Source organism: Agelaius phoeniceus, chromosome 6, assembly GCF_051311805.1.
Source record: "Agelaius phoeniceus isolate bAgePho1 chromosome 6, bAgePho1.hap1, whole genome shotgun sequence".
Lineage (NCBI taxonomy): Eukaryota > Metazoa > Chordata > Aves > Passeriformes > Icteridae > Agelaius > Agelaius phoeniceus.
In genome coordinates this window covers 57,490,406-57,634,584 of record NC_135270.1, presented here as the reverse complement: position 1 = coordinate 57,634,584, position 144,179 = coordinate 57,490,406, and the positions used below count along the sequence as shown (strand labels likewise).

At 41.7% G+C, this 144,179-nt stretch overlaps 3 protein-coding genes across 4 annotated transcripts in view; 1 reads left to right on the top strand and 2 right to left on the bottom strand.

The window, feature by feature from the left end:
• The window catches only part of RHOJ (ras homolog family member J), a 61,625-nt gene extending 14,594 nt beyond the window's left edge, over window positions 1-47,031 (top strand). The window contains exons 2-5 of the mRNA XM_054634839.2: window positions 31,317-31,375; window positions 36,761-36,925; window positions 38,005-38,100; window positions 39,385-47,031. Coding sequence (XP_054490814.1) covers window positions 31,317-31,375; window positions 36,761-36,925; window positions 38,005-38,100; window positions 39,385-39,531 — 467 coding nt within the window. The 3' untranslated portion in view covers window positions 39,532-47,031. The remainder of the gene's footprint in view (window positions 1-31,316; window positions 31,376-36,760; window positions 36,926-38,004; window positions 38,101-39,384) is intronic.
• A 4,355-nt stretch (window positions 47,032-51,386) lies between these two features.
• Window positions 51,387-53,481, bottom strand: GPHB5 (glycoprotein hormone subunit beta 5). The gene is made up of 2 exons (XM_054635808.2): window positions 53,272-53,481; window positions 51,387-51,575 (listed from the first exon to the last, which is right to left on the bottom strand). The coding sequence occupies exons 1-2, from the start codon at window positions 53,479-53,481 to the stop codon at window positions 51,387-51,389; spliced, it is 399 nt and encodes a 132-aa protein (XP_054491783.1).
• An 18,012-nt stretch (window positions 53,482-71,493) lies between these two features.
• PPP2R5E (protein phosphatase 2 regulatory subunit B'epsilon) lies at window positions 71,494-142,772 on the bottom strand. 2 transcript variants are annotated; one of them, XM_054634603.2, is made up of 14 exons: window positions 142,637-142,772; window positions 139,879-140,042; window positions 102,201-102,397; window positions 89,838-89,939; window positions 87,168-87,260; window positions 83,128-83,258; window positions 82,984-83,043; window positions 82,246-82,354; window positions 81,195-81,248; window positions 81,048-81,098; window positions 80,069-80,188; window positions 78,211-78,338; window positions 76,321-76,422; window positions 71,494-73,707 (listed from the first exon to the last, which is right to left on the bottom strand). In XM_054634603.2, exons 2-14 carry the CDS (start codon window positions 140,033-140,035, stop codon window positions 73,608-73,610), a joined length of 1,404 nt encoding a protein of 467 aa, XP_054490578.1. In that variant the 5' UTR covers window positions 140,036-140,042; window positions 142,637-142,772; the 3' UTR covers window positions 71,494-73,607. The 2 variants fall into 2 exon arrangements, with proteins under 2 accessions (XP_054490578.1, XP_054490579.1); XM_054634604.2 differs by having other exon boundaries at window positions 139,879-140,039; window positions 142,637-142,770.
• Window positions 142,773-144,179: the final 1,407 nt, after the last annotated feature.

Genomic DNA, 144,179 nt, shown 5'->3' with positions numbered 1-144,179 from the left:
TGGAAGCATAACCTGAAAGAGGCTGGTTTCCTTTCCCAGTCAGTCTGATGGGTGTGGGTTCCTAAAATTAGATATAGCCTCTATTAGTTGTAAATATTTATGCCTGTTGCCATAATAAATGGCTTTTAGTCTGACCATCTTCAGCATGAAGAAATTGTGATAAATACATTTTCAGATAGAAAAAAGGAAGAATAACAGATTTTAGGCAATGTTTTTTTCAAGGCTGGCTGTGCTCACACAAGACTTGGGTTCATCTGGTTTTGGAAGGCTCACAGAGCTGGGGCCAAGCAAATCTAAGTCAGGAAACCCTTGAGGGGAAGGAATGCATGACATATGATAAAAAGACAAAAGATGAGTAAAATAAGAAAAAGAAGCAGGTTTTTTAATTAATGCAATTCTGTGCAAAATTCTAAGCTCCCAAGGAATCAGAATAAAGATACAGATACACAGTAGATAATTTCTTCTTCAGAAGAAAAAAGTATCAATTTTCTCCTTTTATATTTACAGAACATGCAGGGAAATGTTCATTTATTAATAATTCCATGCTTTATTTTTGTCAAAGAATTAGATTACAAACAAGCCATATGTTTGGGGACTTTTTTTTTCCCTAAATTTTGTTCTTTGTTGTGTTCATTTGTATAAAGAATTAGAGAAGTACCTATAGTTTCCATTTCAGGGAATTTTCCCCCAAATAATTTCACAGATGCCTCTTGCTAAGCAAAGACATCAGTTCTAATGTCCCTCTTTATTTCAATTCCTGTTAATTACAGGGGCTCATTAATGAGCTTTATTTCTCTCTATGTTTTGGAATAATCAGAGGAATAAGAGGTTGATCAGCAGGGGAATACAGATGCCATTTCTCCAATTCTGGGAAATCTCCTATGTACCTGCTCAGAGAAAAGCAACCCCACCAAAATCCTGGTAAGGGCCAGAGTTCACCAGCAACAATAGGAGAGAACAGTAACAGGAACCAGAAAGTCAGGGCAGATCAGGCAAAACAAACACCAACTTCAAAAAATGTGCAGAGCCCAGAAGGAAACTGGGCATTCACACTGTACAATGGAGTCTTTCCCAGGGCAGAAAAATATGTAGTTGGCTGGAAAAGTTTTCTCTCTTGCCTGCACACCTCAGGCCATGGCCAGATGTGAGAGGATGAAAAATACATTTTCCTCCTATGGAAAATTAGGGCAGGGTTTTTGGAGCCACCTTGAAGAGCTGGAGATCGTGTTCAAATTCAGCTTGAAAACAGAGATTTTGGGAAATCCTCCCCCTTCATTTTGACTTTTAACATGTTCAAATCCCCTCATTCACCTTCTTGAGCTGCTGAAGGTTCCCAGCTCCTCCATAGCCAAGAGTCCTGTCACAGCCATCAGGGTCTTCCCTGCAGCACCCACTGCATTTGTTTATAGACTGGTTTATTTTGGTGGCCATTAAACCCTTGGCTATGGAAATACAAGTGCTCAGTAGGAGTCTCAGCATCAGAGACTTTGGTAGCTGTAGCAGAGGATGTTTGACATCAGAGTTTCTGCAGTCACCCAGTTGGAGGGAAGGCCACAAATTCCCTGAGCTCAGCAAAAGCACAGAGTGACTGGGGGATGATCACTGACACAGGGAGTGCAATGGATACACTCCAGATGTCTCTGTAACATCTGCTGGGATTTATATTCACCCATTGGCAGATGGGAAACCTCAGTTATGAAAAAGAAAAAAAAAATCTATGGGCTGAGTTTATGGTAAGGTAGCCAAGACTAGAAGTTCTAGTGGTTTGTTTGTCATCCAGCTATTTCTAGAAATACCTCCCTCTGCCCTCTTGGACACCAGGGTGTGTATTTCCCAGACTTGTAGCTGTCTTAAAAGAAAACAGATCTTATACCAGGAAGAAGTGAGACTGTGGGGATCAATATGTCTGAAGGAACAGGGGTGGGGAAAACTCCAGGGAATAATGTTCAAGAGAGAAAGCATATTTGCTAGAAAAAACCTCTGCAGTTTGCCATCATCCACATGGCCTTGGGTGAAAAAAAAGAGCTTTTTTGGAGTGAGCAAACATAGGCAAGCATGGCAGCACAGGGTAAGGGATGTGGTCCTGAGTTCAAAAGGATCCAGCACTTGTTTCACCTTGAAATTACAAAGTGAACAGAAGGTTATGAGCATGAAATTATCCATAGGATTGAGTGAATTTGTCCCTGGTGTGTTCCTGTAATTACAAGAAGATATCATTTTTCCATAACTCACCTACAGCTTACTTTAGCCCTGGTTTTGTGGACACCAGTCCATCACTGACCAGGTAGATATAGCCTGAGGATGTCTGACTTGCACCATCTATCTGTTTGTTAAATGTCAGGGAGCCCCTCAGACACCCCAGGCTGCCTTATGAACATACCAGCAACAATTTAGCATTTTAGCTGAAGGGGATGGGTTTGAAGAGATTTATAGGGGTACATTTCCTGACATTTTTCTCATCCTAATTTCTCCAGAGGGTCTCAGCAGTGGTCAATCCATCTTTTATTTGAGAATCTGCTCCCAACTCAAAGTCCAAAGATCCTGAGCATACAGAGGAATGTTGCTGCTCTGAGAGGGCAGAGATTTTTGAGAAACCCCTTTGTTTTGAAATCCTCTTAAAACCAAACCAAACCAAACCAGTTTCTTAGTGGTCCTCAGTGGTGCGGTATAAACAAGATTTAATTCTCATATCTTTGCCATTTGCTCACTGCTTTCCCCACTGAAATGGCACCAGCTGGCCATTATTATTTCACACTCTGGAGGGTTCAAATGTTCATGAGCTCTCTGATTCTGGGAGCTCTCATTACCAAGAGCAAGAAAGGTTTCTGGGCTGTTTGGTCAAAAAACACACTTCATATATGAGCACAGCATAATAATGCATACTCTGCCTAATGTTAAGCAACCCATTGCACATTATTGAATGCTTAAAAACAAAATGAACCACTCTTATTTTAGATGACCTTGATCATTAAAGCCCTGTGGCCAGCAGGCATCACAGCAGTTAATTGTAACAGTATTTAGCATCAAGGAGTAGGATATATTAAGCAAACATTAAGTTCAACCCAAAAGCAGTCTCTAGTATAAGCACAGCAATACATAAAAGCAGGTTTGTGTCAATATTCACATTTTATTTGGAGGGAGGCACTGGCTTGGGAGGGTCAGACAGCTGCAGGGCAGGAACCATGGCCAAATCATCTGTGTCATGGACCAAAGCCTTACCCACAGCCCGCCCCGCTGCCCCCCCGTTTGCACTAAAGTTGCTCCTGCCTTTATTTTTCCCCTGGAAGAGCTGGAGGTTTAAGCCCTGTTTGCTTTGCCAAAACAGTTCCCAGTCGGCCATCTCATCGTGATTTCTTTTCTGTTTCAGTGTCTGTTCACACACAGGGAGTGGAATCACTCTGCTGAAGGCAATATTCCTGTTGGCATGGCCAGGACAGGGATCTCACCCTGTGCCCCAAAGCCTTTCCAGCTGGGCAGCCAGGCTTTCTTTTTATTGCCCTTCATGCTGTTTCTCCCAGCACTGCTGAGGCCATACCCACATGAGTGATGCTGGAGACCACTGAGCTGTGCCCTGAGGGGAACAGCAGAAATACAGAGTGAGGGACTATGGACCACAGCAAGTTCTTGTGCTTTCTGCCACTAAAAGCTTCCCTCCAGATCTTCATTCTGCCCCTGTACAGGTGTAATTACACGTTTGCCTCCATGCATGGCAAGGAAAGTCCTTCCCATAATCATGTTTACACTCATCTGGGTTTAAACACTCATTAAAGATAAGCACACGCTTGCGTGTTCTGCTGAAAGAAGCCCAGAATGAGGAAAGTCAGAATTACGCAATATGGAAAGAATACTCTCCATTTATTAAGCGTGTCTTGACAGTACATTAAAAAAAAAAAAAAACCATTCTGGAGCTTTCTTCTGGGCCAAATATTTCTCCCACTTCATACCATAGGTATGCTCCAATTGTGCTGGGAGCAGAATGGCAATACTATGAGTCACTCCATATTGTAGGCTGGAAGAACCATATTTTGTTCCAGAATGAAACAGATCGTAGGCATAAGATTTAAAAGGCAGCTTTTTGTAAACTTTACTCCAGTGTGTTCTGGAGCACGTTTTGATCAGTTGCACCATCCAGTCCCTCTCCAACTACAGCCCTGGCTGTGCTTATTTTTAAATTTACAACTGTGCTGGGAATATAGCATGTCCAAATTACCTTGCAGTGGCGAGTGCAGGAGTTAAATTAATTTTTTGTGTTTCTTTCCAGAGCAACCCTCACGGCAGTAATTGCTGCCACACACTTTTGCCATCAATTCAGTGTTGTGACTGTGCTGAAGCACTCAGGCACAGATGAAATGATGATGTTCTTGCATCTCATAAGGGCCTGCTAAAGTGATCAAAATCTTTTTGTCTGCCAGCCTATAGGGAGTGAGAATGATCATCCTCCTGCTTTTGTTTTGCATAAATTACACAGGGTTGGCCCCTCAAGACCTCCACAGGCTGAAGGTTTAGATTTAAATTTTCTCAGTAGGGTGGAAGAAAAATATAATTTAATTCCTGGTTTTTAGCAGATGCTGCAAAGCCTCTATGCTGTTCAGCACCAGTTTCATTTGGAACAATCCAGCATTGTCCCCTCTGCGTGGGCTCAGACACCAGCCAGCATCACCAGCCCCAGAGCAGCCAAACTAGAAACTTCAGAGGAGCACTTGCAGTCCCTAAAAAACATCCACAGGGTTAAAAACAAACCCTGGGAAACAGTCCCCTGACCCACAGCCTTTCTCACTAGGACTGAAGCATTTTTAACTGCAACTGCCTGTCTCAAAACTGAAGGGCCTGTTGCTGGTGTTTACTCTGGAAGTGCCTAAAGCACCAGCCGTGTTTTTCACTTCTGACAAGCAAAGCCCAAGTGGCAGAGCTTTGGCAGCCACATCAGCCAGCCACACTTTCTAGGGCTTGCCTCTGAGAAAAAACAGCATCAGTTTCCTCGTGTGGCACACACAGAAATCATGGACAAGGTTGGAGGTTCCTGTATATCCAGCAGCTGAAAAGCAAGGATTCCTTGCTGCAATTCCCATTTCATAGTGGGTTTGTGTTTAACCTGCCAAGTGCACACCTCAGTGGCTGTTCCACATCCAAGAAATCAGGGCAGATAGAGCAGCTCTGTAAATCTCCAGCTGCCTGGCCTTGGGTTCTGGCCAGAAATCCTTCCTTCCCCCCTCCATGGCCCACTCAACCCTTGTAAGCCCTGAGCTTTCCTGGGATCAGCTGCACCTGACGCCTTCGGTTCAGGGCCACATTCCTCCAGGGAGCTTTGAATCCCTCAAAGGGTCTGCTCCAAGCAGGGTTTTTTCTCCTTCCCTTAGGAAACCAGCAGTGCAGGATACCAGATTCTCCTTTCAGGGGATATACGTGCAGACAAAGCCTTAAAACTGTTGGTTGTGTGGAAATAGTTGGATGGTAGACAGAGGCATTTTGCTTTTGGTGGCAGCATCCTCCAGAGACAGCCTTCCCCATCAACACAGCAACCCACACAGCTCTGGGAAAGCTCCCCAATCCCTGGGTGCACACCAGAGCTGTGCACAGCACCCGTGGGAGCACAGGGAAGGGCACTGCAGGGTTAAAAATACACACTATCAGGGTGGAAAAACATGTCCTGTAAAACCAGGTTGGGATTATTTCTCTCTATATCAAGTCTGTCTTGCAAAGAATGCTCTTGGAATGGAAAGTATCCCAAAAGGTCACAAAAATAACAGAAGGTTTCAAAAATAAGGTGTGTAAAGGAAAAAAAAAAATCCAGCATTGCAGACATCAAAGCCAGGGACTGTGTGGAAAAACAATACAGAGAAGCAAGGTAAAATTCCAGAGGGAGCAGGGAGGAAGAGAGAATAGGAAGCTCAGGGCAGAAGGATCCTCTTTTTTTAAATGGAGTTCATACCTACAGAATAGCCTAAATGACCTTCAACTGCCCAAAATTTAGAATAAAGGTTTTGTGCTAAAATTCAGCTGCCCAGTGAAATTCCTGTGGCACAGTTAAAGCAGATACACAGTTCAGAGGAAGAGTGGGCAGGGGGTGGATGTTCATTCACATGGCCCAGCATCTCATCTTCACCTTCTGAAGTCACACTGTCTGTTCTTGTCCTGTTTATTTGGTCAAATAAAAATCTACAGTAATATCCAAAAAAAGCCATTGTACCATCAACATACTGTGCTGGTTGAAGAGTGCACAGGCAAAGTAAAACAACTTTCACAGCATCCCTCCATCCTGAATCCAGTGGAAGTCCCAAGGAGAAGGGCATGTCTGTGGTGCCCCATTTGCTGTTGATCTAGCCTCTGGTTTTAAGTTTTAAACCTTCTGTGTCATAATGAGATTTCCATTTCTTTTCTGATGTGCTTGAGGCCTGCAGGTTATTGAGTTTAAAAGCCAAAACATACAGACGTAGAATTTTGCTTCAGGGTTGAAAAAACACATAACCTATTGGAAGGGTGGGATCAAGTTAGCCTTTGTTCTCCCAAATTTCACATAAACAAGCATGCTCATGTATCATGTACAAGACAAGCAAAACCAAGAGTGCCTTTTTGAGCTGGAATATTACTAGCCCATGATGGGTGGCAGGAGCATATGTGCAAGTTATAAGGCTTGAAATTTAGGACTTTGCTCCATAAAATGCCCACATGGATCAGATGAGGGGTTGCCACTGGTTGAATGAAATGCTGTGGACTGGGTCAGATCCTGACAGCCTGAGCTGCCTGGGATAGCGTTTGCAGGCTGTATGAGCATCAGAATTTGGTCAGAGATATTTTGGTCCTCGCCAGTATTATTTGCCAGTGGATTGTTCTTGAGAAATATGCATTGACAACATGTAGACATTGATGCAAAATAAAACCACAACAATATAAAACAAGTAATTTCCAATTCCTGTAGTGGATAATACTTTATGATGCATGAAATAGCTGTAATGCAGAAATAAAACAGAACAGACTGAGCACAGATTAATGATTTGGGGTTTTTTTTAATTGTGATAATTATCCTTATTACTACAATATAACCATATAATTATACATTGAAACATATATTCTGCCTTTGTAAGACTTCTGGTGTAATTTCTCAGCCATTCAAAGCAGTCATTAAATGATGCTGGGAAACAGTCCACATTGTCTGATGTATTGCCTGCCTCCTCCCCCTCTGCTTTTGTGTGTTCTTCCTCTCTCCTCCTCCTCCTCCCAATCAGTTCCAGAGCTACAAAATATCACTGCCTGCCTCAAACTGTGGAAACCAGGGGCAATTCCACCAAAGTCAAACCTAGGAGAGGTGGACCACTCAAACAGAGAGGGAGTCTCCTGGTCAGAGAAGGGGTTGAAGCCAGCTCATGGCAAGTGATGCCAAGAGAGTGCTTTAAATCTGCAAAGTCCATCTGAAAATCTTTCTAAATGTAAATGTGAGTGCAAGTGTGTGTGTAAACTTGTTCCTACAAAAGCCCATTGATTTTAGAATACCAATGTCTCCTAAGGACATTAGCTGAGTACAAGGACAACCAGATCCACAGTAGAGCCTATGGCAGATTCTGTTTTGCCACATTTAGCATATATTCATGAGATCTTATATGTGTGCAAATATTAGACACTGAATCACCTGTCAGTACCTCTGGGAGATATCTACCATCTGCTATTTCCCTGCTATGTGCCATTTGCTATTCCCAATGTCTTGCCTTGGACTGGCAGGCAGATGTGCAGTCAGGAGGTTTCCTGGGACCCTATTTCTACCCCATCCCCTCTTGTGGAGCTGCATGTAGTATCTTCAAGCCTCACATAATTGTCTTTGGAGAACTGTGTTGTGTGAGCTGAGAGCTTTTTGTTAAAGGTTACTCATCAAAGGAACAAGGACAAAAAGCAATAATTAAATCTAAGGAGACAGGAAGAGAGAGAGAGAGAGAGAGAGAGAGAGAGAGGAGAAGGACAAGAAAACTATGACAACTTTCACCCCTTTATGTAAAACTATGTGCAAACATTCTCTGCTGTGAAAAACAATTTATATCTTAAATATATATGGCCAGATGGGTTTGGTAACTCAGCGCTGCTTGAGACACAGAGTCATTGAGAAAAAAGTTATTATTAAAGCAGGCCCTTCCCAAGATGTGCAAGGACTGGTTCTGATTTTGGTAGTTGTTTTAACTTATGTTATGTTTTGCTCAATAATAGAGAATCAAAAGCACAACTTAGTTGCCAGACCAGTTCTGACCTCTTAGCCAAAATAATGGAAAATTTTCAAAAAACACAGGAAGGGATAGAAAAGCTCATCACAATGCTTTTGCTGTCATTGCCTGGTTTTCCCAGGGACAGCTGATGGAGGGCTGTTCCACTGGAGGTGGAATTTCAATTAAGGACTTAACATTTCAGTAAGTAGAGACTGTAAGAACAAACTTGTGGAAGCAGAACAGCCATATTAACTCTATTTATGGATTTGCATTCAGGCTGTGCCTGGAAAGGACAATGCAGGCTCTTTCATTTCCTATGGAAAGCTGGGTACAACAGAGCCATTCTCCTGAGCATGTTGCATACAGGGGAGGCATTGGCTGCTTTTCATGTTGTGCAGAGTTCATCTCAGCAGATGGAGTCCCCATTGTGTTCCAGATGCTGCACACACACATCTGAGCACAGCACATGATCCAGACTTGCCTCTCTTCTGAAGTGAAAATGAGTCTTCAGCTTCTGCAGAACTTTGAGCTTCTGAAAGCTCCTTCCTAAAGTATTTTGTTCTTCCTTTCCCTACTTTCTTAGTCCAAATACATAACATGTCTTGTGCCTGGGCTGAAGACAGTAGGGTATCCCAGCCGACAAGCTCAGCTGCTGTCATCCTTATTCATCATTGCATGCAGCCTGTGAGCTTGCCTTCAGAGCAAGGGCAAGCTCTCCTGGGTGATCTGAGAGTCCAAAGCAGTGCCCTAAACTTCAGCTGCCATTTGGTGTTGGATCATACCAGCCATGTGCTGCTTTTGGGAGCTGATTCCCATACAGCCACAGAAGGGGCACCGTATCAGTGCGAAGCTCCTGTGATTTATTAATTGGACAGGACTCCAAATCACCATTTTCTCCTGGTTTGGCTGGTCTTGAACATCAGCCTAAAGCATCTAACATGGCTCATGATTTTTTTTTTTTTTTTTCATATTCAAAGTGACAGTTCTTAAACCTTTTGTGCCAACAATCATTACTGTCCTAAAGAAGGATCTCTAAGACCTGAGCATAATGGAGTACAGAGGGATGAACACAAGTATCCACTTTGCATAGTGATTTCACTTTTAAGGATGACAGTTAACCTTCATTCCTAGGCTATTATTATCCTTCTAGTTGCATATGTTGTGAATTACAGGCAGTGTCAAGGTCAGATCAGGAAGAGGGTCTTAAAAGCCAATTCCAGTTTTCAATACTATCAACACAATTTTTCCATTGACTCATTGGGATTCTACCCAAGGGAGATATCAGAATTGCTGGAACACCAAAGAACAGAAAACATAACCAAAGCACAAGGCTGGGGGCTCTGGGCATCTTCACGAAAGTCACTACAGCAGCAGAGGAGCAGGCTGAAAAACACCAAGTTTGGTAGCACAGTCGATGGAGTTTCTCTACATTTTTAAGCTTACACAGCAATACAAAAAAAGACAGCTTACTCAGCCTCTGAGTGTGCTTACCAGATTGTCCCACTATTCCCTGTCATGTGAGATTTTCAAGCCTCATGGTGAAGCATGACCTTGGGAAGCCTGGAAGGGAAAACATCTTTCAGGAACAGACTTCTCTTGAGAGTGCAGCCTCTACGTGCTCCCCAGACAAATTGGAGACTCTGTCACTGACAGACAGACAAACAGCTGCCTTGGCAGGACAAACTTCTGGGGCAGCTTCTAGCAGCAGAGAAACAGAAAGACAGAAGTGGTGTGGTCTCACTTAAAATTCACAGACCTTACAGGAGCTCTGTTCTCTCAGTTCTTATTTCTGCCTCAAAAATAACTCGGGTGCACACACAAAACCCAGCTCCTAACATCTGAAACTAAATGTTCAACTATGATCTTAATGTCTGCTGGTTTGTCATCAAAAAGATTTGAGTAAAAAATCAAGATTCACTTAAAACATAATTTTAAGACAATATTTTTAGATAATTCAATGATTTTAGACATTTTTTAGATAATTCAGTGATTTTGTAAAATCATTGAATTGTCTAAAAACATTAAATGTCTTAAATTTTTTAAGACGATTCAATGATTTTAGACAATTCAATGATTTTTCATACTCCAGGAATCACTGCATAATGCAACATGCCCATGCAGACCTCATGGATCTTTGTGTTTCCATGCAAGCCTAATCTAATCCTTTACCTAGCTGGTCTCTAATTGGTTGAAGATGAGGGTTTGCATGAACAGCTGAGGGCAAAATTCAGGTCCTCATGGCTGGTAGCAAGGTAGGACTTGACAGAAAAATGTAAATGTTTCCAGGAGGGAAAAGGAAAATTTAAAAGATTTATACAATTTCTTAAATAATAAAGCAAGTTCAGAGTTTCAAAAGAGCCTGACTTCATTTCTGATGTACAGTTCCCAGTGAGAATTGGTGGTTTTGTGCTCTTCTGTCATTTGTCCACCTCTCAAAACTCCTTGCTAAAACCCTGTCCAGCAAAAAGCTCAAGGCAAATAGCTGACTTAAAAATATGTGTCCTCTCCCAGCAGTCAGAGAGGGTCTGCAGGAGCACACACATCTGCCCGCACACACCCAACCGCAAGATCACCACCAAAGTGTTTTTCAGTGGAACCTCACCACAGATTTCTTTTAGATCTGTTTGCATAAATGTCAACATTGGCTTCTAAGCTTTTTCTCAATTTGACAGCAAGTGACATTTAAAGGGACAAAAGATCTTTTCACACACAGAGCAACAGAGGCTGTCACGCAAGGGTAAAATCTATAGAGTAACCACGCAAGTCCAGAGACAGAAGCACCACTCAGATGAATGCTACCATCTCCTCAGGCTTCTGCAAGGAAAGCAGTGCCTGTCAGATGCATTTCCCTGTCTTTTAACTCTGCTGTCAGCAGAACTGTCACTTGTTTGCAAGTCCACACGTGAAGTAGCCTTCCTAAGAATAGTTTCAACGTGTACACGCACAGAAGCAGTGTGACGGGGAGTGGACAACACTCACAGCCTGTGATACAGGAGGAGGAAAAAGTCAGACATTTGCCATCCAGGTCCAAAAGGTTCCTTTTGCTTCCTTCCTTCAGAGGTGTGGGTAAAAGATATCATAGAGCAGTGTAATGGTTTGGGTGGAAAGGAACCTTTAAGACCATCTTGTTCCAATCTCCTTTCCCCTGGCAGTGACACCTTCCTCTAAATGAGGTTAGAGCCCACTCCTGCCTGGCCTTGAACACTTCCAGGGATGGGGCATCCATATCTTCTCTGAGCTATATTGCACTAGCCACAATTCCCAACAGAACTGATTAAAACCAGGCTTCTTTTTCCCCCCTCCCCGCCCTGTAATTTCATTCAATTCAATATTTTCCAAAGAAACATAGCTCCCACCAAATTTGTCTTTAGAGAAAAGTAATCAGTATCACCTTTCATAGACAACATTCCTTTTATAGACTTTAATTGGAAAGCAAATTTCTTAGGTTATGGCCATTCTTTTAAATGAACATATTATAAAAGGCCAGCACGAGACACAGGGAAATAGTCTTTTTTGGCATTCATTGCTGAGTAGTTTTGATTCTCCAGGCACCTTGTTGGTCCAGAGGGATGAAATTTAAGGTCCCTTCAACTCAAACCATTTTATGATTCTATGGTTCCATGATTCTGTGACCAGAATAAGCACATGATGCACATGAAGCACCTCCCTGGCTGCCTCCCTCTGTCGTACACAGCACAGCTGAGGGAGCCCTGCTGTTATTCAGAGCACTTCAGCCACGAGCTGCAGTGACAAACAGCAACTCTGACTCATTGTTGATGTACCTCCAATGCCGAGTGTGTCTAATTTCCACTGAGTGTGTCTAATGAGCTGATACTTTATGGGTATTTCCTAAGCACTGTAATATGAGTCCTACAGATCCCCATGCTGGAAGTCAGCCTGCTGTTCTCTAAACACAAGTCTTGGTGCTGCAAGGCAGCAGTGGTTGTAGAAGTCCTGGTTTCTGTGGCATGACAGAGAGGGCAGAGCTTCAGCCCATGTTGGTGTGAGGGGAGGATGCAATGTCAGGGTGCAGAGGGAGGATGCAGTGTCTGAGGAGCAGAGCCCATCCCTTTTTCCATCTGCTCTCTCTGGCCCAGCTGCCAGACTGACTCAGAGGCAGGAAGTCTCTCCCCCAGTGGGGAAGGACAGGGCAGCATGAGCCACCAGAGCAGGATTAACACCAGTGGTGACCCTGTGGGGAAAGGGGAGAATGAGACACCAGCATTTGAGAGGAACATCCTCAGAAGGGATTTATCAGGCCTTTCCTGGCAATGTATTGAGCTGTGAATAAGCCCAGTGGAAGTGTGTCCCACTCCTCTGTACCCACACTGTAAGATCAGTTCTTTTGAGCAAGGACCTCAGAGCAGCAGTGGGATCAGGGTCAGCCTCTTTCCCTGGCTGAGAGAAAGATGATCTGCAAGTCACGATGCAGCAAAATTCCAGGAAGAAAAAAATGCCACCAGCTCAGGGAAACAGTTGGCCTCTGGCCCTGGGCTGCCTTTGCACAGACACATCCTGGCTCCTCTCTGTGCAACTGCTTTGGATTCACAGCAAGCACCAGCCACAGCCAGGGGCCAGCAGCAAAGTTCAAGAATTAAATGATGCTTTTGACTCTTCATTGACCTGTGGAGCTGGATGATCTTCTAATAACCAGATTAGAGGTAGGTTGCCTTTTTACATTAGTCAGGGGGAAAGGCACCGAGGTGTGAGCTTCTTAAAAATAGAGTGTGTAAAACCAGGACCAGAATATCTAACCAGCCTGTCCAGACACACAGGGGAGCAGCAGGCTCCTGCTCTCCAGGCAGAATTGCTGCATAAATCTTTAGGATGGCAAGGCTGTACTGACATTTCAGTATCTAGGGCAAGGTGCTGTTCCTTCCACAGGCAGCACTGCCTTGCAGACATCTCCATACATGTGGACTAGAGACATATTTCAAAACAGCCAGAAGAGACAGAAGTATGGCAAGATGAAAGGGAAATTATTCAGGAATATGCAGTGAGCAGCAGTGCTTGCCATCTGAGCCTCAGCAGTGAAGCCTGCCAGCTTGCATCAGAGCAGACTCATCACTGACCGTGCAGTTAAATTGCCAAAAATAGTGCTGTGTACCTCAGACAGAGAGACTCCATCCATCCTGCTCCCATGCCAGGCTTCTGCATCACATCCCTCTGTCACAGAGATGTGGCTCCACTGAATTGGGCCAAGGGATTTCCACCACAGATTCTGATTCACAATCCTTGTGCTGATTTTAAACCAATGGCATGTGGTGCAGTCACACCAAGGGCAGGGAGAAATCCTGCAGTGAGAGAAGGCTGCACTTGTGCCTGTGCTCTCTCTTTCTCATCCTCCTCAAAGTCCTGGCTCTGATTTACAAAGGATCCCTAATCCTTACATATTTCAACAGTCACTAAATCAACCACTTTACATGGCTGCCGCTATCTCCAATCTAAGTTGTCTCCAAGGATGAAACAAGCCAGGAAGTCACTCCCAACTTTCCGTCACTCTCCAAGAAGACCAGGAAGCCTTTCAATGTTGTTATATTTATATCCACTGCAAGAGCTGCCCATTTCCTCTAGCATCTCTCTAGGAACCATAGCAAACTGAAATGTGGTCAGGCACTGGAACAGGCTGCCCAGGCAGGTGGTGGAATCACCATCCCTAGAAGTGTTCAAAAGACATGTAGATGTGGCACCTGGGGACATGGCTTAGTGGCAACATGGCAGAGATGGACTTAATGTCTGGGCTCAACAATCTTATGTTCCAACCTTAATTAATCTGTGATTCTATGAAATACAGCCCTGTCAATCTAATATGAAAGTATGTTTGTTAAACCAGAGAAAGCCCTCCATGAATATTTTCAGTCTTATTTAATAATGCAGGTATAGCCCACAGATATTGCAGCTAACTTTTCAGCTCTGATGCTAAATGCTTTGAAAATAAACAACAAAGTGTCTGTTTGGCAGAGGAGAAAGAGAGGAACATCAAGTTCACTTTGTGTGGTAGGAAAGGGCAGTAATTGCAGTGTGTCTATTTTGCAGCACAGGTTTGCTGCATGCAGCAGATCAAATTGTTAAAAAGGGGAGCTGTGAACATGAGGGGAGGCGGGGAGGAAGAAAAAAGAGCTGAAACCACAGTTGTTCAGACAAATGGGCTAATCACAGCCTGGGTTACACACACGTGCAGGTGCAGACTGATCCCAGCCAGCATCTGTGGAAAATGTCACTTGGCAGAGGGGCACACAAAGCAAACACTGTGTGCTCACACAGAGCCTGCTGCTGGGAAAGGGTCTCCATTGCACACCATGGCCTCTCAGAAAGGCATGTAAAATGGTAAAATGTCCATATTCCATCAGGGCTGGCTCAGTTCAGGTGCAGCAGAACTGTTTCCCTGACCTGCAAAGGGATTCTGGCTGATGGGGAGCCCTGGGAGAGAGCTGCCATGAGAGACGGCAGAGGGGCAGCAGTGCAGGAGTGGGGGAGATGGAATAAAATTCCATTTTATTCACTGGAATAAACACACCACCCCAAGCAGCATTTTTCTCACCTTCCTGCTCCCAGTTCAACATTGTCAAGATTGCACAGCCCTTCTCTTGCCTCTTCTCCCTGCCTGGTTGTGTAACATCTACAGCTAACCCTTATACACAGACTTTGTCCTGTTTCTTCTTTGATGTAAGAGCCCTGGATAACCCTGGGATCAAAGGAAAAGACAGATGGATAAAGCACACTAGGTGAAAGGAACCGAGTTCATTCTGCCTTCTGCGTTTCACTTACGCCCTGCCTCCCTGTGAGAAATGTTGGGTGGAACAAGAACAGAAAAACACAGGCAGAAGGAAAATAGAAATGATGTTTTGCTCAGAGCACTAGAAATATCAGAAATTTAAACAAAATTATTCCTTTTGTTGTACTTTAGCTGTGCCTTTGGGCTTTTGGACACAGCTCTGTGGTCCACGCTTGCTTCGTCTCCCCTTCCACTTTGTTTGGCCCCAAGCTGTGGCTGAGCACACAATGTGGTCACTGACTGCAGAGCAGAGTTCCCAGTGCATCAGAGCATTAGCTGGCAGCTGGGCAGACAGATTTACACATCCCAGATGTCCAGGGTGCTGCCTCCAATTCATGCAGGCGGTGTCAGAGAGGGTTTAAAACCAGCAGCATCCTCCCCCTTGAATTTTTCTCCTGGTGCAGCTCTGTGGCAGCTCTCCTTATATGGATGGGTTAGAAAGCAGTCAAAGGGATATTCTTAATAATTCCAGCCTGTGGCAGCAACAGAGATCTTCAAAATGCAACCTGGGGTTGCTACATGAGAGCCCTGGCTCCAGTATAACCCCTGCAAATCCAAATTTCCACCCCTGCAGCTTTTCTAAACCAGTTCTCCCCAGCAGAACTCACTCACACCACTGGCATGAGTGAGAGTGTGGCACAAGATGGCTAAACCCATCTAAGAATCATAGAATTATTTGGGTTGGAAATTACCTTAAAGATCATCTAGTTCTGACCCACCTGCCACAGACAGAGACAATTTCCAGCAGCCTAAGTTCCTCAAAGCTCCATCCAGCCTAACCTTGAACACTTCCAGCAGTGGGCCATCCGAAACTCCTCTGGGCTTGGTTTAAAATGCTTCAGACTATTTTGTTCATTCCAATTTTGTGACACCAAAGCAGAGAGTTGAAAGTTTCTCAGTCTTTTCCGAAGCTGTTGCTATGAGAATGCACAAAAATGCTAAAAAACCCTTTTAAACAAGAAAACAAAGCAAACAACTTGGCTTTTGTCTATGCACAGAAGTGTGCTTCAGCTGAGCCCAGAGGTGTCTGAGTTAATATCTGTTTTACTTCATCTGGCAGCCTGATTTCTTCGAGGATGTACTTTCTGAATTGATTTCTGTGCACCTGTCAGACACATTGCTCTGGCAAGGCAGGAACTGGGGGAAAAACGTTATCTGATGAGTTCAGCTCTGGACAAAATGAGCACAAAATCCTGAGGTGCATTTTTATACAAGCATCAGCATGTTTCATTAAAAATCAATAGAAAATTGCAGAATACCTAAAAACTCAGCCACATCCCAGTGACTACAGAGAAACAAGCCCTGCCAGGCAGCTGTGGCTGAGAGGAACGTGTGCCTTGCTGGTGCTCAACATCAATTTCCAGCAGCAGTGATGCTTCACCACTCTAATCATGTTGTCAGGGAAAACAGCTCAAATAAAATATTGCAGGGACTTTAACTTTCCAAAAGCACATGTGGGCAATGCACTCTGTTCCCTGCTGCTCCACACACCTGCCAGAGCAAAGAAACAAGTAGACATGGATCCTGACACACAATCTGGTGTGAGATGGGATGGACAAAAGGCTGGACTGGATGATCTTGGAGATCTTTTCCAGCCCTAATGATTCTGTGATTCTGTGATTCTGTGACCTGGGATGAGTGGGGATGAGCAGGTCAGGCTCATCAACAGCCAGGCTCTGAGGCCACACATCCAGTCCTGTGTCCAGTTCTGGGCCCCTCAGTTTGGGAAGGACATTGAGGTGCTGGAGCAGGTTCAAACAAGGGCAGTGAAGCTGGTGAAGGGTCTGGAGCACAAATTCTGTGAGGGATGTGGGGGTGTTTAGCCAGGAGAAGAGGAGGCTCAGGGGGGACTTTATTGCTTTGCAACTCCCTGACAGGAGGCTGTAGCCAAATGAGGGTCAGATTCTTCTCCCAAGCAGCCAGACAAGAGGACAAGGCCTCAAACTGCACCAGGGGAGGTTTGGGTTGGACCTCAAGAGGAATTTCTTCACAGCAAGGGTGATCAGACACTAGAATGGGCTGTCCAGGGGGCAGTTGGAGTCACCATCCCTGGAGGTGTGTACAGGTAGGCTGCCCTCAGTGCCACGGCCTGGTTAACTCAGTGCGGTTTGGTCACAGGCTGGACTCACTCATCCCAGAGGCCTTTTCCAACCCCGCTGGGTCTGTGATTCTGTGATCACTCAGCAGCACGTGCTGCCTGTAAGGATGGCCAAACCCCATCTCTGTATTGAGAGGAAGCCACAGACTCAAACCCAATCTCTGTACTGAGTGGAAGCCACAGACTCAAACCCAATCTCTGTATTGAGTGGAAGCCACAGACTCAAACCCAATCTCTGTATTGAGTGGAAGCCACAGACTCAAACCCAATCTCTGTATTGAGTGGAAGCCACAGACTCAAACCCAATCTCTGTATTGAGTGGAAGCCACAGACTCAAACCCAATCTCTGTACTGAGTGGAAGCCAGACTCAAACCCAATCTCTGTACTGAGTGGAAGCCACAGACTCAAACCCAATCTCTGTATTGAGTGGAAGCCAGACTCAAACCCAATCTCTGTACTGAGTGGAAGCCACAGACTCAAACCCAATCTCTGTACTGAGTGGAAGCCACAGACTCAAACCCAATCTCTGTATTGAGTGGAAGGCACAGACTCAAACCCAATCTCTGTACTGAGAGGAAGCCACAGACTCAAACCCAATCTCTGTATTGAGTGGAAGGCACAGACTCAAACCCAATCTCTGTACTGAGTGGAAGCCACAGACTGAGGCTCAGGGTTTTGTCCCCCAGCTGCCCAGCACCAGCCTGAGGAGCCACGTCCCCTCTGAGCACCTTGCTTCCCTCACTGTGAAACAGGAAATTTCCTCTCTCCACCTCCATTGTTGGTGCTTGCTCTGCAGGGCCTCTCTCAGCCTGTTTGCACCGGCCTCATACAATGGAGTCATAATCCGAGGTGTTGCCTCTGCAAAAATAGAAACGGAGAACAATGTTGCTCTTCAAAACAAGACTTTTCATGTATCTCATTGTGTAAAATACACTGCTCAAAATCCATTCACTGTGCTAAGCAGCAACTTAAATCAAAGGCAGAATTCACATCATACTTAGTAATCAATTGGGGGAAGTAGCTGTGGATTTTCTACCTTGATTCATTTCTCTTTTATTTGCAGTTTTCTGTGATTTTTCTTCAAAGTCCTTTTCCTCTGAAGTCAGATGGGATCCCCATTAGTGGCACTTTCATGGAGCTGAAGAAGTGTGTCAACGTTTTCTAATATAGATTAAAGCTCCAGAAGACAAGAGGGACTGAATTGTTGGGCTCTCAGGAGAGCAGTGGGAAATAGAAAAATTACCAGGCATGATGTTTAAGACTCTCTCAGAATGTTAAGAGCTGTGTATTTCGGTCAGTCCTTAAGCAAACACAGCTTTAAATAAAGCTAGGTATAAAATAAATAATATTTATGCCAGCTAAAAAAATAATTTGGAGAGATGCCAAATTTCATATAAGCTAATATTTTGATTTTAATTGAGCTATTTTCTGCTATCTTGTATTTTTCTGACTGTGTTCCTTTCTCACCTAAGGCAAAAAATTAAATGTTATAAAAATAATAATTTCTTCATAAGTTTCTGCTCTCTGCACCTAGTGACCATTGCATGCATAACATTTTAACAGCAATTTGCATGAAAATATACACTGCTTGTCTCAAAATTAGTTCACTTGTTTTGCAGCTACATGATTGATGTTTCTCCCAAGCAAAGGTAACTCGTCTGAGCTCAGCAGAGCTGCCTCTGATGTTCACAAGGCAGCAGAGAAGGTGAATTAAACCTAATAAATCTTTTCAAGAGTAAATACACTCTAAATGGAGTTATAGCTAACAGGCAGTACAAGAAATTCGTGGAAATACCGCTGAATTAAAACATTTCATTCAGAAATTGTATTCAAGCATGGAATGATTAACAGAACAGTTAAATTATTTAATCCTAACATGAGAGTTAGAAGTTTAAAGAGCTTTGGTTAGAGCAGAAACCCATCACTAATTCCTGTCACTTGGAAAAGCTACACATTTCAGAATTCATTTTCTTTGCACATGTGGATGAAAGGTTTGAAATTATAACATTTTCATAAGAACAAACTTCCTGCAAATAAAAAAAAAAGAAGTAAGTAAATGGATCTGCTGAAAAATACTCAACCATTTTACTTCAAAACTTTTAAATCAAGGTGAGGATTGTGCTTATCCATGCCAGCAGTTTAATGCATTTCCAACAGCCTGAAAAATCTGGACTCTGTGTTAAAGCTCGTTTTCACCTCTGTGTGGAGCACTCCATGGCAGCTGGAGGACCAGATCTGGATATTTGTGTCTGCTCTCAGTGCAGGCTGCAGCTCTGCCTCCCAGAAAGCCACCAGCTGTCCCAGTGCCCGTGGTGCCTCCCTGGCACCTCGGGGCTGTGTTCCCATCCAGGGTCACTGGCTCAGGTGCAGGAGTCACTGTCATTGTCAGGGAAACAGCTTTGCTCAAACTGGCTCAGGTTTAAGAGGGAACAGAGGGAGCAGTTCAGATCAGGGTCAGCTGGTTCACACCATTTCACCTCATTTCTCCCAGTGGAAACATCTGAACTCCTCTGTTGAAAGTGAGAGCTTCCCATGGAAACTTCAGATTCTGTAGAAATCACATTTTATAGCTGAAAATTCCTCTCCAGCTCTACAGAGGAATTTGGATTTATTTTTTCTGTTCAAATGAAAAATCCTCTGGCCTCAGCTCAACCAGACACTTCAGCAGCTCCTCTGCACACCCTGGGCTGCAGCCAACCTGCAGCCTCTTGCTCTCCTGAGAGGAGCCTGCAAGGCCCAGTTCTGTGCTGAAAGGGCCACCAAATCACCCCTAGAAACTGCTCTCCTGAGATCATGGAATATCACACTCTGCTTCTTGTGAGTGCAACCATGCTGAAATAAAGGAAATAATGAAATAATGAAACTTCAAAGATAAGGGCATCCAGAGCTCAGGTTTGCTCTCACCTCTCCCTTTCACGAAAGGCACACAAAAACACACTGAGGTTTAAGACCATTTCATCCATCTCCATCTGTTGCTTTTCCAACATTACAATCACTCCATTGTCTGCAGGCTGCCACACTGGACAGGAGAGTGGAAAGATCCTCAGCAGGGTGCAGAGAAAGCATTAGCAGCACTTAAAACCTTGGTGGCAGCCAAGAGAAAAACAATAATTCCTAACTCCAGATTTTCTTATCAGAAAGTTTAAATATTTCCAAGACTTTTGTTCACAGTGTTTAACATTTCTGCTTCTCAAGCCATACAGGCTTAGAGCTGCTGCCCAAATGTTTGGCTAATCTCTGCAAGCTGCAGGGCAAATAGCAGCTGAGGCTTGTTCCTGGTGCAAAGGACAATGGGCCTGATTCTTTTTCTGGGAAGTGCAAAGCAGAGTTTCTGTCCTGGTCCTCCTTAGGCTCAGGAACAGATATTTTGTTTTCAAGCCTCTCAAGCAACACCTCATGGGGAAAAACCAGCATTAAGGTCAGACTTCAACAAGATGCAGACAAAGTGTCAGAGGCTGGTGTTGGGAAGGGGTTACAAAATACCATTTAATCCTCCCCCTGCCCCAAACAGGACTGATGGCATGCAAAATGCCAGCTACAGAAGCACTGGAGTTTGGGCAAACCTGATGCTCCTGAGCTCCCACACTGACCTCAGCATTACCCTGGGGCCTGCTGGATTCAGTTCAGTGTGCCAAATGTGCCCCTGCCCCACCAGTTCACAGCTCAGAGGATCAGATGCTATTTTAAGTCCCACTACCCAGAGCCATCAGTTGCTATTTTAAGTTATTTTAAGTGATGCTGCCCTAACTCTGGAATGATGCCCGAGGCACTGCTGTGCTGGCTGAGCCAGGGAGTGCCTCTGACTGCAGAGGTCTTGCTCAAGTGCTCATGGCAGTGCCTGGGACACACACACACACATGTCCTGCAGGTCTGTGCCCAAATACAGCACCCAAAACACCTCAGCCTGGCACTAGACACACCCTGGCTTTAGGTACCACAGCTAGCTCAGGACAGGCTTGCCCAGCTCACCTGGCACCGAGGATGAGGAAGAGGAGTCCCAGGCTCTTTGCACAGATAACAGCCAAGCTGTGGTTGCCTCCTGGTTTATATCCTTCTATTATATTATAAATCATTCCTCTATTATATTAAAAATCATATTTCCCCTAATATCAAGTTCTTACAGAAAACACACTCTTGTCCCCATCTTGTATACCAGGCAATTTTTTTCTTCCTTTCCAGCTTTGGTATCTGTACTTTTTATTGAAGATGCTGGTAAGCAGAAAAGCCATTTTTTCCCCCTGAATCACAGCTGGTGGGGGTAGGATGTGCCATAGTACTCTGCCAGTGTTGATAGGGCCTTCTGCCAGTGTAAGTCACTGGGACAGAGTCACTCCATCACTGGAAGGTCCAGCCCACAGTGGGGACAGCCCCCCTACTGCAGAGCTGACTTTCTGTGCCTTTCCATCAGCACTGTCTGCTCCCACTGCCATCTAACCCAGACCAGAGCAGATCACCACAGGCTTTAGAAGGAGACACCTAGAGCAAGGAGCCAGCACTGTGAGGCAGCAGTGCCTCTGCAGGCTGCATTCCTCTCCTTTCCAGGGAAAAATATCCCCTTATCCTGACCTTTGAACAGTGCAAGTGTAGAGATGAGCTGCCTTGATTCCCCCAGCCACACAGGGAGGCTTGTCCTCCCATGCTCTGGGAAACACCCTGTGTATTGCCTGGATACATTTCACAGCAATTTGTTTCATTTTGCCACTAATCTCCCATTTATTCTGATGCTATTTTCCAAGTCTCATGTTCCCTTGATAACCAGATGCCTGACATAACTTTGGGGATATTCTTTTCCCCAGCACTCAGCTGAGTTAGGGGCATGACTTTTGCCTCACATGAACAGCAGAAAAGAGACAGGAAAATAGTCCAAAACTCCCTTTATTCCTATATTTTTCTCCCTCCATTCCCACTTTTTGTCTTTGGTGGAAAATTCCTACTCCTTTCTCTGTTTACCATGATCTCAGCATCACTGTTAGGAGTCTCCAAATACATCCTTCACTGTTAGGTTTCAAGATTTTTGAAAAAATTGATTTTCCTAAATGTTGTGCTAGAGTAATGGAAACTTCAAAAATACTTAGTAGAGCTTAAAGTATTTTAAAAATCTATGTGTTGCCTTTTTTTTTCTTTTGTAATAGGTTTACATTACAGTTGTAGCCAAAATTTTGTTCTTTCATTCATCTCAATGTCACAGACAATCACATGGTCTCAGAAAAGGCATTTCCCCTCCATCAGGATTAAGATAATATCCAGTATTCCTCATTGTTTAGGAACAATCACATTTTTTAGAGAACATGATCAGGTTCTATCTAGTTATATTGCTCAATGCTGCAGTTGTTAGTCTGCCTTGCATTTGGTTGGATTTAGTTCTGTAACTTTCAATAAAGAGCAAAAAGACCTTCAATTAGATTACCATTGAAATTCACACATCAGAGCCTATTTTCCCACAAATTTACTACATTTATCTGGCAGTTATTATTGGTTTCTAACTCAGGAGCAGAACTTCCTTCCATGAGGACAGCTGATGGTGCACAGGGAGCCGAAACACTCAGGAAGCACCTCCCAGCCTGTGGCAGTGCTCAGCCCTCCATTTAAGACAAACAGGAATCTAACAAAACACCCTCTTGGAGACAATGTCAATTGCTCTTCAATTCCCCAAGGACTGTAATCATGTTTGCCTTTTCCATCCAGCAGGGCTTTGCACAACCTTGAGGTCCCAAGAGCTCCCTCCACACGGTGTTACTGGAGAAACTGGGCACGGTTCTCTTGCAAACAGAGACCCCAGGGTTCCTTGGACCCTGCTATCAGTGGAGCTGAATTTGTTCAAGGATTGATTAGCACAGCAATAATTCATGGGGATACAGGGGAAATCCTCCAGCGCTGATTTTACAAACAATGAGGTCGATGATTCCGATAAATCAACTTCATTCATGCTGCCTATAAATAAGTAATGTCCCAGACTGAGCAGAAGCTGGCTCAAGATGTAGTGTTGTGCTTGTTCTGAAAGCCTTGGGAATTTCCATTCTCTTTCATCCATTTCTGGACCAAATTCATTCTGTTTCATTTTCCTAATTAACCTCCACTGCTTTTGTGTTCCATGTCATGTATGCTGGCCAGTGCTGAAGTCCGACTTCTCAGTGCATTTTGAAAGATTTAGAATATTTCCTTAGAGCTGCTTGATTAAAAATGATTGGTGGACTGGTACAGCTCCTCTGTTTGCTGTCTCTGAGTGGCAAATACCCAGCTGTGAAGAGCTGCACTGTTTTTTCTCTCAGGTTCCAAAGATACCGCACAGCTCAGGTTGTGAATCCTCCTCTAGGATGGCACCATCTCCATGAATCTGTTGCAATTATTGCAGAAGGGGACAATGGAACTGTCACTGGGTGCCAGCCTCCTTCCCCAAGGAGGCTGCAGCAGGAGTCAGGATTGGGCATTTTCCCACTGATTCCACTGGAATCTTCAAAGCTGTATGGACAAGGAAGAGGGGAGGTGGTGCCCCTTAGAGAGAAGAGCCCAGGGTGAAGAGCAGTCCCTAGAGGCAGTGGGGAGATGTCTGGAAAGAGAACATTGAGAAGTGTTTGGATATCATTTTTCTGACCTGAAACATTCTCTTGAAAAAGCTTGTCACTGCACAGACAACCCCAGACTTCCCAAAGCCTTTAATGTTGACTTCCAAAAAACCTTTATAGTTGACTTCCATGCTCTGGGAGCACTGCAGGAGCGTGGCTGTTCCCCTCCCTTTTTGTGAGATGCCTTCAGTGGGTGTTGGAGTTACAGTCTCCAGATTTTCCACTCAGCCACAGAGTGAAAAAAGAATGTAATAAAAAGGCTTGCAAATACAAAAGCCAAGAATGACTGGACTTTAGCCTTAAGAAAGGAATAAAGCACAGCAAGACTCATTAAATAATGAGGATAATCAACCAATGAGAGCTTTAGATGAGCCATTGGGGGGTGACAGGTAGGAATAGGAAAGTCATGTTACCTCTGGCTAGATCATTAATGAAACCATTGCTAGACCACACTGTCTGGTCACAGCAACTGCTCAACAAAATATTTGGAAAACAGCTGCAATAATAATTCAAGAACAAGAAAATATGCCTTGTAGGAAGACACTAGATAAGCTATTTAGAGCAGAATAAATGATGCTATGAATCCTATCTGGCTTTAGAATCACTAAATGTCTGTGGCCTAAAGACAAAGCAGTGAATTCCTCACCACCTCATTAGACCAAGAGCTACAGGAGTGAAATCAGTTGAATCCCAGCCCTGGAGGCCTCTCTGTGCTCCCACCACAGGGAGCAGACTGGAAATGTTTTTCAGATATTGTAAATATCAGATGGGCAGAAGTATTTGCTCAGCAGAACATAGATCTCATCCATTGATGAGGTGACAGGGAATGGTGAGGTTTACTCAGAGCCCTTCTTTTGGAAAACATTGGCTCTCAGAGGTCTGTGTGTGACTGGTGGTAGATGATTCCAAGAGCAATTCAAAGCATTTAGTAAAATTTACATACAAAGTGGGGTATTTTGGCCAATTACAGGGTAAAATAGCATGCTTTTGATTTGCTTTTTAGAATAATGTGGCTAAGCTGCAGGGAAAGTTTGGGGTAGAACATTGATTTGGCTGTAGTCAAATCTTGTTTGTCATGAAGGAGGGAGTGGGAGAACATTCCTTGAGCATCAAATCACTCCAGCTCCTGGAGATGACCCTTATGCATGGAAGTGAAGAAAGGCCCAGGCTGGAGCCACAAACCCTTGCTGAGCCAAGGGTCCTGTAACACCAGCTCTTACCTGCCCTGGGTGTGTTGGCCACAAAATATTGCAGGATTGCCTTTCAGCCAAGGCAAAAAGGGATATTTCCAAGGACAGCACTGCAAGTGAGGCTTCTGGCTAAAGTGGGAACCAGCCACAGGGCTCAGCTGGGCTGATTGCCATGGATTGGCCTGCATGTCTGTCCTTAAGGTCCTTTTACTCTTTTTTTTTTTGACTGTCTTCCTTTGGTGGCTGCTGGATTGTAGCATCCCCAGGGCCTCGATTTGCAGTTTCCAGAGCATTCCCAGCTTCAGCTGCAGCAGTGCAACCTCTTCTGAAGGGTGGCCCACAGCAACAGAAATTGTTTCCCAGACAGTGACCCAAAAAAATCATAGCATTGTATGTAAAACCTAATCTCTAGGTTTTATTTTCTCCACCTGGATTAGCCAAAGAAAGATATTCTGAAGAAAAATATTACCCAAAACAGGATTCAGAAATGTACATGAGGCACTTAGAAGGTGCTATAAAAATGCACTGCACACTTTCACTTTGTTTTCTGATGAAATATTCAAAGCTCCTAATTCTTAAAGCCTGGGATATGTAGTTCCAGCTCAGTTACTTAGATGCCTGACCATTATGGGAACCAAAGAGAATTAAAGATCTGAATATCTTTGATCTAAATGCCTTTGAGGTGTTTTTGAGTTTCAATGCCTAGCTGGGACAGGGATCCTCAAATTCCAGCCACAGAGACCCCTATTTAGGAGCTATGCAGTACAAAAAGAAGACAATTTATAAACCAGATTTTTGAAATCATTCTTCTTCAAACTCCTACCAGAACACTCCTGTCCTGTCTGGTGTAAGCTCCAGAGAGCAGAAGACATCTGTAGAGTGGAGGGGAATTCCCAGTTCATTACAAGAGATTTCACAAAAGTGCATTTAGGAAGGAAGGAAAAATATTACCCAGTGAGCAAACACACAGTCAGTATCCCCAGGGACATCAGCTGCTGGAGAACAGACCACATTCACTGTATCAGGAACTTCACATCACAGAAATTACCCTGAAAGGTGCCTTAGAAGGAACTTGCTGACCAAGATCTGTCCTTTTGCCCATGTTCTGGTTTTATCCTTTTTCCCAGATGAAAAAGAAACAGACTTGGGCACTTCTAGTGCCAGCAGGTCAACCAGAACTGCAGTTGTTCTTGTACTGGTGGCCATCCTGGGAGTGTTCAAGGTCAGGCTGGATGGGGCATGGAGTAACCTGGTCTAGTGCCAGATATCCCTGCCATGGCAGGGGGCTAGGAGCTACACAGTCCTTAAGGTCCCTTTGACCCAAATCACTTTATCATTTTTTGATTATTCTGTGTTAAATAACATGCACCAGGTACATGTAATCATAGTGAACAGTCAAATGCACAGGTTAACACTGAGCTTGCTGCCTAGGGCTGAAGATGGCCCTTGTGAAAGTTTGAGGCTTCAAGCAATCTAATTTGCCCAAAACCATGAGAAAGCCTTTCCACCCAGGCAGGTGCTACCATCCCTGCTTGCTCACAGGCTCCTGGCTTCTGTCTCTGAGGTAGCTGGACCTTAATTTGTTGGCAGGAAGGCACTAGAATAAATAGGTGACTTTTCCTGTCTGATGTCACATTAGACACTGTGTATATTCTGGCTGGGGGTTTCACAGTCTTTGGGTTCTGCAAGCACCTCTTCACTGGCATGGAAAAATTCTCCCTGATGTGCAAATCCACTCTCCAGTGCCACAGCTGAGTGAGGCTGAGATATTGCATCCTAGCTCGGTGTCATACAGAGATTTATGTGTTGCTTTGCTCCATTAATCAAACTGAAGATGTTCTGAGAGTTCAGCAGACAATTTATGTCCCATTCCTGTCAGTGCAGTGAACATTGCTGCTGTATGGCTGAAGGGCTCTTCCACGGGTGCAGTTCAGTCCCAAAAAGTTCCCAAACAAAGTGCAATGGGAAAAGAATTTGGCAAAGATTGGCCACTCACAGGTGGATCTGGGGCAATCTGGGTGTGGAGAACATCAATGAAAATTGAAAACAGAAACACAAACTAAGCACAAATTTAAAAACAGAGCTCCCAGCTCAGACCTGTTCATGGTCCGCACACCAGGTCCATCCCACACAATATTCCCATCTACACCTTGTCCTTCTGCTGTGGTGGTCAAGCTCTGTGTTGAGGTTCATTAGCAGAACCCCAGACACACAGACCTGCAACAAAGCCTTGGAAGTGACCCAAAATAGTTATTCAAACTCTAGTAAGCAATACCCAGCTAATTTATGACCTAGAAATCGCATTTAAAGCAGTGTTTTACACATTCTGCACTTGGTTAAAAGCACCTAGTGAAGGGAGGGGAACATCTGCCCTGCTGCATCATCTGGTGCAAGCCAGACTGGAGAGAAAGGAGGGCCAGGACTGTGCAAATATTCAGCCTCATTTTACTGCAGTCTCTACTGCACTCAGTGTTAAAGTCCAGGTCGTTTCAGTGCTTAATCAATACATCAATACAGTCAGTAAATGACAAGGAGAGTTCATATTTGTCTTGTTACTCCAAGACTGCTCATAAAGTCGAGTTCACAATCCCATAAAGGAGCCTGCATTACCCCAGTGGCTGGGAAGGAATTCCTCATTGGCTTCCCATAGGCCTGTCCACGGAGAGAACAGGAAAAGATAATAACAGGGTAAGTAAGAGTAAACTGAAATAAAGCCAAAAGTAAGTCCTACAAATCTAGCAGGGCAATCTCAGCTCATAAATATGAGCCACCAAGTGGATACTCTGAATAGACTTTTGCCTGACAGAGGCAGACTGATAAACTCGTGGTATAAAAACACCATGAAGTTTTCACAGGCAAAAGCCATTTATTTCACAGGCAAAAGCCATTTATTTTCACATCTGTTTTGCCTGCTTGAAAGTGTGGTGGAAATTTTAGCACCAATACATTAACCTGGACATCACTGTTTCAAGAGCCAGGGACCATTTGATTTGCCAGTGTGAGCCATTTGGTCCCCACTGCATTCAGAGCCAGGAATCCAAAGACAACACTCGAGGTTTAGCCAACAAGGCAGTTTTGGTGGGGTGGTAGCTGCAAATTCAGAGGTGATAGGCCCAGGAAGAATATCCTCTGATGATGAGACAGGCTAGAACAATAGACAAGAAGAAAGAAAATATAAAGTTTGATGGGCAAAAGAAAAAGCAGGGGAGGGGAAAAAAGGGGGGGAAAAGTAAAAAGAAGAGAAAGAGAGAAAAAGAAAGAGAGAAAAAGAAAGAGAGAAAAAGTAAAAATATAGGACTGGTGCCATGCAGAAATTCACAGCAGGACGCATAAGGGACAAGATGTAGAAGCAGAATTAAATGTGATATGCAAGCTGGGTAGACTCAGGATGTATTTTTCCAAGAGCCCTTGCAATTCTTATCCCTTGTGTGGGGGAAGAGTAATGGTAGGACACCACCAATCTCTTTATTCCCCCTCAGCATTTCCCAGAGGTGACCAGGAGCCAAACTGAACTGCACAAGCCATCAATCACTGCTCAGTGTGTGGCTCCACAGACCTGCTGCAAAACATCCACCGTGACTTCATGGACCACAAAGCACAGATAAGGGTCTAGGAGTTAAATCCTTCTGGCAGAGCACAGCACACTCGAGGTGGACTGATCCTCTAGCCAAACAGCTTATCTCCAAACCATATTAATTACTGGAACACAGCAGCAATTTGTATCTGCACCAGGGCTTTTTGCCAGTGCAGCTCTCTCAGTCAGATGCCACCAAGAAAGAGATGGGCCAGCAAAGCTTCACAGCAGAGTAAATTTCAGTGCAGCTTTTAAGTTTTTTAAGCACTAAAGATGTCTTTGCAAGCAGCACCCAACCCAGTCTGGCTGTGCTCTGGGTGAGCCAGCAGGAGAGGCAGAGCTGGATAACCCTGTCAGCACTGATGGGTGGCACATGGCTCTTCAGATTCAAGCTGATCTGCACTGTCACTGACATCTTTTATGAAAAATCCTTTCCTTAGGATTCTTCCTCCTCAGAAGCTGAGAGGCCTCAGGAACAAAATGTAACCAATGGTTATCTGCTGCTGTGGAATGCAACAGGTGGATCTTTGATTGGCCCATGTTGGTTGTTTCTAATTAATGGCCAATCACAGTCAGCTGGCTTGGACAGAGAGTCCAAGTCACAAGCCTTTGTTCTCATTCTTTCCTATTCTATTCTTAGCCAGCCTTCTGATGAAATCTTTTCTTCTATTCTTTTAGTATAGTTTTAATATAACATATATCATAAAATAATAAATCAAGCCTTCTGAAACATGGAGTCAGATCCTTGTCAAGTCCTAAGACCCCTGTGAACAGGGTCACAATCTGCATCTCCATGTGCCTCACAGCTGTCCTAAGAGCATCCTGCTCTGGAGGAGCTCTGCAGGCTCCCTGCACATTCCACCAAGGACTGACAGTGCAACTGCTCTTTGCAGCCCTAGAGACCCATGTCCTCCCAAACACCACCATGGCCAGCTGTGCACTGCAGCTGGAAAATTGCCTTCAGCTGAAGGGTACATCTTCACAGCTGGTCCTTGAGCAGAGTAAAACCTCCAGAGCAGGTCTGGCTCCTGCATTTCTTGGCACAAGGGTGGATTGGAGGCTTGCCAAGGTTGCAAGTGGGGGGAAAAAAGGCAAATTTCCCTCTGCCTCCGGTGAGCTGTACTGACACCTGTAACCCCCACTGCTTCTGAGAAGGCAGCTAAGAAAAGCAGGAGTGTTGCCATAACTTACACAGTCATAGCTCTGCTGGGCATTCTGGGATTCCCTACACCACAAGCTGAAAGCCACGGCGCCAGGGAGGATTATTTTAAATTATTTCATTCAAGTCAGGTTGGAGGAAGAGGATGGGGCATCTGGACTGTCTCCTGTCTGTGTTGGTGCCCATGTCCCCACTCTTGTGCTTCTTCCCCAAGCTCTTCCACCCTTGGGCATCCATGGCCAGTGTCCATGAGTTCCCTGGGAGCTGCACAGTGCAGAGCTGAGATGAGGAGAGGGAGCTCCCTCCCCTTCTCCACGTCCTCTTCAGTGCACACCCCAAGGCAGCCCCAGCAGTGGGTGAGTGCAGCCCATCCTGCTCTCATCAGCAAGTCTGGTCCTCACTGAGCCTTTGTACTGCCAGGATGTCAGGTTTGCTCTCTTTATGTGCTGACAACACTACTGTGTCTCTGCAAGCAAATAAAGCTGCTGAACAGTCTGCCTGTCCAGTCACACTGGCAGAGACTTTCAGTCCAAGAGATTTCAAGCAGGACATTGTTCCCCAGTGCAGGAGCTATTAAATTCCATAAATTTGTAGCTGCTTTTCTACTACAAATTTTATCACCAAACAAACAAAAAAATCAGCAAGATACTGCATGATGTTTTCAAGCCTCTTTTTTTTTATTGTCCAAAATAACTATTACTCATTCCCAGCTCTCATTAATTGCAAGTTGTGATCACCTGATAGGCACCAGTCTGAGCCTCTTCCCCCATTCCTGACAAAGCTTTATGTTCATTCCTACGCTCTGCCACTTGTCCTCATGTTTAAAAAAATTAATAGTCCATATGCTGCAACAATATAATTATTTTAAGCAACCTTCCTGAAAAATGTTTGAAGGCTTCCTGTTGACTAATGGGTGGAACTGGATTGCCCCCCTTTTTTTCCAGTTGAGTAGTAATGATTTAAGCAGATTAACTGGTTAACTAAATGTCATTAACCCAGATCATGTCCTTTATAAGAAATAACACTGGTTACAGGAATCAACTAATAATGGGGTTCATCCAAAGGCAATGAGAAAACATTTTTATCAATGTCAAAATTTTTCAATGGGCTCAAAATGAAGTTCAACGTGATTTCTGCTAAAGGAGTAAATATGCTGGATGTGATCAACAAACTAAGCTTTCCTTCATTTGTCACAGAATGTGGTCAACATCCCTGAAAATATTCAAGCTCCTCTTCCTTCCTGTCCTTCAAATCATCCACCACATCGCCCCAGGTACTAAACACTGCCACTTTACCTGTGATGGCACAGGCCAGGACAGCTGCCCCTCCAGTGAGACCCACCCAACACCAGCCACTGCTGAATGGTTCATCATTCCACAGCCTGGAAGAAATAAAATAATAAAAAACCCTCCCAATGATCCATGACCAACCCACCCCAATGCCCATGGTGGGGAAGCAGGAATCCTGTGCTTTCAAGTCCAGGATTTTCAGCTGGTGGCTGCAGAGGCAGGCAAATGTCCCCCTGTCTCTGGACCCTGATGGCAGCAGTGTGTGCAGCTCATCACCCTTGGTTGTTTGTACAGAAATGAGATCTTGGCATAAAGGATTTGCTTTTGTTGTGATTCAGTTTGGGTTGGATGGATGTGCTGGGCTCAGGATGCCCAGTGGAGGACACCTGCTAATGTGTCTGTTGGCATTTTGGCATTAAAACACATCAAAATGAGGCCACTGGCCTGTGCATAAATAACATTTCTTGTTTCTCTCTTCCAGTAACCGTGACTGTGGGAGGACAACAACACTTGCTGGGGCTTTATGACACTGCAGGGCAGGTAAAGGACTGCAAAACATTTATCATTTTCCTTCCCCATGGTTTGTTTGTTACTGTCATACACTGGGGTTTGTTGTTCATAATGTTTGTGGAGTTTGCTGGGGTTTTTTCACAAATAATAACAATCAGGTTTGAGTTGGAATGGTTGAACTGCTGACCTTCTCCCTTTTGTTTTCATTCTGTTTCAGCAGTAAAACACACACAGATACATTCATCCCTAAGATTGTGTTTTGCCTAATCAAAAAAAAAAAAAAATAAAGTTTGATGAGGCTGTGAAACCCCCCATATATCCACCTCCTACTGCAAATACCATGCTTTATGTAGTGAGTGTTTTCTTCCCTTTACCACATGGTGGCATTGAAGATAGAATAATTCCCTTTTTCAAGATCAGAAAACTGGTGTAATTCAGCACCAGTCTATCAGTAACCAGCTGTTTACTTTCCAAGTGGTAACCCAGCCAGATTTCCATCCATCCCAACATGCCAACATTCTTCTCCCAGGACAAGGTGTCCATTACTAGAGAGTCTGTTTCCCATGCTTACTTGCATTTAGAATTCTTCTGCTGTTTCCACTGTCCACACTCTGCTATGCTGTGATTGCACTCAAAGCTTGCAGAATAATTTCACCCCCTGGAGAGGAGAAGAAATTATTTCTCACTGCTTTGCTCTGCCAGCAGAAAGGCAGAGGAAAGTACAGGGAGCAACACATTTTTTGTGGTGAAATTTCCCTCTCCTGACTCCAAATGCCGGTGAGTGACGAAATAAAGAAAGGGACATAGCCTGCACAGAAACCTTGCAAAAAATCATCTGCTGAGAGCAGAGGGAGGAGGCCCCAGGTTCCTCACAGACTGGGAATGTTGTAACCCACATCCACCAGCTCCTCCAGTCGCAGCTGACACTGAAGCCAGCAGGAGAGAAAGCAGATTTGGGAACTTGCTTCACTCCCTCTGGGTTCCAGCAGCCCTGGATGCAGGGCTTTGCTTCCACCAGGAGCTCTTCTTGGCTTTGGCCATGACTAACTGCTATGAAAGGTACAAACAGTGCAGAAGGAGACCCTGCTGTCTGCAAAAGGCCACTTCAGGCAAGAACATACTTTGCAGCACTGTGCAGAGAGATCAAAAAACCCACACCAGAACAGACTGTCACTTCCAGAAAAACCTGCACTCAGCAGAACTGGGGCTTTGATGCTTTGGGTTTCACTTTCTTTAGTTTTATTCTTATCATGTTTCTGTAGGCAGCACCAGTCTTAGCTGCTTTGGTGGCCCTTACAGACCACACATCTTTCCTATCCACATGGTGAAAACTGATGATCCAAAAGCCAATCCCAAAATATGACCCAAGCCCTTGCCCCATGTCCAAATCCTGTTCAGTCTTTTATTCTGTGTTCAGAAACTCTGAGCTCAGAGCCTGTGCCATGATCCATCAGCCCTGCAAGCCTTTGCAAGCCAGACTGGAGTTATATTCAGTTCCCAGTCAGCTTTCACCCCGTGCCTTAATATTCCTACTTGTTTTGTAGGGCTGACAGTTCCACCTGCCACCCATTTCTGCAGCAACACCTCCTCTCATTTGTCCTCCTGAGCCAGAAGGAACACTCAGCTGTCTCTTTGACAAGCCTCACCCCTCCATCCATTCTTCAGCATTTTGCTTCAAACTAGGCAGTTCACCACCTGCCTCCAAACCCTTTCTGTAGCTCACCAAGCCCAGGACCCTTCCAGACCCTGCTCCAGAGGACGTGGCTCTCCAGGCAGAGCCCAGAGTGTGAATCAGCCCTTGATGACTGGATTGTCCCCGTGGAGGCTGGAGGGATGATGCTTCCCACATGCTCCAGTTATAACAACAGATCATCTGGGTTGTTTCCTCCCTCCTTCTCCTTGGGCTGTGTGGCTTTCCAAAGGCATCAGTGTGAAGTCATAGCCAGAAATAGCCCTTGACACTGTGATGCTATAAAACATATGCTAATGAAATAACAATTGAAAAATGTACTCCTGCAGCAGGACCCTCTGTCAGCCTGAAGGGAGAGCTGGCAGAGACCCCAGATTTGAGGTATCTGGCTTTCTCTATCCCTGGCACAAATGGTCCTAGGAGGAAAAACTGTGGTCTTTTTGCTGGGCTGGACTCAGGTGCAAAATGCTTTAGCAGAGTGTACAAGAGATCAGCACAGCAACAACATAAAAACAAAAAAAAAAGCCAATTCTGCTGCATTTTTGGGGCCCAAACACTGTTGAGCTGATGGCCAAGGTGGAGGGGAGGGAGGAGCACCAACTGATCTTGGCTCTGACGGTCACAGGCAAATAACTCAGCAGGGCCAGGTCTGGCACTGGCATTTCCAGACCAAACCAGTGGCCAGGCAATGTTAACTGGGAAGCCTCGAGCTCCCTAAATAGCAGGCAGCACGATGCAAGCATGAGCTGGGAAAATAAATAAATTAATAAAAATCAATTGTTGATCAGCCACAGCTCAAGCCCACAAGGACTCGAGTCTCTTCCCAAACATTACTGTCACTTGCTACCCCTCCCTGCATGGGCCCCATACCCATGGAAACCTTCAGTCCCTTTTTTACATTATTTGTGAGATTGACCATCTCTGAAGGAGAAATTACCCAGTAGGGCTGTCTTTCCTAAAGGTCCATGGCAAGGTTTTATTTTATTTTATTTTATTTTATTTTATTTTATTTTATTTTATTTTATTTTATTTTATTTTATTTTATTTTATTTTTATTTGTTACAAAGCTATCAGGCCTTCTCCTGGAGAGCAGGTACAGAGAAGGGGTCCTTGTCTGATGTGGTCTGGAGGATCCTGTTCATGTACAGGAGCCCAGATCAACTCTTATCCATGATGTTTGTATTTTAACCTGTCTGTGAAAAATCCCATGTGCCCTGGTGGGAGGTGAGGCCTCAGCTATGAGATGCATGGCTGTCCCTGCTTACAACTTACATAATGCTCTGTGCTGATAGCTCAAATCAGGAATGCTCTTCCTGAAAAAGGATCTTCTAGGGACTCAGAAGGAACAAGGAAAATGAAATTAAACGCAGGCTCCTGGAGCTGTCACAGCCAAGCAGAGCGCTCATGGTTTTAATCTGTAGTTTTAATGGTACAGTAAGTCCCAGTCCCTCTAAATATGCACGTCTGGAATATTGAAAATGGCTATATTTAGCCAATTTCTTCCCAAAACTCCTGGACGAGGATTCCTTGAGGCTTGCTGCCACCACGTGGCTGGTTCGGGAGCTAAACCAAAAGCACAGGAAAGCTCTTTGCTGGTATCAGCCCGCGGTGGCTGCGCCACAATCAACCTCAGGTTTAATGTTCTGGCTTCAAACAATGTCCCGTAATCAGGCCAGGCTTTCCTAACCCACAGCATCCACATTAAACTGTCTCTACAATGCAATTTCTCCTCTGATGCCATCAGCTTGGCATCCACTTTGTCTCTATTAACCTCTGCTGGGAGCTGGCTGCCCCCTCCAGAGCCTTGGATAAATCTCCTGTCACTGACTTTGCTTCTTCATGAGCTGCATCACTGGTGCACAAACCCCACAAACCCCACAAGCATCTCTGAGGGGTTTTTTTCCTGCAATTCCTTGAATCCACTTCAGTTCCTAATACACTTTCTTGGGAGGTGATACATCCAAACACCTCCTCCTGTAAATCCTTCTTCAGATCTTTCTGTGCCACTGTAAAGACACAGTTATGCCACTTGAAAAATACTCTGGTTTTACCCCAAATACTGTGGCTGTGAGGGCTGGTGGTAGTAAATGAGAATTTATTCTTCCTGTCAAAGTGGGTTTGGGACAATAAACATCCAGTTAGACAAAACAAAACATTTTGTTTGTGTTTCAGGATGCTTTTTTAAACTTTTATTTCCTGACACAGAGCTAAATTTGGGCTCATGCTTCCTTTCAGAATAAATAATTAAATTTTTGAGGATTTTTTTAGAAACACTTGGTGCAAACTGGTTTTGAGTAATTCATTGGTATATTTTGGAAAGTAGGGTTGATCCAGAAGGAGTCTGGGTCAATTTATTACTGTATAGTCAGTGAAAAAGAGACTTCAGAAAGGTGATTTGCCAGTCTCACTTCACAATTAAGTCCTCTCATTAGCTGACCCAATCAAAGCAAGGCAGAAGTAAGGCTGCACTAAAACATCATCTACTCTGACACACACTGATCCAGTCCTGCATCACCTTCTCCTGCAGGACAGGCAGCAGCTTGCACTGTTCCTGCCCCTAATGTGGGTTTTCCCTGCCTAAATAAATGTTCTCAAGTCTGAGAAACAGCACCCAGGTGTCTTTTTTCCCCCTTTTATTAACCTTATTTTCTTTTATTAACTAGTCTGTATCTGCAAAGCAAATCACACCAGCTGAGTTTTCACACAGTTATAACCAAAAGCAACCAGACTGCAGAGATTTGAGACTTGTCCAGAATGCAGAAACCATAAACTGCAGATCTACATTGCAGTCAGGCTTGACAGCAGCATGTATTATTGTTTCCCACACTCCAACTTTGTGTTCCTTTCCCTTTTGTTAATTCTGAAACCCCTAAAAAAAGCCTTTGGAGCAGATGTATCCTCTCTAAAAAGCATCTGTTTCATTGCACTGAAGTTTTTTAGGAGGTTTCATTGAACAGTACCCACCAGACACAGCTACAAATGCTCCCACTGTCAGAAAGAGCCAGGCTATCCCTTTCACATTGCTTGCAAAACCTCTGCTTGCTCTCAGCTTCTCAAGCCTGAAAACAGACCTAAATTCTTCCCTGAAACTCAGCTATCAAAGCCAGCCCATGACATAGCACAGCTGTGATTCAAGTGTCTGAAAATTCACCCTCTTCACCACTATGGAGAAAACATCTCCTTCCATCATCCATGGCCTGTGGAAACACTAATTCACCCACAGTGAGTACCCAGGTACTGCAGGCTGGATTTTATCTGCTTTCTGATTTCAGGACATCTTCTGCTGGCTGGCACACTGCTGTGCACTGTGCAGGACTGTTCAGCATCACCTTCTGCGCCACCACCACCACAGATAACACAAACAAGACTTGTTCATACAATCACAGGATGATTGAGGTGGAAGGAACCTTCAAAATTATCAATTTCACACACACACACACACACACCCCAGCAGGGATAGGGACACTTTTCACTAGACCAGCTTGCTCACAGCCCCATCCAACTTTGAACACTTCCCAGAGATGGCACATCTTTCAGCTCTTTTTGGTAAAATGCTGATAAATCAGCACCCTTGTCCTCTGAGGGGTGGTTCCCCCTTCCTCCACCTGGAGCTTGGGAAGTGTGAATGAGTTTGGACAGTGCTGAGCACTCCATCAAACCCAACATGACAGCCCTCCTTGCAGCCATCCCCTCCTTGTGACACTCTTGCTGTTGTCCCCTGGCAGGAGGACTACAACCAGCTGAGACCCCTGTCCTACCCCAACACAGATGTGTTCCTGATCTGCTTCTCCGTGGTGAATCCTGCCTCCTACCACAACGTGCAGGAGGAGTGGGTGCCTGAGCTGAAAGTCTGCATGCCCAACGTGCCTTATGTCCTCATAGGAACACAGGTAAAGCCTCTCCTGAGCATCTGGAAAGGTTTCCTATTTAACTCATAGGAAATTCAGCCAGATTTTCCCATTAGAGGAAATTCCAGGGACTAGGAAAGGAATCCAATGTGCAGGTGTCCAGACTGGCAAAGCTCATCTCATCTTTTTATTCAAATGTATATTAATTATTTATGTGTCATAAATACCTATAGAGAGAAAAGTTTTCATACAGGTCTCTGATGAGGAGAAAAAAAAAAAATCAAAGTTTGTGGCTAGAAGCTGAAGCTAAACTTCAAACTAAATTTTAAGAATGGGAGTAATCAGCTAAATGACATGGGAAGGAAGTAGCCTCCCTTCATGCTTTTGTATCAACATTACAACTGGTGACTCACCATCCTGCTTGTGTTACAGTGATTGTCAGACTGAATGATCAAACCCCTTCATTTTGGCCTTAAAAATCTCTTAATCTGTCAATCAAATAAAAATGCCTTAAATATGGGTTTGTTACCAAGACACAGAGTGGATAGAGACTGTGAGGGTAGAGATTCAACCACATGGAAAATGTCAGAGCACTGGGCAGTAACCTAAGTCAAATTAGAGAAACAAATCAAATGCTGGTCAAAACCAAAGTCTTCATGCCACAGGAAAGGCAAATAATTCAAACACTGGCTTTGTTTTCTACACTGGAATAATCTAAAACACCCATTTAAAAACAAAAGCATTATCCTTTGAATCACACAGTCTGAAAATGGACAGTTTTTAAATGCCAGAATACTTCACTTTGATGTTTTCCGTGGAAACAAAGGATTTTGTTTCAAGCCAGACTGAGCTGTGCCAGTCTGGCCTGTCAGGGTGGGGTTTGGGTGATGCAGTGCAGGGTTGCAGCAGCTTCCCCCACCAGTGGGGTTCTTTCCTGTACCACACCCAACAACCTGCAAAGGAGAGCTAATTCATGGTAAACTGAAAAAAAAAAAGTCAGTAAATGTACAATTAATTTCTGAAGTATCACCTGAGTTGAGGAGTGATACAGCTGCCCTGATGTAAAGCCATGAGTCTCTGCCTCAAGAATCACAGCCCAGGTTTTGTGTATTTTGCCCTAGATTGATCTCCGGGATGATCCCAAAACTTTGGCGCGGCTGCTTTACATGAAGGAGAAACCACTCACCTATGAGCACGGAGTGAAGCTGGCAAAGGAGGTAAAACAGCTTCTTCTGATGCCACATGAGGCTGACTGATGACAGCTTTCCTCTGGGTTTCCTTCCTTCAAGGCTCCCCCAAGGCCCCTTGGCCCCAGACAGAGATTGGAGCCTCTGTTCAAACAGGCTGGACCCAGGCACACCTTGTGACCCCTGAGCTTGAGCAGTGTCAGCTGGAACATAGAATATCCTGAGTGGGAAGGGACCCAAAAGGGTCAATGAGTCCAACTCCTGGGCATGCACATGACAATCCCAAAATCACACCATGTATCAGAGAGAATGAGCCAAACGCTTCTGATCTCTGGCAGGTGCCATGACCAAGGTCTAAGGAAGCATTGAGGAACACAGGGCAGCAGGTGGCAAATGGACATCAAAACAGATTTTACTACCTATCTAAGTCAAGTGTTTCTTGCTCAGGGTTCTGCCAGGAGATGCATGTGGCAAACCCCTCTCTGCAGTCAAGTCACCTCCTGTCAAACTCCTCCCTTTCCCTTACAAAAGCACAGACAACTGGATTCCCACTTATCCATGGCACTGCAGGCAGCAGAGAAGGTGCTCCCAAAGTTTCTGTGGGACTGTACATTTCTCCTGGAAAGGCAGGGGGTCAGAATCACTCCCCAAGCCCTGGGGTGCAGGATTCTGGATCCTGGCCTTGTCACCTTATATGCTGCAGGTGCTATTACTGTCCCTGGCCCTCAAAATCAGAGCATCCATGAGCAGAACAAGCTGAATAAGCCACAAGGTTGCTGAATAAGCTGAGGCTGCCTTCCCAGGCCTCTGTGGGTGTTTGTGTCATGCCAGCATACCCAGGAGACTCCTATCTCAAAATGATGTTTCCCCATTCCCAGAAACCAGCTGGAAGCCCTCCCCAGGTAGCAGCTCCCTGGGTCTGGAGGAGGCAGGACACAAGAGTGACAGTTCAGGGGACAAGAGCCAAGTGTGTGAGGGGTTCAACTCCAACCCAGCATTTCCTCAGAGGCTTTCCCAGCTGCACAGGCAGGAGGCCAAGCTCCTGGTCCAGCCCTCAAACATGGGTGCAGCTCTCCTCTCTCTGGAGGGCTGTGCAGGGAATTCCTGCAGCCAATCAAATCACCCCCATGTGGTGAGATACTCATGTTGATGCTGATTCCTCAGAAAGACCACATGAGCTTCACCCCACAGGCAGCCAGATACAAACAGAGAAATGGCCTGACTCCTTTCTAAATGCAGAAAGATGCTGGAACAGCATCACACTGTGTCTCCCAGCAGTGGATACTGACTCTCATTTTCCCTCCTCTCTTTCAGATCGGAGCTCAGTGCTACCTGGAGTGCTCAGCACTCACACAGAAAGGCCTTAAGACTGTCTTTGATGAGGCAATCATGACCATTTTCCACCCCAAGAAGAAGAAGAAGCGCTGTGCAAAGTGCCACAGGTGCTGCACCCTTGTGTGACGTCCCCTGGGAAGCAGAGCCAGCTGAGTTCAGTGAAACCAAGCAGGTTAGAAAGGCAATGAAGGTCACACACAACTGAAACAGGGAGCATGACCAGAAAAGGGTCCTTCTTATCCAAATATAGGAGCTCTCCATGCTGTGAAACCTCCAAGCTGCATCACCCTTGGCCAACTCCTGTCTCTGTGCTTTCCTAACCCTCCAGAGCTGTTTTGCAGCCTGTTCCCACTGCTGCAGACTGCACCAACAGAAACCAGGATGCCTGCTTGGCTCCCCACCTTAGGAATAAGGTGAAGGTGGCTTGTGACAAAACAAAGAGCTAAAGACAGCAAAAGAAACAGGAGAAACTCCTCTTGTGGCCTTAAGTAAGAATTGATCAAAATTAGGAATTTGCAGTCCTTAGGAATTAAATCTGAATTGACTGAAAGCACTTGGAGATCTGTAGAAATCTAATATGTAAGATATACACTATAGGTAGGATGTACTTTAAAATTGCTTTTCTTTTATAAGACTTGCTAGTTCAGGAGATACTTTAGTTTGTTCAAACCACATGGAAGCAAAGGTGGAGTAATTCCAGTTTATTTTCACTTAATGGTGAAACTTCACAGCATCAGGATATTGCTGCGCCCAAGCTATCAAAATGGATCAACATTTACCTCCAGACTCAAGGAATGTTCTTAAACTAAAAAAAAAAAAAATGCAAATAACTGTATTTTTACAGAAGAATGTTCAGGCTGAGCCATGTTTCCTTAAGCTGGGAAAGGAAGTACAGAGTTGTAGCATTAATGTACTGAAACAAAGAAATTCTGCCACCAAAGAATGTTGCCCTAGACATGAAATAGCAGCATGGAACAATCTCTCTTCCAACTGAGAACAAGAAGGAGACATATTGCCATGGCAACTGAGAATTTACCTTACAGATCAGCTGGATTTCTACATCTCACCCAACAGCCAAGAATAGGAAAAGGAAAAAAAAAAGCCAAAGGTCATACCGACTTTAAGTGCTTTGAGGTGATCCAATTGCCTTAAAATTATCCTTTTTTTATGAAGTATTTCTGTAAAAAACCTCATCAAAGCGGAGTTATGAACTTGTTGACTTTTTGTAGCCTCCCTCCTCCCACTGGTTTCTTCTCTGTCTGCTCCCATTTCTCCATCTCTACAGAGAGTTCTGTTCCACAGTGTGGCTGCCATGCTCAGGAGTGGACTTTTCCACCAGTGGCAGCTGCAGCCACCAGCATGGAGATGGGAAACCCAGGCCACAGGGGAAGGGAAGCTCCTGTGACCTCCCCTTGCTGCTGGGGAAATTTGTGCCTTGTCACTAAAGCCTCTGCCATGACCCTGCAGCTTTGCACATCTCAGCACAAACACTCAGAGCTGAACTCAAGGGTGTTTTGTTACTTGCAGCTGCCTCTGGGTACCCTGGCAGTGCTGCAAGTCTGTCTCGTCCTGGATTCCATCCCCCAAGCAGGAAATGCCAGCACCAGCACACACAGATTTGAAGATGTAACTCCTTGCAGAAGCTGTCTTTGTAGCCAGCATGTCCAGGAGAGCCAGGAGGGAGCAAGTGACAGCAGTGGGACAACAGTCCCAGCCTGGGGACATGGGCCCTGGTCCCCTCTGCACCCCATGCCAGGGGACTGGCAGCCCTCAGTGTCCTGGCTGAGAACACACCTGCCACCAGACAGAGCAGGCAGCTCCAGACCTGGTGCTGGCCAGAGTGACAGCAGCAGGACGTGGGAACAGCACACAGGGCACATGGAAGGAACCAAGCTTGGTGCAGTGCCCAGTCCTGCATCAGGACCAGGCTCATGGATCTGAGCTCCTCCCTCAGCACTAATTCAATTCATACAATTGCAGGATGCTGTGGGTTGGAAGGGACCTCAAAGATCATCTAATTCCAACCCCAGTTTACCATGGACAGGTACAGAAACCAGCTCTGACAGCCCAAAACATTTCCAGGTAGAAATCAACAGTTTCTCTCTGACCAAAGCCATCAGACCTGAGGCAAATGCTTTGCTCTTTTTTTTTTTTATTTTACCCAGTGGCTTCCACTCACCATCCCTTTCCCCTTGCACACAAACATATTTGAAAACACCGTTGAGTCGTATCTGAGACAGACAAGTTTTCCTCATTGCTGGTGATTTTTGTGCATATTTTCTGTTTGGTTTTGTTCTGTCCCAGGCATTTACTTCAGAGGGCCTGGCTGCTAAGGCCCAGCTCATGCCACGCAACAGAATTTTTGTCCATCCCCAGACAGAGCAGCGAGTGTTCACCTCAACAGGACACTATCAGCTGAACTATAATGTGTAAAAATATATTAGAGTATGAGAAGAACTAGGCAGGGATTAAATAAATTAATATTTAGGCTTACAACATGACTAGAAGTCCACTGAAACAACAACAACAAAAAGGCCTTGAACAGATTTCAGGGAAATTATATCTGCACTGTGCTGCCTTTCACTTCAGTGGAAATTAATTAGGATGACTGGTTTAGCTCATGTAGGTTGCTGGAGAGTGATGTATGAGTCTGTGGTGGAAGAAGGTGAAGTCTGGTTTAGCTGAAGCACAATGCAAGGGTTCAGGTTGAAGCTGCCTGATTTTCTTAGAGCTTCAAAAATGTGGAAATAGAGGAAATAGAAAATCCAGAGTGACAGCTGAGCTCATCCTAACATAACAAGCACACTGGAAAAGTGAAATGGAGCACCCTGGCATGCAGCAAGGGAATGCCACAAATTATTAAATTGGGTTTTTTTGCCTGCCACTGAGTACCAGGGGTGGTTGTGAATCTTAATAGAATGGCATGGGATCAGCAATAAAATCAAAAATCAAGTGGGAAGTTGTAGCATTGATGTAACTGCAGTGATTTGAGGGAAATTACCTACAAAACATATGGTCACAGAGAAGCTGAAATGCTGCTGCCCTAATGTGTTAAACTGCAGCAACCTGAACAAATCCTTGCATAGAGGAAGCAGATAGAAGTGTTAATATACACACAATGTTAAGGCTAAGCAGGGGTTTCTTTGCACTTACAAAATGGAGCATGTCAAGCTTGTGAGTCAGTAAAATTTCAAGTTTTGCAAACTGATTTTGACCAAAATTTGAATCTGGGAGCTGCAAAAAAGGGACACTGGTTATAATCCACTGAGAAATGGCCTCTGCATGCCATTTATTTTCATTTTTCTTCCAGCAAAAATAAATGTTTTTTGAAAAGCCATGTTTAATGCAGGTCCCATAAACATTATTCCTGTGTTAGGTTACGTACACACACCTGTCCATGAAATGTGGCAATTTCTCCAGGATCTGCCCTGTTACACTATTTTTTTTTTGGGTTGGGGAGGCAGGAACAGCACAGGCCAAGAGGCTTTAGAATGGGATTGTAGGCAGATGTAAGGAGAGTCATTGACTATCTGGCAAGTCATACCTAATGCCTTTTTTAAAAGCAGCAGATGGTGTGTGAAAGGCAGCAAAGCTTATTTTCAGAAAAACCACAACAGCAGACATAGTGCAAGTGCAGGCATAAGGCCACAGATATAAACTTCAAGTTATTTTTCAAGCACCATTAGTAATAAGGAAAGAAAATCAATAAAGGACTGCCAGGTGAAAGGAGATGAGTTTACTCACTGTGAGATGAGCTAGAAATCAGATCCCAATTTCACCTTAAAAGGAACACTGTTAAGGAGAGTCATAAAGGTTAGAAACCATCCCTGGAACTTATTTGACAGCATCCCCTTAATGCAGCTGATGTCAAAGCCTTTCCTGACAGAGCTGCCTTTGCTAATAGTCTGCTGTCATTTCAAAAGCACTCACAACTTACAGGAAACTTGCTGGATCCTGTAAAACTCATCTCCTTTGGCCTCTTCTGAAACCTTCCTGTTCTAACCAGAGTTCTTAACCTGAAGCTACTGTTTCAAGAAGAGTTCCCAAAGTGTTTTCATGCAAATCCCTGCAAGGAGAGATTAGAGGTATTTGAGAGAGATCCTAATTCATCACAGTTGTTATCACATTAAAACCTCCTACAGATGCCTCTGCCCTTTAGAGCCCCGTGAAAACACCAGGACAGTGGGACTGGGACAGTCCTGCCACTTCCAGCATGACTTGAAGGAGGTCCCACAAAAACTCACAGTTTGTCCTGTGCCTCCCAGAGCTCTGAAAAGTTGGGTAGAAGGCAGAAACAAGGCTCTAACCCCACTCAGGTCCATTCTCATTTGCTCAACTGGATATATGCCCTGTGTAGTTACTGAATTCACCCCAAGTCCAGCATGACAATCAAAACAATTATTTCAGCAGCTGACATTGATATTTGTCACCTTTTTTCTCTTCTGAAGCATTCAAAGCATTCAAGATAGACACAGAATTAAATAGCACTGCATCTTAATATGAAATAAAGTTATTCCAAGTGCTTTTATTAAAGGGAGAGATTCTGGTAGTCCTCCTCAACTGAAGAGAATCTCTTCACAAGGAACTCTCTCCAAGTTGTTCCTGTCTCATTCCATCCCACTGGCACTGTTCAGGTCATGAGGGAGGCTGATTGGGGATCTGTCCTTGCAGTTTAATTACCAGAAAACCTCTGCCAGCTGCTCTAGTGGTGGTGGCCTGTGTTCTTTTGAATCCCTTCAGAAATGGTGACCCAATCACTTCCCTGGGCAGCCTATCTCTCCCTTTAATTCATATATGAAACTTGCCCATCTGCTTTTATACCTTGCTTAGAGCCTGTGACCTTTTCCTGTACCTTTTTTCCCAACTGACACAGCAAATACCTCTTGACTCACCACACGGAAACCTCATCTGGATTAAAAATAATTTGCAGTGGCATCAATCTGTCTCAGGCCAGGATTGTCTAAAAGCACATTTGTCTTCTCCCACAAAGCAATCCATATGCTCATTTGTTAAACAAAGAGGGAGAATGTAGGAATGTGGCTGCACATGCCTTTCTCCATGGATTTTCTTTTTCCCTGAGGAGGACCTGTAACTTGTTCTATCCTACATTCAACAAGGAAAATCTGGAAATAACAGAACATTTTGTTGGTTCACAACTCTATAGGACTAGAAGAGCATCTGCTGTGACAGGAGGTGAGCATGGAGTGACCTACGTCAGAAAACTTCAAGTCACATTTGAGCTCTTTGCAAAAATGATGACAAATTTCCACTATGAATGTTTATTTTCCTCCTGGTGAATAAAGACCATCTGAAAGCAGGAAAAAGCCTCCCACTGATTTCAGTAGTGGCTTGTGATCTCAGCTGTCTTCACCTATCAAAACAAAACAGGAATAGAAATATTTTTGCATCAAAAAGTCAGGACAAAATCACCAAGTCATGAATGCAACAGAATCACTTCTGCTTTGGGGGAGAGCTGCAAAATCAGGGCCCAGAGCCACAATTAGTCTGTTTGATCCTAAACCTTAAATTTCATTTTAAGATGTTAAGGGGACACCCATAACTAGAACAGCAACAACAAAAAATCTTCAACTTCTCTTTTCTTTGTTTCAGTTAAAGTTTTCATAAACACAGGAACAAAAATCTGTTCTCTTGGGCAGTTCCAGGAGCCACACCATAACAGCAAAAAGAGTCAGAAGCTCATTGTAAGGAGGAAAATTACTTCAGAAACCCAGAGCAACAAGCAAAAACTCATGTGCATTGCTGTCAGGGATGAAAAATCTGTTCAACTTTGAAAATATGGATCCCCATCCCTTTTCACATTGTGCAGACCATAATGCAGTGTTTGGCTGCTTCTAACTATAATGGTAGGGTGGGATTTTCAAAGATGCTCTATGTTGGCTTCATTTCAATTCTCATGAAGGCAATGGAAAATTTCAATGGGGTTTTCCACATGACTAATGTGGAAAATGCTAGAGAATCTTTATGTTTCCTCCTTTTCTGACCTTTTATTTTGGCTGACCAAGCCTTGAGCACACAGATACACTGAGCCAGGTCCAAGAATCCTTCATACCTTCTGGCTGCTGGTTAAGGACTCCTGAAAGGAGTTGGGGCATCCAAAGACTTTGCTGATGTCACCTTTGGAGGCTGGATCTGAAACGCCTCAGTTCAACCACTACTGAGCTGAAGGTGAAAGTTACATTTTATTAACAGTGTAATATTCAAGACATATGGCTATCTTTGCTTAAAGACCCTAAACTCATTGCTGTCACTTAATTTCATCTCATGCCATTCAGGACACCAGGTTTGATGGGGTTTTGGTGAAGATCAGCTTGAGCTCTCACTGATACCAACTCTGGTGAATTTTGACTTTGATTGGAGGTTAATGAATTCAGAGTAAACAGTTGTCACCAGTCTACAGTTTCCAGATCTTCCAGCACAACATTTTTTTGTATTGATAACATGTAGAAAAATTTGTCTGATGTCTGTCAAAGCAGTTTGTGGGTAAATCACACCCAGAGTGTGGCTATCATATTGTCCCTCTCAGTATTTTTCCCCTAAAAAGGCAGCTGCTCTAAGTGCATCACAGACCTGGCAGGCACTGAACTGCCCTGTCAGCATGGAGCAAATGAGCCCAAACTCTCCCCAAGCTTGTAAATATTAATTCACTGATAAGCAATAACAAAAATTTATGTGAGAGGGGAAAGACTGGCAAAGTCTTCTTCATTCATGAGCAGAAGTGACCCAAGCCCAGGGTGCCAGGTGGGAAATGCTACAGAGAAGGACATGGTGTGGTGGCCCTGATGCCCCAAAAAATAAGGATTGAGGCTGGTGAATGGGCTGGGAGATGCCTCTGTGGAGTCACACCTGGGGCTCAGCAGCACCTCGAGACTGGGAGGACTTCAAAGAAGGCTGCAGAGAGGAGCAGGGAGATGGAGTGTGAGCACAACTGAATCCAGTTTAATGTGTCATGATGTTGATGCACTTCTACAAATACAAGAATTTCACTGCACAGAGATTCTCTGCTCCCCCGGGAACACAAAGACAAGGACATTTCATTCCTTTCTTTTTGTGCTTACTTAATAGTAATATTTAAAATTATTCCTTAATAAATGCTTAAAACTAACAGTTCAACAAGTTGTTCTGATTGAGTTGGTGAAGCAGATGTAATGACCTCAACACAAATCAGGACCTAACTATCACCAGTCAGGTCTCAGCCAGTTAGGAGAAAGAGTCACTTCCTTGATGTGAGTAACTGAATTTTTCTCCAAAGTTGCTGTGTGCAATATTGCTGGAATATGGGGCTGGTGAAACCAAAGGATGGGCACTAAAACAGTATGTTTGACTTTTGAGTGGTATGCCTTTTTTCCAAAGATTAACCAAATCTTCAGAATTCAAAGCAAAACAATTTCAAACCAAGGAAATTCAGTTTTTAAGCGAATGTGTTCTGCATAGTTTAAAAATCATGTAAACACTATTAATTTCCTATTTACAGCACATAATTCTGTACTCTTCTGTTTATCATCTTTTAAACATGTAATTACTGTATATTGTAATGCACATTAATATTGTTTATTGTACATAGTTTATTTTAACAAAATAAATGTATTTCAAAGTATTTTGACAGCATCCTTTTGGGGAGGTGTGCTGCTGTGTTTATTTTCCCAGATGCTCATCACATGAACCTTGCAGGACTTTTCAGCTAGGAAAAACACCTACCAACATGTTGGCAAGGAAGATAATGAGCTGTGCACCCTGTGTCCAGCAGCCAGGGCAGGGAGGGTCAGGAGGGAGAGTGAAAGGCTTATGGTGATGAAGAATTTACATGAGGAAAGACACCCCTGCTGGTCTGGAAATAAGAATATGACTGGCTCCAGTCTTCCAGGGATTCAGTACAGAGATGTGGATCTTGTTTTTTAAAAAGTAACAAAATTAATTACAAAAAAAAAAGTGCCTTTGTTACTTTGTTGCCCAGCTGTTCATTAAAATTAGTTTCAAGACCAGAAGCAATCTCATTGACCAGCTGGTCTGGTCTTCAAGTTAAGCCTAGAAATCCCACCACTCCTGAACAACATCCCTCAGCTTGGTTGGACCAAAGCAAGTTTCACCAGAGGAAGGCTCTTTTCATGTTCCTGCAGCTTGTGAACCTCAGCAGGTTTAACCAGCCCTGCCTGCAGCACTTGCAGAGAAAAGACAAAGGATATCAAGGTTTATTCCAAATAAAGAGGCACTGCAGCCCAAATCCCTGGCTGCTGTGAATGGATACATCCTCAGAGGAGCCAGGACAATCCAAGAGGGCACAGCATAGAGCCTGGAATATATTTTATTCGCCTTCCCCCAGAGGAAGGTGGCATTACTCACCAGACTTTCCATGGCCTGATTTTATCTGGGAAGAGGAGGCACGGAGGACCCACATGTCTGGGGTTAACAGCAATGTGCCAAAGGAACCCCCCAGAGCAGAAATTTCCTAAATTGCTGCCAGATAAGGCCCAAGGGAAGGATGGAGCCATGCAGCCTTGATGCTTTCACATTTCTCTGAATACCCACAGCTGGCCACAGTCCCTGGCAGGATGTTGGGTGAGACAGGCTTTGCTCTGAGCCTGGGTGCTGCTTCCAGTGGTTTCATGTGGGTACAAAGAGAGCAGGGGGCAGCTGCCTGTCCCATCTCCCAGACAGAAATCCAGTCAGTGCAGGGAACACCCCTGCAGGGATGCATCCTGCCCTCCCTCTCACGGCTGCTCAGCTCTGTACTGGGGTAAATACACTGATTTCTGGCAGGGTCATTGGGGCTGGGCACACCAGCTGCAGGGGAGCTGAGCTCCCAGGGCCAGTGGACTGCTGTGGCTGTCATGGAACAGGAGGGCATTTTGACAAATCAAAGCTCTGCAGGGCAGTGATCGTTGCTATTCAGGTTCAATGAGCTACAATAAACCTATTCATTTCTAAAATAAACCTATTAATCCCTACAATAAAGGTAATAATTTCTATTTATCCTGCAGGCACTGAGTGCACTGCAGGATACAGATGTGCCTGGGGGTTCACAGCCTGTACACTGCAGAACACACTGTAGAGAGGAAAAAACCACCTGCAGCAGCATTCCCTGTGTCCAAAAGGGAAACTGAGGCACAAATAAATCCACTGCTTTTCGTGGGAGAGAGAATACCTGAGGTGTCATGGCCTTTGTGACAAACATTCCTTGCAAACACATACCAAAGACAGACAAGCTGTTCAACTGCTTTGGACAGGTTGGGTGGTGACATCTAAATCCATGGCTCTAAAAAGCATTAAAATGCTCCCAAGGAGGTGAACTTTGCCTGGGAAGAAGCTTCTCATGCTCTGAAATATGTGGGCTGTGTTGGCTGCCTACAAATTCTGGGCAGGATGTACCACCCCAGCTGCAGCATTAAGGATGCAAAAACAGATCTGGTCACAGGTTGTGACATGACAAGGAGTAAGGGTTTTAAACAAAAAGAGGGTTGATTTATATAAGTGTTTTACAGTGAAGATGGTGAAACACTGGCTAGAGAGGTGGTGGATGCCCCACCCCTGGGAACGTTCTAGGTGAGGTAGGACAGGGCTTTGAGGAATCTGATCTAGTGGAAGATGTTCCTGCTCTTTGCAGGCAGGCTGGACTAGAAACAACTCAAACTATTCTGTTATTTTAAGTATAAAAAATGATATTAATTTAACAGAATTAAGGCCTACTGGTGCAATAACTTATGGGGGTAAAGTTCCACATTTACAATCTGGTGTTGATTGGATTTCTGTCACTCAGGGCAGATCCACAGCACCTCTTTTGCTCTCCTCCTTGAAAGATCATCTCAAAGTGGCATTTTGCTGACTTGGTTTCAGTCAGTACATCCTTCCCACCTCCCCCTTCTGTTCCCCAGGCTGGCTGCATCAGTCAAAACCCTTTTCCCACCCTGCAGTGTTTTGTTCTGATCACTTGCTGAGGTTTCTACTGTCTCACCGTGTCCGGGTACAGCCCTGACTTCCTGCTGGCTGCAAAGGAAGGAAGTTTGCCACTTTCTAACCCTGCCTCTAATCCTGAGACTGAAGCACAGCCAGACTCCATCAGAGAAATTCAGTGAAGGAAATGACTTCACACCAAGGAGATGTTTTGCAGGTGTTCAGAGCTCTGGCAAAGAGTTTGTAGGAGCTTATGGATATTCTACGTGAGAAGTCTCTACACACAGAAAAGGAGGCACACATTGCTTGAAATTGCTTTCATACTACAGTCATGAGGTTTATTAAGGACACAAAACAATTTGCAGATTTCCCATAATAACTGTAACACCAATTGACAATATCAAAGGGATCGTGAGGTGCAATTTGAAACAAAACATGAGGACTTTTTAAAGGGTAGTTAAACTCTGCATCAGCAAAAAAACTGCTCCTGATGCTGTTGGACATAGCAGTCTCTATTCAGAATTACAGAATGGGATCTTCCTACTCAGTCTTAGTACAGCTTTTAAAGATAAAAAAAAAATTATATCAACCAATAAATTACAGGTTAAATTAAATCTGTCTCAGTGTGGACAGGACACATGGGGTAGTTTCAAGCATGCATCCCTGTAAATGAAGGTGACTGCATCCAGGAGACAAGGCACTGAGTGGGGGAGGACAGGTGCAGGTATCACTCTGAGCAACAATTCTCTCCTAATGGCTATCTGAGAAGGTGTCTTTGTTTTGTGAGCTCCTTTGGGCCTCTCCCACTTGGCAAATCTTCCTTCATTCACCTAATTTCCCATTTTGTTCAGGGGAGAAATGAGAGATGAATGTGAGTGTGTCCTCCTGCAGGTGGGAGCCAGGGAACAAAGGCACTTGTGTGGCTGTGGTCACAGGGGGCTCCTGTGGCAGCCCCCAGGTGTCCCCCTGGTTTGTAAAGAGTGGGTCTGAGGAGGTGTGAAGTGTCCTGTGGAACATCTGCTCTCTTTCCTGTGCTGGACATGTCTCACCCACCATTCCTGGACACTCTACAGCTTTCCTGCAGGCACATCTGGCTGTCCCCCAGCTCTGTGTGCACCCTCAGAGGAGCAGGTCTCAGGGAGCTGTGGGAACACCCTTCCTTAGCTCCCTCTTTCCCACCACCTCAGCCAGGGGCTCACTGAAACCAAACCATGATCCTTGCATTTTGGCTTGGTCCCTCTGACTGGAAATTGTCAGGAGAGATGCCTTGGGCTCTGCAGAGTCTCACTGATTCCATGTGAAGCCATTTTCCCTCCGATCCCTGGACAAAAGCAGATGGTTCTGTACCTAATGTGTATCTCTTTGTTTTGGTTTTTTTTCAGGAATTGTCCCTTGTGAGGTAATTTTATTTGTTTTTCAACAAAATAGCTCCAATAAAGCAAAGCACTGAAATACATGCTTAACTGTAAAAGTCCACTGATATTAAGCAAAACACTTAATCATGAGCTTAAGTCCTTGGCTGAGTCAGGGCTGAGTATGCATTCTCCCTAATTTCAAGGTAGTGATCTGAATACTTATTTCCATTTCATTGGCCTTGAGACCTTTTTCTTTGATTGTAACTCCTGAATGACTGCAGGGTAAGATTAACTAATGGGGTGGGAGGGGAGGTGGTGGAAGTGTTGGTAACTGCATTAATGTTACTGGGAAGAAGCTAAACCCCAGATGAATCAGGCTGTTGTGGAGAAGGCAATGCCTTTGTGGGGTGTTTTCACACCCCAGTGGCTGTTCTGTCCGTGTGCAGGGAGAAAGGTCACACAGAGGGAAGGGAAACTGCAACATTTCTTTTTACCATGTATTTGCTATTCTAAGGCTGTGGGTTTCTACAGCAATAATGCTTTGAGCAGCATGAGGAGAGGGGATTAAGCCTCATCTGCCCAGAAAAGTCAGTGAGCAGCAGCATTACAGGGAGAGATCAAATTCTGGGCTGCTTTACACACCCTGCAGAATGCTGGAGGTACCAAGGGTGTGAAGCTGGGGAGAATTTGTCCCCTCCTTGCCCAGGCTGGGAGGGGAGGTCAGTAGGTCTCACACTCGGTGGTGGCAGTGGAGCAGATGTCACAGTCACAGCGGATGGCCACGGGGTAGCTGTAGGAGGGGTCCACGCCAGGGGCACACCTGGGCAGCTTCACCGTCACCATCCTGGTCTCGTTGTAGGTGCAGATCCGGTGGTGGGACTCGATGTAAGGAGGCTCCAGGATTGGTTTCTGCAGGGGAGAAATGCTGGCCTCAGGCAAGAAGCAAGACAAACATCTGGAGCCCCAGTTTCCTCAAAGGAATTTTGTGTGAATAGAGGAGCTACTGGATCAGGTGGAAGGGGCTGTGGAAAGAAATTTTAGGCTACATCCTTCAGCACTTGCCTCTTGGAGCCCTGCCATGGAGAGGAGTGGGTGCATGTATGTGTTTCAGTTTGCTTAAAGCATAAAGCTCCAATTAAAACCTGCTTGAAGGAAGACAAAAGATTATCCCAAATGCTGGTTTTTAGCAGAGTCTGAGTGTTTCGACCAAATGCTTTCTTCCAAGAGCATTGATTTTCCATTAAACACATTCTTCTGGAAACCCTTCATGTGCACAAGCTGCCTAAGAGTGGGAGTGCATCCAGGTGCCAAGGGCTGTGTTTTTTCTCAGCCAGACCAGTCCTCTCTGTCAGGCTGCACTTCCCACAAATCCTAATGGCTGCACACTGTGGAGAAAGCTCTCGGCACAGCAGCCAGCAGAGAAGTCTGCAATTCCTCTGGAGAAAATCAGCTTGGCCAGAGACCTCAGCCATCAGAAGATGATGGGAGCCTGAAGGCCTTGAAACCCACCCTGCCATGTGGTATCACAGTGGCATTGGTTTTGCTGAAAAATCAGTTTCTCCTTAACAGGGGCACCCATTTTCCAAAGACTCCAGGAATGGGCAGCACATACAGGAATGGGAGCCCACTGCCTAATATCTCCCAGCTAGGAGACATTTTAATTTCTTTCTTTGCCTCTGTGCTGTGCAAAGAGCCCTCCCTGGGAAACAAAATTGGGAGAGAACAAATACAACATTTCAGCAAGAAGATGTGCAGAATACACCCACAGCCAGGTGTATTTAGCTGAGCTACACCCCAGGGGTACTGCAATACAGCAGGAGAGGCTGCAAGGTCTGAGATGCCAGAAGAGCTTGGGAGTAGGGGGAAGCAGGGGTTGAGAGATCCCTCACAGGCACCTTATCCCAGCATGGAATCTGCCACTGGTAGCCTCTCCCCTCATCCCAACAAGTCATGAAGAATGGGAGTCAGGGCTGGCACACAGACCCTGCTCCTCCTCTGGTCACTGATGTAGAGTCCTTGTCTTCATGTGGACAAAATCCCTCTGAGTCACTCAAGGTTTTCTGAATAAATTAAACTGGGATTGGCCCTTTGAGCTCTCCAGTTGCTGAATGGCAGTGACAGTCAGAAACTTGTTCTCTGACATATGTGTGGATGAACTTATGCTCTTTCTTTCTCCCTCTGTACACCCCTAAAACTTAAACACTTCATATTTATACAGGGCTTAAAACGGGACCGAATTAGAAACAGACATTATCTTTGGGATCTGCTTTTTGGAATAAAATATATTACCCATTAATTGGGAGCTCCATCCTAATCTCCAAGGAATACGTTTTTTTTCAAGCAAAGTAATAAAGTCCCTCTCTCCTTAAGTGTTCAAGCTGTAAGAGGCTTTCAGACTGCGTAGTAAGAGCATTACATAAGTGCTTCATTAATATCATCACATGGCTTCCATTCCCCTGTGGGGCAGTGGCAGCAGGGAGGGGACAGCCACCAACAAACGCTGCCAGCGCAGCCAGGGGGCCATGGGCCCTGGGGGTGGGTGTCTTCAGAGGGATTTTCTGAGGTACAAACACCAGCCAGGGGTGTCCCTGTGCCACAGCCTCACCTCCCAGGTCTCGCAGCGTCCCCAGCAGGCGTCGGTGGTGACCCGGAGGCCGCGGCAGCCGCGTTTCCTGGCCAGGAAGGTGAATTCCCTCACGGCGCAGCCCACGAACGTCCGCAGGTCCAGGGCCGAGGCCTTGGCGGCGGCGGCGGCGGCGCGGCCGGGCAGCAGCAGGACAAGGAGAGCTCCGGGGATCAGCCAGGGCAGCTTCATGCTGAGGGCAGAGGGGAGAGGAGGGCAGCGCTGGCAGGGCCAGCAGAGCCCAGCAGGCGAGAAGGGCAGGTGGATGGGCTCAGAGGAGGCAGGGGTAGCTCTTCCTCCCTTCAAACCTCATCCTCACTCAGCCTGGGAGAAGAGGGGCCAGGGGAGGAATGAGGGATCACTACTCCCAGAAGTGGAAAATGTCAGTAAAAAGGTCTGTCACAGAATGCAGCAGTGTGGAGGCTTTCCCTGCAGAGCAGTGGGAGTTTGCCTGGAAGACATAAAGTCACCAGCCCATGCTTCAGCCCCACTGAAATCTCCATATTGCACATTTGTTTTGCAGCGTATGCCTTTCTACCGCCCTGCTTGGGCTGTCCTGAGCTCACACAAAGCCAAGAGCTGCACAGCTGGGAGCCAAGCATCCCTGAATTTGTGCTACAATCTCAGCATCTCCCAGAAGTATTACTGGAGAGTAATTGAGTAAAACTAAAGGAGAGTGAAAATACTGGAGTATTCCCAGCACCCAGTGCACTGGCCTGGTGCCATTCCTCTCCCAGGGCTGCAGCCAGAGGGGATTGCACAGCACAGCTCACACCCAGCCCAGCCTGCCAAGGCAGTGACCAGAGCTGGGCAGACAGGGGGACATGGCCAAGGTGACCACAGGAACCCTGGACTCCTCACACCTGAGCAGCCCAGTGCCCACCAAGACCTCCAATACCTGCTGACCTTCTGTCTCAGCAAAGAAAGCCAGCAACTTCTCTGGAACAGCTCTCCTGTCAAAAAAAGAGAGCTAGAAAGTAGCTTTAAGACATGAGGTCCATTTTACAATTCACATTTTACAATTCACATACTGTCATTGCATTTAAACACATCTGTCTTAGAAACCCCAGGTTTGACACTGAATTTTGAGAAAGTCATCTGCTTCATGGGGCACAGACTGGTGTATGCTGGGGTCTGTCCTCAGTTGGACAGACCAAAATTAAGTGAGCTGGGACTGCCATTTGCCTGTCTGATGCTTGAGTCTCTAGGCTCCTGTTAAACAAAATTATTTACATTTGCTAAATCAGAGCTTTAGATCAGCACATGATGTTTGCATCATATATGTCACCAGGTATACACTAGAGTCTTACATGTGATTAAAGAGAGTATGATTATATATAACCTTCAACAGGGTAAAAAAATGCTAAAGTTCCTTATTTTTTAAAAAATATATGTAGAGCAAAATAGACAAACTTCAGAACAAATCAAACATTTATCCTTTGCCACTTTAGCAAATCCTGCTGCTTTATTCATGAGCCAGAGCCATGACAGGGAGCAAACACAGACATGCACTCACCTAACTCGTTGGAGTCAGAATTCCTTTTGCAGTTTTAAATTGCAGATGGTGTTTCAGGATGTCAGAGAGAGCAGCAGGAGACCTGCACTGCAATCTCTGTCAGCTTTGTGACCAGTAGATCTCCCCAGCAGCTGCTACTGGGATGTCTAATTGCTCAAATTTATAGAAAGGGTCTTGTCAATCAAGGCAGATCCTTACTTGAACCACCCAAGGCATCAAAGCCATTGACTGTAAAGCAAGACTCCCCTTTCCAGCAGTGATTAGCTTCAAGGGATTGTTGTTTTTGCAGGTTATTGTTTCATAACCTGATCAAAAAAGGAGTATCTTGGTGAGTGAAATTATGAGCATGCACTGGGGCAAAATGGATCTTCTTTTCCATAATGGAATATCAACACCTTTGTGAAGGAATTGGAAGCTGGCTCTGAAATTATCATTGCCTCTAATTTACAAGCCCTAAGTAAACATCCTCAAGGGAGACTTCTCAGATACTTGTACAAAAAATTGTCTGGATTTTTGTCAGCTGCAGAAGATCTTTTTTTACTTGACTTCTCTGTACAAGCAAGGGCAAAGGATGGGGGGAGGAGGTGTGAGCTTACAAGGAAAGAGGGTGTTCTTCTCTTGGTGAGGCAGGCAGCTGAAACACAGGGGAGCTCCACTGTGAAAGGAAATTTAGAAATCATTGTCCTCTGCCTTCACTGTGCAAACCCAATTCTCAGCTGTCCACAGGACAGAGAGCAGCTGAGGAAGTTGGTTCTGTGTAAAACTTGCTGGTCAGTGAGTTCATAAAAGAAGTGAAGCCACAGACTCACACAATGGCCTGGAGAAAGACATCTCCCTTCCTTTCCACCATGGAGGGACAGTGACTTCCCAGCTCCAGGACCCAGAACAATCCAGAAAAGACAGGGCAAGTGTCAGGGATTATGGATCCCTCAGGAGGATGCTGTCAGAGGCAGCCACAGCAATAGAACCCAGTCATGAGAATAGAAAACACAGGGGAAACCTTGAGTCAAATAAAATCCATGCTACAATGTCTCAGAGGGAAAAGCAAAATAAGTAGAAATCAAAAAACAGGAGAGGAAAAAAACCACAACAACCAGGCAAAACAGCTTCTGTTGATGTCCAGAACATGCATCTTATCAAATATGAAGCAGTGATTACTATGAGCTCGTTCATTTACCTTACAAACATCCCAGACATACTTCTGATGGATTGCATTCAGGCTTTCTGTAGTATGAGCTGTGGAAAACAGCAAGCTGCCATTGAGGAAATGAGATATTCAACCATTCTGGACCAAACAAGGTACACACCACAGTGGTGCTCTCCCTTTCTCAGGGTAAATAACCCATGGCTCGGGTCCTTGTTTCTCTGCCAGGGTCAGCAGCCCACATTTGGTGCAGCAGCAGAGCTCCCACTTGTTCTCAGAGCCCTGGGAACCCCAGAGCACTTGCTGGGATTCATTATTCAGCTTGGAGCAGCCACACAAGCTGGAATGCAAAAGGCTGGTTATTTACTCTCAACTTCTACCTTTTCTGTCTAAATTAGGAAACAATGATTGGAGCAAGTGGAAGAGGAAAGGGACTGTCAGAAAAACAGAAAAGCAGCAGGCAGGCATTTGGTGCTGCTGCCATATTGCCATCATGACATGGGAAGCAACTTCTTCAGATAATTAATTCACTTAACAGACACCAAAAGAATAAAAAAAGAAGGAATAGAATGTTTAATAAAAATGTGAAAAGTTAGGAGGGAGGGGTTGTTTAAAATCCATCCCAGTATTCTCCCTCATTATTGTTCCCAGTCTCACTGGCAGTAAATGAGTCCAGGTTCAAGTGAAGGGTGATCAGGTGAGATTTTGGAGGTGGAATGTTGAGTGGAGGTGTTGTAAATGTCTCCATCAGATCACCAGACAATGTCCCAGACACCTTTTTTCCCCATTGAAACCAAGAGGGAAAAGCAGAAATTCAAAGATAAATGATGTCACAGGGAAGTCAAGAGGATCAGCCAAAGTCTTGTCACTGGTCTAAAAGGATCACTTTCCACTAAAATAACCCTGAAACTACTTTTCTGTAATTTTCACTGACCAAAAATAAAGCTAGAAAATAAACTTTTAAAGCTTTTTCAAAAATATACTGTTTAAAAGTTCCTGACTTATGGGGAAAGCATGTAAAAGTAAAAATACTGAGCTTAAGTCCCCTTTATTTGATTCTGGAAATGTACCAGCAAAAATGAGCCCAAGATTAGAGGCAGGTACAGGAAATACGTGCCAGATGGCAGATGAACCAGCTTTGACAGATCCCTCTTCTTCTATGGATTAAAAAACCAGGTGCTGGAGTTTTTGTGTAATTCAGCTTGGTTTCAGTGACTCCAGCTAAGTAAGATCCTGTTCTCTCATCTCCATTTGTACTGAACGGCCTCTTAGAGTGAAACAAAAGAGAAATTGCAGACTCTCCCTTATTCTGTCTCTAGAAAATCCTGTCTGTTTGTGGGACAGACACCAATTCCTGAAGGATTTGCATTGTGTTGTGTGAAAAGCCTGAGTGCTGGCTTTTTCCCACACAGAGTTTTTGCTGCCTTACTGTTGTGTTTATCTCCTTTAAGCTAATCAATAAATACACCAGTAGGATTTCACATTGGGTTGATCATCAGAAAGGAGCTGAGCTGAGCTGTTTAATGAGACAGACCAAGGGAAATCCAATGCTGCACACACAGTAAGCACTGCACAGAGCCATGTAGGCTGTGGCAGGCCAAAAGAACCTGGTGACCATTCAGGCAAGAAAAGTCAGTGATGGACAGGAGATATTTAATGCACTGCACACAGCAGGGGTTTGGAAAGGTGGGTGTTAGTTCAAAAGCACCACAGAAGGAGAAAGGGGTGAGGAATCCAGGTGGTGTGGGATGGCTGGCCAAGTTCACAGGAGGTGGCACCCAAGAGAGATTAGGGTTCAGTTTAGAACAGAGTCATAAAACTATCAGGTAGGACACATAGCTATAAATGTTAGATGTAGTTTGATGAACTCACGGAAAAAAAATAGCACTAGAATCACTTTTCCCTATACAACATCTGACTTTATGTCTATAGTTTGTTTACTCTTTCTGGTAGTTTTGAAAAAAAGATAACCTTTATGTCCTGAAAGCAGCATTTCAAACAAGTGCATTAAGATTGTTTGATCCATCCCCACAGCTGCTGCATGTTTGTCTTGGAGAGTGACTTTCTGTCATTTTTCTACATTCTGAAAGAATGCAAAGAGTTGGTTTGTAAAGGGACAGACAAAGCAGGTTTAACCTTGAGAGGGCACGGCTGATCTGTAAATGAAAATCAAAGGCAGCAAGTAAAGCTCCTTGAAAGGCTCTGATAGAAACAGTGCCAAGTGCAAGCAGAGGGAGCAAAATGCAGCCATCAGGAAATGTGTTCCTGGGCAGGAATGAGATAAATGTGGGCTCTCCCTGCTAACAATGGGGCACCAGTCCTTGCTGAAGGTCTTGGGCACACAAAGCCACTTCTGCTTTAAAAGACTTTCTGCTCATTTTGCTTCCTGGGCTTAACACAACACGAGCTGGCACCAGCTGAATGAGCATTAGGGGGACAAGAATGCAGTCAGGAAAGAGGATTTCTTGAGGCTGCTGTGGCAGTAAATCACACCACACTCAGTACTCAGGGGAATGAGCCCTCTTACAGAGGAGATAAACACTTCTTGCAGCTTGTGGGGGTACCTGTGTTAGGAATGGCAGAACAGCCCAGTGAGCACACCTGTAAAATCCAGCCCTGCAGATCTGAAGTGCTGGGGAAAAGCTCTGTGCTGACTGCAGCAGAATCCCAGCTGTTTCAGCACTGCCTCAGCAGCATGGCTGTTAGAAGGAATCTGTCAGACACTATTCTTCTCTTCCTTTTCCATCAGACTTGGAAAATGAAGTCCAAGGGTGAGGCTTAACAGTAACAAAAACCACTAATCCACAGTTTGCTTGAGGCACATCTATCCCAGAGAGATAACACTCTTCTGCTAAAAAAGGCCTGTAGCTATGATGGATTCAATCCAGAAGAGAACTAATGAAGGTCCTACAGACATTAGAAGAGCTGAAGCTTCTAAAATTTGGTAGTACACATCTCTAACATACAGGTATTGCACCCTAAACAAGGTAATTCCAATAAAGATAAATCCATAGCAGAACTTCACATTCAGTTCAGAACCTGGTCATAACCTGATTTGATACTATATGGACCAAAACTATAGTTTGAACACATTTACTGAAATTCCTTTTTTTGTATGTTTATATACAGGGTACCTCAGAATAGCTGGTTTCTCAAACCTTAAACTTTGAGCAAAATGTTTCACAAGTAGAAATCAGAAGGAAAAATATAAAGGCAAAAAAAGAAGTAAAGACTCTCCATTGTCAAGAAAATAACAGGTTTGAACAAAATTAATCCTGGCCCGATGGCAAATGACAGCAAAATTTAAAATAAAAGATGTTTAAAAAAATTAAAATAAAAGATAGACCAGTTTGTCTGACATCTGTCCCAGTCAAACTAGTGCAAATACTGATTCCAGAGTCCTACTCCACTGTGGCTGTAAGTTCCATGTTGCAAAGATTAACAGCTGCTGAAGACACATTTCTGAAACACTGAGTGACAGGAAGAATTTACCTGCAGCAGGGGCATTCCTGGGGAGTTCCCTGAAGGTTCAGGAGTTGTGATACATACAATGGTGAGGGGACAAGCACAAAAACACATATCCAGAAGGGATGAGGAGGAGAGTAAAGGTGCAGCACTGAGCCCAGGCTGTGGAACTCCTTTGTCATGGTCCTTAGGAAAGTAAGGAGACTCATTTCTTAAGGCAGCCATATTCTTGCTCTGGAAATGTGTATTTGTCAAGCATAGCTCCTGATAGTAAGCAATCAAACACCATTTCACCACACTGTTGGTAACATTCTTCTCAGTTTTTCAGGCACTTTGGAAGCGTGTGCACTCTCACATTGACCTCAAACACAGCCACATTTTCTTCCCTACCAGACTGTCCCTTCATGGTGATGATGCTGATCACATTCAGCCCAGAATCTGGATTCAAGAATTCAAATCCAATGGAATTGGCTAAATATTGATGGGAGAGAGAACGGGGCTCTCTAATTGTACACCAGGGAATTGCCTGGAGATTTGATCTGAGTTCATTACAGTATGGAAAAGATTTTTCCAATAAATACAGATGCTATACAAACTTTATGTGGCTGACAGTAACCACTTTAGCTCAAGTCCCTTCTGCACTGCATAGCTCTCCTCTAATAGTCTTTTTAGAAAAGACATTTTAGTCTTTTAGGACAGACTAATGAGCAATGACAGAGCTGCTCTGGGCTCAGAATTTGAAGATGAAGCTTCTTAATCAAAACTACAGAAGTTCAAAGATCCATTACCTTAATTCAATAATTTCCCTACTGTTCAAGGCTGGTGCACTGGAGAACAGACACCTTGTGTGACTCACATCACCCCCAGTGCTAATGCTCCCTTTTAAACTTTGCCTTCATGATGAGTGAAGTTTGCAAATTAGACAAAGCTGGAAATGAAATCTCCTGAAACAAAGCTACTGTCTCTTCCTGTGAATCCTGTCAGAATAAACTCATAGAACTATTGAACTAATCCAAATCCAGCCAGGAAAACAAACAGGATGAGAGTCCCAAACCCCAGAGAGGCACTTGGCCAAGTCAAACCTCAGCACAGCACAGACCCAGACAGTAACAGGCAAGAAGTGTCAGGAGTAAATTGAACCAAATCTTCCAGCCTGAACTCTTTTTACCCCCTGGGGAAATGTGGATCTCAGACAACACTTTGAGTCCTCCTATTTCCAGTTCTTCACCCTGTTCCCACTGATTTTTACAAGTTCCTTGTGGGTGCAGATTCACCCCATGTCATGGGGCCAGCAGGGCTCACAGAGGCCAGGAAGAAAAATATGTTCCAGCAGGCCAGAAACAAACCCCAGCACCCTGCAGAGACAGCTGAGGTACCAGAGGCTGCCCGGGGCTCTGTTGTCTGGCTTGAGTCACCAACTTATCAGCAAGTGAAGAATTACCAGGGGAGGAAGATAAGAAGAGTGAGAGATAACAAAGATCCATCTTCCACCTCTGAGCATCACTGCCACAGGCACATCACACTGTGACTGTCTCACCACTCTCTCAGGGAAGAATTTCTTCCTAATTAACATCACTCATTATAGTTTACAGCTTATTTACAAATTCTGATATCACAGTAGTAACGATTTCACCTGAGCTGAAAGTTCAGGTCAGAGCCTGCACTCTCCTGCATATGGATTAATCAATAGAGATTAACTGAAAAAAGTACCACAAATTCAATTTTATGGTGCTGATGCTACACACCTCTGCCTTTCTTCAAGCATGCTTTTTATTCTGCAGTCTTTGTAAGCTATGTCTACTTTAATTAGATCAGACAGATAAATCCTGATTAAAAAAAAACCACTTTTTTAATTTAAAGACACTTTCAAACCAGACATTAATTTATAAAGATCAGACAAGTCTAACAAGACAAGTTTCATGTTTCACAGAGCTTCATACAGTGTTTGACTCTGACAATGTCAGCTATATCCTCTGAAGTTCAAAGGTCAAATATGTAAATCATGGCTAAGTATAATAATTTCTTGCTTTGCTTGCAGCTGGCATGTGGCAAATAGATGTTGAAATCCAGCTGCTTAAATCCTCAATCATCCATTTAGGTTTTAACCCAGCAGTAAATGACTAAAAGGTGTGTTTGCAGAGGTGTGTGCCAAACTGTACCCCAGGGATTCCCACTTGACTCAAAGTACTAAAAGACTCTGAACTTCTTGGACATGTAAAGAATACAACATACAGATGTTGCTTTATAAGGAAAATGCATTACTAATGACTCACAGATTAAGCTGAAATGATAATAAAATGCTGGGTTTGACTCGAAACATAAGGCTAGAAAATTAAATTTAAGTTTTGCCTCTTTAATTAGCATCAAGGATCAGGTGTCCTGCAGGCTCCAGTTTCTGAACACTTCATAAAGCATCACCCAAGAGCCACAAGCACTGTAGGTTAAATTTACCAGGGTGAGCAATGGCCAAATCTCCACTGACACTGAAAGGGGAAAGCTGCTGGTCTGTACTTCCTTTAGAAATCCCTCCTCACAGAGGATGGCCACAGAATGCCAAGAAGACACAGAACAAACTCCAGAGCCACAACCCAACATTTTACTGATCTTCCTGCTTTGGGTGGCATTCCCTGCACAGAGTGGAGAGCACTGGTGGAACTATGATGTGTCTCTAGAGAGACTGGTGCCAATGGCAGCTCCTGGACATCACAGTTGCACAGCCATTTTCAACTGAGAAATTACCTTATTTTTTTTAATCCAAGGAGCCAGAGTGACAGATTGAATTTATCTAATCTGCTCTCTTCCCCCATTTAAGCTGTTTGAGTGCATGCACAGGACCATGTCCAGGCAAAGGTTTTCCAAACTTTCTAATTAATATATAAGAAACAGACAGTGGCTGCAGGCTGGGCAACAAAGATTTTGCATGACCCAAGAGGAACTCTGGAATAAAAAGGATTCTCCATGTCACAGGAAACTGGGAACTTCAAACCATGGTCCAAGGATGGATCCCTGCTCTAAGTGTGGTCTTCTTGACATCGTTGTCAAGGGGTTTTTATCACCAAAGCATGGGACACTGAATTTTCATATGTTTTTTTTTCAAAGGCTCAGGGCATTTCATCCAGATATGGTGTTATTCAGAATTTCTCCTCTGCCAAACCTGTTTGGCACATGCAAATAGGAAATTACTGGAGGCACTGGATACAGCTCCCCACTCCTTCTGTTGCCCTCTCCTCAGCACCTGAAGAGAAGGACAACAACCTCTCTAAACCCCACACAGAGGTCAGCCTAAAATAGTCACGTACAAGGACAGGTAAAACCACAGAATCATTAAGGATAGAAAATACTTTTAAGATCACTAAGTCCAGCTGTTAATCCAGCACTGCCAAGCCCACCACTAAACCATGTCCCCAAGTGCCACATCTGCAAATCTTTTAAACACCTCCAGGAATGGTGATTTAATTTCCCCAAGCAACCTCTGCCAGTGCTTGACCATCTTTTGAGTGAAGAAATTTGTCCTAATGCCCAATCTAAATGTCCTGTGGCACAACTTGAGGTGGGTTCTCTTGTCCTGTTCCTTGTTACTTGGGAAAACAGACCCAGCCCTACCTGGCTACAGCTTCCCTTCAGGGAATTGTAGAGGGAGAAGGTCTCCCCAGAGCCTCCTTTTCTCCAGGCTGAGGCCCCCCAGCTCCCTCAGCTGCTCCTCACAGCACCTGTGCTCCAGACCCTTCTCCAGCTCTGCTGTCCTTCCTGTTCCAACCCCTCAATGTCATTCTTGTAGTGAGGAGCCCAAAACTGAGCCCAGGATCTGAGGTGCAGCCTCAGCAGTGCCCAGCACAGGGGACAATCACTGCCCTGTGCCCAGCACAGGGGACAATCACTGCCCTGTGCCCAGCACAGGGGACAATCACTGCCATCCCCTGCTGGCCTCACTGCTGCTGACACAGGCCAGGTTCCATTGGCCTTTTTGGCCACCTGGGCACACCTGGCTCATGTTCAGCCACTGCTGATCAGCACCCCCAGGCAGTCAAGAGATCCAGACTGAGCTTTTCATTGACATGGATGAGACAACCCCATCCTGTGACATCTTCAAAAATGCCTTGTCTCCTTAATTCCTTAAACATCTGGTCATCTTTCAAGGCAGATAAATGTTTGAACAGATTTTGACTGGTCTTTTCACCTCACTGTAGCACCTCCAGCTTTAAAACTTCATTCCAAGCCCACGTTTTCCCTTCTCCTCTCAGGTCTGGGGCAGAGCAGCACATTCCATGCAAAGCCCCCTTTTCCACAGTCTGCAAAGTGCTGGTCCACTTCCATTGCAGGGTGCCAAAACAGATGGTACACACCTTGCTTCTCAGCATCACAGTGACACTTACAAATCCATACAAAATACCTCTCCTGGATTCATTTCTCCAAACAAAGCAAGTGAAATTATACTGCTTACTTTCCATTTTTCTCTCGTGTCAAAGAATAGGTTAGCAGGGTTTTTTTGCAAGACAGCATGTTTTATGTAATTAATAATAATGGAGAGTCTCAGAGGAGAAAATTTTTAGTAACACCAGTCACAAAATGACAACTGCACCAGGAAAGGGCAGTTCCCTGCTCCTGAAAGGAAAAAAAAATCTTTTCCATTTCCCCAGCAGCAGAATAACATCTTTTGAACAATGAGGCCCTGTTCATAACCAAATTCTTTTGTAGGCAGACATTGTGTCTAGACAGCCTCAGGAAAACTGCCTCACTTAACATCCCAGGGCTGGGTTCATTACATGTGCTGAAGTGTTTACCTGAATGCTCAGGTACAGATCACAAATTATGCAGCAGACATTTATTCAGTTGTTTTTTTTTCTGGAGCTGATGGGTGTCATTGTAAAACAGGCAGGAAGCAAACTGGGATCACCCATTCCCTCTGGAGCTCATATCCATGAAAGCTTTCTAGAGGTCACACGGACAATGTGCACACAATAGTGGGTGATGTGAATAGGATCCATTTACTGCAGGAAGAGGAAATGAGTCCATGTCACCCCTGTTAGTACTGACCACTTTCCCACATAGACACAGCAGATTTGTCCAATCTCCTCACAGATCTTTATTTTACTTTTGGTGACAGCAACAGGGCTTCCATCATTGACTCTGGCAGAAAGAGAATTAAGTCCTGCAGTTTACAGAAGAGCTGTACTTAATCTGTCTCACCCTGTTTCTGTACTTGGAAGAAGCAGGATCTCCATCATTCAAGCTCATATTAGTGCAGTCATGGTAAAAATAATGACAATAATCTTTAAAAAGACCCCAAATCTTAGCCTTGGATAGAAAACATCTGATTTATCTTTGAGATTTAAACAAAATCCCCTTCTGCAGAGGGACAAACTCTATTCCAGACTAACACAAACCTTTTTTCTGTATATCCTCCCCTCCAGGCATCTGATTCTTTGGGAAGTGAAGAACTCAGGGAAATGTGTGCTGGGATGGAAAACTCAGGGACTGGGGATCCAGTGGAGAGTGGGTGAGGGTTACCCCACAAAAGGGAGGAACCAGGTAGGGAGCAGGGATGTCCTCCCTGCATTGCTCACACTCCCACCCCAGTGGCACAGGGATGCCAGAAACCTTCTCCTTCTCCTCCTCCTCTCACCTCCTCAGTCCTGGATCTGAGGGCAAAGAGATAACAGCCCCAGCTCTGCAGAGAGACACTTCCAGAAGCTGAGACTCTGCTTGGAAAATGTATTAGCATGAATGGCCTGATGGGGAAAATGGATGGGAATGAGAGAATGTGAACACATGGAAAACAATTCAAGGTTTCAGTAAAGGAAAATACATTTTAAAGATGTGTTTGCATCTGTTGCCAAGTCAGGCAGCACAGAAGGAGACAAGTCAGTGTGGAAGTAAGGTCACAGAAGTTTTACTACCAGCATTTCCATAGCAAGCTTGAAATCACTGCTGCTAAGCCTTACCTGTGTTTTGCCCACCATGGCTCCTGAAAAAGAATGTTGTGGTAGAAATGCTTTCTTTTCATCTGATTTTTCTCTTTCTGGTCAATAAAGCACTGGAATATAAAACTGAATCCATTTTTGCTTTGAACTACCCTGCCACAATGAATGAAGGTTGACCCAATAGCAATCCCATGAAATCAGGCTTATGTTGAAGCAACAACTTAAGCACTAGAAATCAAGTTTTATTTATTGCTGCAAGATTTGGATTCCATGCCCACACTCCCTGCTGCACTGATGATGCAATCAAAACAGGATATTCTACATCAGTGACTAATTGACACCCAAAAAAACACCAAAAAGCCACCATGACATTAAATGGCTTATTTATAGATTCTGTTTTCCCAGACAATTAATTCAAGCATATAAATTTAATTATTAGATTTCAAATCCTAGTAATGGATTGGATATTGTCCCATGAAATTATATACAGCATACATGTTGTCAATGATTTTAGAGGGGATTGGTAAATTAGAATAGGAAGTGAGAAACAGTTTGATTGGGGATTTAACAGAAATATAAATTATAGAAATTATTATTGGAAGGGGATAGGAAAAAATTGTGTGTGTGTCTTTTCACAGTTTAATTTAGTTAATCTCTTTTCCAAGCAACTGAAATCATAGTGTAAAGGGTACATTCTGGGCACACCTGATTCCTGCTGGAAGAGTGTTCCCTTGCACCTGAATGCCAGGTTTGGTAAGTTTGAAGCACTTGATGTAAACCAGGGGGATCTTTGTTACAAAAGTGTATTTGAACTACAGAGAAAGTCACTAACTCACAGCCAGTGCAAGAAAACCAGATGAAAAGTTCAGGGGAAAAAAAACCAGCTGAAAAAGTTGGAAGTTGAGGGACTAAAATTCCATTGGACAGGTGGCTACCTCTGCTCTCTCAAATTCAGACAAAAATGAAGCAAGCAAGAACTCTTGGCCCTAAGCTGTATTAGCAGAAGAATCCAAAAGGTTTGTGCAGCTTGTGAGCTTGGGATCTTTGCAGATATTGATCAGAGGACTTTTTACAATGGGGTGGAGTGAGAGGACAAGGGGGAATGGTTTCAAACTGCTGGAGGGCAGGGTTAGACAGGATATTGGGGAAAATTCTTTATTGTGAGGGTGCTGAGGCCCTGGCACAGGGTTGTGGCTGCCCCATCCCTGGGAGGGTTCAAGCCAGTTGGGATGGGACTTGGAACAACCTGATCTGGTGGAAAGGCCTCTAAGAAGTCCCATTTCTTTAGCTGACCACTTGGAAAGGCATTTGTTTGGAAAAGGCTGAAGTGCCCCCTGGTCTGTAGTTATGTCCCCCTTATGACAATCTCAACTAGAACAGCACATTTTGCTAAATTCAGCCCAGTACAAGTCCTTAGCCTTGTGTTTGCAGAACCTAGTGCAGCACAGGAGAAAGAGGGGCTGGAGGCACCACACTGCAGTGGGAAATATTATTTTCTTTGTATTCCTGAGTCATTTTTGTCTGGCCAGAACTGATGTTGAAATGTGCATAACCACTGACCGTGACAATTATTGTCTGATGAGTGTCATGGAGAGCAAATAGCAATAATACCCCTTGTGCTTGTGAAATAGTCTGTGGGCTAACAAACTAATTACCACTGTCTGAATTCCACATTTCCTTCCTCCAGAAATCAAGAGTGCCCTTTGCCAATTTGCAGTTTACTCCAAGATCTGGCACCTGCAGACTTGAGCCTGGTCCTCCTAGATGCCTGAAATGGAAGATTATGTAATGCAGATGCCCATGTTGGTTGGAGACAGTTAAATAAATATACAGTGATTTTTGACTCATGCACATCATAAACATTGCCAAATATCTAAAAAAGCAGGGGAGTTGCTGCACAGCCTTTGGGATGAGCATAAACTGTAACCCCACTCAGCACACTTTGCAGAATTAATATAAAAACCTAAAACTGAGCTGGATCAGTTGTCCAGTTTGCTCACATGTGCTGAAAGTTCAAAAGGCAAAGACTCAAACCTGACCCAAGTCTGCTCAGTTCACAAAAGGTTTGCAGATGACCTCTGCCTTTACTGAGGGCTGCAAAAATCCCTGTGCAAACACAAGGTCTCTGCTCCCTGGTGCCCAGCGTGCTCCTGCTGTGGCTGGGGCTCCAGGAATATTCACTGCTGGCTCACTGCTTCCTCTGCCAGGGAGTGCACAGGCTTCTTACACAAGGAAAACCTTGCAAAGTAAGAATTTGGACAAGATTCAGGTGGTGTGTAGAATATTCTTTTCTCATTCTCTTTTTGGAAGCCCTTCCCAGATGCAGGGATAATGCCAAGTTCCCAGACACGTTCAGTGTGTATGGAAGAATGAACCACTGAATAAAAATCAGACATTTCTTTAAATGCATCTCAGGCTTTCCATCCTTCCTGAGTGACCCCCAGCTTCTCACACCTTCAGTGACTGAAGGGGCTAAAATACTGAATAGAAAAGATGGACAGGGGAGAAACAAAACCAAACAAACATAAAAATAGTGCCAGATAAAGTTTTTGTATGACCTGCTTTCATGTCATGGAAACCCCAGAAGAGCCTGTGGTCACTGCTCACAGTGGGTTGGAACACTTGCTTTTGAGGTATTTACTAACAAATTCAGGGTATTTGCTTCAGCTTCAGCTCCAATGTTGACTCTTTAAAGCCACAGATTATAGTTTGAGACCTTGTATCAGTGTCCAGTTTAACTCCCAAGCTATTCCTTCAGAGTACTGAGGCACAAATTAATGCAGCCTTGGGACCAGCCTGTACCTGCACACAGAACTACTTTTGTAAGCTACACACTTGTGATCTGAGGTCTAAACTTAATGTAAGATAAACCAGACATTCTGCTGTTGCATGAGAAACCAAAACATCCCTGAGAAGGAAAGACCAAGATGAAAAATTAGCAAAGCAATTGTCATTACTGAAAGTAGGAAACTAATTTAAGTTTTTAATTCTAAGCCTGTAAAGGTTGATTTCTAACTTGCAAGTAAGAAGACAAATCCTACCCTGGAGGCCAACTTACTGCATGTTCTCTTTATTTTTTTAAGTTCTTTAGAAAATACTTGCCTTGCAATAAGAAAGTAGAGAGACATGGAGTTGTTAAGCTGAATTGCTCTGAATATTGTCTTTAAAGTATTTAAAGAGATTTGTGATAATGAGCTCTTCTAACAAAGACAGGCAAGGTCCAACTGACTAAAATTAAAGGTGGGAAAAAAATTGCAAAGAATTAAGGATTAGACTATTGGAACAAATAATGTTAAAAATGTGGTATTTAAAAATCAGGTGTTTAATAAATATTTCTCATTTTATGGAAGCAACCAGCTCTCCTACACTGCTGCTGAAGGCAGGCACCTGCAGTGCCCCTTTCCAGGCTCCATCCATGGCTCTCCCCAGAGGCTTTCCCCTGATGACCTCCAGCCTTTCCCTTCACCTCCACACTGCAAGGCAGAGCAGCACTGAAACGCTGCCATAAAGGAGCAAATTCCTTCACCAGCTGCACAGGGCAAGGCTCAGGGGGCTCCCAAAGAACTCTGTGTGGCTTTAATGCCTCTTTCCTGCATCCTGACCTCCCTTCACAGAGGGTTGTGTGAGGTACACGGATACTCACCGTCATCAGAGGATGTCTGAAAAAAATTAACTTACTGAAAACCTAGTGTTTGCTATGGTAATTCTGGCTGGAATTTAAAAGTACCACCTCATTGCTTCATTTTTGGGGATTTTTTTTTTCCAGACAAGATTCCTTACATTTGATACATGCAGATGGGCACCTGACTGCTCCAAGTTCACTGCTGAAAAGGCTCATGAAGTTCAGATGGGAGGAGGTGGAAAAAAAAGCCAAGCACCTGGAAAACACTTCATTGCTTCTTTATTTAGATGCACCCACAGTACAGAGCCTCTTGAGCATGTGCAGAAGAGGAAGATAACACATTTATAGCTGGGAGCACCATTGAGTTTGAGTTTCTTTGATACCACTTTTAAGAAAGTAAACTGTTTCCAAAGAATGACATTTGAATCCAAGAGTTTAAGACCTGCTTGTACTTTATCCAGAGGTGGAAGATATTTTTATTATTACTTGGATGTAGAGTAGAAGACATTTTCACAGTCTGGTTGGACCAGTCTATATATTTTCATATGCACCTTTTAATATATATAAAAAAGTTTCATTTTTCCCCCCTACCCACAGATAGTTAGATGCACCTAAGTTTAAAAACAGTAATGGGACCAGAGCATTCCTATGGGGAAAAATGAACTTTTGCTGCCCTCTCCTGCTTAAACAATGAAATGCTAAAATATTAAGATCTATGAATCTAATGCTAACCTTGAAACAAAAAGCATGACAGGTCATTCGCTATACTACAATCAAAAATAGGACAACAACAAGAAATGTATTGGTACTATTTATATTTGAAAACTCCTCATGGCTCCATGAGGTTATGAATACAACATATTTACAGCAGGTGATCCAAGTAACAAAAACTCTTACTTAGAGAGGTTGTGATAAAAAGCACACGCTTCTGTGGATGGGAAGCAACACTTGGATAAAAGTTTTCTACCTAAAGTAGTTCCATTCTCTTTCAAGATGCTGTTTCATAGAGTTCAAAATGGAAAACTGGGCTACATAAAATCTGCTGCACATACCAACTAGGAAGAACTAATTCATGTCTCACTCCAGAGCTGCTAAGGGAAGCACTGGAGCCAAATTAAAAAAAGCTGTAAGTAAATAAAAACATTCTTCAACCTTGAGTATCATCACTCTTGTCTTCTTTAAGGGCAACTGCTTTGGGATAGTGGTGTCACACAATTAAGAGAAAAGGGCATCTTTGTTTTCAAAGACAGAATTAAAAGGAAATTATGTCAGTTTTACTTGGAGGGAGAAGAATCTCATCTTTCCCACTCCTCACAAAACAATAAAGAGCTTTTTAGAGCCCATAATATATTTTCTTTTCCATCGAGTGAGAGAGCCTAAGGCTGTACTGACACACGTATAATGCAAGTACAGCTGCTACATTTCTTACTCAAGCAATTCTTGGCTCCAACACCCTCGATTTTTCCATATATGAGAACAGATTAAAAAATAAATTAAACCCTTTTACTTATGCTAACAAAACCAAGATTAAATTTACTGTGACCCTGCTAGCAAACGCTCCAATGGCATTAGAATACCTTTACTTAAAGCATTCCAACCTTTGGAAGAAAGACAAAAAACACTCAAAAGCAACGAAAGGAAAACAGTACGGGAGACGTGCAAGATGAAGAAAGCAACATGTGGTCAATTCAGAGTGTATGAGAGGAACTTTACTTGCACAGTTGTTACATCCCCATGACCCAACGCCCTCGCAGCTCCTTCCTGTGAGCAGGCAGTGCCCAACCCTTCCCCCTGAGACCAATGTGGCCCAGGACACGCGGGACCACCCAGCGCCTGCCGGACGAGCGGTCAAGAACAACACTGACACCAACCAGGGTGGTTTGTGGAACTCAGGAAGCCAACAAAAGTGTAATTTATGATGCACTGATCACACTGGGGCCCACGGGCTGCCTTCCTCTTCCTCCTGCTGCAGCTCCAGCGGGAGCCCTGCGGGGCCGGGCACGGCGCCGGGGCTGCGGCACACGCGGGGTCCTGGCAGCGGGCGCCTCTTCAGGTGCATCACCCGGCCTTGGAGTCAAGGGACTTCACACCAACAGCACATCATCTCCTTCTCCTGAAGGAACATTCCTTCCCAGAAGTGATAAATCATCTATGAATGTCAGACACTCCCCGCTGTCCCCGCGGCAGAGGCCACAAAATATTGCAACCCACCAGGCTCTGGTCAGTTTTGTATGATCAAGAGTAGAATGACATGGCAAAACAAAAAATAGTTATGAACAAACAACACTCACCTAAACTCTAAGTACAGGACAAGGTGCTTTTTCTAATTTCACATTGTTGTGTTTTACTCCACCGGGTGAAGAACATCAAGTTTTATTCCTCCATTCTTTCTCAGTTTTTCACAATGGAACATAGTCTTTGAGCATGAGTTTGAGTCCACCCTCTTGTACTGTGAAATGATCATTTCACACAGAAATCACACTAGCAAGTTTGTTTTTTTGGTAACAGAAATAAAAGACTGTCAAAATCAATGGGCTAAGGGACATGATTTGTTATAAATTTATTTAATCTTCAGTATTTCAGCTTGCACCTTTGCTTCAGCACTTTAAAATAAAATGTTTCAACTATGACAGTAACTGCCTAATTTACATTGAGTCCCAGTCAATGTTCTTAAAAGAAGCTCATAGTAATCCCATTAAATCATGTTGTGTTTGGTGTTGCATATGACTAGTTCCACTTTTTTTTTCCTTTCCAGAATTAACAGTGTCAAGTTCTTACAAAGCCTTGAGTTTACAACATTTGTGTGTGCAGACCCAGGAGTACAAACTGTGACCTGATAATCCTGAAACAGTCAGTAGTCTAGGAGGGAATTCTTTTTTACTTTTTTTTTCCGTGCCCGAAAACAAGAAAACTTCAAATTCTACTGTATATTTAAATGGTAGGAAGAAAAATATACAAGCTTGTATTTATACTGTATTTCTATCAATGGCAACAGGTCATAAATTCATGTTTGCAACTATCACAAAGACTCATGAACACCAATTCATTTTTATACTGTAAATACTGCTGGATTGATGGTTTAGGATTATCAATTCACTGTTGTCATATGTCTATAACAGTTCAAAAGCATCCTGGAGAAAAATCCTGAAACACATACCTTCCGGTATAGAATAATGCAACTGCATTAGCTAAATATATACTGTACAGAAGTCTTATCAGCATTTTACCTACCAAAGATGTAAGATTCCACTTTCAAATACAAAGCAGATAGCCAATAATGTATACTTATAATACAGCCCTCTTCTTTGTTTTTGTATTTTTTTTTCCTCTTTTGTTTTAAACAATTTGGTCACAATGCACCTTTGATATAAAAGCATTTTAAACTTTATTATTAATACTCAGAACATTAGGATTTCCAGAATTTTTTTTTTTCAGTAGCATTTGTAGAACCACTTTTGGTAACAAATACAGTAGTTAGGAATGAGCATCCAGATGAGAATGCAGAAGTGTATTATCCAGAATCCTTTCCAGCTAAGACCATAGGGCTGGTACTGTGATGAGTAATAGTACTAGAACCACAAAAACACTAGAGTATGTTTCTTAGAGGCTACATCCTCTTTTGCTGGAACACTTTATAAATACATATTAAAAAGTAAGGCAACAACTCCAAACTGTCCAAACTGCTATCTCAACTCAATTTCCAATTAGATCCATGACCACTGGAGATCAATTTCATGCTTGTGTTGTTTAGCATGTGTCTTTATTCTTTCAGAATGGTCCAATAAGAACATACTGTAATAATTTAGCAATTGGTGTTTCTAAACCAACTCTGGTACGTGTGTCCAATGCTGCATCACTAATACTGGTTAGGTATTGGAGTCCAGGGTGTTACCACTGCCCTTTTTTTTTTTTTCCATGGATTGTGGACACTAATTTGGATTTGCAATAAATAGGTGCACGAATCCAAAGCTCCCTTTCCTACTATGTTTATCACCTACTTGTTTTTTAATTCCTAATGTTCAAATTAAGGAAGCACCAGAGACAGCCTGGTACTAAAAAAATGCTCACACCAGTAAACAAAACTTTTATTCAGGACCAATGTTTTTCATGGCCCTGATCTGAATGGACATTCAACTTATGAAGATATGCAAAAGGAAAAGAAAGTCAAATTACAGTAAAGTTATCCAGAGAAGGAGGATGTTACACAAACTCATAAGGAAATGACAGTCTTTTTTTCTCTTTTACTATAAATACACGTAACAGTTTAGCAGAAAGACAAGCTAAATTTTAAGATTGTTCACATTTGAAAGTTGTATTATACTCTCTGCTAACGATAAATAAGGAACAGGTCCTGACAATGGAATCTGACATTGCAATTTTCATCAACAGATCTTTGAAGACTCGTTTTAAAGAAGGGTTAAAACAATGATTATGTTTGCAAAGTTCTGAGAAGTCCATCTGTTGTCCAAACTTTGGATTAAAGTCCTTATTTTTTTCCTTTACTTAGAGACAGGTATATACAGTGCTGTTGTAATAATGAAACAAATGTGAAATCTACTGTAAAGTTGCACAATACAGAAAACTGTTGCTCCATCTTCTACTACATAAATGTGTGACTCCACAGGTTAATAATGCTGTTTTGTATTTTTGTTAAGTTGGAATTATTCCATCACGTCTAAGACCTCTCTTTAATTCCAAATCCTCCAGTTTTTTCCACAGTTCTTCACGCTCTTTCTCTTTCTTCTTCTCACTGACAGATGAAATAAAACAAAGAGTTAGCAGGAGAGAAGACTGGAGATAAATAACATTTATGTTAAAAAATAGCTGACATTAAATAGCTGCACTAATTTTCTTGAACACAACTGCAATTTTCCTATCATATATTTAACTTTTTTTTTAGTATTTTCTTTTTCTTTTTGTTACCTACATAAATTTAACTAAACAAAGCAGTATGAGAAAAGCATAAAATGTAAGCTGACCAAAGTGACAGTGTTCATAGACACTCATTTGCAATGAGGAATTAAAAAATGCAGCGGACTTGTACTACAGAACCGATCTGCCAAAATTATAAAAATTAACATTTCGGACTAAGTTATGTAATTATTTTCATTTTATTTATTTAAGATATAAATAATCCTGTAAATCACAGCAACTTTCTAGGAACCATTCCCTGATCCCTTTAGAATCACTCTTTTTACTTACATGACTGCTGGCTTCCCTACAGCTTAGGCACCAGCCAAGGCAAAGTTCAACCTACAAGATGTGCCTTTTGTGCAGTGAGTTACTCTTTTTCCACACCAAATTCCTGCAAGATCTGTGTAGCATTTGCTTTAAAAACAGACTTTAGTGGCTGATTTGAGAAAATTAAACAGCAAACCTAACATTTACTTTACCTGCATTGTTTGCTTTCTAAATTTCCTGTCTCTGCCTCAGCTTACTGAGAATAAATCTCCTTGAGACTGCAAGGCACAAAATGCTCTCAAGTTCTATGACATCACCTTGCAGGTTTAGATGAAATGGAAATCTAACAATGACAGATACACAGATTCTCTGCCAGTCACATTACAGAAGTCTTGAGAAGTATTTCAAGGGGTTAGAACCATTCCTACACACTTTGATTCACTCAGCATACCAACATCTGGCTCATTTGTTTGGAATTCTGATTTCCCATGAGGATTTTAAACATATAAAAAATACAAACAACTTTCAGATACATCCCTGAAGAACAGTAAAGAGAAAAGAGCCTACTGTTATTAGAAAGTATTTAAAATTAAATACAAGAATAAGCGAAATAGCCTTACATTTTCAGGCTACTTACCAATATTTATCTTCTAATCATTAGGAAATACATGCCTGCTTACCTAAAGGTCTGTTAAAGGATGATCACCTCATCCAACTTACTTATTTGACCTATCCTAGCCATTAATATTGAACATATTTCTCCTCAAGCTTTAAGTGGTATCAAAGCTACCCTCCTAAAATGTGGTTTTATTAAGATGCTGAAGATTTTCTGAAAACCTTAAGGTAAATATCCTATAAATATTCAGATTTTAAAATTATAAGAAGCAAATAAAAATGGTGACATGGTTAGCACCAGCCTTGGTAAGAAGGTACAATGTCACCAGGTGCAAAAGAAATTCTTTCTGCAGTTGAGCCACTAAACCTCCCCCATTATCCAGACACGGGACACACCACTGCAGTGTCTGGTGCTGCTCAGAGCAGAATTTCTCATCTTAAGGGGCAAAGTGCAACCACAAATGGATTCAGGTCACCAAGCTGCCTCAGTGAATATCTGGACTAGATGATCAGTCCTAAAACTCTCTGCCTTTTTGCTAGGAAACCACAGAGTTTGTCTCAACTGCACTACGTGATTGGCGCTTATTTATCAACACATATCAAGAATATCTGGTTTCTTAGTTCAAATCAATCTCTAAACAAGCCTCTACAAGTAAAATACCATATTAATGAACTAGCCTGTTATGTGCAGATTTTTTGGGCTATAAAACAAAGATCAATGAAAGGCCAGTGACTCCAGTCACACAAGCCAAAAAAACTACAACAGCCAAAAACTTTCAAGGTTAGACTACCCTAAAAACCTCTGCTGATATGCAGTGCCCTTTGCATTTCTTGGGGGAACTCTGAGTCACAGCCAAAGTATGGCTTAAATGAAGTTGCAACCTGCTCAAAGTTCCTGAAATTTGCTCATTTTTTTTACCTAATCTTTGCATAAGGTGAAACTTTTGAGAAAAGATGCTGCACTGTAATGGAAAAATAAAGATTAGGGAAAATGGCAGAAAAGACAGGAAGGCACTGAAGTTGAACTAATGTCTCTGTGAGTGGTGTATTTAATGGATCCTGCATGCTGAAAGACTCAGATACAGCAAGACCTCTGAATAAGAAACAAAAAGGCTGAGAAATGTCTCTTTGCTTTAAGATCACATCCAGCCAACAAACAGCAGCTTGGAAAATCAAATCTTAGGGGTTTCCCCTCATGTCTCTTTCCAAACCTCAGTGTAACTTTTTTTTTTAAGGTCTTTAAGCAAAGTGTTACCTTTCAACACTTGTTTTCCTTTTATCATTGAAGATCTTGACACACTTCAGTGTTTTGGAATGTGAAGTCAAAAAAGAATTGCCAAGGAATGTGGATTCCCAAGTCATGCAATGGACACTGTATTTAATAAAGCCTCAAGAACAACCTGCACACAATCTCACATCCTGCAAAGAGCAGCCCAGCGAGCAGACAAGGGCAAAAACGGGGCAGTGTCTATAATGTCTGAGATTCTGCAACTGCATCTGAGTGTAAGGGGAGAACTAAACTGCAGGCCACGTGCACAGCTGACAAAAGAAAGCTTTAAAAAGTTACCGCTGACGATCTGACTTGTAAGTGGCTGTCAGCTCGTCAAACATGGTGCTGTTCATCTCCATAAATGCCTTCAACACATTGTAGACTAAAGCCACAATAGCCCTGTGAAACATGGAGAAAGAAGAAAGAAGAGAATCCATTAGTTTCAGGTGAAATCAAACGTGAAATACAAAGTGTCTTCTCTTCCCAGCCTTTCTGTGACCAATTCTGTTCCTGCAAGTATGGTTATGTAAATTCTTCGATTTCACTGAAACTACTTTGGATTAACATCCTTAAGGTGAGAATCAGCTTTCATGTCCCTTCTGACTACTGAAATGGAGCAGGCCAAAACTCTAGGGTGAAAGGCAACAACAGAAAGCTATTACATGTAACTACAGCCTCTTCCCTCATGCTGTGGAGCAATTCTGAATGCAACTTCAGAGATTCAAATCATCAACGCTGGCAGAAGGAATAGAATTCAAACACAAAATGAAAGTGATTCATATTTCCTTATGACTCTCCTATGAAGCTGAATATTCAGTGCATCTATGCAAAATGCAAAGCTGTATTTCAAGAGTGATTTCCTTGTGCTCATGCAGTTCATATTCATTTTCCCTTTCACAGTTCCTGATCCACTACTCTGGCTGTCATATTCAGACCCAAGGCTGCTTAAGAAGCAGCTCCTCAGCCAGGAGGCAGTGAATCAACAGTACAAGTGCCAGGAACCTTTGGAGCTAATCCTTACAGGACACACAAAATATGTGCCATTTCCCACGCACCCCTGTCTCTCTCATCTCTTTAAATAAACTTTCATTTTTGTTGCCTACATGAAAAATTTTCTTATAAACATAGAAATTCTTTAAATAGCTCCTTTATTTTAGACGTGTCTTTACCTGGCTCGTGTAATAAAATTACTGTGGGTATGAAAACTCTAAATTGTGATACTGGAATATTCTCATTACCAGAAGCATCTCAGTGCATAATATTAAAAGGCTGGAGGCTGGTACTGGAAAGTGTCTTTTTGTGACCAGTGTTAAGTTACAGAGGCTTTCCAGCAGCATTAGATTTGTCATGTGAGCACACAAGCTTGAGAGTTTGACTAGGTACAGGAAAAAAAGACCAATGTTTGAAAAGATGAATCATTTTACAGTAAGGTCTCAAAGCAACTGGGACCTGAACATAGCACAGCTCATTAAAAATACTGGCTTTACTAAATGCTAATCATCTTGACTTACAAAAACTTTCCAACTAAAATAAAGGATATATGTCATCTTCCTGCAATAGAATTTTCCATAAAAACACTTTTTATTAAGCCATTAAGTTTAAAATAAAATTGCCTAATTACCACAATATCAATACTAAGTAACTGTTCAATTACTGTCATAAAGAACAGCTTTTAAATAAATTTAGAAAAAAAACCCAACCTAAGAATATATTGTCTGTGTGTTTCATGGATGTTTAAAAAATGCCAACACCAAAAGTCTCCCAGAGGTATCAGCTGATGACACAGCCACAAAGCTTTATTAATGCCAACTGATATTCTTCTAGACAGTTTAGAATCAGGCTTAAGAGCCAAACAGTTTATAAAAAAACTGCGTAGGAGAAACACTTGATGAGCAACATTTTTCCTTCAATAACAATGTAACATTTTATTTCTTCTTTTTTCCAGCTTGTGAGAAGGCCTATTTTTATCCTACAAAGTAGTGATTTTTGTACACATACCAGTTAATTAAAAACACTGAGACAAGCTCAAGTTCAGACTAATATATATTGTCATTAACAGAGTTGCACTTGCTCAGAGCAGCTTTGAGTGTGCATCTCTCCCATTCAGATGTTCTTCAGCAGACATTCCTTGAGTTTATCAGTGGGATGTCAAATGCTAAGAGATAAAGTGTAAATGCACAAACTTACGGATTCCAGTGCTCTTTAGAAATCCTGTAAAGGCTGGAAAACATGATGGGAAGTATAACATTTGAGTTCTCCTCTATCAAACTCATGATGTATTCATTATTCCAATAATACAGCGCTCTTTCAGCCACCTTTAAGTCAAAGAAATAAAACAGGAACAGGAATTCAGATATCTGTAATTTTGTGATTTTCTGATAGAAAAACAAATCAGAGAGAAACTCCACAAAGATGAGCTAACAGGAGTTATTAGTTTTGGAATTAAACTACTCTAATCAGTAGCATAACATCATTAATGGAATTAATTTCTATCCTGTAGTTCTGATCCCACAGCACCCACTCTCTATTTCCTGAGCAAAGTGTTATTGCTCACTGAAGACTGGGTGCAGACACAGCATCAGTTGAGGAGGGGAAGGAAGAGCAGACAGACTTCCCATCACCCTTTCCCTCAAAATCAGGGAGAGTGCAGTTGGAAAAAACCCAGCAGTGCTGGGAAACCAGAGGAAGGAGACAGGGAAAGGCCCCATAGCTGGGCTGGAAAAGGGAGGAGAAAGTGTGGGGAAGGTACCAAGGACAGTAATTATCTTGGAGAGGAGCTGGGGGGTAGGAAGGAGGATGCTGATCTGAATTATGATTAAAAAAAGGATGTAGTCCAAGGAAGAGCTGAAAAGTCACATCTGTCTTTGTGCCAGGACAGATCACCAGGCTTAATATGGAGCCTCTACAGGCCATGAACTCTATATCCTCTTCACATCCATTACATCCATTATCCAGTTACATCCCATCCATTCCCCTTCCTCCCATTATACAATGTGATTAAAACAGGCTACAGAGTTTGTGTCACCTCTAACCACACACGTGGGTACATGGTTAGAAGGAATCAAGTCAGAAAACAGGAACTGCACAAGACTGCACCAAAACTGGGGAGGAAATCCATCCTCCAGGGTCTACAGGGCCAGCACCTGCCACCTGTAGGGCTCTCTTGCTGGTCAGAGTGAGCCCAAGAAAAGCTGGGAAGTCTCTTTTCCCAGCCCAGTGCTTGAAGAAGGAGTCAGAGCTCTTCATTTCTCGGTCTCAAGGTTGTTTATTGTTCCTTATCTGTAAAATTCTTTCTCCTGCCCTGCCGAGGTCCATCCAGCAGGGCAGTTCCAGGCACTCTGCCTGCCCCAGGGTGGTGTTATGTCTTTATACCAAAAACTACATGTACAATGCTTACAATTACTTCCCAATACCTATCACCTATGTTAGACAGTGAGCTTCTACTCTAAACCAATCTAAAAGTGCCAACATTACAGCAGAAGATGGAGGCCAAGAAGAAGAAGGAGAAAGGCTGGACATGCCCAGATCCCTCCATCTTGCCTCCTGAATCCCCATTCTAAAAAAACCCAAAATCTACTTTTTCACCTTGTGATAAATTCAGTCATCCTACTTAATTTGTCATGCCTTGCAGATCTTCATCTAAGGTTGGTCACTTGCTCCAGGGGTCATAATCAAACCCACAGGGGCATCTTGGGCTCTGTGCCAGGGTCTCTGAGCCCCCTGGCAGGGGTCCTGGCTGCTCAGGACAGCCAGAGGGATGTCCTGGGTCCTGACAGCCACCCATAGTGGGAAGAGCTCACAGCCTGCTTGGACACAGGTCAAGGATTTGTGAGGGGCTCAGAAGGAGCAGCTCTGTGCTGTAACCCCAAACATCTCCAACAAGTTATTAATGGAGCTCAGAGCTAACCTTCCACCCCAACATATCCTCTTCCACAGAAGACAAGTACTTAAAAACGTAACATAGAATAATATTTACATTTGGGGGGAGTTATGTTTGAAACTGAGACTATACATTCCTATATGAACAATAACCTTTACCACTGACCTGAAAATGAGGGCTAGAGACACACTTGGCAATTTGTTTAAACAAAGGTTCCTGGATTTTGACAAATTGTGATGGTTCAATTACATCCAAGATTTCCTCCAGCTCTCCTAGGAACATGACCTAAAGACAAAAAAGAAAGCATTGAACATAAAACTTCCAAATCATCTTGTTCTGCAGAATGCTGGCAACCTCCAAATTCTACTGCTTCAGGAAGAAATGGAAACCTCACTCAGCTCAGTGAGACCCTGTCTCAAAAAATGTCATCAGTTCTACCACTGGCAACTTCTGGACTCAGTCCCTTAAAACAAGGACAAGTTTCTTCTTCAAATGCTGCCTTTAACATATTTTGAATAAAATTCAGAATTGCACCAGTATAAACATCCATGCTGAAAACCTTGTCTCATACCAAGATCTGAACAAAGGCTTAAACTTCAGTAACTAAGGAGATTCTCCTAATTGTACCTCATTTTTGAGAGCAATATTGAAAATAACAGTTTTGCTGTTTCACAAAACCTCACTAGGAAAACTCTGATTTGCATCTGAAACAAAAATGCACATGTTTAACTGCATCTTTTACATGTTTAGTGGGTAAACACCACATAAAGCATCTTTAGTAGGTAAACACCACATAAAGCATCTTTTACCCTCACTGGAAAAATACTGTCTTCATAGATAAACAATTCCAAATCTAACAGAGTTTTCCAACCTATCCTTAACTACGTTTATTTTCTCCTTTCTAAAATATTCTCTGCAGCAGAACCAGGAACTATTTTGTGAATAGGAACCAGACTCATCAAACTTTGCACAGTCAAAACTGTTCAAAAAACTAGAATTAAAGTATTGAAAAATCACCTACAAGAAATAATACCAAGCTTCACCACAGCACATGCTATCAACCACGAATTAAAGACCCCTGCTTATTATGTTTTAGAGCAAAATAACTCTTTTTTTTTCTTTGTAATACCAGCATATCTCTTACCTCTTTCTGACTGCAGGTTTTTGGCCAGAATTTCATTAAACCTCTAATAACCTAAATTAGAAGGAAAAAGAAGTTAGATTTTATACTTTTCTCTCTATGGGCTAAAGCATTCATAGCGGAAAAAAAAAGTATGAAAGAAATATTTACTGGTTCTGTGAGTGAGGGGTCCTTCTCCAGAAACTGTACTATGCAATACGCCAGCTGTGAAGAGATAAGAATTTACAAAAACAAAATTAGAACATTTCTATTAAAAAAACCACAAAACCCCAACTTTTTTAAAAAGAAAAACTTAAGGCAAGATGCTATTCATCTCTCTCAAGCTACATCCAATTTTAGACTGAGATGCAGAGTTTGCACTGTGCAAATCCATTCAAAGCTCAGTTTATAAGAAATGAGTTTATAAGAAACAATTGTTCTATACAAGAACAATTAGAGTGACGAAATAGCATATAAAATAAAAATCAGAACAACTTGGGATTCTAAATACAGTCACACAAGCAATGTTTTGAAGCTTCTGCTACTCTCTTAAAGTGCAACTTTTTACTAATTTTACACAGCAAAGTCATGAGAATTCTTGCAAGATGAGTCGACACAGCTAAAACCTGGAATAACATACTTAGACAGCAGAGCTTTATCACCATAAGAAATACTGAAAAATTTCACTATCTGAAAATCAGAGAGAAAGGCAACAGGTAGCAGTATCAGAGGAAAAATTACATCATGAACGCTGAGGGTATAAAAAGATTTATGAGAGCATAAATGCAGTATTAAGGAATCTCTGAGGGAGAATATGAAATGAAAAAATGTGGGTATTAGTATTCAGAAGGTTGCCAGGGTGAAGAAGAGCCTTGACAGGACAAGACTAAGGAAACCCAAACATCCTCTTGGGAGAGAGAATGGGAAAGGCAAACTTGTGAGAATGAGAAAAGAGCAGAGAGGAAAAGCTAGAGAGAGCCTAACTACTAAATAAAATTTCCAAACTATTACAGATGCATGTTATGCTTTTAATTACCTAAGCAGAACAGAAGCTAAATATTTATCATATAAAGGATACTGAATTAATTTGGAAAAAAATCGATTGTGGTTTTTTTCCACATTTAGAATTTTCCCTCCCTTTTTATGGTCATGTAATTAAATGCAACCTTTAAAAATATACATGTAATTCTTACTGAACAAGAAATATTTTCATAATTTCTACCTGTGCATGGAAGAGCGATAAACTCCTGACTGTGTGTAAAGGGATCAGCACCTTCACCAGAAACTGTTTATGCTCTGCCTTGAGAGGTAAAGCAAAACCATTGATAATACTGGAAATGAGAAAAGAAATATTTGTTAGTGTCATCATCACAGAGAACAATACTGAGGTTTTGTTCAGTACAAAAGCACTTTCTAGATTAAAATCTATTTAGCAGTCAGCAGCTGTTTACAAACAGCACTTGTAAACAGCTGTTGACTTTGGTCCTGATTTGTATTAACAGGGCAGTTCATATCTAGGTAGCAATCCAGCTCCCATTAGGAATAACCACATAAACAGCTGCACAGAACTGTTGCCAAACAGAGAAAACCTTGTCTATGTGGTCTGTCAATTCATCTGAGCAAGGTGGTCTTGAGTAATTAACCTACCAAAATTAGATTCACTCATAACATTCCCTCTGCTAAGTGTGCTCAGAATAAATCCTCCAGCATGGAAGGGTGAAGTGTGCAGTGTTTAATGGACTCACACACATAAAATCAACCCAACACTTTGGCTCTAACTTGTAGCTATATATTCTTGGCAAAGATGTGACAGAGATTTGCACATGGGCTTAAAGATGAGCATGTGCACACATCTGTTTTCAGAGTCAGGGATTATCATAATACTTTTTCCAAATCTGACACTATCCTGACGTGTGCACAAGGGAAGTCTGAGTTAGATAATAAATAAAGACTCCTTTACCTTCCTAAAATTTCCAACAGTTCAGCTACGCCATTGAAGTGTTCAGTTTCATAAACAAATCTAAAAAAAGAAAAGTTAAATATAAGCAATATATCAGTTTCCTAAAGGGTTCATAAATGAAAAGCACCTTCTTCCACAACTTACCGTAGAAAAATATTATTAATCTGTTTTCGGATAAATGCTCTAAGGCCCAGGAACTTGCCATAAATTCTGTGCAAGACTGTTTTTAGGTAGTCTCGTTCCCGAGGGTCTTCGCTGTCAAACAGCTCCAACAGCTGGGTTTAAAGGAAAAAGAGAACTGAAACAGGAGACGTTTGACAAGTAGGACACAACAGACTTCTGTATGAAATTGAATTCATGAAAACACATGAATGAAAGAATATGACATCCATGGTACCCAAGCAGCAGATATCCAGTATTAAAAAAGCCTGCTGGAACTTCAGTATAACATCATACACCTCAGAATAATCAATTTGTGATTAACTAGCTCCAAAATGCTGCCCTTCTTCTCCCCAAAAATAAATATGGTAAGACAGTTTGCCCTTTACCATCCACCATTCCCTGACTCTGCAGAACCAGAAGATCCTCATTTGCTCTAACACTTTGTTCTCACAAGGTTGTGTCAAGGTCACATTTTTCTAATTGCTTGTAATTCATATGATGAGCTCTTAAGCCTTCCTAGTGATTGCATGGCCCTCATGCTGTGGAAAGACTCAACAGGGAAGTCCATGCCAGCACTGGATCTGCTGCTATGGGATCTCCACCAATTGCCACAAATCAAAAGCATCAGAGGGAATTAATCCTTCACTTTGAACAAAATGGTGATTTCATTATCAATGCCAATTAAAAAAAAAAAAAATAAAAAACAACAATAACAAAAACCCTGCATTTACTAAGTTGTTCTTAAATACACAGCAAAATGGTTATGTGAGACTCAGTCAAGAGAGATGGTGGTTTAGTGTCTGGTATTGTACAAAATATTTCCCAAACACTGTCACCTGAAGCTGCATGAAATGAGCAGCAGGAATATCACCTGCAGGTCTTTGTTTTATTCCCCTTGAATCCTCTGCCACAACAGTAGGAGCTTTCCCTTAGCCACCCTCTTCATTTTTTTTGTGACACCACAACATTGGGTATTCTGGTGGATGTTTGGAATAAATTCAGAGGTAAACTTTAAAGCAAAAAGGACAACCAAGTGCCACAAATGTGCAGAAACCAGGGAATTTAGGCAATTTTTAGTAATCATAGGCAACCAGTAACTGTCTTGCATGAAAAAAACTGTGAACCAGTACCTGTCTTGCAAGAGAAATAAAGACAGTTTGTCAAACAGGTCTTACAAATGGGTAAGATGCTGTCAGAAAATCATTGCAGGAGTGGCAGAAAACAAAATTATCTTAGGTTCACAAACAGATAAATTATAAATACCTACTGCAAGTAGATATGTCAGTGTGTGCATGCTACACCTGATCTCTGTTAAACTGCTATATAACTCTGAGGAGGTGAAAAAAGGTAAGAAAAAGTAAGATTTAAAGTTGTTAGGCTGTCTGGGGTTTTGCTTTCTAAGGTCCAGGTCTAGGACTGATGCACACATTCTTCCTCATTGTTTGGAACATTTCTGCAGCTTGCAGTGAGACCTCACTGTATCTTCCTTGCAGTAAGAATCTCTGGTGGGGATTTCATGAGGGAAGTATGAGGTTTGTCAGCTGCCCTCCAGAGGTTATAAACACATTGCTCTCCTCAATTAGCTCTGGATTTCAATAAATAAATAGTCACCTCATCCTTCCCCAAATAGCACATTTCAGCCTAAGACAGCAAACAGCTGGAAGCACTTATGTTTTTTGTTTTCTTACTGGATTGAAAAGTATTTATATTTCCAGTTCTCTTATGCAGATCCTCTCTGGAAACATTGCTAAACTAAGTCTCTCATTAAAAAAAATAATAATACTAAGACTATTATTTTGCTATGTCCAATTTGTTTTCAGGTTTCAACAATAAAGTCTTATTTTTAGGAATAAGCTTCAAGACTTCCATAATTTATTTTGACTATTCTAAACATACACAGAAAAGGGAAATTAATTTTCCAAAATAGCAACCTACATAACAGAGACTTGTAGATATATTTGAATAGTATGTCTCTTAGCAACCACTGCCAACCATTTCAAACTGTACATAAGCAGGCTTTAGAAATGAACAGCTACACTGGTAAATACAGTATTTTATTAAAACATACAGCTGAAAGCAGAAATACAGCTATACTTAATGAAAGAAAGCAAAAACAAATAAACAACCAAAAAGTTTGAAAAAAGTCCAGTAAAAATCTAACTTTTAATTTTTTTTTGCATATAGGCATCCTTATCGCCATTAAAATTAAAAAAAATAATAATAATTTGGAGAAAAAGCTGATTCCAAATACTCCAAAAGTCCCACTTGTGTTGTCAGTGTCACAAGACACCAAAATGCTTCTTGTTCTTAAGTCTCAAATTGCCTTCCTGTGTAAGGGATCTGCAGGTACTCAGCAGCTACTCCTGACACACAACAAACACAATAGGAAGTAGAAGGACACCCCAATTTCCTACAGCTCACAAAAAAATATTTACATACATGGAAATATAACTATTTATATGTAGTGTGTATATGTATATATATGTCTGAATAGAACTTTTTATAGAAAAATGTGAATTTTAAGTTGATATTGTGCACAGCAACATAAAAATGTGCATCACCAAACTCCATGGCAAGAACAGAAATCCATAGAACTCCTTTGACCTCTTAATTGTCATATCATGTTTTCTGATATGTAGGTTTTAAAATCTCATATTCCCCTCTTTCAGTAGATAATATTCTTCCATTTAGTAGATTTAATGAAAACTAGCAAGATTAAAACAAAAAAAATTAAATCCTTGGTTTAGACCCATTCTCCTGTGCCAAAGTGACAGTTTTGAATGTCTTAAAAAGGCTGAGTGGGATGTTGCCAGTCATGACCAAGTTCAGCAGCACAGAACAGGAGCATCTAAATTATTTTTACCAGATTTTTGAAGGAGAGCACATGTATTCATCCTAATGCAATCCTGCTCTATCTAATCAAACTAAAACCAGCCTGGAAAAACCTGTCAGGAGTGATTTGTCATGCATATTCTTTTATCTCCACCAGGTACTGAACACATTGGTGCACCTCCTTGTCAAATCAGTACTGAGATGAACAAAAAGGAAACCACCAGAAGTTTGATCCAGATGAAAAAGGCTCTTGTGTTTAGGAGAAGGAAAAAGTAAAAATTTAAGAATATCCAACTGCTTTTGTAGGATGGAGAAGGTCTTGTGATATCGAGAAGGAAACTGAATTATCTTCTTTGAAACTTTGAATGTAAGGACAGAAATTGCTCTGTCCACTACATTTTTCAGGTATTCTTCATCCAAACAACACAGATGAACTGTAAAAGCACAACTTTTATTGCCTGAGCAGTACAGGGAAAAATAAAAGCTCCATGAGTGATAAGGGGCAAGAGAAAGGTCTTCAGAAATGCTGAGTCTCTCCTGCCAGCTCCAGTTGCTTTTTCATTCAAGTGACAGCCTGCAAGGAAACTCCATTTTCTAACTAAATAGCAATCTTTCTAAATTCCCCTGATTTTCAAAAGCAAGCTACAGACAGCATCAAGCACAAAGTTCTTTTTGACTTTGCAGTTACACAGAAACTCACGAAGGGAAAACAAAACCCAAGACAGGCCCGTTCTCAAACCTGAAGACAAAAAAATGTATCTGTGGGGTGTCCTGGCTTACCCAGAAAACAAATGTATCAACAATACTAAGACACATCAAAACTGGTGTTTAAGTAGTCTCTCTAGATAGAGAGAACAGTATTTTGAGACTACTTGGTGGGAAACTTTTCATTTTTCAACAGTTACTGTTTCAGCTCTGTCTCAAAACCAGTAAGTCAAATATTTTGACTGAGGTATTGAAACTGGATCCAAACCATCTATTTTATGTATCTATAGTAACAGAGACTGACATATAAACACACACACCTTTTTCCATTACCTCCACAGATTGAAAACTTTCATTGTAGATGCTGATTTAGACTTTTTCTGTTGCAAATGAAGTTACACTTTCAAATTCTAAACTATATCTTTTAAAGGATTTTTTTTTCCCCAAAAGCACCACTAAGCCTTAAAGAAAACACACCAGCTTACCTGCAATACAAATTTCTGATCTATGTACTTTTTGGCAATGCTGGGCTGAAATTCTTGGCTTTCCAAAAATCGTATGAAAAACTCATATACAAGCTGCAAAACAAAAAATAAACAAAACATGGGTTTAGTTTATGACTTGATTACTCTTTATATTTTTAGTATTTCCCTGAACTATTTTGTTAGAAGATTAAATGCTTATTTTTCCCTAGTACAAAGGGTTAAAAAAATGGAGAAGATTTTTCTCCTTTATCAAATTGCCACCTTTTAGTTAAAATTAATTACATGAGCTTTTTAAGCTGCCTCTGCTTATTTAACTCCAGTCAAAGACATTTCATCACCAAGAACAGGCACTGCCATCTTGTAATGCTTGTTATCATCTTGTAAAGCTTCCCAGAGTAATTGGGAAGCACATTTAAACTGCCCTCTGAACTGCTGAAGACACATCAAATACAGACATTACAATTCTGAAGGGGTTGGTGAAACAGTTGGAAATATTTAAATTAAATTAGAAACTGCTTGGAGTAGTATTCTAGTACAACTTGAAACACAGAAGAAGACTACAAACCAGAATTTATTCAGAAGTTCCTAACTTACTGTTAAGATTAGCCTCAGGGCTGGAGAAAATCTGCTTATTTTCATGCAGCTCCATCTCTACCTAAACTCTTCAGTGGGACATGCAAGACTTTTCATTTAGTGGAGAAAAAGAAGAGTATAAAAACCAGGGAGCAAGGAAGTGAAGTGAAACAGAGACTGCTGTGGCCTCCTAAGACAGCAACTCTGATCTGTCACTGGTAATGAGCTACCAGCCAGCCATTCTCTTGGCAGAACCTTTTCATAAAGAGCAGCCACTGAAAACTTTTTTCTTTTTGTCTTTAGTGAGTATGAATATTGATACTGAAAGGAGAAAGGAAGCTTCAAAATTACATTTTAAAATCATTTTAAACTCTTCCCTGACAGCAACATGCTGCAGAACTGCTGCTGGTACTTTCTAACAGGGTTCTCTGACTTCTCAAAGGAAGCAATGGGAAATCAAAAGAAAGAAAGAGGTTGAGAAATAAGTTGTGGGAAAAGTGACAGCTTACATAACACCAACATTAAATCATCAGAAAATCAATTCCATTGACTTTTCACAAATACTTGGTGAATTTCTTCTTGACAATGCTAAGTCATCCACTGGGTAAGAAATTCCCTCATTTCCATGCAAGTAATGACTTTTTGAACTACAGCACCACTGTCACTGAATGTGCTGTTTCCAGGCAGGCACAGCTCCTCAGAGCTGCCTTGAAGTTTTGAAGATTCTTATTTTTTGTGAAATTTAAATATAAATGAGGGATGAACCTACATTTCAACAGATTCTGATTTAGAGAACACAAAAGAGTGAAAAAAAAAAAAAACACTCACAGGATTGTGCATGCAACTGTAAAATAAAATCCTCATTTCAGGCTGAGATCAATTCTGCTCCTTTGCTCACAAAAACACCCAAACTCCACAAACTGTTACTCAAGCAAACTTCCTGTAAATTTACCAGTGGTGTGAGTCATTATCCTGACTAACACACACAGGATTTTCATCTATATTTTCTATAAAGGAATTTACTGCATTAGTATCAAGGATGTTTTCTCCAGTTTAGTTTATGTTCTTCATTCTAAATCACAGAATGATGGAATTGTTTGGGTTGGAAAGGACATTAAAGATCACCTCATTTCACCACCCCTGCCATGGGCAGGGACACCTTTCCCAAGACCAGGCTGCTCATCCAACCTGGCCTTCCACACTCCCAGAGATGGAGCAGCCACAGCTTCTCTGGCAACCTCTGTGCCAGGCCCTCACACCCTCACAAGTCAAGAGCTTCTTAATAAAGTGTAATCTGAATCTCTCCTTGTCCTATCACTATCTGACCATGTAAAAAGTCACCATCCCTTGTTTTTTTATAATCTCCCTTTTAAGAACAGGAAGGCTGCAATGAGGTTTCCCTGGAGCCTCCTCTTCTCCAGGATGAACAAGCCCTGCTTTCTCAGCCTGTGATCATCTCTGCACCCTCCTCTCTGGACACACACCAACAGGCCCACGGGTTTCTTGTGCTAATAACCCCAGCCCTGGATGCAGTGTTATTCCACATGGGGGTCTCAAAAGCCCTTGTTTTGACAACTGAAATTCAGAGGAAGGGATGCTACTGAGTGAGCTTGAATCCTGCTCCAAACACCTGGGAGCAAACCTTGAGGAGAAGGACTTAGATAGGGATGCAGCTTTTCATTCATTTTTCTGATCAGCTGCCAACACCTGTACACTTTCCTATGAATATTAACCACCCTCAATAAAGCAAAACTGCCAGCAGTGTCATCCTTACAATGCTCTTGCTGCAGTTGTTGAAAAATACTTGTGCATCAAAGCAGTTGGGAAAGCAAAATAATTTTAAAATCAGTGAAGGAAAACAGGCATATGAGGGACACCATCAATATGATTTGGAAAGAAAACTTTAACAGTTTGGAAATATCACAAAGTTCTCTCCCTTTTCTGTAGGTACTATATTAGAATCATCAACAGTATTAATAAATGCTAGTGTCTCACAGACTAGTTCTGATCCACAGGTTAAAAAAAAAAAAAGCTGAGAAAATTATTAGATACACCAAGCAATGACAAGAATTTCTTCTGAGGTAAATAATGAAAAACCTGTAAGTGCGGCCACGATGCCTCCAAGGTGGGCTCATCTTCTTCTGGATCAAATTCATTGCTGTCACTAGGTGGGAGAGTTCTGAAGATATTGCAAGATACCTGAAAAGGCAAAGAAAGGAGGATGAGATCCATTCTGCAAACAGGTAATAGATTTTAGGACCCTGTATGTCTGTACCTGCTCCATCCTCCATCCCTTGAACACTGTTTCTTTTTCCTGCTGTCTGACAAGGATCTTTAGCAGCAGCACAGGGCTAAGGAACCTGTCACTTTACAAACCTGCCACCAGCCTCGGCTTTTCTCCTCTCCTCTGATACCCCAGCATTACCCAGTCTGCCACCATGTTCCCCCAACATGTAATTCCCAATCCTGATGGGCATCAGTGGGAGCCAGGACTGCTTAGGAGTTGTAGGAAATACCATCAACTCGTGTTTATAAGTGCTGTCATACAGCATTTGGTTATTTTTGTCTGTACAGAGAAACATTAATGATTAAGGTCTCATCTGTCAGCACTTGCTAGGAGTTCCAAGTGCTACTCACACATTAAATGCTTGGACACCTCATGCCAAGTACAGAACTTGGTACTAAATGAAAGCAAATAAGAGCATTTGCTCGACACTTAGCCTACATTTTATTTCATGGCTGGCTCGCTTTGCTTAATCTTATTTAGAGGTACTTTGGTGAGACTGCCTGGCTTTGTGAGGTTCATGCTATCAGCAAAGACTGAGCCAGAGAGCTTTCCTGGGTTAATTAGAGTGCTGAATGGAGCGTACAGCTTATTATGCAGCAAATCTGATAACTGCAAACATGCTGTAGGGCCCCTCAGCACTTGGAAGGTGACGATGTGCCTTCCTTGCTCTGCTCCTGTGCATCTGACCCATCCCTAAGCTGGTTAATCAAACAGCTGGGAAAAGCAGCATGTTATCCCCTAATCTATACATGACCCCTTCATAGTAGTTCAGACAAACTAAGCCATTTAAGACACAAAACTAGTATGTTCTTCAGCATCCTTGTTTATTTTTTCCAGCTTTTTTTGCTCCTGTAAATGTTTTAGTCTGTAAGGAGTATTTTCAGTATGTTGGCAACTTTGTGAGAAAGGGCACTTTAAAGCCCACAGTTTATATACAATCCAAACGCTGATAAAACCAGATTTAAATAGGGTGAAGTTTAAAAATTTGCAAGACAAACAGAACAGATTCAAGCACTGCAGAAACAGAAAGATGAAAGAGGCAAGTGCAGGAAAGCACAGGGATGTTCACTGGACCCAACAGAGTGAGCAAGGCAAACCGAGGAGCACAGAAAAGAAGAGGCCACACTGGTTGGTGCTGGGACTTGTCCCTTCCTGCCACAAGAGGGTGTGTGCCACTGCAGTTCCAGTCCGGCAGGCTCCACAGGAGCCCCACTCTGTACAGCTCAGCGCTGCTTCCAGCCTGGACAGACTCAGCATTTCCTGCAGCTGCGCTGGGGGTACTGAGCTCCTCCCGCCCTGGGCCACAGCACCGAGTGACTGCCGGCACTCATTAGGAAAAGATCCTTTCCTCCTTTCTCTTCCCCAGCTCATTCACTTCTCTCAAGAGCCCCTTCATGAAGAGACATTTCTAATCTCATGAGAGGTCAAATAACTATTGCAGGAATACATACATGTTACAGTTTGTGTTCCCTCAAGGATTCTTGAGCTCCTCCTTCTACTATCCCTGATATGAAAACGCAGGGAGAGGAGGAGAGTGATCACAATTAGCAAGACAGAGTTTCTATGGTAGAACACAAGAGAGGATAGACAGCCCAAAGGATTTCCAAGTAAAAAGTGGGAAATGTACCTTAAATCCTAAGATTTGGGATTCTAAAATACTTACTCAAGCATTTTTTGTTAATGCTTTACAGTCAAAAATCCCAGCTCTCTCAGGATTTGGATCAAAATAAGAAACTAAGAAAACCAAAGGCAGCTTTTTTTTTTTTCCCTTTTCTGCTTTAAGTTTAATTTGAAACAAAGAAAATTTTCTGCAAATTTAACTATACATGTATTATTAAAACTTGTACCTACAGATCACTCATCAGCTGTTTTGTTTAGAAACTGGAACAAATACTGAATTATGGCACAAGTAAAACCTGCAAGGGAAAGTACATACTTTCAGAATGAAGAGCTAAACAAAGACAAATTCCTGTAAGACTCAAATTAAGTCAAACCAAGCCTCAAGCAGTTAGTGCCAGGGCCTTACCAGCATGACAGAAGCATGAGAGGTTCAGCAACAATTAGCTAAGTCCCAGCACAGACACCTGGATCTTGAGCTTGGGACAAAATTAGTTTGATCTCTGGAGAGTGCCTATTAAAAAATGCCAGTCTCAAGGCAACTCAAAAGCAGGTTTTTTTTGCATAAGAAAATTATCATGCAGGAGTAAATGCAATGCAAGCTTGAATCCTGCTTGCATTACGGTCCTAGTATGCAGTTTGTTCTCTTTATTTTTCTGGTTTGCATCAGGAGTAAAGATAAGCTATGTGGAGCCAAAATGCAGATATCCTCCTGAGGAGAACAGACAGAACAGGTTATCTTTAAGTGATTTCCCCAGGTTATCATAACTTTAGGAGATAATGTGTGCCATTACAGTTACATTAATCACCACAACACAGCACGATAGCTCATTTACATGCAGTGTCAATTTATAGCATGCTTATCTAAATCAGTAGCCTCTGGGTGGTTAATGTTTATAAGCCTCTAAGGGAGAACTGAAGACAACAAGTCCTTCCATGCATGAACTGCCCAGCTGTACTTTGGAGACCCTGACAGCCACCACATAACACAGGAACATCAGATCTGGAAAGACTTTCCCTCAGATAGGCATAAGGCAGCTATTTAGAATTTATCCCTGGGCCCAAGCAGCATGCCAAAATCCCTTCAGCTGGATAGCTGAACCATTTCTCTCCTGACCTTTCTTGGATCATCAAGCCAGAGGACATCCCTGCCAGGCCTGCACACACAGTCCCCAGTGGTTCCTGTCCCAAAGCCAACACCAATGACCATGGATCAATACTGACTTCCGTCTGCCACGGATTAGGAATGCCTCCAAGCCCAGATGATCCTTTTGGAAGGCAAACCAGAACTCCAATATTCTAGAAAGTTGTATCAAGACAGATGTCCCCTCTCTGTCCTCAGAAACACCTGCACCTTCTTCTCCATGGCTGTACCCTTCAGAGGCACACACCAAACTGGGTGTACAAAGTCCACCAGAGCTCCTCCATCATGCAGCATCTCAACACCCAAGTGCCAGAAACCAACCTAACAAGCAGCTGAATCTACCCATTGGCACTGAACCAAAAACCAGACCCAAGTGGAAATGCTGAAATGACAGATTTCCAGACTGGAGATGCACAGAAACCTCTGAGCTCTGTGTCAGTCAGGCACAAGTCACAGAATCACAGGGTGGCTTGGGCTGGAAGGGACCTTTAAGGTGATGTCCTTCCAACACCCTGCCATGGGCAGGGATGCCACCCACTAGACCAGGCTGCTGCAAACCCCACCAGCCCAGCTTTGAACACTTCAGGGATGGGCAATCACAGCTTCTCTGGGCAACCTGGGCCAGTGCTTCACTTGCCCTCTTAATAAAGAATTTCTTCTTAAGATCTGATCTAACACCTAACTCCAGCCAGATGCAAGACAAAAATTCTCCCAGGCAATTACAAGTCAATGTCAATTTGTTAAAAACAAACAAGACAGGGAAGGCTGCTCTGCAACCCCCCCACAGAGAGTGAGCTGCAATTTCTGAACAGATCTGATCGTTGGTACCTGGCAATGCACAACCACAAAATTAAGAATATACAGGTAAAAGCATCAAGCTTCAAGAAATCTTTATCACCATATTTATATTCAAAATAACTTTTAGAAAAGAAGGTAGTAAAAGGATCAAGTTTGAAGTCAAAATTCATGTTTTGAGAAGTCCTCTCCCTGCCCCTCACTGGAGTGCTATAAAAGTGACAACACTGTAATAGAAACACTTCACAAATTGAATTGCAGCTGAGCACTTCTACTCTGTGCTGTTTGAAACAAAGATTTTTATCAGTAATAGTCTTCCTGAATGAAAGCTGAAATGAAAACAAACACACACACTGCAAAGTCTAATGTATTCTCTATATAAAACCAGGGTAAGTGGATACCCATTTAGCTTACAGGGAACACCTGTTCTTCAATTAAAAATATGTGGAATCATCCAAATAAACCCCATGTACATATAAAATTGAAACCCAGTATCTCTGCTCACAATGTTTAAACTGCTGTGCATAATAATAACACACAGAAGCAATAAAATGTAATTAAGTCATAACATGAAGCCATGCTAACCTGGAGACAACACTGGCCCCCAGAAAAGACACTGGGCTTGTCCTTCTGAAACACATCTGCATATGTGGAGTTTTTTAATATCATTTACAGATTTACATATTCTAGAGCCTGAAGCAACTACTGCAGTCACTCAGCTATAATCTCTCTATAAAACCATTGAATTGTTCCCAGAAGTTTGACTAAAGAACATCTTACAAAATGTAGTATCTAATTTTATCTTCAAAGATTATAAACTGTTCCACCAGCTCTCTTTTCCTAAAGTTTCACTACCAATTTAGCTACAGCACTGTTTGTGATCTCAAGGTTGAATCTGCCTGATACCCTGTTGGTTCTTGTTAAACCACCAGATCTCTTTTCCACCTGTATATATATATATTTGCATATGCAGTATGTGTCTATCTATAGATAGGGATTTTTTTATAGACATGACAACTCTCAACCTCTGTGTCGTTAAATGGAAAAACAAAGCTCCTAAACCCAGGCAGTTGTTGGTTTCTCTGTTTGTTTTTAATCCTGTGATTATTTTTGCTTCCTTCCTTTGACCTCCCACCTGTGCACAAGTGCACTGGGGTATAAAAAGCCAGACCATCTCCCTCTTTTCTCCTGCATGTTGTCATATTAATTTATCGACATTCACTTCTTTGAACGGTGCAGCGTACCAGAAATTCATATTAAGATACTCATGATAAGCAATCCACAATGCTCAGGTTCTTTTCTGCACCACTGCTTGCCTGAATACAGTCTTTCAGGGCTTAATATTATGTGCCTTCTTTTGCCCAGAAGCATTACTTTTGACTTGGCTGCATCAAAATGAACTACATTGGATTGTGAACACAGTCAACAATCCAGATCACAGGCTGGGGGAAAACAGTTCTTCTCATTTTCCCTTTACCTTTACGTCTTCTAAAAATTCAGTCAATAACCTGCAAGAATTTAGCTCTGGATCAGGGTTCCTAAACTTGTTGGCTTACCCTCACCCACTTAGTGGTGGTGGCAGCTTCCATCCATACAGATGAGGAAGCAGAAAACCTGAGATCCTTGGGCAATGCTTCTCTTGGCAGAACTACAACAGGAGTGAGTTTGTAGGAGAAAACAGCTGGATTTCAGGTGCAGTGTCCACACCATGTGTGTTTAGAGAGAGGAGTTGCTTTCTAGTGATATCTTGCACTGAAAAAAGCAGTAGCTATACTTCTACAGTGGAGGCTTTGCCCAAAAGAAACCCAACTGACAAACCCTGAAACTTCTCATAGAACCACAGAAGGGTTTGGGTAGGAAGGGACCTTACAGGTCATCTAATTCTCATCTGTCCTGCCACAGGTAGAGACACTTTCCACTAGACCAGGTTGCTCCAAGCCCCATCCAACCTGGCCTTGAACAATTCCAGGGATGAGGCAGCCACAGCTTTTCTGGACAACCTGTGCCAGTGGCTCGCCAAGCTAACAGTGAAGAATTCCATCCTAACATGTCATCTGGCCCTATTCCCTTCCAAATTCAAGCCATTACCCTTTGTTCTCCCCTTCCAGTTTAAAGCCACTACCCCTTGTTCTAATCTTGTTCACTCTGACAAGAACCAGGGTGGATTATGACACTTTGGATCTGAACTAGAAGTGTTAGCTCAGCCCCAGCCCCAGGTACAACCTCCTCCCTGCTGGGAACTGGAGCTCTGCAATTCCACTCTAGGTCACCCAGACCCAAACTATATCTGGGTACCCTACCAGTAACCCCATTCATCACTATCTCCTTGTAACTAAGGTTTCAGATGATTCAATGGAAGAATAATTTATTTAATGTGTGCCAAGGTAATTCTATAATACAGTCTGGAAAATCATAGCAGTAGCTAAGTATCTTACAAATTAAAGTATCTACAAATTAAAGCACATTACCAGCAAAAAGAGCTCCTCACCTCTAGAGCAGGCAGGAGATCAAGTGAAAGCCTGCCAATGAATGAACTTGAACTCTAGACAGCATTACAAAACTCATGCTGTCCTGGACTCTAAACTAAAGAACAAAACACACAATTCAAAACTCAGGAAAACAATCCCTCAGAAGCAGATTAACACTGTGGTTGTCTGTAGACAAAATGCTTTAAAGGTACTTAAGAGGATGACACAGCCAAAATAGGGTGTGGGGATGTAAAGGTCCTTTAAATAAATAAATAAATAAATAAATAAATAAATAAAGCTCAAGTGCTTCTTGAACAATAAAGTGTTTTCCCAGTTTATTTCTCTGCTTCAGACCTAGTCACTGCACTGTTATGCAGATAGAGCCTGACAGATGCAAGGCCCACGTAACCAACCACAGCAATAATGGATACAGGTAAATGCAATTACAGACTGTCCAGAAAAATTATTAGGGACAACTGCTGCAAGAGGAGCTGCCTCCAACTGATTTTTTGAGAAGGGCACAAAACATCAGAGCCTCTTCTTTTAATAAGCATTGTACATTTAATACGAGCTAGGTGTATAAAGAATGTGAGTAACAAAAAAAAAACTAACAAAAGTATTTAGAAATAATGCATAAAAGAAACCAAAGTTAGATTCTTTTCTTGCTTCTACAGAATTGTTAACCCTCACATTAAAGAAAGAAGAACAGAATGTAAAATATTATGTGATTTTTATGTGGTTTTTTTAACAATAGCATGTTTGCTCCATTATGGCTGCACCTACATGACAATTTTTAATCAAAAAACATGGGCAGGGGGATCAAAGGACATTGCATTTTCCTTCCAGCATTTCAGATGCCTTCAAAATCTGTTCTACTTCCACTGAGTCAAGTTAAGTTCAAGATTAATTCCTAATATTTGACAGAATTCCTGAACTTATATAAAATTCCCATTAGAAAGGGATGTGATTTGTCAATTCTTGTGAGAGCATATGATTTCACTGTTTTCCCTTAAACTCAAAATGACATTCATTTTATATTTTGAAATCTAATGCAAGAAGCAACAGGAACATACACACAGGTTTTTTGTTAAAACAGAAAGGTAAGACTGAATATAGATGGACCTGCAGAAAAATCTCTATCCAAGAACATTTTAATACAGAAACTCTGAAGATGTCATACTTAGTCATAAGACACAGCTAAAGCTATAGAAAATATAAAAACCATAATGCCTATGAAGTCTAACAGCTAGAACACTTCCTAAAAATAGGTTCCTCAACATACTAAAAAAAATCATGGCTTAGCAAGATATTCTTTATGTTTAACGGGTCTGTCACAAACAAACTCCTGAACAGATTCTGCCCTCACATCTGTTGAGACAAACCTGCAGTAAAAATGAATGCAATCTCTCCAGATTTATGCCAGTAGAAAGAAGAGAGGGAAAAAAAAAAAAACCAGAATCTGACCTTTAAAATGCATTTTTTTGTGTTTATTTGGGTATTGATTTAACCAAGTTTCTTTCCCTGTGTTGCTTAACACAGCTTCTACACCACATGACATCTCCTATGATGTTTCACTCGGGCTCTACAGAAATTACAGTCTTATTTTACTCAATTTGCCATTACAGGAAAGATAAAGATGACAATGGGAAGCCAGAGGCATTTCAGCACTTAGAAAAGGGAACAAAGTATCACTACTCCATTCTAAAAGATGGATCTGAAGAGAGTTTCATTAGCCATCTCCTGTGGGCTGGCAAACACACACTGATGTGTAAACGTCAGGGCCTAGGTCTACAATTTCTAAAGAAGCAAGTAGGAGAGCTGAAAGGTTGCTCACCAACAAAGAGATTCATCCAGACTTCTCAGTTTAAAAGCTTGTCAATTTTTTCATCCGTTTTTTCAATTAAATAGATGAGTTTCCTCAATCTATGTCTTAACATCCATAAAGCAAAACAGTTCTACCACATACACCCTTCAGAATACCACAGATAAAAACAAACATTTATTTCCTTCAACTACCACTGCTTAATCTACCAGCAAAAATCTGTATCATTAGTTTAAGCCTCCACATTTTGCTCAGACAGGAATAAATTTTAGATTAAGTGTCCAATTATTGGCTCATAAAGTCCTATTACTGGCATTTCCTTCTTAGCAGAGTGTGGCTTAATTGGCAAGGCCATTTTTCCTAAGATTTGCCTAATTCTAAAGAATGTCATCTGCCCTTCTGAACAACACATCAAACTGCAGGGGAAGCACGCTGAGCAATCCCCTCCTGAATAAATCTGTTCAGCTCATGGCCATTACCACAAATCCCAATTCCTCTCCCTACCAACTGATATTGATGACATGGATGAGGCCTCTGCAACTTGCTTTGGTGGTCATTAGGAGATTCTGGTTTATTTTATTTTTTTGAATTACAAATAACATGCCAGACACCGTATCAAGCTATAGAGAGTGGTTTAAGGAAGCAGATTTGCACACAGGTTGACAAACAGCCAAGTGGTTTCACATTTAGCTATATACAACATCATATCACATGCTCAAGAGAAGAAGATGAAAACATGTGATGCTACAAGCATGGCTAAAGCTTTTAATGGCACACATTTTAGATGGTCGGCATGAAAAACATCCCTAAGTTATCTGGCTGCCACAAATGACTTTTTCAAACCCTTATATTTTAGAAACAATTAAAAATCTCAGCTCTTCTGAAGAATTCTACTGGCAATCTTTTCCTAGCCTAGTATGTCTAGAGTCAAACAACTTTTGGGTCACTAACAGAGATCATTAACACACACATACATTATAAAACCTTAAAACAAAGAAGTTTCTTCCACAAATACTATTTTTTGAACATTTTAGGTGATTTAGATGAGAAAACACTTTAGCTATTAATCCTTCTCTATGAATACTTGTAAAACTTTAAAAATATCACTTTTAGACTGGTGCACCTTTTTTTTTCCTGCTCCTGGATGATGTTAAAACTCACAAAAGAACTTTTTTTCCCTTCACCTCCAAATCACAGTAGCCCAAAGGGACAAGCAGGAGATACTAATTCTCAGATTCATAAACACTAAACATAACAGGGTAGAGATCTTTCAAAGGGACATAAAACAACTGGGCTCAGTTTTGATCAGTTTTAAGATCCTGGTCTTTCAATCAAAACACTCCCATGACAATTGTGGCAGGCAGGCAGCAGGGATGCTAATTTGGTCAGAACACAGATATTGCTGTTTTCTTCACTATCATGACAGGTCTGAGACTGTCAACGTGACAGCTCCCTTGTGAACCCAGCTGGAGACTTTGGTGAAAATCCCCAAAAGGACATGAAGGTGGTAGCTGCACTTGTGAAGTCAACTGTGCCCATTTAAGTCTGTCTCAGTGTATGATTACGGGCACAAAACTGAAACAAGAACATGTATTTACTGCAAAGAATAAGTTACACCAAAAAGCAGTGCTTTATTACAAAGTGACTAATGCCATCTCTTCACCCAGCAGTGTGTGCTGAAAACTTATTCTATAGCATTTTAGAAGAACTACCCTTCCCTCTAGGGCCTCTGCAACTGTTCTCAAAGTGGTGAACAAGTCTTGCTTTTATAGGCAAAGACCAGCAGGAAAAACCAGCATTTTTACCAGATAGTCCATCTACAAAAACCAAAACACCTGCAAGACTCAAAAGCCCTGGTGAAGTGGTTTAGCAGAAACACTGCAGCAGCATTCACTGGGACCATCAGCAGGAATCACTCATGCATCTGCTATGGGTTCACTCCCACAAATTCAGGATCACAGCACTGCATCCTGCTCCCATGGAGCACAGCCACCAAAGTGGTTTTCCAGCAGCACATGCACCCAAAACACCACTGGTTGTGACAGGCACCATCAGGGGAGTCCAGCTTTCAACTGCTTACACCTTCACCGAAGCTCAGGTGGCTGTTGCAGGCTGGGGCTTCACCCAAAATCTAAATTACAATTTACAATTATATTTACTTACAATTTTCTCAGGAAATTCTTAAGAAAAAAAATCACATTCACTTCCTTAAATACTTATGCATCTTTTTGCTTTTAAAAAAACAATCAGGTTTGGCCAGTCAGGGGCCACTGGGTAGCCAGACACAGGACATGAGAATATTCACAGTCCTCTCCTGCTTCAGTATCCCAGAACTGAAGAGGAAACAGCTTGGGTTCAGCACCACAAATGCAAAGTAGAAGAAAGCAGAATGAAGAAGGGCATGATGCCATGAAAGGAAAAGATGAGACAACAGATTTCTATCAAAAAGGATCTAAGGTGAAACTGAAATTTCTTAAGCACCATTAGTAAATATCTATGAAATACACTGCAAATATTCAGGCTGTATCTTTATTTCCAATAACTCCTCCATATCATAGATACAGACTCTATTTAAGGAAATTATTCAAAACCATGCTTTTCAAACTCTTTAGGCAATACCTCATTTCCTTAAGTTAAAAACTGTTGTGTGAATCAATACAAGTGACTGCAGGGACAGTAGGAAATTATACCATGGGGGTTTTACTTTACTGTTCAAGATCACACTGTTTCATAGATTATTATTTATGATTCAAATTGAACCTCATAAACAATTACAAATCAAATTCTTCTTGCTTCCTGGGGCCCAAGCTAAGGCAACACTAACTTACAGAGTTTTTATTCAAGAGATTTTTGCTGCAGGAAACAGCTATAACCAGTGTCAACCCAAGAATACAACCTCAGTAACAGAAATGCTATAAAAATTACCAAATTCTCTGGGGGGATGAGTTTGGAGGCATCTGCTACGTACAGAAAAAGTCCCCATTTTACTGAAGTCATCTGTGCATCAACATCCTTTCTATGCAAAGGGTGTGATATACTTTGTTCATCACAAGGGGTACACATCAGATGAAACTAACACTTGCAAACCATTTAGATACTACAGTGCAGCACCAACAGAAAAACTGAGAAGGAAAACAAGTTATTCTGTATTCTGCCTGGTATTTAAATGGTGCATGAGTTCACATTCTGAAGAAATAACACAGCAAGCAGTTCATTCACAAGACTGGTCCACTGCAGAAAGGGGCAGAAGAGAGTGAGGGAGAAGGGAAAGAATCTGAACTCATAATTACAGGCTTTCTGACAATGCATACACACAAAGAAGCCATATTAAGATTTTTTCATACACCCTTAATTCTCTTTTTTTCCTTCATGATTAACTGCTTGATGGTTCTGTCACAATTTACAGCTATTTTTAAGTACTACAGACAAGCAACACAGCATGTATCTGTGTGTCAGAAAAGAAGCAGGGAGCATACACAATGCAATGCAAAAACTATTCATGTTTTTTCTTCTTACAGCACATAGCCAGTGGATGGATTCCACAATCACACAGTACTGTTAGGAAACTGTCAAGACCAAATCTATATTTAATTAATTGCTTTCTCATTTAGAGAACAGGTTATAAGGGTTCTGTTCAGCAGCACAGAACAAACATTTTAAAGCAGTGATTGATTTTGCCAGTTGCAATGAACATTCTTCACCATAGAGCATCTGGTACTGTTTCCATTTTTACAATGAAAACACTATTATTTAACAATTTATATATACAAGGTATGGCTTTATAGTTGAGCAATCTTGCTCACTCTAACAGCACCTGCAATGAATCCACATAACCCAACCAGGAAATTGACACAACAATCCTGTACAACATTTTTAGCATTTATTATTTTAAAATTATTATCCATGAATATACTTTAAGGTATCTGTACCTGAAGCAGACAACCAAGAACTTGGAGTAAGTTCAAAGAAAGATAAGAAACTTGCAAATATTATTCCATTATTTACACTGGGAGGAGAGGGAAGATAGATTGGAGCAAACACGAGGGACTCTGATTTAATGGCTGCTGGCTTTCTCTATCAGGAAACAATCCAGGTTTCCTTTCATAATTTGTGACACTATAATAACCATAATCTACTTGACTTTCATTAAAAATATATAAAATGAATATTTTTGTCTTTGGAGAATTATCCCCAAGCAATGTCTATCAGCAAATCCAAGCCAAAGGCATCATTTAATCCACCTACTCCAGGGTTCAATTCCGCCCACAGGGTGTAACTGGAAGTGCAAGTGAGTTTAAAAGGAGACCATGAGAAAGAAAGAACTCACCATTCTAACTACTTCAGGGTAAGTCTGCTCTGTCAAACAGCCTCTGCTTATTGTAATGTAGTCCACCAGTTCATTAAGAGTGGAGCGCTTGTATTCTTTCATTTTAAGGTCTGAAAGCGTGTCCATGAAGTCAAAAATGACACAGCACTGTTGAAGTTTCTTTAGGAACAGTTCAGGCTGCTCTGAAGATGGAACGTCTATGAAACAAGAAAGGAAATCTTTGTGAGTCTGGCATCTTATTATACAAAACAGGATTTCTTTTTGAAGATCAATTTCAAAGGAAAGCAGCATTCATACAATTCTTGTAAAACAGAGCTCAGATTAACAAATGAACCACTTACAGGAACTGTATTGCTATTGTGTGTTTGAGATCTTGAACATACTGTAGAAGGAATTTAATCATCAACTGCTATGAGGAAAATAAAGTTCACCAAGAAAGTCCAGGCTGAAGCAGAGAATGGAAACACACCAGCACTCAAGACATCATTTTACAATAAACAACTACTTTGACTGGAGGCTGGTTTTTACCATCATTAACTTCAACTCCAAAGGAGGATGAAAGAAGTGTCAAACACATCAAGCTTGATTAATTTGTATTTCTAAAAACACCATGTCATTTATAACCCTGTATACATATATATAAACACACGGCAAGGCCATAATTCCACAAACAAGTTTTGAGTTTCAATCATTATCCCCATATTGACACTTCCCATAGCAAAATCAATTTCACTGAAACACAGTGAGGATTTTTTTTCTGTACTGTGAACACATAACATGCATCAATAGGAACATTTTCACAAAAAATAATATGTGCTTGACCAATAAAGTAAACAGAACTCACTACTTTTGCTCTGTTTTCTTAATTCACAGCAAATGAAAAGACTTAATACAATAATAAAAGAAATGTCAGCTTCTTAGTTGTTGGTTACTTTACCACATGCTTCAAAAGAATACAGAGACAGCTTCATTTATCCAATGTTCATGTACACAAGAGGAGGACAGCAATACCAGAAAGTTGTAGAGATGAAATCCACATTTTTACTCTCAAGGTCTGTCCTCAGACTAGGGAGCTTCCTTTCAACTACCTGGTTTTATTTAGGCACCAATGCCTGTTTCAGCACCAAAATCCATCGGTTGACCTTCCTGATCTCACTTTAAAAAAAGCTTTAGTAGTAAAGAATTTGTGTTTATTTCTTGAAACCTGGGCTTCTCAAAGGCCAATCTAAGATGGAACTTCTCACTGCTGACACAGAATAAGTCATAGAAAGAGAATACCTGGCAAATGCTGGGAGGTGTTAGTAATTGTATGGTACTTTTAAATAGTTTTAAGACTTAAGCACCACAAATCTGTTTTGCTTAAACACAGTGCTTCAATTTAATTAAAACCAGTGTTTAAACACTAAAAAGAATAAACACGGAGTGCAGTACAAATAAAGATGCAACAGTTTCTTCAACCTGTTTTTGTTTACAGCACTGAAGTAGTGACAGGATTTAACAGGGAATCTACACGGGAGAAGAATCCTCCAAAAACACCTCTGGAATACTGAGGGTCCCAAAACCAGGCACCCTAAAGCCATTCCACTGGCCAGGTCTCTCTCACACATTCAAACACCTCAGAGGAGGCAGAGCTGAAACCCAAGATGAGCCAAGGAGACAGAGAAACTCATTAGTCTTCACCCACAACAAAAAAGATCATTTCTATACATGACCTTTCTAAGGTTACAGCCCTGCAGGACATAAAGGGCCTGGGGAAGCAGAGTTCTGTGACTGCTCTCTTGACTACCTGCCTTCAAATAACAGAGATTAATGGACTTCAGAATTCACTGTTATTAACAAGCAGGCAACAGTTAAATGATGAAACATTTCTTCCAAAGACAGCCTTATACACAGGCTGAAAAAAAAAGAAAAAAAGTGCAATTGGTTACTTTTCAAAAGCTTTATTTTTAAAACTTACACTCTTTCTTCTTTATTACACCTATAAAGCACCACAGCCCTTGAAAATATTTAAAAGGTATCAATACAATCTACGTTGCTACATGACCATAATGGGGTTTTAGTTGCACTGTTCTACATGACTTTAACATGTTTGTTTTGACCAACAAGGACATTATAGTTAAAGAAAAACAGGCTGAAATCAAGTGGAATCCATTAGGATGTAATTCAGCACAAGTTAAAACCAGACTCATATATATGACTCAAGATTACACTCATTTTAAGCAGAGTTCATAATAAATAAAAAAATTTTAAATTACTAAAGCATTAAAATAAGTCATAAAAGTTTGTTTTCTTTTTCTTTCTTAAGTATCTGGAGGTGTGGGAACAAAACAAAAAACATAATTACATTCTTCTCAAGAAAAACCACTCTAAAACCCTTCATGAAATTCATGCCAGTCTGACTACATGAACAGGCCATATGAACCATAGGGGAAAAGCTAAGAAAAACCAAACCACAGCCAAGCAAAAAACCTCTACACAAACAACAAGAAAACCTCAAAGCCCCACAGAATAAAACCCCACAAACCAATTGTTCTGGTCATATCTGCTTTTCTTTATTAAGCAAGTTGCCACTCACACTAGGGAATACAACTCTAAGAAGTTTCACTCAGTAATTTTTCTCAATGTTCCTGGGAATTTGGGGTGATTTGGGGTGCCTTGGGAACAGGGTAACACCTAATGCCTAATGAGGGTTTTAGTACTTGGAAACATGGGAAGTATATGAGAGTAAATATGCTTGAAAAATTAGGGGGTCCTAAGACAAGAAAAGGGTGGTACAAATAAATAAAATCAGTATTCCATGTTCCCAGCCTTCAGACAGAGACCATGGTATTGGCTGGTTTGAGATTCTGGGATGGAGGGGTCTTTTTCTGGTATTTGGGGCACATACCCTACAGACCCCACAGCAGAACTCCTGAACTCCTTAAGGCAGCAGCTTGGAATGAAACACACAGTTCCTTACAGATGTTCACAGCTGGCTGAGGAAAGACAGCAAACTCTTCTCTTCTCAGCAGATACTCAGAGCTGTCAATGAATTTTACTCCCATGCTAACACACAGCCACACATTTTTTTTAGGTCTCAAAATTTAATAACCTGCAATATTACCATTGTATCTACTTTCACATAAAAGACCAGAAAATTGAGCAACCACTCTAATAAATCTGTGTAAATACACATAACACTTTAATAACCTATAAAATAAAATTAAAGTGACACTATTAAGTAGCATGTGTGATTTATGTCAAATACACAGAGGAGTATACATTTATTAAAACCAAAATTTAAAGCAAGATAAATTTCTGTTTGGGTGACTGTGAGAACTCTCCTCATTTTCAGGTCTTTGCTACAATTTAATTTTCAGGCTTGTCAGTTTTCTCTTCAGCCATTTAAAACTGTTCAGAGCTTTTGAAATACAGTGAGTATTCACAGACTCAAAGGAAATCGGCTTAGTGAAAGCATGTACTAGGACATCTGAATGCTGATTATCAAGACAGAATCAGAGCTTTAAAGTCAAGTTTTCATAAAGTTATCAGAAAAACTGACAGAAAGTGCTATGATATTTTTTTAGACATGGACCAGCACTTTTTACTGCAAGGGCTGAAATACTAAAATGGCTAAAGCAATTCTGTTTTTCTCTTAATAGCCTTTTCCCAAAATAATCCTAATCCAACCAGCCCATCCCTTCTCATCAGTCTCTGCCTTCTGCATCCTTTTATCAACTAAAGACATAAAAATCTGATGGCACACTTTTATTGCAAGTCTCTAACAGCCATAAAAACATATTAACGTTTGTACTACATTCATGTTTTAATTAAAGTCATTTACAAGTAACTCATTTTGGATTATAGGAAACAAACTATGCACCAGAGAAACTGCATCCAGGGAAGTGAGCTCTGCCTCTGCTCTCCCTGGCAAGTGAAAACCAGATGGAGGGAGAACCTGGATCAGTTGCCTCCTGCCCCTAATTTTGCAATGAAGGATACAGTGCTGGGAAGTGAAGAAGGGAAGGTGTAGGGAGGGATTGAGCAGCTCAAAGCAGCATGACAACTGTGAGGAAAAGCCATAGGACTGCAGACACAGGGCAGTAAAAATCAGAATGAAACAAGACAAAATATGCAGATTACATATGAGGTATTCAGCAGAACTAGAGGATGCTCACACATGCTACCCTTCACCCACATATGCACTATCAGAACATTTCTGAATCATTAAAATCAAAATGCTCTCAGAATAAGTACTGCTTTCAGTATATACATTACCGGTACTCATTAGCTTGAAGATGGCATTTGCATAGAGAATTAGCATCATCTTCTTGTATGATAGTAAAAGCAAACACCACATTAAACACAAAAAATAAAAACACATACTAAAACCAAAGTAAGTCCAAAATAGGGAAGAGAGACTAATAGTAACATTTTTATTCACATTAATTTTAACAACTTCCTTATAAATGTTCCAACATCTGAGAACTCTGCATTCACTCCACCTCGGAGATTTCCTCTTTCAATTGAGTTGCAAAATTTCAACTTTTCCTTTTGACTTAATAGCAAAATAATGCCTCAACTCTTCTTCAATTTTCATATCTTCCAGTTACTAAGTAAACCCAGCGCAATTCTTTTTCTAGTTAAGCAAGAAAATCTCCTTATGACAAAAAAATCTTCCAAACCCCAAACAGCTCCCACTTTGCTGCCACTCACCAAGTCACATTAAATACAACCAAGTACTGCATCAAGACCTACCTGCACAAAGGGGGCAGTGGTGCATAAAACTGCAACAGCTAACCCTCACAAAACACTGTGAAGATTTTATTATGGAAGAAGTTACCTTTCTAGTCTTCATTCCAATAAAACTGGCAAATTTGAATTTGAAAGCCTTTTGGTTTTCTTTGAGAAGCTGACTTCAAGAGAAGGTGACACCCAGCTCAGAGCTTTCCCTAACTTACAGTCCTGGAATACAGAACAACCACGTGTCTATAGGTCACTTTTCACAGCAGAATATTGCTCTTAACATTCCAAGAAGTACAAATGTTTGCCTTCTTTTTCTTACACAAACTTCTTGAGAAAAATAATCACTATCCTGATTGCATTAATTTAATTTTCCTAACTGGCTGTCAATATTATGAATGCTTTGCCAAGTCAGTAATCATTCATTTATAAGAGGTGATTTTCTCAAAGCTGTTTTCCCAACCCATTCTCTAGACTTAATAATTATACAGGCAGGGCAGCAGTTAGGCACTGTGTTCCAAATATGTAAAATCTAACCAGTACAATTATTCACACAGCAGTAAATACAGTGGGACAAACTCAAGCTGACTTTCCTGAGTGAAAACACTCAGAAAGAAAAAGCACAACATTACCATACCATTTCCAGCACATTCAAACTGCACGATTAGAAATGCAACACAGGACATAATCCACCAGCTTCCTGATAATCACTGCCTCTTCAGCTAATCTCTCACAAAATTGAGAATTATTGCCCTGGCCATAAATTTGCCCCGACTCAAAGTGAGTAAATTCTCACCAAGTGGGAGTTTCCTGGGTAGTTCTACAGGGATCCTGGATCCACAAATGCCTCCACTGCTTATAACACCTCCCCAATCATTTCAGAGATATTCAACATTATTTACTGGGGTGGGTATTATAAACTCAGTGTAGATCTAACATATCATTTGAGTGCCTTGATGGGGCAGCATTACAAACAACATGGGCTACTCCTTAACAGATGCATTCTTAGTCATATAAACTGCCCAAATTTTGTAATGTAGATATAATAATCAAAATTCTGCCTTTACTCACACGTGTGGTACCTCAATAGAATAATACATGGATGAAGGGCTACAAATTTACAATAAAAATAATTTGATAAACCATATTTTTCACAATTATATTTTTACACTTTATGAAGTTTCAGTTGAACCCTTTTGCCTATTTCCACAGCAGGCACAGTGCAGGCAATAATCTAATTTAATTTCTCTTCATTTTCATACAGCTCAATCCAGAGCCACAGCAGTCAAAGTTTCAAGGAAAAGCCTCCTTTGGGCTATGGTTCATTAACCTGTGATCAACACTCGTCCATTCTCACCAATGATGTCTGTGCTGTGAACATCTTTCAACTTGGAAGTGAACCAAGACCACAAGCCTGGTTGTCAAAGCTATTTATGAGCCATAACAAAACATTATTCCATGAATACTGGCTGCAAAAGGTCTGTATTAGTGCAAACTGGCATTGATGATGTGCAGCCCCAAGTGAGCAGAGAGACTCTAAGGGACTTGAGGTTTTACAAGTTTGGGTGCTCTCACTCATCACTGACCTACACAAGGAATCTGTTATGAAACATCTCAGATAATGATATGTAATCAAGGAAATACATGATGGATAGTGAGAATTCCTGAGCAATTAATGGAAGACAAGACTGCCAGGGTATTTTGGTACACCAACTGGTGTCCCACAAAAATAGCCTCACGAGATATTTGGTCTGTACATTATCAGTCCTTATGCTTGGACTGATAATCACCATTCAGAACTGTGCCTCTTCATAATCAGGCAGCAATATCTTTGTTTTTTAGGTAAACTGACAACATTTTCAATATTTCCCCATTAGTTCTTAAAGAAATGGGATGAGTTTAATGAAATAACCCCGAGACAGTCAACGTTTTTTACCTATTCTACATACAAGTCCACTCGAGCCAAAAATGACCCAGGCCAAAGAAGGTAAAAGAGAAGGTAAGGAAAAGGATTCAAATGACAAGATTTCAGAGCAAAATTGATGGGAAAACAGCAAGTCGATGAGTGTACCAAAAAAAATCAGCAGAGATGGAAGAACAGCAAAGAGGCTGTGAATATTATGAAGAAGGGAAGTTAAGGCAGCAAAACAACATAAATTATTAAAAGACCAGGAGAGAGAGAATGAGGTAGAGCAGGAGACTTGGAAGATGGAGGGAAAAAATGTTTGGAGAATGTGTACACAATGAAAGTAGAATATTTCAAAAGGAAAGAAAGTAGTAGCTCCAAGTGGTTAAGCAAAACAAGAAGGAAGGAGTTAGAGGTTAGGGGTCAGATTTGATTCAGCAGCCACATATCAGGAGGTTCTTGACACTCTGACATCTTTAATATATCCAATTACATTACTTGGGGTGAGTTTGCCTAGACATCAAATTAACACTTACATTTTAGCCTTAGGCTGATCAAAGGTTTTGTAGGTTGCTTTTGCTCTCCCCCCCCTCCCCCCCCCAGTTTTTACTAATATTTCAAAAACAATTACTAGTAATTTCTTTTTTATTTCCAGGAAAGCAAGAAGGCTGGCAAAAATACACATAAATATGATTTCAATTCTCTAAATTGAACACAGGGCATAAAGTTCCAAAAGAAGACAAAAATACTTTGCTGAAACACTGGGAGTTACTGTGGCCAGTTTCTTGGACTGACTCAAGTTTCTTTTACACTGGCTCAGAAAGCTCATGCCAGTTGTTTTGAGTAGGTTTTTACTGAATTGCACTTTCAAAGTACAAGCTACTCTTCACTCAGCAAAGTCACTGAGTTGGCTGAACAGCCACCAGAAAAACCTGGTGCCAATGCCTGTCCTGCCACTTGAAAACATTGACCTGAGGTGGTCAAGAAGTTATCAGGACACCTTTGACACACACTTTCTGCCCTATACCATCAGCATTACATATGAAACACTGAATTGGTACTTTTCAAAGTCTTCTCCAAGAACAGGGGAAAAAGCACAATGGATGGAAAATGTTCTTTATTAAAAGAAAAAAAGCATAAAAAAATCCCCACTGTTTCTTTTCTAAATACTACATGTATATAAACATAAGCATCTTTTCAGTTTGGTTTGTTTCTTAGATAGTTTATTGCTTCTGGTTTTTTTCCTGGCATTAACCTCTTAATTTAGCCAGATGTATTAAAAAAAACCAAACCTGGGAGACAGCCTTAAAACACAATAAACTCAGCTCATGCTTTTCAACTCCCTGAGCTGTTAGAATATTCTCAGTGTAAGAATCAAAATACCCACAAAGTCAGAAGATCTCTCAAATTTTAGCACCATGCTTGGTTACAAACACAAGACTGACTCTTCATGGGAAATCCCTGCAGCTGGTGAGGCTCCAGGATTAGTCACTAAGTGTTATTCCTTCCACCTTTGCTCAGCTCTAGCTGGTAATGCCTCCAGTGCAGAGCCCTCCACCAGCTCCTTTCAGCCCTTACCAGGAGGAGCTGCACACCAGAATTCAAGTTTTTCTGTAGACATTTGAATAGCAAAATCTATAGGCAGAGGATAATGTAAAGTAAACTGAACTTACCTATGTGCTCAACTCTCCTACCCTAAATCACATCCCCAAGAGCAGAGACAGGAACACCACATAAACAAAGCCACCTCATTTTCCAAAGGATTTATCAAACATCCAATATAGAGCAAGCTGCATAATGGCAGCTTAATGCTCCATGGAAATCACCCTTTCCTTTAAAATCTCTAACTGTTCTTCAAGGTGTTTTTTAGTGTATTTTTAACTGCCTAGCTGGTCTCTAGGACCTGCCATCCTACATCCATTCTAAAGTTCTTAGTGGAGCACTGGAATCCAAAACATCAATAGAAACAACAAGCCTCAGCTCATTACTTCAACTTGGTCATGCTATGCTCAAATCTCCTTTATCTCATATTTGTGTTCTGTTAATTTTAGAGAGAATGATGGATTGCATTGCAGCTTCAGCTTTATCTTGCTACAATGTGTACAATTTTTTTTCCATTGTAAATTAATGGCAATATTATGACAAGAGCAACAATTTATAATGAACAGGACCTTGTTTCCAGGTTTCTTAGATGGCAAAAAATTTAAAATGTTTACAACTTCCAGGACACTAAGAAACAAACATTTGCAAAAACCCCATGATGGCCTCCTGACCTAAGACAGAAGAATCCTTAAGAGGATTATTGTCTTTCTTTTGATAAGATTCTTACCAGATCACATTTTTTTTCTTCATGACATGAGAGGCCTGTGCTCTGTAATGATCATTAAATATAAGAACACAAACACGTCACAGCAATCTTACAGTTAACTTCCACCCTAAATGCAGTCACAAGGCAGTCCAGGATTTGCATTGCAATTCATTTCTTCAGTGCATTAAGTACATAATGAAATAATGATAAAATTATACATCTGTACATGCTTTCCTGTAAGAATGCAAAAATTGTATCTTGCTTAGTAAGTGCTCTGAAACTGCCATCTGTCCAAATAAAATATGCAATATTCATTTTGTTTCAACTACAGAGCTGCTCTATGAAATTTATACAGAAATGCCTAGACACTTGCAAAAAAGCTTGAACCAAGAGCACAGGAAACCCAACTCATAACTCTTATCCAAGCAGGCTCAGAGCAAGTGCCAGAATTGCTGCTTTGCTTGATACTGACCCACTAATTTATCCCAGAAGTTACAGGAATTCATTCTCGAGTGAAACAAATAATTATGTGAGAGCTGTTCGACATACATAACCCACTGTCTAAGAGCTCAGGCTTATATTTTAAAATATTCACATTTATTAGCTTAAATAATATACATACATATAAAATATACATTTCTATAACCCTGTTTATACATTGAGAAGAGTTTAATTGAACCCTGAAAACATGATTTCCATTCTCTTCTCATTTGGCAGTATAAATTTAGTCAGCAACATATTCTACTTTATGCTAATTTACCACAATAGTCTCCCAACATATTCCAGTAATGTGCTACACAACCCAACTGTTTGCTCTCTCACTCCCTCCACAGAGGGGACAAATGTGTTTAATGGAGTAAAGATTTTATGGAACTGCACATCATTAAAGTACTATGTTTGTGTAAGAAAAGAACCCAGTATTTGATAAACATACCCCAAAATTATGACAAAAGATGCAGAAACAAGCTGGGAAATCACTAAGTCCCCAAATGGACACAGTGAAAGCTCAACTTCTTACACATTCTTATCTCCTGTTTCTCTCTCTTCTCCTTCTTAAGAATAAGAGATATTCTTATCTCCTCCTTTTCTGTATAAGCTCCAGCGTGACACAACAACAAAATCATGGGGTTTAGCCTTCATTATTCATTTAGGTATTTTTTAATTCTAGTTTCAGCCTACTGAGATGTCCAAGATGAGAATCAACAAGCTGGACTCAACATTATGCCAAAAGCCAGCTGGGGTTGCAGGGATGCTCCACCTGCAGCAGCAAATCCCTGGGGGACAGCAGCCCCCGTGTTTGCTGAGCACAAGAACAAAAGCCCTGCTACATCCCAGCCACGGCCAACACAGGAAAACCTGAAGGCACAGCCTGATGTGCAGGCTGGGGTAACAGCTCCTGGGCAGCTGAGAAGCTCCACAGCATTGCTCAGAAGATGCTGGGTGAGTGAGGCCCATGCAGTGTCCCTGCCTGGGAGGCGGCTCCCACTCCCTGCAGGGCGCGCAGGGCTCGGGCTCCACGGGCAGCCCCAGACACGGTCACCTGTGAGCCTCACACGCTGGTATTCAACACCTTGTGACAATAACTCAAATAACTCAGAGGGAACACCCTTCTTCATACTGCCAAGCCCAGTGCATATGTCTAAATGGCAGAAAATAAATATATAAATCGACTTTATTTTGCTTTTGCAATTGCTGTAGAGCTCTCTCAGATTTCCTGGTGCACAGGAACACATTGCCATTCTATACCACTTCTACAGCAACTTTTTGATCTTCAGATTATTCAGGATCTGGAACAACTCAGCAATAGAAGGGAAAAACATGACATTTATATAATACTCATCTATAACCTGTCAAGTTAATATGTGCTATGCTGGGTATTTTATGTTATTATGTATTATCATTATATATGTCTAAGTAAAAATAACAGCTATTCCTTTAGAAATAGCATCTTGTCCATCACAGAATGGCTCAGCTCAGTTTCAAAGCTATGTAAATGAGAGTCATTTACTAGTAATTATCCACCTTTAGAGTCTATTGCTCTGTTATACCTAAACCAGGTATTTTAGCTAAAACTTGCAAAATTGACTGACATAGACTATTAGGCCACTTTTCTCTCTTTTGAACAGAAACTTTTTATTCTGCTTCTTGAACCCAAAATGGGATAGGCATTTTATCTCCCTAACATGGTTCTAGAGAGCAAAGACCTAATTTCAGAATATTTATAATTGTCTGAAGAACAACCTTTATCATAACCTCGCACTAGCATGATGCACATGGACCTTTTTGCACAAGATCTTTACCTTTCACCTTTTCAAAAACACTGAAGAAAACAATCCTGGGTGTTTTAGGCAGAACATTCTCTACCTGCTTGTGTGCAAATCTATCATAGGGGATCCTGTCCCTCATAAATGCTGTCTGCTCCTGGACAAATATATCTGATGACCACTGGGCCTTGGCACCTGAACTTCTATAGAAATTGTTTAAACACTCTGCAATATCAGCCTACAACAGCACATTGCTGTTAAAAATAAATATTTGACCCATAACAAATTAGAAGTTTTGTATTACATTCTTAAGAACAAGTCTGAGAAAATTAGAAACTTTACAGACAGGGCTATGCCATGCAAGTACATATACAGAATGAAAGGTATAGCTCTGCTGGGCTTAGAGTCACTTTGCAAAGCCTTCTTAGTTTAGACTGTTACAAATATTAACCAGACATAACAGTTTAGGCATTAAATATAATTAAAACACTTCCTCTGTGGTTACCAAACAATAGCCTTCATCATCAACTGCTACCCTCTCTACCTCTTCCAAGCTACTCATTAGTTCAGCTGCCTCTCTGTTGAAGATGATAAACTGAAATTAGATTTCCAGCAGCATTTATCCCCAGCTGTGCTGTGGTCACAAACTTCATCTTGAAGGTGGTACCCTGGCCAAACTGAAGTCAAGGAGTGTTACTCTGGTTCATTACAACTGTGATTACACCTTTGCTCTAACTGGCAGAAAGCTCATTGCTTACTAATGAATAATAAAAAAAAAAAAAATTAAAAAAAAGGAAGAGCAATCACATCAGTTATGTATTCCACAACAAATTAATGGAGAAAAACTCAGCAGGAAAAGTGTGTGCTCTGCAGGTTTATACAAAGATAGGTAACTCTAAAAGTGAGGTGATCCAAATACACTACTGGTGAATTAGCATAACATTCTGCAAGCATTTTTACAGAGCTTTTGCAGGTACAGATCAGCAAACATGCTTTGTATCTGTCCAAAAGAACACACAGATCACACCTTCCCTGGCTCGCACTTTTCAGAAAGCAGCCAGCTCACTACTACACCACTAGTAAGAAATCTTTAACTTACACCCTTTGTATTTAAAGATAGGGCTTCAAGTGCATCCCTCATGCCTTCTCTTTCTTCCATGAAGTATCAAATTCACTAATACATTATTAAATGCTGAGTGAAGCCAGCCATTCACAATAAAATTGAGTATTTCAAGTAATTGCCTCCCCTGGCCTGAGATTTATCAAGAGAAGGCAGACAGCATCCCAGGTTCTCTTTACACTCAGGCTGTACCAGTGGGCACATACACAGATGGCCCTTTCCCAATCCAATATCTAATATGCAGCCAAAGTAGGTCAGTGGGCAACAAAAGAGTTTTTAACTGTACTAATCCAGCAGCTTCAGTATCCTATAAAAACAACAGGGCAGGACCATCAAAGCTGCTGTGGTCCCAGGACTAAGTTGTAACTGTAGAGGCTAGAAAGCAAAATCCCAGCCCATCCAGCTCTCCTCCCTGTACCCCACATGGTGGTTAATTATTTAGTCTCAGAGATGCCAGCAGTAGCCAACTAATTGCCTTCAAGCAAATCAGCTGAAGCATCGCTGGTGTATGACTTACTCCTGCCTCTGACTGAGGCATTAATGTATCAATCCTGAACAGAAAAGCTAACAATCTAGCGAGCTGTACACCCACACCTCTGGTTCCTGTCATTTTCAGAGGATGCTACAGCTTGTTTCATTTTCATATCAATGCCAGCCTTATGCTCTTGTCAAATGGAACTATGAGCCCAGCTCAGGAACTCCTGTGGCAGCAGAGGCCTGCTGGTTTCAGGCTCTAATTTGGCACTGCTTTTTGCCATTCCTCTGGGCTGCTCCTACCTTTGCCTGCTCATGGAATTCCTCACAGCCCTGTACTACTCCTTTCTGAAGGGTGCCTCTTTCTCTTGTTTCTCTCCTCCAAGCCAGCCCCCAGCTCCTCCAAATGCCATCTATTTTTACCCAGGCGCTGCCGTCTCATCCGGATGCTGCTAATTGGCCCCTTAGTCACAACTGGAAAAGTAACCTGGCTGAGTAACTCCTTCTGAGCTGCTCACATTCATTCAGACAGGGAAGCTTCCAGTGAATTTGTAATTTGGTTTCTAAGATTTTACAGCAGTGTCACACACTTTTTTTTTTTAAATAATAGCCTTACCGCACAAGATGTTTAAAGTTCAAAATCCTTAAGCAAGCACCATATAAAACAACAGAGAGAACTGCAGCACTAGGGATCAACTTTACCCTGCCTATTCACCAGGGGTTTTTTCCCCCCACATATTACCAACACCAAAGTGTAAACTTGCAAGGGTTACTCAAAAGAAATTACAAAAAAACCATGTAAATTTAGATTTTTGAAGACTGAAACAAGCAAAGACAATACACACATAAAAGCAGCCCATTCTGAGGAGGGTGCTTTTCCACACAGACTTCTTTCTTATGCATGTGACACAGCCCAGCTTGCTACACAGCTAAAAAATGATGTTTCAGACATCTGAGTGAACCCTCCTTGTTTCCCAATCACTTTGATAATGAAAAGTTGAAACATCTTGGAATTTCCTCCCAACTATTCTGCTTCTGTATAGTTATCAACCAAATTGGTACAAACAGGAAAAACAGACCATGAGAAAGACTAGTTAGGCAGCTTTTACTAGGAAAACACTGGGAAAAACAAATAACTAAATTATCTTAATGCATCCTAAATTATTTGACAGCCTTTGTAATACTTCATTATTCCACTAAAAAGCCAAATTTAAATGCTTGGTATTTAAAAGCCATTACTTTAGAAATATAGTACATCATTAGAAAATTACCATTTTATTAAGAGAACCTGACTCATTTTTACTAATAGAGACTGAAATAATTTAATATTAATATAACTAATTCCTTCTAGAAATTCTGATGTTACCACAGACAAATACATCATGTGTTTTTGACAACATGAATGCAACTCTCAGATACCCTGAATATCATCTGTAGTAACTAAAAGCAGAGTTTTGACAGGTAAGTGATTCTGGATTCAGTTCAATACTGGCAGGATTAATCCTATTTCCTAGGACCAAAGAGAAAGCCTGTTCCACCTTGTGAAGACAGCTCAGGCTGCCAAGAGTAAAGGGAAGGACCTTCAGCTGTGGATCAGTAAGAAACAGCCCTTTAAAAAAACTGATGTTTTGGAGCACACAGCATCCAGTAAAACGATGGAACAATTTTTCCATGCTGTACTCAAGAGAACTTAAAATCATTTATTCTGCAAATGAGAAACTGAATGCTTCTATGATGGTTTGTTTTGCTGAGAAAGGAACTCCTTTTCACATGAAATGAAGGCTAAAACAATCTGCTTTAAATGTGATTTTGCTGAAAAGAAAGAACACATACAACAGACTGCAAAATCCTTGCCCAGCAAACCACCACCACCATTAGCTGGCACATCCCTACTTCCCACTCTCACATGAGTGTGGTTTGGCTGGGGTTGTTTCTCTTTCTGAAGGAACAGTTCCATATGGCTGTGCACAGCCCTGGTCCTGACTGAGGGTTGGAGTTAATTACAGAATGGGTGTGCACATCTCTTGGGGTTCAAACACACGTAGGTACCTCAAAACCCACGAGGAATCCCATGACACAGCACTGTGAGGGACAGCCAGTGCCTGCAGAGAGCAAGGAGGGAGCAGAGCAAGACCCTACAGGACACACAGAGCCCATGACAAGAGCACCAAGCAACCTGGGCCCTAGAACTCAGCTCCAGAGCATCCCTCTCACTCCTCCTCCAACTCCCAAACCTTATGATTGTTCACCCAAAATGCTGGAAAAAATGTTTGGGAGTTTCTAGCTGTGGATATGGTCACCCCTAGTTACATACTCCAGCTCTCCAAGAAATGGTTCAAGTAGTTTTTGCCCAGGTAAAGGCCTGATGATTTTCTCATCATTTTACAGGAGACCCCTCTCATCCAATCTCTGAGGCAGACCTCTCTCACTGCACACAGCCTTACCTGGGCACCCAGGCTGCCCTGGCCTAATGCAGGGTTTCAATCAGGATTCAGCAAGGCAGAGGAAATTTAAAAGGCTGTTTGTGTAATGAAGAGGAAAATGACAGGTTCTTCTGCTTTGGGCACTACTCTTCCCACTGTGAGATAATCCTTCCTTGAAGCACCTGCACCACTTTAGGGCACTGATGGGGCAAGTATTTACTCTTGGCCCTGCCTTCAACAGCTCAGATACTTGAGAAAAAAATCAAATTATTCCAAAATTCAACCAATTGGTAGACAGTTGTAAGCTCACACATAGACATTTTGATTAAATAATAAGTAAGTAAAGCAAACAAAATTGTATTGTTATACAGTAGGGTATTATTGTACAGGATTTTACCTGTTCAGGAATAAAATCTTATTATCATTTCTCCACATGATTATCCTCCTCACTATCTCCAAGAAACAGCCCATCAAGTAAGCCATGAACTTTCTTCTGTTTGCAGTGTTACACAGTGCTCAGACTCCAAAAGGCAGAGGGGAAGGAAGGTGGCTGAGCTCTCCCAGCAGTTTGCCAGCAGCAGCAGCAGCACTCAGCCCCTCTCAGGTGCAGAACAGAGGCTGGAGCAGAGCTCCCTGCCCTGCCCCTGACACAGCTCCTCCCATACAACAGGTCTGGCCAGTTCCTCTCTGCTCCCCATGCTGGGACTGAGCAACAGCTTCCCTCCCTGCCTTCTGCCCCTTCCCTGATCATCCCACCTTTTCCTTGGCACCCCCTCACAAGCTGACTTGAACCCTGAAATGATAACAATCATTGGTCATTTTCTGGCTTTCGGCTTCCTGACCCCTTAAAGCAAACAAAAAACAATCGACAACAAAAAACAGGAAGTTTATTTTCTCCTTGTAAGGAATGAACTCTTTGAAATCTGTAGGAAGAAGAAGTTTAGAACTATTTGAAAATGTTTAGGGGGGACAAAAGAAAAACAAAACCACAGCAAATGTCTTATTTACAGTACTTGAAACTCCTAATGTTTTCTTGATGTCCATGGGGGAGAATACACAGGAGGTGTATGAAATTCCCCCTAGACTGCTATTTTTAAACTAAGCTACTTTTTTATTATGCCTAATAAGCAATGCTGATGTCCTTTCTTAAACCAAACTGAAACACAGTATTTCATTGCTATGAAAAATATTTAAGAAAACACATTACTGGTATAAAAACTTCTGGATTTATAACTTTCACATAAAAACTTTGAAAACTCTAGTTCAAGTTTATTTTTGTAAGTAAATTTTACCTTTATTCTGAGCAAAATTCTCTGCCTCCAACTGGAGGAGAAGCAACTCAGGCCCTGGCATGCTCAACAACAACTTCAGCAAAAAGATGGGCAAAAAATAAACTGAAAATCTCTCTTATGGATTAGAATACAAATACAGTCTCCCTTAACATCCTTCAACACAATGATCAGCCCTTGTTTTATTAAAATGTTACCACAAAACACACCAGCCAGAGTAACACAAACATTAACACTCATCTTCCTTCACCTTTCAAATACTGAACCTGATTCAGCAATCCTTAATCAGGCAAAGTGCTAATATAATCAAATGAGAATTATTTCTGAGCATCACAAAAACTGGTCTAAATTCTGAAATGCAGGAAAAACTGTTACAATGTGGGGACTGGTCCTACACCTCTTCAGATTTGGCCTCTCCAGCCTAGGAGAACTCTGCAGCTAGGATCAGGTTTTATGTTGATTTGATTTCCACCCACTGTCTCAAAGCTCTAAAAACCAGAAACAAAAGTATAATTTTTAAAAAGTAAGGATCAGCTTTCCTCTGACACCACTACTTTGCTACAGCAAGCAAAGACAAAATATTCTTAAATGGTATCAGCTGCTAAAATAGTCAACTTCAGCTATAAACCAAACCAAAAAGCATCCTACTTGAAACTTAGAGCCCAAAACATAAACTACTAGAAAAAGCAAATAAAACAACACCCCACCAAAAAGGAAACCCTAACAACTTTATCCCTTGTTTATTCATGAAAATTTCAGTCAAAACTGTATTTCAGAAAATACACCTTTTAACTATATAAGAAACTATAATAAAAATTTCTTATTTTTACAGACCTCTCCAAATTGAAGAGCATTACCTTCATAACATCCACAAGATGAGTATTTCCACAAGATGAATGTGAAATTTCCCTCAAAAAAGCACTCCAAGTAACCTCCCTCCTTTTAACCTGAGTGTTTACTGAAGGTATGTTTAGAAGTCCAGCACTAGCCTACAGTCTAATTCACTTGTCTAACGAGTGAATTATATTCATAACTGGATGGTGATTAACACTAAACAGCCCAACACTCACACAAACAGCACAGCAAATCATTCTTTTCAAGCTGCCAATCGCTGAGGTCAAAACATTCATGCTTTTAAGTCAAATTACAATCAACTTCCTCCCCCACCCATTCTATTATTTCTTATTCATGCATTGACAAGAGCATGGAAGCCACTTGACAAAAAATCATGGGTCTCTTGGAAGAACCTACACTATTTAAAGATCAAACTATTTAAAAACCAAAAGAGGGAAAGGACTTCTTGATTTTTAAAAATAAAACAAAGAAAGCGGAGGGGAAAAAAAACCAAAACCAACCAAACAAAACCCAATCAAATTTAGTTTCCCCATTGATTTGTTTTAGATACTTCCTTGTATTCTCTCATCATTTCATCCTTTATAGTGTTCAGCTATAAGAGATCCAACCTTTAGGATCAAGCCAAACATTTGTTTTCTACTCCACATTTTTTTCAGAAGTTTTCCTGACTAATATAGCAACACTTTGAATTACAAGCAATTCACAGGGTTCAGTTCTGGTCTCTGAGGAAATGTCAGGTTTAGAAAAGAATTAAGAGGAAATTTTAAAAATACTGCTTTTCACTTCTACTGGAATTCATGCTAGAGCCCCTCTTTACCTTCCCAAACTACATTAACATAATCAAGTATTTTCTAACAAAATATTATCAACCTCCTTGAAATACCACTTCTGACAGCAGCAACAGCACAGGGAAGACAACACTGGGAAGGACTGGGAAGAGCTGGAGTTTTTGCTTGCAGCAAAGCTGCTGCCACAGGTTTCTGCTTACCCAGCCTGGATCCTCAGCAAAGCTGTGACGAGGGAGCCACGGCCATGGGCTGGCACAGGAGGTGGCTCCTCACTCAGCTCCTGCCTGCTCCAACTTCTCTCCAGCTTTCCTGGATAAACCCACGCCGGGCAGTCCTTTCATCATCTGCATAATCCCAGCCTCTCTGATTGCTGCACTGCAACACCAGTGCCCCAGTGAGTTTTCTTTCCTGAATGATGGCCACGTAGAACATGACCAGGGGTGTGCCAAACAAGATGATTAAGCAGCAAAATACGACGAGGCATGAGTTATATTATTATTAATGTTCCTATCTAGCACTAGCCACAGAGATGAGGGGTTTGTGCAGCCAATAGCAGCTGTGCACAAAGCAAGCTCCTCCACTCTGACTCGCTTTCAAAATAAGAGCAACTATTTCTTTTGAGCAATTTTACTCTTTGGTTGCTTTGACACTGAGCTGTATTTCAGCAGTTTATAAACTGCTTCCTTTTTCAAACTGTACTTTGACAGCGTTGGAGGAAACAAAAAGGCAGTCTCAAATTACAAGCCTTTATTTTCAGAGAACATGAGCATAACCATTTTTCAACAAGATATATTGAATAGCAATTCACTGATATAAACATTTCATACATTTAAGAATAGATAAGATATATATCAAATCTCCATAAATTTCAGATTCATCGGCACACTGTTTCATGCTTCCAAACTTATTAAAAAATAAACCAAAAAGCAAGTTTTAAGGAGTTGAGATAAAGTAATAAAATATTCAGGAAACCTTATTTAACCTTATTTTGCTTTCCTTTTTTTTTTTTTTTGATCTATTAATATGTAACACATGACAATAAATTACTGCATGCTCCACTACCAAAATAATAGAATAAACACTCAAAGCCCACACAGATGAATTTTTTGATGCCATAAAAGATCACTTCACCATGTAGGGATGTGCTGCTCAATATTCTGTAAGACAAAGCATTTGCTACTGAGCTCCTTCCAGCTGACAATGAGCATCTCCAATGCATGGGGTATCAGCCCTGTCCTCAGCTGTAAACAAAAGAGGGGAGAAAGGGCAGGCAAAGATAGCTGTGCTCAGTCAGGAAGTGAGAAAATAGAAGAGCTTAAGCAGGATCCCAGTTTAAAATTATTTTAACACTATGGCCTTTCTTTAACCTGGTGAGCCTTGCTAAAATGTGCTAAGGACAGGAAAAAGATCCGGTGAAGCCACAAAATGGACTATGGATTTCAGTTTAAAAAATTTTTTAAACCCTAAGAGTACACTACCCTTAATAAAAAAAATTATTTTTGTATAATAAAATCAGGAATTACTGTATTGTATTAAAACCAAGAATAATTAATTTTAAAATTTTATTCCTAAAGAAAAATAGAATCTGACTGAAAAGCAAAAGACTTCATGCTCAAAATGAACCCACAAAGCAACACTGCTCCAGTCTGGATACTTGAGTTTCACTAGGCACTTCATCACCTCTAATCAAGACTTTTTAAAATGTTTGTGATAGTCTCATTTTTGAAAAGAAAAACAGAAATAATTCAATCAGATTTGTTTCTATTAAAATAAAATTAGAGCAATTTTTCAGTTACTTAGCTGTAATAAAAGCAGTGAATCTTAAAGAGTTAGCATAATGTTGTATGGAATTTTTATCTTGTTTTTCCTCAAAGCTGACAATATTTTTTTTTTTAAAGACTGTCATTTTTATGCTGTATTACTCACAAGATACCAATGTAAAAGAATGCTGAGAAATAAAGAGAGTCAGATTAAAAGCATCCATTAATTCTCAATGCTCAACTGGAGACATCCTGATTTCTCTGGATGTTTACTTAGCACTGTGTGATACTCAGGACTAGCTCCCACCAAGTTCACTTGCACTTTGAGTCATCCTCCATTCTGTAAATCACCCCCTCCTGTCTCAGGCTGAGCAGCAGAAACAGTAAAGGAGCAGCTCTCAACAAGGAGCAGAGATTCACCCAAGATACAAAGAGCAGAGGCTAATTCCTCCAAGGGAACGTCCCACTAGTCCAACTCATGAAAGCCTCACTTTTCTTCCCAAACTCCTTGCTGCTTTTCCATCAACTTTGACAGCTTCACAAGAGGGAGAAGCTGGGGTCTTAGAGCTGCAGATTTAGGAGACTGCAAGCTGGAAGAGGCTACCAAAGCAGGGAATTTAATCTAAATGAAAACAGTCCCTAAGATATCCTACAGAAGCAACCCTCCACGAATTAATCCGGCAACATGTGCTCAACTACAACTTCTCAAATCAAGAGTCATGACTTTTAGGAAACTCACAGAGAATTTATCATCCATTTAAAGAGCTCCTGCCAGCACAGACTTTTCCTCACTATTAAAACCACATGGATCCTGCTTTAGCTGACAGCATCAGTTCTTCTATTTAACCAGTATTTCCTCCCCATAAGACACTATGACCATATCTGCTCATGAGCCTTTTAATAAACTATTCAAAATTATTTTTTAATTGTATTGCAGAAGGCATTTTCTCTGGGCCTTCCATCATTTAATGGGTCTACATCTCTCCTATCCTCCTACAGCTCCTGCAAGTTTGGCCATGATGCATCCTCATATTGATCTGACCAGAGCCCCAGCCAGGTCTAAGGATGCCTCCATCACACCTCAGAGGAAACAAATCCCCCTCAGCTGCTCCGTGAGGATGACACACCTACACACTGGTTAATAACAGATGCTAAAATGTCTGGTCATGCTTAATTATGATAACCCTATCTAGCTGTTACACACAGAGTAATCTGTCTCAGAATTCAGCCACTTTTGGGCTGGTGTTCACAGACGAGGCAAAAAGCTGACCTGGGGCACAAACACCAGCCCTGACAAATAGCAAGGGACCACTAGGAGAGTTCTAAAGCACCATTTCGAAATGCACTTTTATAAACTCTGAAAAACACCCCTAAAATTTAAGAAACTGTATATAGCAATTTTAGCCATATTACTGTATAGTGTAGTAGCAAAAAAAAAATAATCAAACAACCAAGAACATGTTTATGAAAACTGAAAACTGATTTCTCTCAAAAGCAGAACTAGCAGGCAAGATAAATCAACACAGACTCTCTGAAAAGTCTCTTGTCATTTTCTTTGCCTTACTTTAAAAGTGAATAATATCTTTTTTTCTTTCCTGTAATTTTGACAAAGTCTCCTAGGTTTTAGTTAAATCTGCCTACAATAAAATGATCATTTCTAGAATAAGTAGGCCATGGAAAACTCCATTTTCCGTTTAGATTCAAACAAGAGATTGTCACTCATTTGAATATTTTGTGGCTCAACGTGAACTTTGAGTGCAACATGCTGAAAAGATAATGTTTTTCTCTGGTTTCTATAGCACCTGCTAGAATCTTCAGGCACACAAAATCAAACCTATTCCAAAGGTACAAAACATTAATCACCTCTTTTGATATTTTGCAGGTTAAGTATCAAACGTGCTCTACTGGAAACATTTTGTTACCCACACGTGTGCAAACCTCTGCTTCAGAAGCAAAACTATCTCCCTTGAAGTTAACTATTTAATAACCTGGTCCAGAGATCCTCTCATCTACTCTCCCCATGGGACAGGTCATAAAAGAAACCCCACTTAGAAATTCATTAGAAGTTCATCCTCCCTGTTAAATCAACTATTCTGGTCCTGAGCAGTGGATTCCTTAGGTCTTTTCTCTATGTTTTCTCAGGCTGCACAACACCTTCACCCTACTTTTATCTCCCCTCTCCATCCCTAAAAGGAGAAAATAACAAACAATGCTGGGATACTTCATCTCATGTGTCCTGCACAGCATCTCACAGGTCAGAAATGAAATGGCTAAAGAGTCTTTAAACTCTGGCTCAGCAACAAGGTAAGAAACCATGGCAGCTCCCAGGACTATCCAACCTCAGGGATGGATGATGCTCATGCAGGGATGAAGAAAACTTCCCCTCCTGGATCATCCATGAGGCTCTGCATGCACCCAGCAGAACGCCAAGCCCAGTCCCACCACCTCAGTAATGATGCTTATGGTTCTTAGGGAGCTCCCAAAGGCTGCAGCACAAAGGAAACCCTTAAGGTAAATCTTCATGGTGTTATGGCTTACAAAAATGTTAATAGTAACACTGAGCTTTCTGAAAACTTCAGAAAATAACACTCCATAGCTTTCAGCTTAACTTACATAATCATGCTCAGAAACAGTATTGTTCCCTTTGAAAATGAAGTTCAAAATGTTGCATAAACTGACATAATATAAAAAAAAATTTAAGACAGGTAGGAAGAGAAAAGGGCTTGGGTTTGGATTTCTTCTGCCCTCCCATCAAGATTAGCAAAATATTTGTAGCTGAACTCTTTTTTTGTATTCAACATGAACAGCAGATCACATCCACACAGTAAGTACCTTTTTAAACTGCAAGTCCATTGTCATATTTGGCCCACTAATTCTTCCAGTCATTAAATGTCTCTTTTTTTAGGCAAACCTACTAAACAGCTCCCTAATATTTTCAAGTAGTTTTGGTCCAGGTAGCATCTGCCAACCTCTGAGCTACATTTAGCATCCTCCCACAGTTGAAGCCTAACAGACTTCTCTATTGAGACTTAAATCAGCAGCCTCTTTGTCTCCATGCAACTGCTCTTTTACTGAAAATGGTATGGCAGCACAGAGAGCACAACACGAATTTAAACAGTGAAGCTGGGAGAAAACTTCTTGTTGTCTGAAGGGGGGGAAAAAATAAGAGTGAAATCCCATTTACTTCCTCACTGGAAAAAATAAAATGCAGGCCTTCCCTCCTTGCAGCCATATGGATGCCATCACTGTGGCAAAAGAGACATTTCAGTGGTCAGAATCACTCACTGCCCATCCCTCCCAGGGAATGGATCAGATGGAATAATTTTAAAGGGTCTGTACCAGACAAGGCCATGTTTTACATGGTAGCTTTTTTTTTCTATCAAGTAAATCTCTACTCATGTAAATAAGCTTCCTTGCAATTTACATCTCTGCAGGATTGGCCTAAATTTTACAAGTACAGTATACTGAAATTCCACACTAACTTTTTTCTTATGTTTAGTATTAGAAGCATGTGATTTTTTGCAGTATTATGCATGTTGTTGTAAGAACAAATATTAAGACTGATGAACCAGATTTACTTAACATTGCTGATCATCTTGCTTCTTCTAAAATATGAAACCAGGAGTATTTGTGTTAAACACCAACTACTTAAAACAAAACAAACTAAATACTTGTGGACTTTGCACCCAGGCCTGCTATGCACTGTGCCTTCATTAACAAAAGACTGTGCTGTGCAAACCTGCCATTTGACATGATCATTATCCTCATTCCCCAAACACCTTATAAAATCAGATTATTTATCACTAGGTGAAATGACAAATCCATCATCCCCTAACAAACGATACCTAATGCCTTTATTGGACAAACACAGACACCTGACCTTTGACAGCTTGTTTTATTTAAGGATTAAAAAAAAGGAGGTTTTTTTTTTTTCCCCAGGAGTTTTTCTCCTTCCATTTCTCTGAGGAAGCAATCCCACAGAAGCACTCTGTGCAATCCTTAGCAAAGCCAGCATCCCAAAGTGTTAAAGCCACCCTAAACAATCCCAGGACAAGCTCATTTCTGCCAGCACAGACTTCAAGACACGTGTGTGGAAGCACACACCTTCTCCTTGAAGCCAAGGTTAAATGTGTTCACATTAATGCATCCACTCACTCCCAAGTGGTCAGTGCTAAAAAATGCACTCTTGGTTTCTGCCTTAGTCATGCACACAAAGGTAAACATTTTGAAGTTCAATTCAACTTCACACAAGAAAAATAAAACAGAAAATAAATCAATTCCTTTTCCTTATCACTGTAGGAGATGCTTAATATTGGCCAAGTGGGAAATTTCATCTTTAATTTTATCTTATTTCTAGAGATGAAATACTACAAAGCCTCTTTGTTACTTATTATTTGTTTATTCCATAGGCATGAAAATATGGGTAGTGGGGTTTTTTTCTAGTAATTTATTTTATCTGTTATTTGCCAAAATCTATCAATCTGACCTCAGAAGTAAATTTAATCTTCCCAAACTTTATAACCTTAGATACCATCTATCACACTATATTCCCCCCAATTCCAAAGATTTAGTTCTGTAGGAGATAAAGTGGATTAAAGACATATTGAGGATTATAGATTATGCAGTTAGAACAAACACAGGCGAGTATTTCAAATAGCTGACCCTACAGAAAGGAATCACATTCTGTTCTCAAGATGATATACAAAAATAGAAAGCACATTCCACTAGGAAAATATTTACTTAATAATTTATCATTTAAGAACTACTACTGTACAAATGAAAGTACCAAAGACAGCATATTGAAATCCATGTGAAGATACATATGTAGTGATTACAACACATCTTCAGTTTCAATTGTGATTGGCTTTACAGAGTTTACTCTATTCCAGCATGAATCACACTTTAGTTTTCCCTTAAAGTCCTACGTTAAAAGCAGATTCCAATTTTTTTGGATGGAAGAGGCTGACACACACAGTGCTGCCAAAAAGTCTAGAATTAAAAGGATAAAAATCTCCAAGTATCCAACTGGAAAGAAATGCCAGTGAGATATAAGAATCAATTTAGTCCAGACATTAATAACTTCCTTAATGATCTAATGATTAAAATAGCATATAGATAACATCTTCAGAGGATATTAAATAGAGAACTTTGAGTAGCAGTAAAGTCAGAAATAATACAAAGGAACCTAAGCACATTCCTTACACAGCCAGAAAATAATGTGAAATTCAGTTTGGAAAAACATCAGCTAATACATCTGGGGAAAATAATCCCAAATATAGATATTCAATATGGACAAGGAACCTGGGAAACAACAATGCAGAAAAACTGCATTAACCACAAAAGCAGCATGAGCAAAAAAAAAAAGGGGGAGGGAGAGTCTGTCCAGCCACTGAATGTAGGAATGGGGAGAAGGCTGAGTTACTTCCCTTTCTCCCATCTGACAACTCTCCCAACATGAAGCACACACGAGTGGGTGCTCTATTCCACTCCTTCTTGCAGCTCTGGACATGAGATAGGTCCTGTTCCTTCAGACATTTGAAACTACATAGGCAAAAAGTACTATCAACTACTGACTGCTTTAGCTTAAAAGACCAACTGTAATGAAAAACAGTCTGTGAATTTTTTATTGTATATGATGTGGTGTTTTAGAGCTTTTTTGTTATATTTGATATATCAGAACACTTAAATCCAGAAGAATAATACTTCTCCAAAAGCAAATAAACATGAAAATATGCTCATTTCCAAACCATTTGCTTTTTATTGACCATGAAGTTTTGGCACATCTCACCACAACTGAAATTACTTTGAAGATTTTGGCTCTCAAATGAATTTTTGCCATAGGCCAATGCCTATTCATGTTGGGAACAACTGTACAAAACAAGGGAAGACAAACCAACACTGCACTCATGTCAAATGAGGTCACCTTAGAATCTATATGAAGGGCATGGCAATCCTCCTCTCTACAAAGTCCTTGATTAAGAAAGTTTCTGCAAGAGGAATGATTGCTCCTTACACCAAGCAGGAAATAAGAGAAACTTGCTTAGAGATACTCAAAGCCTGCCTCTAGCCATTTACTTTCTTTTTTTCCTAGGTATTACAGCATTCTTTCATTAGGAGAATATCCCAAAAATTTAGGAAAAATAGATTTACATTGCTAACGGAAATTAGAATGTCCCCAATTCCCTTACACTCAGAAACAGCTCAGAAGCATATACAGAAATTCTAAGTATTTTGGGGGTTTTGTAGATTGTCTTTTCTACTGTGAGGGTGGGATGTTCACCTCAAGAGTGTTAATTGGAAGATTTTGTCCCATTTAAGATTATGGGATACCTGAACCAAAACTTAAACTTGGCCCATGAAGCAAGGGTTCCAAATGCTGTTTATTGAACTTGACTGTGCACATTATGGATGTGGTAGTTTAGGGACAAACAGGACAGTACAAGAACAGGAAGAGGAACAGACTTGTCCTGAGAAATTCAACACATTTCTCTTGCCACTGGAATTTCCTACAGTTAAAGAGAGACAAAATATTTAAAAAGAGATTCTGACAAGATCATTGACTCTGTGATTGTCTTTTTCTAAAAAGATAGAATCTTTTTTATTTATTATTTGGGACACTTGTTTGTTCTTCCTGAAATTAAAGAAGAGTGAGAAATTTCACTCTGTGACCTGGAATTTCACAGTTAATAGGAGGATGGAGTAAACATAACCTCAAGTACTTTGTTGCTCTCTCACTCCTTGCCACGATTCCCGCTGACTCATGGCAATGAAGTGTTTAGAATTTTTCCAGGAGCCTTTTCACTGCCTGGCTTATGCCTAACCCACAGTATAGAGCTCATTTGCTCATTCCTCTAATATTAGGAGACTCACAGCAGCTCTTTTTACTTGTGACTGCAGAGATTTAATCTGGCAGCTCAGATCATATTCCAAAGCAATTTACAGCAATGGACACTTCTTCTGAGACTATGGCATCCAAAATACAGGATAACAACCACCCTGAAATGCTGACTTCTTCTTGAAGGTCATCTAAAAAGCCCTGCATCCCAACCCTCTCCCACATATACAATGGATCTGCTCCCACATCTTGGTTATCCAGCCACACCACACCACTGTTCCAAGAGCCAAGCCCAGGTGCCAGAACTCTAGTCAAGGTCTCCATCACTTAAGGCACACAATTTTGGAGCTGCTCTTGTCAGAGGGACTAAGAGCCACTTATTTCCATCAGCCTTCCTAGCCCTAAAAAGAAAAGCTGAAGCAGCATCTAGTCCTGAGTAAAACACTTGTTCAAGTCTGGGTACAGTCAAAAACAGATAGAAATTTTTACTAAGATTCCCTCTTAAAGACAAATCACAAGAGTGGCTATTTTCTTCTCTCTCTCTGCCTCATCTTTTTATTCTTTTTAAAGATTCATCTTTTTTAAAGATGAATCAAAATTTCAACCAGTGCAGTTTCACAGGACCAGTGAAGAAGGAGGTTTTGTATCCTAGTAAACAGAAGAGGAAGGGGGAAAAAAACCAAGAAATACTCACAAGAGTGCATGGGGGAGAAAGGAAAAGGAAAATTATTGCATGAATAACAGATATGAAAGACTGTCTTGCAGCAAGGCCTGATTACTGCAAGAGAGGCAAGATGGAGCTGGCATGTTCTTCCCAGGGTGGATCTCCATCCTGACAGGTCTTGTCTTGCCCCCAGAAGTGCACACAAACAACCTCTGTAACACATGGATGGAGCTGAAGGTGAGCAGACTATTTTTCTGTCTAAGTACAGCTAATTTTATTCTACTGAGTTTGTCAATAACCTCTGCAATCCCCTCCACCTGGAGTGCTCCTTTAACACGTGTGAGTTTGATCACCCTCTTGTGGAAAAACATGCTATCTATCCATCAGAGGGTGCAGGAAGAAAACCAAGTGGGAGTAAGGAAGGCAGTGATAAGGAACAAGCACAGAAGAAAACAGGAGAAGCATGGGCTGGGTGGAATAAAGGGAAAGTGAAGGAGAACCACGATGACACAGTGCCACCTCAACTTCTTCAAAAAGCTATCCCAAAAATGTTATTTGAAAACATCAAGAGAGCAAGCTGCCAAATTTACTCTCCCTTGGTAACACTGACAATATTCAACCAATAAGTTTTGTTCTCGACAGCGATTCAAGTACTTTCTGAGCTGTAATCACCACCTTTTGCATTTCTGTTTACACATAGAGGGGAAAACATATTCTCTATAAACAGCTTTGAACAGTTAATCTTATGTGAAATCAGAAAACATTAAATAGACTTTCTAATTTATACAGAGACTGCATATAACATCTATGTCCTGCTGTTGGAATGTGAAAGTGGAGAGCACATGAGCAAAACTTGCCAAGAAAACTAATGAAAGTTTATGTGTTCACAGTACATCCTACTGGGTAACATAAAGGAAAAATAAGAATATTTAATTCCTCAAAAATCTGAAATCATCCTTCCCTCAGTTTCTGACCATCCATAGTATCCATTTGTAATAGGAGAAATTTAACTTGCAGTAGATTTCCTTTGCAGCATAATCCATATGACAAAAGCATTGAAAGCAACAAACAAATTTGCTACCACCTATGCTGTAAAATCTGAAAATCCAAGTTCAGTACAAGCACATGGAAAAAAAAAAGCCAAGGAGGTCATAATAACATTAAACTCATGACACTGCAAAGAAGCACAGAAATCTCAAACAACAAAAGCACAACTCACACTAGATAGCTGTATCATGAGCATTATAAAAAAATACATCCCACACAATGCATCCCTAAAACTTCCTGAAACCTTCCAGGAATCCCATAGAAAACTACAGACCACATCCAACTACAGTTACTACAACTCTTAATGACACTAAACTTTTTTTCTGATACTCCTCAGAGAGTTAGAAATTCACAAACAATTCTAATGACAGATCTCCTTAACCTTATGATAAAAGAATAGCCAAAGAAATGCTTCCCCCAATACCCAAACTGCATTTTTGCCCAGCCAGCCTTCACAGTGAAAAATATAAAACAGATAACCATGCAACTTATATCTACTTCATTTTTTAAATCAAAATCTGACAGCAAAGAACTCCAGACAACACACATTTCAACTTAACTTTATTCTTCATGATGGTATTTGATTTTTCAGAATAAAAAATTGTTGTAACTGAGTAATTTATCATATCTCCTTCTGGGGGTCAAGTTCTAAAACTGATACTTTTAACCAGCAGGGGCACAAAGGTGTCAGCATTCACTCACCACCCCTGAAATAAAACTGATGGTTTACTTCAACTTCTGCAAAATACCATCAAGTAAGGACAGCTGAATCTGTGACTCGTGTTTGGCAGGAGATGCACCTTTTCCAATTCATAAAAATCTTCAGAAATACCCTAATTATGCACAAACTTGTGGAGAGTGCAGACAGCAGCCTGCTGGTCTGATTACACATCTCCTGTAACTCGGGGAGCTCTGAAGTCCAACACTGAGCTATCAGAACAAGCTCTCCAGCTCGGGGAACACGAGAAACTGCTGTTCCAGAAGAGCTGGCACCATGTCCAAGCCTGTAAAACAGACTTTACAGCAATCTGATATTCTATTTTTTCTTTTGGGAAGCTACCCAGAAATGAGCCATTTCGCTTTTTTTTCTTTCAGCCCATTTAACCAGGTACAGCAATTCTGCTGTATTGTTTGCCTCCTCTGCCCCAGACTCTGGCAGATGCTACAGGAAGGACCTTGCACTTCACACACAAGACAAACACCACTGTCTAAGAATCTGTCATAAATACTGGAATGGAAGAAGAGTGGAAAAATCAACAAAGAGAATAAATACAAAATAATAATAATTTTTTATGAAATACATTAAAAATGCTGAAGTGTTTTAAAATAAAATCTTAAATATTTAGTTTTCAAGCAAAAAAAAACTTAAAAACTTGTTAATGTCAGACATACTGTGACTTAAAAATAAACTTCCTACAGGAAATTCAAAAGTAAAGTGATACTGACATGTATAATTTTCAAAATGTATGTACTCTTAGATTTGTTTAATGTAAAAATTAGGAAAAAACTACTGGTGAAAAACCTTCCATTACTGTGGATCATTATTACTCCTAATCAAAGTCATTCCTCTTTGGTCTGACTACAAGACTTTGTTGAAAACAGACAAAATTTTCAATCAAGTGCAACAACTAAGGGCAGAAAAGTATTTTACACTGATTCTTTGGACAGCTGCCTTATCTTTTGGAACGCTTGATAAAGATCCTCAGACTGTAGCTGCACTGTTTTTTTACTTTAAACAGAAAACCACAGATACAGAAAATATCAACCCTACATAAACATCCACCAGCATTTCAGATTTGCTGAATTAACTGTTTGAGAGGACACAGGATCAAGCACATCACTAAATTCAGGAGGAGGTGGAATGTTTTTAACACTCTGTTTTACACTGTGGCCCTCAGACATTTCTCTCAGCAGATGAGAGGCCACACTTGGCTCCAGAACTTCTCAAAGTTTTGCCACCAGAAAAAAACCTTCCTGTCACTGCACCTGTAACCAGAATGACATCACCAGGGAGGTTTCAAAGGAAGATTTGAGTATTTTTCTAACAGATTTGCCTTAACCTCTTATGCAGCAAAGTGAGCCCATCTGCTGATACTTGTGAGTTATACAGTTATCAAGAGTACAGTAATCCATAAATACCCATCCTACCAAAACTCCCTGAACTCCCCAAGTCCCCTCCTCTGTTACTAAGGATTTTTGCCTGATTGAGTCAAAGAAACAGTAATAACCTGAATGAAAAAACTGTAGGTGAAAGGAAGTTACCCTGAACCTAAAAATAGTTGTGTGTCCTCCTCCCACTCCCCAGAAAGCATTAATGAAAGTGCTCTTTTCTCAGGGAGGCAGTAGCTTACAATGGATGAATGTGAAAGGACTGCTGCCTTACTATAAAGCTCTACCAATGAACAGAAGCACTATCCCATCTGAAAAACAGAAAATTAAATAAACTCAACATATAAACTTTGTATAAGACATTAAATATGTCTACAGCTTATTTATATACACTTCTATATTATACACATGTAATATACACAAACACAGATTTTATAAATACACACATAATTCCAGAGATATGGAAAATGTGTTCTTTCACAACAGTAAAGCTCCATAACATAATCAATTATAAAGGCAGCACTATACTTCAACAAGCATGTGCACTATATAGAAATAATAGCCTGGCTGAACCACAACTTGTATTTGTTGAAGGTACTTCAGGAAAGGAATATAAAGGAGGTACTTATTACAGAAACAGGAGGGTTTATTACAGACCCACAGAGTTACACTTGGGCACAGAAAAGAAAATGGCAATATTATTAGAGAGATAAGTATTACTGGGAAATGTTATAAAGACAGACTGTACAAGCACAGACTAAAACCAGAAGTTTTTCATGATGATGGCCAGGCTGGATGGAGCTTTGAGCAGCCTGGTCTGTGGAAGGTGTCCCTGTCCATGGCAGGGGGCTGGAATGAGAAGATCTTTAAGGTCCCTTCCAACCCCAACTGCTCTGTGACTCTGTGATTCTATGATAAAGTCTAAACACCCTGCAGAAAATTATCAAGATTTTAGAGTCAATCTTGTGAAGAGTACAGAAACACATTTTACATAATTACAACTTACTTCACTTTAGAAATTATTTAAAAGAAAAAAGAAAAGGAAAAGGTGGGAATCATCATCACTAAACACTTCCAGAAGCCAGGCTGAGAAATTTTGGAAGTAAAACAATTACACTGGAGGCTTCAAAAGCAAAGCAAAGCAAAGCAAAACAAAACCAAACCACCTTCCCCTAAAAAACAAAAAATAACCCACCACCACTCTGGCCATAGCAAAACTGCCAGTCCTGGAGAGACTCAGAAATGAATACAGAGAACTGACTGGAAACATTGGAAGATTGGGGATAAGCTGACAGAATTCCTCACCAACTACATTTTCAACCATATGCTGTTAAGATAAGAGGGTATTTCTTTTACTTAACCTGCCCATTACCTACAAATGTTGTCCTCCAAAAATACATTCCCAATGTGGGAGACAGTAACAAGCAACCAAAAAAAAAAAAAAAAAAAAAAAAAAAAAAAAAAAAAACCTCAAAAAAAAAAAAATCTAAAAACCAGAATGGAATTAGTGTATTGAAACAACCTTTAAGATTACTGGGAAAAATTTCTACAATCAAGAGATGTAAACAGATTATAAAGAAGGTTAAGTGCATATTCAAAAACCAACTGACAAGAGCACAAAGAAAGTGAAGACATTTATTACTTATGACTAGAACATCATACATATTCATTAAAAAAAATACTAAATGGGCTAAGTCCTTCTTCCTTTTGAGACTGTGGCCCTGTTCCCAAATCTTACACAGAGATGGCCTATTATGTCCAGATTTATATCAACCAGAATGGGCATAAAATTCCTAGAAGCAGTTCCAGGATTCATCCCTGATTATGTACATGCAGCTCAAACCAAGTTCCAGTGTTTCTTCCATGCAATAAATTAGGAGTCCTAAGATCTATTTCTAATTCTGTAAATAAGGCTGAATTTTATTTTGGGAAATCATAACCACTATGACCCTAAATTCCTGTTTATATATGAGAAGAGAGCATTTAGCTCAGTGATTTTATTAACAGTTTACTGATATTTGTATATCTGATATCTGTAAAACGTTCCAAATGTCTCAACTGAAGAGCAGCACAGACAAGATAAGCAGGCAGCTCCCATGGAAGCCAACAGAAAACAAACTCAGTCTTTCTTCTTCTACAACTCAAATCATAACTATTTCTCATATTACAAGTTTTAGGTGGCATCCATAGGTCTGCAAAGGCCTGGATACTTTTTGTATGATAAAGGAATATTTTAAAAATTCAAAAGTAACTGCGTTTGAACAAGAAGGTGAACATCTTGCAGTTCTCAGTTGAGAGTCTTTTCAAATTGTTAGAATTTTTTACTTTTTAGGAACCTCAGCATTTGACCAATAGATAAGATTCACAAGAAAAGCTTATAATAAAATCTCAGCTATAGGGAAATAATTTAATGATCAAAAGCAAATAGCAAGTGGAAAGAGATTTTTCCCTTTTTGACTATGCAATGCTCTTTTGTTGCCACCACACCAATTCTTTAATGCCATGGAAACTATCTGATAAATGTATTAGAAGCTCAATAAATTTCATAATATTGAGGTAGCAAAGCAATTGTTACTGTTGACAGAGAACTTCTGCTCTGAGCGCTTATTTTAAGGAGGAAAAACCATCTAAAAATAAAAATCATACTTTGAAACGTTTTCAACAAAAATATACAATAGTTGCAGAGAACATGAAAGTAAACTTCACTAATTATATTAAATCATTGGAAAATGTGGAAGGATGACAGGAAAAAAACACACCCTGAATTATAAAAATGGGATACAAATGATTTAACAATTAACAGTCTGGCTTTTGGATGGTTTGCTTTGCCTAACTTCTGTGTTTGTAATGAGGACAAGAGGGGTGGCAACGATGCTGTGAGCTGCATGCAAGTTTGCTGTGCAATTTCTCAGGACGCTAAATGTGCATTTTTAAGACACATGATGTTTTTAATCATCTCTGTGTATGTTTTCATCCTCTGAACACTCCCCTACTTCTACAGACACCAGGCAGGAACACAAATGAGCTCCCCCTCCCTCTTTTGCAGGTAATACTGAAATTGCTCTGTTTTCACATGTCCAGCACTTACAATATACTCTTTTTCCAGCCAAATGCTTTCTAACATTGCACTCCCGCTGTTCCACCTCTAGAGACTTCTAAGTAAAAAGAGCAGCAATACAAAATGAAAGCAAAATAGTCCTCCAATAAATAATACACCTATCCAATGCAGCTGCAATTATATTTTCCTCTACAGAGCCAGCTCGATTTGAGGCATGCCACAAACCTGGTTAGCAAACCTGGGAGGGAACCTCAGGCACAGAGATGGAATCACTCAATCCCAAAAAAGGGCCCTTCACCAGGACTGCTCTGTCACAAGCCAGTTACACCTAAGGCACCTGTCAGCCTGGGTAATACCAGCAGCCTCTTCCAAGTACAGCCAAAATCCATCATGCACTGCGAGATACACCAGGGAAAAGCATGCAACCTTCAAAATGTGCATGTGAGAAACATACAGAGGAGCACACATAGGCAAAATGCAACTGTGCCACAACTCCCATGTGCACCTCCCATCCCATTCCTCTACACTTGAAACAAAGGAGGAAACGCTGGCCTTAAAGTGTTATACTGGACAATAGTCAGATTTTTAAAGATAACTTCAAATTAGATTGAGTCACAATGCAATAAATAAAAATATAATGAAATCATCTAAAATTTTAAGTCTATAGGCAAACAGCAGTTTCTTGACTTGGGGCTTCTGAAAGCCTGCATTCAGCCCAGCAGAGCCTCAGAAGGAACACCTTGTTTTCCAAATACATTAAATGTTTGTTTACAAACTGATAACATACACATGTTTTTTTAAAAAATATATGAGAGCAACACTTCATTTCTCTATACTTTTTTTTTCCTGAAATGAGCAACACTGAAAATTCCAGTTGTTCTTATTCCATTTCCTAAATAGCAGCTTATCCTTCAGACTTGTACAGAGCATCAAAACATAGCATCTCTCTTATTTTTCTTTCCCAAAATATTTTTATTACCAAAAGAACAACAACAAGGCTGGCGTATCTATCTGTTTTTGCAATACAGGCTGTGTATGCTCACAGAAGGCAACAGACTGCATTAAAACACTACCAAAACAAGCCATTTCACTATATGTGACTCTGCCCCTAGGGAAAGGAAGGAGAGCAGATAAGATGTGACAGATGTGTAGTCACGTCACTTAATACACTACTGGAAGGTGCTCAGATCATTATGGTGACAGGCAGAGTATAAAAACTTGCAAGGAATGGACCAAGCAGTTACCCAGTTTTCTGCATACATGATTCTTGTAATCACAGAAGATACTGAAGGCCATAAAGTGCTGCTTGAGATAAAGCAGCCTGACAATGTCAATAAGCAATATATCCACCAAAAAAAAAAATTAAAAAAAAAAAAAAATAGAAGGGAGCATAGCATGTATGTTTGTGTAAGCAAGACCCCTCCATGTTGCACATGAAATACATCTGATGAATATGAATTTGAGGGCTGTCCTCTAAAAAGTTCCCATACTGAAAGTTTCTGATGATATTTAATTAAACCTGAAATCTACCCAAACCAGGAAGCTTATCAATTCCCCATCTCCAAACTAAGCTCAGTTTTCTGAGACTTTAAAAAGCTACTTTGCTGGTATCTCTTCTCTATTTGGGTTTAAAAGACAAAATTTTCCAGGATAAAACTGGAAATCATATGCTTACTGGACAGAAGGAATAGGACTGATCACTTGTTGGAAGGGGAATATAACCATAAGAGTTAAAAATAATCAGGACATTGATTAAATTGGTCAAGAAAAGGATGGAAAACACAGGAGAAAATAACTTCCTCACTTCTTGCAGACTTAACAACCCTGAATGTTACAAATATTAATGTAGGTCAAGAATATTTCCAAACAGCAGCATGATTTTTAGCTGTCCCTTCTGCAGGGACCAATAGCTCTGCTGTTTAGAGAGATTGTTAGGCCCAAATCCCACAAATTAATCTGCACAGGTAGATCCCTGTGCCTCTGGGAATCTGCATTAAGGCAAAGAGGGAAAACCAACTCCCAGGATCACATTCTTAATTTGAAGCTGGACCACTGTAACTCATTATGACACTAATCATAAATGTCTCACCAACACTCTCTGCTCCCCATCTGTTTGTTTTATCTTATTATAGTTTTATATCTCAATCCTCAGGACTGGCTGCAGTAGTCACATTAAGCACCTGGACACGCCTGTGTTTCTGCAAGGCGAGGTTCTCACTGTTTTACTTATGCTTGTGCCCATGCCTGGTTTACTCCCTGAATGGGACTACAGAATAGAGTGAAATGATTACAACATCAGTTTCTTCATTTATACAAATACAAATCTCAATGTTTTCCACTAATCCCATCATTTAAGCCAAAGGATAAACTCCAGTCACCTTCCGAAATGCAGCAACTGGCATGAAATAACCTGCATATCAAAAATTACCTAAAAAAATGCAAAACTGAGCTTTAAAATTATTTGAAAGAAGTATTTGCTTCTTTATCATATTGTCACCAAACAAAAAAAGAGTTCAACAACAAAGAGAAAAAAAAATTTTAGAATCACAGAATAACCTGAGTTGAAAGGAACCCACAGGATCATTGAAGTCCAACTCCTGGCCCTGCACAGGATCACCCAAAGAATCACAAATAATATTCACTGCAGACTACAAAGTCAAATCCAGTGGCACCAAACAACCCTAAACTGAGAAATACTGGATGAAAGTCACCACCAGGCACAGTGCAGGGGGGCTGGGTGCACCTTTCATTTGACTCAGGATACTCCATTTGTGCATTCTTACAGGGAGCCACAGAAAGAAGCCCACAATATTGCAATGACAGGTCCACTGGAACTAAGCCTGTTCCTGTAAAAGAATCCTACTTTTAATTAAATTTGAAGACACACATTAAGGTGAGAGATTTTTGGGGGGGTTTGTAGGGTTTTTTTTTTTTTTTGCAACTACTGTATCCTTATGAAGTGGGGTTGAGAACCAACCAAAGTACAGTTCCACATTTGTTACGTATTTCAATACACTGATTAACAAATTTGTCAAACAAGGCACATGAGAGAATGTGGGGAATATACTTGCCCAAAAAGGAAGAAAAGGGACAGACACAGTATTAAACCTATTAAACTTGTTATTTTCCAGAATTATCAGCACCAGCCGTGCCTATTTTCGCTACTTAGAGCAGAAATGAAGAATAGCAATGAAAAAACACACAGAAGTAAATAAACCATTTGAGAAGTCAGTGTTGAAGACTTCTGAAAGGTGATTTCCCCTTCCTCACCAGACAGACATTCTGAGAGGTGCTTTTGACCCCTGGATTTGTACTGAAATTCAGTGACAACTAGAATTCAGGAGAAGCAGTCAAGGTATCACAGAGATATTGACATCCTTTTAAGAGCAGTATGCTGGATAATATTTTTCCTTCTCAAATCAGAGGTTAAATCTGCCAGCAGAAACTCAACCAGCATTGGGATATGCAAGATCTCAAAACAGCAGGGCCTTGCCTAAGACCAGATTGGCAGCATCTTTCCCCTTGGGAGGCTGCAGCTCATGGGACCTTTCCATTTCAAAATCCAGCAGAAGGCAGGACCAGGGAGCTATCCATGCACAAATGGTATGAGAGGGGATCCCACCTCCTCTCTTGCTGTAGGGGCTGCAGTTGGCACCACTATCACAGGGTGCAGATCCACACACCAAGGAAAGATACTAAAAACCAGTCTCCTTCAGCTCACAAGCCCATTTACCCTTACCAAAATTACTGCTGATTTATGTCAGGATTCACAAACCACAACACTCTTGCACAAAGCCTGAGAGCCTTAAAAATTCAAGTCGTGGTAGGGGTTAACATCAGCATTTAAAACTTCCAAAAGTATTGCAAACAATTACCACACCCTCAAGTCACAGATAAAATATTTTGTAGCGCTTAAATACATATATATGTGGCATGAAACATTTCTCAATGCCTGCAAAATTTCCCTGCAATTTCTGACCATAGAATACTTGGATTTTAGAAGTCGGTTGTAGAACAAAAATTGTTTAATTTATTAAAAACTGTGTTTGATCTTACCTTTTAGCAGAGGCAGGGGAGTTAACTCGATAGGCTTGCCCTGAGACCTGAACTGGGAGGAGCTTTGTGACCTCTTCTGTCTGGCTTTTCTGACGGACTTCCGAGAAAATCCGTCTACTTTATCCACTGATGGAGGAGTAGTTGGTGCTGAGGACATATCCCTACTGAAGGAAAGCATGTGTTAAAAATGTGTTCCAAATGAGTGAAACAGGTAAAGATTAATCTAAACTTCCCAGATATCTTCTTCCTGCACTGCTCTCCTGTTGACAGCTCACATAGATAAACTGCTGAGAGATCCAACCCATCTTATGGATGGAATAAACTTAATGGAACTTAATTATTACTGTAGTAATTCCTCTTGCTTACTTTTTTACCTGTGTCTCCCATTTGCCAAAAATTTCAGACCTAATGCTGACATCACTGCCTTCAGAACTTCACACACCTGCAGACCTGACTGTAGCTTTAAATTATGCACTCCTTGGGATGAAGTCATTCCAACTTACTCTGCTAAAGAATGGGTACACAAAAAGGCACAGATGGTTTTTTGGCATTAAGGTTACCCATATGCACAGGACAAAAAACACAGGATAGAACAAAAACTCCATTTATTTGCCACACCTACATACAAGATTTTATAGAAATTTAGGAAAGTATAGTAAAAGGTACTGCTATATTTCACAATTTCACTAACACTGACAAATTGTGCATATTACTGCTTTATTCTCCACTTCAGAAACACTCAGTTATTTGCCTATGAGTGCCTTTACATGTAGTTATTCCATGTCCTGGCATTTCTGGATGACTGGCAGTGTGGTAGCAATAACTGCTCTAAGGGCATGAGACAGACAAGGTTTGCAGGGAGAGGCAGAGAGCCAAAAAAGGCTTCTGCAAGCAAAAGTTTGTTTGTTTCCCAACTTCAGCTGGCCTAAGCAATAGGCATTTGCTTCTTCCTACAAAACCTGCCTTGGTGGTACTCCTGCAGCTGATTCTGTACCTCTAGCAAACACTGAATTAATGCATCCAGCTATTTCATTTACCAGTCTGGTCCTGTCTGTTAAAAAGGCCCATCAGAGCTTGATGAAATACATGAGTAATACTCAAGGGAGAGCAGACAGGAGGAATTCAGGCCTACACGTTACAAGCAGCAGCTCGGTGCACAGTTAACTCCAGCAGCCTCATCTGCATTCATTAATTAACACGACCATTAACGAGGGCAGCTCTGTCGATTTCGGCCAGGACAGGCACCCGTGCAAAGTTAAGCATCGGCGTAAGCACTTGCAGGATCAGGGTCTTAGAGCATGTCCTTGGAAAGCATTACTCATCCTCAATGTCTGTTGACTTCAATTACCAAAGTGACTCCTCGTGTGCTACAAGAAGTTGATTCCACAACATACAGAACGCTTTCGAGTACTTATTATTTTTATTGAAATTAGCTGGTCACTCGTGTGCTTGGTAGATTACTAAATCCACTGAAACAGGCATTATTTGGGTTTGTGTTTTGTAAGAAAAGCTTTCGAAAGCAAGGTTTGTGGCAAGAGTGTAAACAAGCTCCAAAAGATAAGAACTATTTAATGCAAAATTACATATAGGTGCATTGAATCTATCAAAAATGGAGTATAAACTCCATAGCTTCTTCAAGGAAGCATGTGCAGCACCCAGAAGCTGAACCGTGCAGCCAGCATTAGAGTAATGAAAAAAACCTTATTCCATCTTTCTGATTTCTCCTGAGGTATTCTTTCACTACCAGCTTAGGCTTTCTAAATATAATATACTATCAGCAACATGAACCCGTACCTTAAACTGGTCTTGTTTATCACCCAGGCAAAAAAAAAAAAGCCACCATCACCAGGGCATTCAGGCCCCAGCCAAGATTAATAAATAAAAAAGTCAGATAAACTGGAATAGAATGGCCTGTACTTTAGTAACCCACTTCTAAGATTTCAACAGTCCGCCAAAAAACACACAAAGTTACCTGTTACATAAACCAAATTCTGAATATATCAGCAAAAATATATTCCCTAAACCTGAATCGGTTTGGCCCCATCTCATCTCATCAGAAAGCTTCCCCTCCTCATCACGTGCATCATTAAAGTGTAACCATCCCTGCAGAAATGTTTGCACGCTCTCTCCAAATTAAATTACAAAAATTAATAAAAATAGTAATAATGGACAGCGACTAAAGTAGATCACTTAAACTGCAGGATCATTGTGTCAGCAAAGAGCTTTACTGACACTTCTCTGCTGTAAATTTAGTAACAGTTTCCCTAACCTGCTTTATAAATTATTAAAATCTAATTCTAATTCAACAAGACTACATCCAGCCTAACAACCTTACAGTAAACACTGATCTTTTTTTTCGCCTCTCCAAATGAACATTCGCTGCCCTGCATACACTATCACAGGGAAATACTCTGTTTCCACCAACAGTGGGGGGGAGGGGGGGAATAAAGCCCGAGATTATTTATTGTGTGCGAGGGGGAAAAGCTGCAAACCCGGCCACCGCTCCCCGCTTCCTCCGCTCCATTCCCCGAGTATTTTGGTAAATACGAAGCCACGCTCATCAGATCCGCCGGTCCCGGGGGTGGGGGGGTGGGGGGGGAAGTGAAAATACCGACGGCTATCGGCGGGGAAGGGAGCAGAGGCGCAATTATCCGCTCTCGGCTGTCATTTCCAGACGGGATCTCCGCAGCTGGAACATGTCCTCCCGCAGCCCCCCGCGCCTCCTCCTCCCGCACCGCCGGGCCGGCGATGGAGTTACCTTGACGCTCCCGGTAGAGAAGCCGGAGACGGAGGGAGGCGGCGGCGGCCTTGGCGGAGCGCGGCCGATGCCTGGCGGCGGCGGCGGCCCGAGTGCGGTTCTCGCCGGGCTCGGTCGCTGCCGCGGCGGCGCAGGAGCCCTGTAGGCCTCGGCCTCGGCGGCGGCGGCAGCGCGGCCTCCCCGGCGCAGGGCGGCGTCGGCGGCGGGTTCAGGCGCGGGCGGCTCCGCTCAGTCCCGTGCACTCCCCGCTGCCTGCGGTGCTGCTGCCTCTTCACATTCCCGGAGAAGGGCCCTGCGAGGCGGGAGGGAGCCGAGCCGAGCCGAAGGGGAGCGGCGGGCGCGGGGGGGGGCAGTGCCGGGCAGGGCGGGGAGCGCTGCTGTTCCGCCGGCGGCTGGCGCGGGGGAGAGCGAGCGGAGGGTCCCGGTGGGCGTCGGGGTCTCGCTCCTATTGTGGCTCTCAGCGGGCTCCGGCCATGGCACTCGCTCGCACGCACTCGCTCTCGCTCACAACCGAGCGCGCTGCTGCCACCGCCCCCCGCCCGCGGACCGCCCCCGACCGCCCACCGGAGCCGCCGCCGGGACGCGCCGCCTCAGTGGCGCCCGGAGCCGCCTTGGCCGCCGGGACCGCCGGGAAAGGGCCGCCCCCTCCCCCGGCAGCGCGGCCCCGCAGTCCCTCGCCTCTCTCGCCTCTCTCGCTTCTCTCGCCCGCGCGTCGCTCCCATCCCTGTGCCGGGCGAGCGGCGGGGCCCGTCGGCTGAGCAGCAAAACCCGGCGCTGCTGAGGGGGAACCGCGCTCAGGCTGAGGTAAAGCCCCGTCGGAGCCTCTCGGGGGGCGCAGAGCCGCTGCCCGGGGCGGACTGCGGGCGAGGGGCCGCGCTGGGTGCAGCCGGAGGGACCGAGCCGGCGGTTCCCTGCCTTGGGAAGCAGCCGCTGCGCCCCTCACTCTTCACTGCTGCGGCTCTGCACCCTTGGGGGTTTCTCAGCCCACTGTGTGATCTCTATCTGCATCGTTTTTTTGGTTTGTTTGGGGGTTTTTTGCCCCCAAGTATATTTATATATACTTAGCAGGGACCAGCACAATGACTGCTTGTAGATAGCATAGTTAAATATCATAAATTTGGGTTAAATTTATCTACCCGATGGCTTGGTGTTTGATGGTTTTGGTTGGTTTGTTTTTGCCGTGGGTTTTCCCAAAATACAGCTGATGGCCACAGGGTAACGAAGCTGGGCGAGGATCTGGAGCACACAAGTCCTGTGAGGAGCAGCTGAGGGAGCTGGGGATGTTTAGTCTGAGGAAGAGGAGGCTCAGGGGTGATTTCAGTGCTCTGCAACTCCCTGAAAGGAGGGTGTAGCCAGGGTTCAGTCTCTTCTTTCTCAGACAAGTGACAGAAATAAAGGGACGCAGTAGGGGATGTCAGGGAACATCCCTGCTGAGCCAGGGCACGTTTAGTTTGGACATTAGAAAGAATTCCTGTATAAGAAGGGTAATTAGACATTGGAATGGGCTGCTCAGGGAGATCGGTGGAGTTACTGTCCCTGGAGG

Excerpts from the sequence above, each read along its gene's own strand:
- GPHB5 (XM_054635808.2), bottom strand. The coding sequence starts at position 53,481 with ATGAAGCTGCCCTGGCTGATCCCCGGAGCTCTCCTTGTCCTGCTGCTG. Across the intron at positions 51,576-53,271 it reads GACGCTGCGAGACCTGGGAG|AAACCAATCCTGGAGCCTCC; the intron begins GTGAGGCTGTGG and ends TCTCCCCTGCAG.
- PPP2R5E (XM_054634603.2), bottom strand. The coding sequence starts at position 140,035 with ATGTCCTCAGCACCAACTACTCCTCCATCAGTGGATAAAGTAGACGGA. Across the intron at positions 87,261-89,837 it reads CATCGTGGCCGCACTTACAG|CTTGTATATGAGTTTTTCAT; the intron begins GTTTTTCATTAT and ends TTTGTTTTGCAG. Across the intron at positions 83,259-87,167 it reads ATCAGAAATTTGTATTGCAG|CTGTTGGAGCTGTTTGACAG; the intron begins GTAAGCTGGTGT and ends CTTTAAACCCAG.